Here is a 121,896-nt window from a genome sequence, read left to right on the forward strand (position 1 = left end):
TGTAGTTTTTCCATGTGGCACAAAAAAGTGTAATCTTTATTGTTTCTGAATGTCCACCCAAAAATCAATAGACCTAACAGATCAGAGAAGAAGCATTAATGTCACTCTAATGGTACCATCCGAGGGGACAAAGTGTAACTATTTTATTGTACTACATGCTCACTCTTACTCTCACACACACCATCTGCACTAAGCTTCCGCTCGCCAGTAAAGCCCCACGCAGTTCTGCACGCCTGCAGTTTTCTCAGTCCAGTATGACTGCTGGGTGCAGAGAGAGTGGTGCGGTGGTCTAGCTGTGGCCTCTATAACTAGCCCATTTGCAGTCAGACACTGCTCTCAAAACGACACCCACATAAAAAAAAAAGTTGCAGCTTCGCTGGTTAAGCCATGGATACTCTGCCCTATACAGCACATCTATAACACCTCAATATGAAAGAGATGTCAGTGAAACACGGGGAGAAAAAACACATACGCGATAAACTTAACCCCCACAGACAATCTTTTAGCAAACAAACTCTCTGACTCTCTGACCGTGACCGTTGGCGGGAAGAGTCAGGGCAGCCTGCTTGGTCTGTACGGGAACAAAATGTAAGAGGAGAGATGAAAAGAGAAGGAGAGAGGAGAGTGAGCGGAGAACATAAATACAGAGTTGAAACAAAACACAGCGTGTGAGTGCGAACGGACAGCACTAACGCCAAAGTGGTGCAACTTCTGAGGAAAGAGCAGACACAAAAATGGTGAGAGAGGAAAAGAAGAGGAGGAAGGTCTGGCTGAGTCAGAGGGTGACACTCTGATGTGTCACTGAGGAAGAGGAGAGAAAAAGAAACTGAAGTAAAGAACAAGAAGTTTAACGCCAGGACAAAATGGAGCATATAGAGAGATTACACAAAATGGATAAGAGAGGAGATGAAAGAAAAGTTAACAATACCTTAAAAAAAAAAGAACTAAAGCCCTGGCCACAACACCTACACAAGTCTCAAACACCACTTTGTTCAACCTAAAGAAAAGTGAAAGCCGATGGAAAGAAGAAAGAAAAGAAGAAGAGAGTATGATAACCAATGGGATTTGATTTGGAGTTTGAACGCTTGTAGCATGAGACAGCAGAACAGAGGAAAAACACTGAGGGCCAATACAACCCGAATGTCTACAGACAGAGGGAAACAGAGCAGTAACAGAAAGATAAAGGGACATATGATGGGATGGATGGGTACAAAAAAAAGAAGAGTGAATCAGGAACAGAAGGTAAAAGAATATTTCAAACAGACTTTGATCACAGGAAACCAATGAGGTAAAGGTGTTTGGATGAGCTGCGAGTAGAGCCAGAGCTCAGCCTCCAGGAATTTTTCAGTTTTCACTGAGCTCTTCCTGGAGTCAAACAAAGCTCTGAAGTTCCCTGAGTTACTGTCATAACAAATCATATCAAACCTTTTGCTTGTCCGCTTGTGTTCAGTGTCCAACGTGTGTTGGTTAGCAGCGAGAGCGCGTGTCTATACGAGGGTACGCTTGCAGATTACACTTACGGATGCGTGCGTGTGCTGTTTGCATTTGCGGTGTGTTTTGTTATCATCCTTGCGTTTGTGGAAGTGCACAACGATATGTCTGCATGTGACTGTGTTGCTGTGTTTGTGTCTGCTTGGGAGGACTACCCACGTACAGAGACGTCTCCCCAGAACTTGGCCACATCGTAGTCGTTGGCGCGGAGGAACTCGTTGAACCAACTGATGGACCTCTTACTGCCTTTGTCCACCGTCTCGTCTCGCTCAAAGTTCTCATTGTGTTTGTTGACCGAGTAGTTGGTCAGATGCATGTAGAGCTGGCTCTGTGGAGACAAACGGGAGTTAGGAGCGCTTTCATACGTCAGACATCATGTTCACGCCTGTCTCCAGTTAACGGGGTCTGGCTTTATTTAATTTGATAGCGGTGCGACAACTACATGGGATAGCTCTTACATAGGAACACTGATCTGATGCACGGTTGTAGCGACGCATCACCATCAGTTAAATGATAAAACAAAGCAGGTCTGGGCTTTTTCTTCATTTTGAAAAATGACAGTTTGACCAGATGTGGTATATTGCTGAGTCAACGGTCTTGGTGTACTTGTATAACAAGCGAAGGTCTCCTTGTAAGCTCCGACAACATTCAAAATTGAATGTCATAGCAACAGCAGTTCGTATTTGCACCAGATGGCATGTTATGTTTGTTGTTGCATAAAAATCACTCTCTTCTTCTTTCCCCTGAATTCCTTTATTTACTGAGGTGATGAAGAAATTAAGATTTTTTTTTTCTCCTGCTTCCTACTCCCAGTTAGTTGTAGTCATAGCTAAGAGTTATCCAGTAATGCTAATACTAATGGCTACAAATAACTCCACCGAAGCAAGTGCTATTATAGATACCATGAAATGTTATTTAAAATACATGGAGTATATATTGTACTTAAATAGTTGTTGTACCTGTTCCAGTGCTCTTTAGTGTTATTATACTTTTGTCAGTGATAATAATCATTACAGCAAACAACATACTCAAGGGCGTTCATGCTTATTCCCACAGTGCACATACGCACGTTGTAATGTAAAACATTTTCTCCGAAGTAATATGGGTAGACAAGAAAAAGCAAAAACCTCACAAACGTGTCCCTTGGCAACAACTAAAGATGGTAAAAAATGGGGTAGTAAGAAAAGTAAAGAGCAGCTCGCTGTGCTATATGGGAATTATCAAAGCTCTATTCTAAAAGTGGTTCCTAAACTCTTATGGGATCGACAGATAATGAGCGCAATAGCAGAACAAGAATTACAATCATAGATCACCAAACTCTCAAGCACTCAGTGATAAGAGAGGAGTCACAGTGGCCCATAGTTCCAACGGCTAAAATGCATCGTTGAATGGTTGGTTATAACTACCCATTGTGTAACCCTCTTTAAACACGATCCCTCACACTTGAAGACAATACATCCTTGTCTTTAGCCTACAAGGTAATAACGCTGTGACCGGAGGCCACACCAGCCAATGATGGCTGTCTGGGAGCCGCTCTCTGTGGGATTGAACATCCATCTCCATGGCATGACTCACTCCATCATGTGTCACAGACCGGGTAAGACAATACACATTTGTTTCACAGGAGGGGGTCCATATGTTTACGTGATCATGTGTTCATATTGTAGATAAGCATCACGCTTGATAGGAAGGTCTCTGTGTGTGTGCGTGTGTGTGTGTGTGTGTGTGTGTGTGTGTGTGTGTGTGTGTGTGTGTGTGTGTGTGTGTGTGTGTGTGTGTGTGTGTGTACATCCCATTATCAGCAACAGACTGTGATTCAGCAGGTGCAGAACCTCAAGGCAAATATGAGCGGCTTGATATTACAGGAGACATCTGGCATGTGGACATTAACGCTCAGCTGTGTGCATACAGTATGCCTGCTTGCCCATTCTGTGTGTGTGTGTGGGTGTGTGTGTGTGTGTGTGTGTGTGTGTGTGTGTGTGTGTGTAAAAACAATATCAGCCTACTGATGTCTGCATTTGTGCACTGTTGACTGTGTATATGAGTACTTGCATGTTTTTGAGATCATACGGAGATTCCTGTGTTTCCCAACCTGTGTCCTCCTGTGTGTGTTTGTGTGTCTAATTTGATTTTGTTGAGTTGCACAAGCCCATGGCTCCGGCTTGCTTGGCAAATACATTGTTCTGCGAATCTACTGGTACTTAGAGCTGTACCGAATGTCTTTTGTTTTTTTTACATTGGAAGCTTGTATTGAGGTATCGAAAATGTTGTTGTTGTTGTTGTCCTGTTAGTGTAATGTATGGTGCTGTTAGATTGTGCTTGACCACCCCGTTAATACAGGTGCGTGCAGGCAGGCGGGAGAGCAAATATGTTTTTTGACGGAGTGAAAATGTTGTTTTTGAAAGGCTACATCTTTTTTCAATAAATAACACAAATAAAACGCTCTGGAGTTATTGGAAATAGTTGGATCCCACGAGATCGGAAGCAACCCTACGTACACAGTCACCACTGGAATCTAATTCTACAAATAATCTAATTCTTATAACATTAGTGCAGCTAAATCTTTATCTGCAACTGTGCAGAAACACCGGGTTGAAAACAGAACGAATAAAGATGGAAAAAAGAAAAAGCCGTGCAACATTCAAATGTTGATTCAAATATCAGCGTTATTAATGAAGCTTCAAAGCCTCGACATATTCGGTACACTAGGTACTGTATGTACTTTCTCATGTAAATCTATGAACAGTTGTGCGCGTGCCTACAACTCATCATCTGCACAGATCGCACACAGAGATGCACGTCATGTATTAGTGACAAGGTGTGTGTCTATGACCATGTGTGTGTGTTTGTGTCCAGGTCTATGTGCTGCTTCTGTGAATCACTTTGTACTTTACTTTGAAAAACCCTCCCGGAATAAATGATCTTTATTAGTAGCATTATTGTCTGTGACTCACCAGGTTGGCCTCACTGGGTGCATGGTACTTCTCTGTGCCCATGCGAACCAGGCCGTCGTTGTAGAGAAAAATGCGAAGTGGGTCGCAGGAAGTGACGAGGATGTAGATGCGCAGGTCAAACTTGTAGCCCTCCATCAGGAAGGGCTTGTCCAGGTATTCCTGAACGATAAAGTGCTCCTGGGCTGGCAGCTTCTCACAGTTACGGATAAGCGAGATCCTGGATAGACAGAAACTTTATTAATCCTCGGGGGGGAAATTGGGATGTCGTCAGCAGCATAATAAAATATGGCATAGTAAAGACAAAAAAGATAATTAAAAAAATGATAGATGGCAGCATAGCAGGGCCCATGAACATGACTGATGACATTGGCACTGGCTTATATATGTGTTGAAGCAAAAATATTGAGCCAAACAGTATACACATTTTATGGGGTTCCGCACAATATTTCATATTAAATCATCTGGAAAGGTTGGGGACATATTACTGCGGTGCCTCATCTGCCTATTATGGTGATCCTTTGAATCTTCACATCACAAGATGAACTTTGCCCTGTTTCTGTTTTGCAAAGCATAAATAATAAGTATGAGCAATAGATGCAATAAGAGGGAGAAGATATGTCCTTACTGTGCATAGAATGACTCTTGCATTTACAATGAAGAGGTGTAGCCCTTATGAGTGAAAGGATCAGAGCCATTATGCTTTGATGGGATTGATGTGACCTTCCACTGCTACAGAAACTTCACTGAAAACATATGTAAATGAGTGCGCTCAGCATGCCTCGGGTCAAACTTGAGCAGGACAAGCTGTTTGGCTCCAAAGGGGCATTGAACGTTCCAAAACTTTTGTTATTCTGTTAATTACCTGGCCATCTAAATATAACAGTTGAAAAATAAATGTACAAAAATCCGACAGGTACTACACAAGTGCTGGTTTGTGTGAGGAAATACTCTGCGAGCATCTGGAGAACATTGTGATTTTCTCAAGCCAAACTCTGCTCTGTCTGAATGGCACAGTGCATCAACTGCTGCAGCAGGGTCTTTTAGCTGTGTGCGGGTTAATGGGAGCAGACGTTGCGCTCCGTTTCAACCTCCACTCTTAATTATTTTGCTTTGGTCTCATGTCACTGGCACTCAGGCCTTATAGTACGCAGGCCATTGCAAGCTGGACTCAAGAATGACTTGTGTTAGTGTGCATCCGTGTGGCTGTGCACGCGAGGGTGAGGGGCAATTTTTAAAAAACTTTCTCAATGTGAAAGTGTGTTTTTCAGTCCGCGTGTGTGTGTGTGTGGGCGTATGCATGTGTGCAGGGAGGGTGAGGGGTCATTTCTAAACAATCTCCTCACTATGTAGAGGCATCGCGACTGACCTATATCCCCATCACTCATAGTTAAGGCAGACTTGGCCTAAATTGGTTACATGCACAGCCTGGAAGGCTCCATTATACACATGCAAGCAGGCACAGCATACACAAAAACACAATATGTGACCAAGATGTAAAGACTTGATTGTTCAAAAAGTACCGTTTAAAAGGTATTAAGATATTGTGGCACCAAGACACCAGAGGGCAAACATTGTTATGCTCTGTAATCACAGCCAGAGCATACAGTATCCTGGGAACAGTGCACACTATGTTGTTGTAATTTAACCAAAGAATTCACCTGCTCTCTTAACTCCAAATGAAGCAAAAACACTGGAGCATTGCTGATGAGCTTCTAAGTGTGAAACTAGATTGGGATCAGGTATTGCCTTTCTGGTTATTGACTTAGTTCAGCAGCTTCCTTCAGAGGTTTGATAAAAAAAAACCTTCCCAGCTTGTAGATCTGCCGTAGTGTAATGTTGCTGTTACTTTCAAGGTTTATCAGTCACTTCTCATTAACACTTGCTCCAGCAAACTTAAATACTGCCGTATTATAAAAGAGCACTTCATTGGCCTGCTTATCGCAGCGCTTGAACAAAAAAATAACAGGGACAAGATGATGGTAGGCTGAGCGACGACGTGAAGGGCCCTTCTAACGGGCAGACAGCAAGTTGAATGATGAGGACAGGGTTAACAGCGTTAGTTAGTCAAGGAGGAGTAGCTGAGGAGAAGACGACATGATTGATGAGCCGCGGTGTCAGATAATCACAGCCCACTCTCCCCTGCCTATTTAATTTAACACCGGAGGGGATCACGCTTTTTTTTTTTAAGCCCTGCAGGCGCTTTTATTTTTGTTTCCCTTATAACAAGCTGCGCTTCAGACACAAACAATAACTTCATTTAGTCGGCCGACGGAAAAATAAATTACAGGGGGTAGATATAACTTAATTTCCTGCCGCGTCACACCATGCAAAAAAAAATAGGGGAAAAATCTAATCTTGTGAGCCGCCCGCCGTTGAGTGGTCGAGCTAAACTCATCATCTTTCATATTCTTAATGTATTGCTATAATTCAGCCTTTGCTGCCTTTTATTCTTTAATAAATAAGGGCTTAGTGCAGCATGGAGTTATAAGTAATGCTCACATTATACCAGAAAGGACAAATTCAAAGAGAATTCAAGGGAGAGGTGAAGCACACTAAGCTATTTGTACTACAATATCCCCACCTATTGGTGCCAGTGATGAATACAATCCAAAGTATTTCTTCACATATGCACTTCAGGGATCACGTTCTCAAAAAATAAGAAATCAAAGCGAATACTTAATACATTTTTCGCAAACAGTTTTTAGTGCTCGAGAGAGATGCAATGTACAAAGCAAAAACAAATGATTTTCATACCACAATGTATTTTAACCAAATAATAATATTCACATTTTATTTTATGAAACAAAATGATTTGTGAAAAAAACCAACCACACTTGAACCTTTGAAGCTTATTTTATGGCTCATACATAGAACATCAGAATCAGTTGCTGTGTTAATTTTAGAAACGAGTTTGGATTACTTGTGTTTTTGACCACTTTTGTTGCATTCATCCATTTTTTGAGTCTATTATCCTGATCACTGGTCGCAAAAGACTTTTTCCCCAGGGAGAGATCTCCTCCAAAAGCCTTTCTAACTTAGATGACCAACCAAACCGGCTCAACAAGCTCTACTCAATGCAAAGAAGCTTTAAAATCAACACCACCCCCCACGCCTACCCAGACTTCAGTTTTGTTGACACTGTGTCAGAGGGCAGTCAATCCAACTCTTTGGTAAACTTTGTTTTGTAATGTTTTGTCCGTCCCTATTTACGCACTTTTGGGGCGACAGAAGCTTCACCAAAGGTGTGTTGATTGCTGGGATTTGATATTTGATCGCTTTAGAGTCTACAGGTGTACCTAATAAATACCTAGGATGGTGAATACATACCATAGAGATGTGACATCACAACCTGAGATAGGCTCTCATCTCATGGGACTGCAAGTATGAAATATGCATTCACTCAGGTACCACAGCCTGCTCATCTTTTGATAAAGAGATACTATTGTGAGACAGAGTCCCCTGCAGCAGCCATCTTGGTCCATTTTATCTAGGAATTCAATAATCACATGCAGAAACCTTCAGGGACGGAACTACAGTAACTGCCAGGAACTGCGTGTGTGTGCGTGTGCGTGAGTGTGTGTGCGTGTGTGTGTCCTTCACTAGCAACGATAACCTATGATTTATGGCCAACAATGAAATTCACCATAGTCTCTCAGCTCATATACTCAATCTGGTCCCAGTCATAATGCTATTTTGATAGACAGCCATGTCAGGGTCACAAACTTCTTATTGCCTTGTTTTGTTGTGCTTGTCCTTTATTTTCTCTAGTGCTAATTTCCTCCACTCACTATCTAGTTTAGTTTCTGCTTCAGTCTCTCTCTCTCTCTCTCTCTCTCTCTCTCTCTCTCTCTCTCTCTCTCTCCTTCTCTTTCATGGCCTGGCTTTCGTGACCTACCCGTGACCCATGGCTCCGTTGGCGGGTTTGACGATAAAAGTCTTCTGCTTGCGTTTCCTGCGTAGCTCCTTGACATAATTTTGGAACTGAGTGTACTCGGCGGGAAAGATCCAGGTTTTGGGTATGAAGCTGTACTCTTGAGACTGGCACTTGATCATTCTGGAGAAACAAAGAAAGGGGGGTGTGTGTGTGTGTGTGTGTGTGGGAGTAAAACAACATTTAATTTAGTAAGTTACAAGTTTGCATTGAATTTTATGCTTTTACACATTTTGGCTTTTAATGTTGGAGCGCTACAAGTACCCAGTTGGGACTTCTTCGAGGGTCTGGCTAAACACTGAGCTTTGACGCGCTCTTGTTTTTGCACATCTGAACCAAAGTACTCTCATTTGAAAACTTACTTGGACATGTTTCTTGCTAGGCAGTCTTTCCGGCAGATTTCGCCCATGCCAGGGAAATGGTTAATTCTCTGCAGGGGGACAGGCAGACATAATAATGTTGTTAAGGCCATTATGCCACTCAATTCCACCCCCACCCCTACATAAAAATGAGCACATTATAGGCAACAACCTAAAGTGAGCTTACAATGTTCTGACATTTATGCCCAATTACGGACTCAAAACAAAAAGGTGACGCTGAGACCTTTCTCAACCCTTATTTAGTTTACCGTGATTTTTTTAGACTTTAAAGGTTGGGGAGGGAAGAGGCGAGAAGAAAAAAAACGATCAATCCCAACTCCGAGGGGCCGAGGTAATTGGTTCTGCATCGCAAGCTCCTGCAGTGACAGTTGAATGAATTGCTTTGAATGCGCCGAAAGGGGGGTGGGGGGGGTAAAGGAAAAACTCTGGGTTTTTCTGTATTCTTTGACCAAATGAGCCTGAACAGGGGCGTTAATTAGGCTGGTATGAACTGAAACTTGACAGCAAACTCTCACAGTACATCACTAAACGGGGGAAAAAAGGAAAGAATTAAAAGAGGGAGTGGGAGAAAGCAGAGGGGGAAAAAAACAAGAACGCAGAGTGTAAAAGGATCGTGTGATTATTATCCAAACGAGACAGACGTAATTAGGGATTCGGAAGAGATTGTACAATTATGCCAATGCCGCGAGACGACGTGGCTTGTGAGGGGAAATCAAAACCAATTGTTGAGGGACTTCTGTTTTTCTTCTGAGAAATGATCGCACGAAACACCACAGCGTTGCGAGAGAGCAAGTGAAAACAATTGACAGCGAATCACCAGCTCTATATGGAAACATTAGCCACATTGCTACACGTTAAGCTGTTACAGTAGTTGTAATATTAAATCGACTTAGCTGAACTCTTGCTGCCCCTGTCCTAACAAGCCATACTCTTTCCTGCCTGTGATTTAATCGATCATTAGTGCCCAGTCTAATCAAATAAGCGATTGGGAAGATGGATGGCTGACGTTCGGAGCTGAGGGGGAGCGGCAGCAGCGGCAAGTTCAGTCAGCGGGACAGGGAGGTCAAACAGAGGTAAGATCAATTTCAGACTAGTACACAGAATTCAGAGCAACCCTTGTTGTTCAGGCCATCTTGTCAACATCACTAGTGACATCTGAAACCTGTCCTCCACACCCCCTGCCGCTCACAACTCGTCAGTCTACCTGTCAATCTTCTTATCTGTCTCTGTGTACGCTCTGTTGTTCCCTCTCCCTCTGTCCACATCTCTTCCCTATTCCCTCTTACCTCCCAGGGTCTGAGGAGAAGCAGATGGGCACATTCAGAGTCTTAAGTCCATCTTCACCTATTTCATTTCTTTCTATTCTATTTCATTTCATTCTGACATTTACTATTACTACTTTAAACCTAATCTTCTTTTGGCAGCTCCATCTGTTACAAATGTCTCTATATACTATTCGCTTTCCATCTGCTCTAATCTCTTTTTTCCTTATATTTTCCATTACCTATTCTTCTATTTCTACTGGACACAAGTGGACAAACATGTTGTAAGGCAGCGTGGTGTGGCAGAAGTAACTTTAAAAACTCTACATTGTGTCGTTTAAATGATTCTTATTTGATTAAAACTTCATACGGTTAGTAGAATTTTTTGCAAGCATGTGGCATGTTATGCTCACTGCCGAGGTTAGCCAGCAGTATGCATAAGACCTTGTTATCCATTCTTTATCAGCATTGCATATGCTAGCAAATCATATTACTGTGATAAATGTAGGTGTAATAATTCTTCTCAGTTTTGACATTACACATTACCGAATAAATCTTTTGTTTCTGTTCAGATTTCATCACATTTAAGTGAAAGATATTGAAAGGTTTGGGAGAAGGCCTTGCATCACACTGGTTTAGTGGGTTGTTCTTTCTACAGGAGTGTAAAAACGTATCTAAGAATGCTTTGTGCTGTGATGAGTTTTAAGAATCTGCAGAAATGTGTGTCATGTCTTTCCAACTCTAACCAAAGGAGATTTTGAAGGAAGGGATTTGGTTTTTCTTTATAGGAAAATCATTTGGATGAAATTCTCTTGCAGTAGCTGTCATGTTTCTTTCATCCTTTTTATCCCTTTCTTCTGGTGCACTGCACTGTTTTCTATTTTTTGTTTTAGAGACATCTCTTTCTCCTTGGGAATAATCCTTCCACACCTTACCGGTGATATACACATTTTTAACATTTGGTTAATCTGAAGACAAATAATTTTTTTTAGAATTTCTGCTCGAGACTTTTCCCTTTTAAAGTTACATACATCCGCTGGGAGCTGATCAGTATCATGATCTTTGGCTGTTACTGGCCACTGAGCAGCTTTATAGGAGCACGCTGTACTGTAAAGGTTAATATTATGGTTTTTTTACTTTTCAGTGCAACAATTGGATCCGACACCCTTATTTTTCCACTTTCTTCTCTAATCTCAAAGCTACCCTGCCCCGAACAAAGTGTGCTGACTTGACATGGTAGCCATGTAGTGTACCTGATAATTCCTGAGCTCAGCAATTTTCTCGTGCTGCACAGCCGAGTCATTCCAGATGAGGTTGGCAGTCTCGTCATCTTCCCGAGTCTTGATGTAGTCCACCTCGTTGATTACTATACGAACTGGGGGAGAACACTCACATTAGATTGTATTCCAGTAATAGAATTTGCTACGCAGTCATTTAAATCAACTTTATATTCATGATTACAAAGTCATTTACTTTTAAATCTTCAAAATGAGAGCAATTCCACAGCATATTAGGGCCATTGCAGGTAACAAAAAATAACCCCCGGGGGTGAGGGTAATAATGTGAAAGAAACTGGAAGAATGTACGAGATTAAAGTCTTAAATTTGCAAGAAAAAACTCTGAGATTAAAGACATATTTACGAGAATTTTCTTTTTGAAAGAAATTGTTTTTTTGTCCCTTTTCAAGGTTGGATCAACCTCATCACACCACAGACGCCGCCGCTTGCTGTGTATTATACCTGCAGTGGATGACTTAATCTAATCATACTTTGCAATTGGATTTAGCAATAAGGAAATATTTGTGAATTACCAGAATAACCATATTATAACAGGCATCCAAACTTTGTAGAGGCATCGTAGTGAGCGGCCTATACAGGTGATAGCTTTTGTAAATCATGAACTACAAGGCAATGTACAGATGCAATGATATCGCCATGTTCTATACTGCACCTCACTAACGTGCTGCAAATGTATAACTTTAATCTCGGAATTTCTTTCTCTGAATATTACCCCCCTCTCCCGGCTCCGCAGAAATGTCTTTTAACCAACCGATACTCAGCAAGATGTGACTTGGACTGACAAATCAAATATTTCTACTTTACAGATCAATATTTCCCTTAAATATTTTTGCTAGGCTTAATTTGGATTTTTGCATACATTAAGAGGGAAATTAGTGCAGGAGATTATAAATCAAAAATGCTTACAGCAATATTTACCATTAATGGAACGGTTGCAGAGCAGCCAATCGTAATGCCTCTCTTCAGAAAGATAAATGAATTGTCTGTAATGCATTCAAATCCCACTGGAAACCCCATAGTATGAGAGATAGGTGGCAAGCCCATTTGGACATTCATCCGACAACTATTCATTATTCAGTGAGTAATGAAAAATTCATATGCCCTAACGAAACGAGGTATTCATTAAATTCTTGAAAGCCTTCACAAACCTGGAGAAGGCTTGCCTAATGTTGCATGATGGCACTTGAATGGGGAAAAAAGGTGTTTCTGATGTAACTTCATCCGTCTGTTAACGTCAGTAGAGGCTAACAGTGTTTTGCTAACTGGAACAGGGAGGGTTTACGTCACAGCAGGTCTATGCTTACAGTTACCAGTAAGGTCTTTGAGTACAAAGCTATAGTCAATCCTTTCTTACACATCTCACGCAACAGACATCCTTAGAGCCGGAGTGTACATTCTCTTCTCAGTGGGTGTAAAGCAAGCCAACTCCATATCCCCTGACCTTTAAACTTTACCTGTAATACTATCAATTCTGAAACAAAAAAAAGACAGCTGCAAAAAAGGTAACAGCAAAAATGAGCCATCCATCTGGCCCTTAGTGTTAATTTTCCTTTTAAATAGCTCCACGCTGCTCTCAGAATGGCCACTGTGAGGGTCTCGTCACAGCAAGCAAACTGACTCACAGCTAGACTCCCATCTACCTACAGGATCCGGGCAGCTCCCAACTTCTACTTGCTGCTGCTGACTCCTTAGTTTAATAGGTTGCAGTTCACCCCTGAGAGCTGTGCTGCCACATTGGCATATACTGACCATGCGAGGAATGCTTACTGTGCTTCTGTTTGCCCTTCTAAAAATAAAAAACAACTCACTGCCAAGTTTAATTACCTCAATAAAGATTTATGTATGTATGTAAGGCCGAGCTGTCTCCGTGTGAACTGTTGCTGGACTGCAACTCTATTAGGTTTAATTTAGGACATTAAATAACAACGGCCTCCTTCAAAAATTCCACCACAGCAAAATTAGATTTTATTGTTGTGAGTCAAATCTACAGTGTATTGTTTTATTGTTGAGACAACACTGTGATTAGATTTGCTGTGTTTTGAGGGACTGACTCAGTCATACTGAGAGCTGTTTGCAAAATGAATATACAATTCACTGTGTCACAGTGCATTGAGCTTACCTGCAGGACCACCCAAATGTTAGTCTTGTCACTCGTGAAATGTTCATGAAGAAAATGTACAGGCTTAGTATACACAATGTAGCTAGATATGAGCTTACCAGACATTCACTGTTTATAAATGTTAATAGCGTCTATGTAAGTAATAACCTGAAGTGAAGTTATACTAATACTACAGCTGAAGCTACAGCATAAACACGACTGCTAAACCAACTCGCTTGTTTTCTGACAAACAAAAACATCAAACCAGGATAATGTACATCAATGAAAGGGTTTCATCACCCATCTCAAAGAAAGCCTCTTTTCATCCTGCACAAGCTCCATTAAGATGAACTCTGTGATCAAAAGATATCTTTGTAGACTGACATTTCAGTGATGTATATGCCTGTTCAAACCCTGTTGTAAATCTAAAAAGTCTTCATTGAACATATGTATGTATTGTTGTGATTATTGTCATTTCAAAAGAGAGTTTATATCATTAGAAATAGGTTACCAATCTCGTATTTGGTGCCAGTAACATTGGCGGTGATGGTGCCTTTCTTCTTTTTGGTGCGCACCTTCCTCTTCCCACTGCTCTGGTAGGAGCCCACAGATGGCCTGTTCACGGGGGACGCTCCTTGATCCTCTGGAGGAAGAGACAGCATACAACAACACTAGATACGGTCACAGCTTGTTCTCCAGACTGAGAGGGGAGCGGGAGCGGCTGGAGTATTGTAATATATTTTACTCTACATCTGTAGGGGATTTTGTGGGGTTTGTTTATGGGGCTGGAGTGTAAATGAATTAGGTGTCTAGTTTGCTATAGCTCCATGAATCATGATCCTTTTTATCATAATCTTTGTGCGCGCGTGTGTGGTTCTATGCACGGGAGAATAGTCCTGATGATGGCCGGCAAGTACATACTGCATATGAGCAGTTGGCCAGGTAGTTGGCCAGGTGTGTGAGTGTAAAAGAAATATGCAAGCCGACTAATCATCTAACAGAATAGCCCTGTCAGTCCTGAGAAAGTTGGACCTCTCTTACTCACCTCCTTCATTGGGAGGAGAGGGCATCTCAGGGGCTGCAGGAGTGAAGGGGCAAGCCAAGCTTTCTGCCAGGCTTGGCGGGAGGGCCGGCCTCACAGGGTACTCGCAGCACCCTCCAAGGGCTGTCTCACACTCGCAGTAGTTAGTCTTCGCTGTCTTGGGCTGTACCGACGATGTGGTTCAGGAGGGCCCAATGGATCATCTGAGCATCTCCCTGGCGCCTTTCAGCCACATAAAGAGCAGCAGCAGAGTGGGCAGGGGAGTTAGATGGGGGTAGCAGTGGTGGGGAAGGGTCGGAGGGAAAGGGGCTCTCGAGGGTCTACACAGCCCCAAGAGGAGAGAGGGAGGTAGGGGATTGAAGAGGGATGGATAGGAATGCCTGTAGAAGAGAAGAAAAAAGATAGTAGTAGTGGGCCAACTGCTCCGAGGGTGACTACAGTGCACACTGTGGATCTGTGGATATGTTCTCACTGGACTTGAGTGCATTGGACATGCTTTTGATGTAACGCAGCAGCAGCACAGGCCTATCACAAGCTACATCAGTCAAACTGACACCGAACGCAACAGTTCAGTGAGAGCTCTGTACAGCTCTGACACCGCAGTACATACTAATGACATTAATCTAAAGCTGTGTGACGTCCGCTGGATTCATTGGTATTCCGCGGAACAATTGTGAAATATTAATGTGGTTGTCAAGAAAAGAGAGTTTGCAGCATCTCATTGCGTCTGATGCTTGTGCCAGCTGGGTTTCATTGTATGGCTGAGAGGTCACTTGATTCGAACAGATGGCATCTTTACAGTGGTTTGTAAAAAAGGATGCTTCAGGCTATGAAGTGGTGTGGGAAATGAACACCAGACATCAGCCAAATTCTGTTGCTGTTTGGCTGTAGTCTGAGAGTGTGTCTTCGAACCACTCTTTGGGGTAATCAACCATTGCCCAGATGCCCTGTCACATTTATTTATTTGCTGGCCGGGGCAGTATAGTGACTCAGTGATTAGCTAAGTTGCCTCAACAGGAAGAGAGGACTATGTTTGAGTCCCTGTCTTCTTTGTTTAGGGTTTGCATTTTCTCTTTTTGTTTTGTTACTGTGGATTCTCATGGACAGGTACTCTACATTCCTCACATTTACAAAGACAAAGCAGCACTCAGTTGGACTGGAGACTCCAAACTGCCCACAGGGTATTAATCTGTGTGACTCCGTCCAGTGATGGACTGGAAAGGCATAAACTCACAGCATGCTTGGAACGATTCCAGCTGCTCATGATTCTCGCAAGTCTAATAGTTCACGTAGCTGCTCAATTTTGAGTCGACAATGATCCATACTAATAGATTGAGCCCTCAATGATCTGGAAGATAAAGGGTTGTGCGATGGTTAACAGAAAGCTAAACAACCTATTTCTGCAACACAAAATTATTATATTTAACTTTGTTACTGTCATCTTTTCTTTTTTCTTTTTTTTTGTGAATTACTAAATAATTTGAGTTCTTCAAGTTTCTAAGAATTATTGAAATAAAAGAATGGGAAAAACAAGAAAGAACAGCAAAGAAACAGTGACACAAACTAAAACGTTTGGCAACCACTGCCTCATGAAGTTCTTTAAAAAGTCTTCTTTACAATTATAAGTGTTTGCAATGTGTTGCGCTTCAGGGGTTAGGGTAACCATGATGTATTCCTTATGATGTCACATGGATACAAGGCAGTTTCCTGCTCAGCCTATTCCAATAGTAGAAAGAAAAGAATCACTCATTCTAATAGGATTACTAATTCAAGAAATTATAATTTTGCATAGGAAAATTAGCTGCAATCAAAAATGTGACTCAAAAAGTCCAAAGTAACACATATAACTACATAAACTAAAAATCATAGATAATATACACCAGCTAAGCTACATATACAGTACACTTGCTTATGGTGCCGCTTCTGCATTTCATACAGAGATCAACAGTGGCCTCTAGTGGTGAGAAAGCTGAAAAGCCCATTTCCTATGTAGCAATGTTTACCGTCCACACACAAACAGATACACCTATAGGTATACACTGTACACGTACACACGCCGACTTGAAAAGCAACCTTATCGATTCGATCAGCATCCTCTGGACAAATAAGAATGGGGAAACAATCCAATCGCATTACTCGATCACTCAGTAGTCTTCACTGGCAGCCTCTTGGTCTGCCTGTGGTAAGCACAAGACATTGATCCTGGAGAGGACAGAGATTGGAATGAGATCAGCACAGAGGGGGAGAGCAACAACAAAGAGTCAGGGTGATAAAGTGAGGCAAGCTGTGCTGTTGACAACCTGCCCCCACCTCCCAGTGGTGTACTGGTTCTCTGTACAGGAGGCAGGGAACACTGTCTCCATAGGAGCACTGGACCTCATCATGTCATGTAATCCCACAGGAACAAGGGGGGGGGGGGGGATCTGACAGGCACATATGATGCAACTAAACACATACGACTAGAACACATTGGCATGCTCTTAATGCAAGTAATCTCTGAAAAATACACACAATCCCCAGACAAGGGCTGTCATGTTAATACTAATCATTTTTTGCTCAATATTGCGGGATTGTGAATCTTCATAATTTAAGGAGCAATTATTTCATTTCATTTTTTGTGTTTTTTCAACATTGAATATCAGCGTTGTTAACAACAGTAATGATTCTAAATTGAACATCATTTTCAATATTTCTATTTGTGCCAATAATAACAATTATTGATGGTGTTAACCGCTTTGTTTCAGATCTTCAGTATCAAAGTGTTTATTAACATTTAAATCCTGCCACCACGATAACTGGAAGAGAAAATCAGTTTTCAAATATCTTCTCTGATAATGTCATTAAATGTATTTCCTTGCGGCTCTTAGTGTAAAATGTCAACACAAATTTCTGTCTAGACTTGTTTGCCTGACTACCATATAAGGTCATAGTTGAGGCACTCTGGTAGCGCTCTAATGGATCGCCCAGCAAAGAGAGGCTCTGTCGTGTTTTGCTCATTTGTCTGGAGATTATCAGATGCAAAACAGCCTAGTTTTACTTGCATTCACGTGATACAAGTGGGATTTCAGTGTAACCGGATACCAGATTAGAGTGACTGTTATCACTGACTGTTAGAAGGACTCCAGCAGGACATCCAGTTGTGACATCACAAGTTTGAATTGAGCTCAGTGACCGTTTTCACATGTCTAATCCTTCCTATCACTGCAGTAAAATACAATATTTAAATAGAGACGAGACAGTACAGATTATTCTTAAGATTAAAATATTTATAACATATTTTAAATTTTAGACATATTTCTAGTCCTTTATAGTAAACAACGTGTTATGCAGAAGCATGTGTGAACTTCTGTTATTTCTTTCCCCATTTATTTCTTTATTTTTATTTTTTATACTTTTGCATAAGATTGTGGGCAATGCAACATGAGAACAACAACCAAATGGGTTCAGACTTTAAAAGAATTACATGCCAATATGTTTTACTGGTAGCATCATCGTAATTAATCCTTCAGTGTAATATTAAATCTTCATTAAATCCCTTCCACTAAGTCGAGTATCTACTTACAGTTAGTCCTCTGATGCAATGACACTTTTTCTCCAACAGAGTGAGCCAGAGGGCCACCACAGAGCAGAGCTGATCTCATGCACTTCTCCTTTGCCACACACAACACAGAAAGGCTTCATTGTAGAGAGTCAGCTTTTCATGCTGCTCATCTGCATCACTCTCTGTCTCTCAGGGCCCTAGATGCATGACAAAAGCATGTCTGTCTTTCAGGGTTTTTGTTATGCAGAATCTTCTCCTAATAGTACAGTACAAGTTGTCATGTTACTGTACGTCATGGTTCTCTCTCTCTCTCTCTCGCTCTCTCTCTCTCTCTTATATATATACATATATTTATTTATTTTGTGTCTGAAGCATTTAGGCTACATTACAAACATGTACTAAAACAATAACAGGAAGTAAAGTAGTTCTAGTTCAAAACTCCACCTAGAAATTCATCTTCACGCTGATATATTATCCCACTATCATCAAGGCAATGGCACTTCAAAAATATCGTACTTCCTTTTATATCAAAAGCAAATCCAAAAGGACAGCACAAATAGCTTTACAAGAAGTGTACTAAAGGAAAATCTGAACCAAAGCGGTAGACTCTTTATTCATGACAAGCGGTGTCACACCTATTACACAACTCCCTTCAGCAACAAGCGGGAAATCCCTGGAGGGTTTGTTTTATGTTCTCCCTGCCTTACATGAAACTACATCTTGAAAGCAGTCGTCAAACACAGAATCAATAGAGAGGCTTTGGGAAACACCACTTAGCCTTATGTCAGCAGAATTTACAGACACAAGTTATTTTCTGTACATGCAGTATGCCCCAGTCTTGCCATTACAGCAGTGCAGTGGCCTCGGGGTATGTATAACTATTTAAAAAGGGCAGAGACACTGGCTAAGAATGGAGACATGTTGTACTATTACACATCCTTGACTGAAAAGCAAATGTAAACAAAATCATTTTAAAGTAGAAAATTGACCTTTTGTCATAAAGTAGTACCGGTATAAGTCTTTTTCACTGGACATTTTCTTACATTCTAAAAAGGCACAATGCCAATGTGAGTATGTACAAAAATACAGTATGCTTGCAAAATCCTTGTTGTAAAAACTATTTCCTATCATTATCTATTTGGCCGCTACCACCACATTGTCCTTCTGTGAAAAATGATAGCTGAATTTGCTGACTACTGTCACAGGGAAGTAGTTGGTGTAGAATTGCCAGTGGATCTAAAATTAGCTCAAACCACTGACCCATCTCTGGCTTCGTGCCTTCTTCCAGATATGAGGAGGAACTAGTGTAGGAGATGTCAGCCCACGGGGTACTGAAATACATCAACAAACAACTGAATGCTTAGCTTAACTTTATTGGAGATAATCTACAGTGATGCAGGCAAAGTGGCAAAATGTCAAATTCAGCCGATGCCTTATAAATGCTATTAAACGTTAATGTGAACAACAATCTTACCTCGCCTTATTTTTTGTCAGACAAAGTGGAGCAAATAACTTATGGTAGCAACAAAAATGTGCACATAAGTGTTTGTTGAAAAGCACTGCACTGTTGTAACAAAGTAAGCTTTACAAGGGTGCAGTGTATCATCGGCACATATAAATATGGGTTCAATTGTAAATGTATACCTTATCCTGTCTGCTTATTGCCAGATAAAACTTGGTTTCAGTAAGTGGACTGCAAATACGAGAACACTTAAAGACATTGCAAAGGGAAGCCCTCTGTAAAGCAAAGCCTACCAGGTAAAACAAACCAGCTGCAGACACAGACAATATGTGAATTGTTGTGCATATGGCATGTCATTTAAAAAAGTAAATCTGTATCAAATAGAAACCAAGCCTATGTGCTTAGATAGTAAGGGAAATGCTGCAACGAATATCCTGTATCAATCCAAAAAAAACTTCAGGATTAGCCTGCATGAAAATGAAAGATTATACATATCATATCCTTCTTAATAGCCTTATCTATTGGGATAAGCCCAGGAGGCAGGATGCCATCCGGAACTCATATGTTATGCTGTTATTATTATGTAATCCATTTGCACTTTAAGGAATGGTGATCTCCAGGGTGCTCTATCAGCATGTGGTCTGTAAGTACCACACCGGACTACAAACAGACCAGACTAAATCAAATGGCTCTTCAAACAACCTCCCTCGTGTAATTAACCAGGCTCTGAGCATCCATAGTCCAAGTCAGATGTATTTATGTTACATGCAAAACTAGCCTGAGCTAAGAAGCTATGCTACTAAGAGCAGCGAGGGGACCTCTGCTTGTCACAGCATAGCAGTCAATATGGTATCTCCCAGATCACTCAAAGGATAGTAGGCCATCCCCCTTTAACAGATCTTGTTCTAAAGATCTAAACCTCGCATGTAATATCTTGGATATTAGGTTATTTCGGGAAATTGTTAGCGCTAACAAATTAAACGCCACAAAGCCTAAGCAGGTGTATTATTGCTGTGAATAAGTTGCTAGCAAGCGGTAGCTCACGCTAGGCTAGCCACTTGTATACTGTACATCAGGTGGAAGGATCACACAAGGAAGCAATCTGGAAATGTTGCTATCCAGTTAACCTGCTACCATCACATGTAGCGTTACAGCAACGTTAATGTGAACGAGGGCCTTTTCATTTAATGTAACGTTAGCTGCCAAATGACATACCAAATTCCTCAATAAGATGCAGTCTAGAATTCAAAGGAAACATGATGACCCGAGGCTACTCTATAGTTAGCTTAGCCACACTACCTAGCAAAGGATGGAGAGGCGAAAGCAAAGTAGCCCGTTAACGTTACCTTATTTATTCCAGGCACTGGCAGTGCAGCTCTTTTGCTGGTCTCATCCAACCGATACAGCCGCCGTTAAGTGAGGCACTGTGGTCTCTTTAAAGAAACAGTCCAGTCATGGGAGTATATTTAAGAATATAGCAGTGTTTATGTTGTGTAACGACGTTACTATTGAAAACTGACGTTGGTTGACAGACAGAAAAAAATCTGTATCTTGTAGTCCTCTTGTGTGCTGGAGCGAGTCTATGGGCTAAACCATTAGCTCTGTGAGAGCAGGGGTGGGGCTGAATGAAGTGCTGAAGTTTGCATTCTGAATCTGGTACTGTAGGGCGTACATGTTAAGTCAGCACATATTATGTTCAACTCTTAACTAGCTGTGAGTGGCAACAATAGTCTCACCAAAGCTGCGATGTATATTTATTACACCTTTTTGGGTCAGGTTTCGGTGCATCTCGTCCTCCACAACTCGCTGATACAAACACAGGGATGCTACCTAGCAACTGTGTCGCTGACCATGGTGCTAAAAAACAACCCTGCAGATTATGGGTGCGTCCCGCTCAGAGGTCATTAACGTGCCATTCACTTCTTGATACCTATTATTGCTGTAATAACGTGGACATATTCCTCAAACTGGGTCGGACTCTTGCTTTCCAACTCATATTTTGTGAATTACGTATAGGCTATTTTCCTTTTTTTATTTGGCAAGTTAAACCACATTTATTTTATATAGCACATGTCATACCCATACGCATCGAAATAAAAGCAAGCAAGCAAATGCAGATATAATGAAAACAATATAAGCAAGCAAGCAACAGCAGATAGAATAAAAACAATAAAAGCAAGCAGGCAAAAGTATTTTTCAAATATTTAAAAGAGAATTAATCAAAAGCCATGGTGAACAGGTAGGTCTTTAGCTTGGATTTGAAAGTAGTCAGCATTGTCTCAAGTCTTAGCTCTTCTGGCAATGTGTTCCCCATGTCAGCAGCATAGAAGCTAAAGGCTGCTTCACCATGTGTAGTTTTGACTCTGGGGACAGCCTGTTATCCTGTACCAGACGACCTGAAGGGTCTGCAAGGTGGAGATTTTATAAGTATCTTGGACCTGTGAAGTAGATTTGGTGAGAAACTGGTAGCCAATATAGTGATCTGACAACTGGAGTTATATGCTGAGCCTTTTATTTATTTATTTTTCATCATATTATTATTTTATTAATAAACAAATGAGCATACAACAGATTCAGTATATGGGACAGTGTACAAATGAACAATAACAAAAGGCCAAAATATTATGAAACACACAGATATAAGATGTCCTTTTTGTTTATTGAATTAGAAAGTTGCTTCACATATTGGTCAACATCCTTTAGGAAAACAACAAAATAAGTTTTTTTTATTATCACATTTACATTTATGAATAAAGAAAATCTAATTTATTATTAAAATATTTCTTGAAGAAAAGCAACACCACATGTTCCCCATTATAATGTAAATATATGATCAATGACAACGCTGCAAATGTCTCGCAAGAATTTCTTGGTGTGAGAACAATGCCAAGATAAGTGTATATTGATATATTTCAACACCTTAAAGACAATTAAGACCTAAAGTTGGTAAACAGGCACTTCGGAACAGCTGGCTTTTGAAGGCAAAATGTTAACCACACTAGAGGTGACCCAGTGTCCCTCAGGTCTTTGTTTAAATTGTGTATTGTGATGTACCACTCCTGATCCTTGGCGGGTAAGTAATTCTGTGGTCACCCCAGGAAAATCAAGGCATACATTTCTATATTGCACTTTCCCTACAAATAAATTCAATATGTTTTACAGAAAAGCAAAGGCATTAGAAGAAAAAGAGTGCAAAAAGGCTACAATTAGTCCTATACTTAAGCCTGCCTGATCTCCATAGATGTGCTGGAATAATTTGCAGACTAATAGATTACTTGAGTTTTCAAAATGTTACTTTGGGGTTTAGGGCCATTAGTCATACTATGAATTTTAAGATATTGGAATTCTAACTTAACTAACTTGTGCAATTGTCATTTTTGACATTTTACACTGCATGTGTGCACAAATAATGTATCAGTCACTCCATGTGAGACATCACCTGTAGCCTTGCAGATGTAGATTACATCACAATTAATGCTCAAAAGGTAAGGCAAGATTAACAATTAGAGCTTTTGTTTTTAATGTGTATTGTAAACCACTGATTTGCAGTTACCTATACAATTGACCTTTGTTCACTCAAATAAGATGAGAATAATGTCATGAACATTTTACCTCAAATTGAGACGTTTATTATTGAAAGGTTCCCAGTGGCTGCAAATGCCTCTCATCACAGGGATTCACGGGTTATTTTCATGTTCTCAAATCCTCTGCTGAATTGAGTGTGGTCGAAAGTCTGTATGTTTTCTTCCAAAAACACTTGACTTTGAAGGATAACATCACTTCCTGTGTGCGCAAAGTTGTTTGTAACCGTTCTGTCAAAAATGCTGCATTCATGACTCATGGGAAATACAGAAACGCTAATCACGTTTGCAAAAGTAAAGGTTTTCATCACTTTATTTTGCGATCTGAATTCCTAAATGTTAGAATTGGTCCGATATTTCAATTTTTGCAGATATTGTGTATTTTATATCCTATATTTGTCATCATGAATGAAGTCCCTAACTTTTTTAGTGGTGGTGTTTCAATGCTGCGTTCATTCATTAACTGTGTGGAAACCTTTACAGCGACTAAACATATTGGATGACCAAACAATGCTAAAACATTGTGAAAATTGGGACATCCTTGCATTTTGTGCCTCTTTAACAGCTACCGTGTAATGTTGTACGGCGTGCACCTCTTAAACCTCCCATAATGTCTCCGATCTAAATCAAATCAATATTTTATTCGATTGTAGACTTCGAGTGATCACTGGTCATCAGCCAATACAGTAAAATGTGATGTATGAGTGATTAAGATTTCCGAACGACACTTGAAAGCTGCGTTTCACCCATCAAGTCTGTTCTATGGGTATTCCCATATGACGTGAACGCAGCACAAGACGACAGCAGGCAGAGGTGAAAAGTCTGGATCATGTTTTCATTCCAGCGGAGGCATACTTGAACGACAAAGGACATTGTAAATAAAGATCAACTGGGCAGTTAGCAGAGCACGTCGAGGTTCTGTCCACAAGGAGAAGACATTGATGTTGTTGTTTGCTAACCCGCTAGCACAAGCTGATATTTGTTAGCTAGCTAACGGAGGACCCTGTTAGCTAACCGTCACCATCATCGCTCCTAGACAGCTGTGCATCGCCCTGTCTTCCTACGATGGGAAACGCAGCAACTGCCAAGAAAGGCAATGAGCAAGAAAGCGGTGAGTACCTGATAACTGTTCAGCTAGCCTGTTAGCTATCTAATGTTACCTATTGTACAGCGTGAGCTTGCTTATGGTAAAGTCAGTGGAGAGCAGCCTTTAGCAGTTGTTGTCCACTGTAGCAGACACTACAGTAATATGGGCTGCAGAAAATAACCATCTTTGGTAGGGCAGTTAACAAGGTGTGTTAGCTCCCTCGTAATGGTTTCTGTTTGCTCATCTCACCTGGAAACAGTGCCACAGATGATGCAACTATCTGTTAATTGAATGTGGTATTTGAGCAGATGACAGTGAGATCCTCCTCGCCATCATGTTTAAGGTTTCTCACAGCATTGGATAGAGATAATTGACTCAACGAAATGAAAGCTGTTCTTATTGTCCACACTGTAACGTGTCATTTAAGTTATCAAGGCACCATGTTTAATTTCCAAAGAGATTATATCCCCTGCCTGGAGCCAGATAACATCAGCAAACATTGGTTTCTACTAAAGCTTCAGTACAAGACCTAGTCACTGCCAACAACAACGACTAACAAACAAGTTCACCAGAAGGCTGCTTGATGTGGTTAAACCAGGCTATTGATGTTAATAATAAATAGGTGTTTTTGGTGTATAGGGCTGCAAAATGGCTAGCAAATTGTTCTATCCAACCTGGTTAACACTGTTGTGTCAAGTCAGCTGCTAACAAGTTTACTGTAAATGAAAATGCTATGCCTCTATCACTGCTTTCTTACAGGGACATTAACCTGTTGTGTTGGAGCTATAATATCAAGGAAAGGTAGCTCCAGTCCTACTCAAATTGCACCTGTTGAATAGCAATTTTGCAATCTGAAGTGCTCCATCAATCACTTGAAAGCAGTAGCCAGAGGGCACTCTGTTGTGTTTAGTGTGCATTTGTCAGTAATGACCAAGCTAATCCACTAAACTGTCTGTCTGGAGGGCACTGATCTTGACCTGCTTTCTGATTGGCAGTAGTTCATAAGGTTCACAGCCTTGTGACTCAAGTCACCTGTAGTTTCTGCAGGGAGGGGCTGAAGGTTGTGTACAATAACACTGTGATGCAAACAGGAAGCTACATAATCACATTGTTCATAGACTGTTGGTGTCATTTAGATTTGTTTGCATTTGAGGTATTATAGTATCTAGAGCAGAGGTGTGAAACATGCGGCCCGCCGGCCAAAACCGGCCCGCCAGAGGGTCCAATCTGGCCCGCGGGATGACTTTGCAAAGTGTAAAAATGTATTGTTTTGATCATAAAGTAAACCTTAAGTTAACCTTTGTAGATATATTGTGATCAGTAAGTTGTAACACACTTGTGTAAATGATAAACTAATAATATTGTTGAAATTCCACCTTTTCTTCTTAAGAAATTTCAGGTTGTTCATAATGTTTTGTAAAGAGATTAAGTTTGAACATTTTCAAAATGTACTTGTACTTTTTTGCACTAAAACAAAGGGAAAAATGTGGAGTTGTCGTTATTAATAGGTTATTATGCTATGATTTTACTGGTCCAGCCCACTTGAGTTCAAAACGTGGCCCCTGAACTAAAATGAGTTTGACACCTCTGATCTAGAGGATCCCAAACCTGCTGTAACTTCAAAACAAACCCCCCTTTCTAGTAAACTAGCATTTTATTTTATTTTTGAAGTAAGCAGCATGAGGGTCAGTTCATTAGGGTGACTTTAGGCTTAGGGGAAAGCCCGTTGAAGAACTGCATTGTTAAACTTTACCACTAGAGAGCAGGATAACCTTGAGATAACTTCTCTCTAAGTCAGTCCATGGGTGTTACATGCCTACAGTTTCCTCATCAGCATTCTGAATGCACCACAGCTGTGTAATGTTTTTGACATAACCTTAAAGGCTGGCCAGTATACTTTGTTTACCTTTGTCAAAACAATGTCTCCGTTTGCATTGGAGACCAATAAGTGTTGTCCACACCACATAGACATAGTAGACATGCAGTTGGCCGCTGAAACTGAAGCAGAGTACTTGAACAGGAAGCTCAACTTTCTGTGGTTAGCCATGCATTGCAGAGCACTTGGCTGCATACAGGAAGTTCGTATCACTCATTGGTCTTCAGTCTGAAAACGGTTCCTTTGCCTGTGAGCCTTTTCAAGAAATTTGTGTCAAAATGGCCCAGGGAAAGGACCAATCCTTCGCCAGCCGCATTTTCCATAGATGTCGTAAGAGTAGCCAAGAGCAGAGAGGACTAGAGAGTGAGGTACCTCATATCTCTGAGTTCGCCATCATGTGGGATAAGTTCAGTAAGTGTGATGTGTTGCTTTTACACTTGAAATGTGTCCGCCGCCATCTGCAGCCTTGAGCAGGACAAGCCTCAGCTTGCTTTGGTAGCTTTCGTTTGTCGGAAAACTGATTTATATGAAGCTTATTATATAAAGTAAGTGGCGTATAGGTTTACATTTTTCAGGTATTTTAATAGGTTTGATTATTTCTGGGTTTTTTTTTCATGTGCATCGTTGTTCATTCGTTTGTCAGGTCTTAGAACTTCAAGCACATATTCTCGAACCACCAGAGGCATCAGTAAAAGCAGCTTTGTAGAGCAGACCATTTAGGCTTCAGTCGCTTGCATCATCTTAATATCTCTGTCCTGTCATTTTTGTGTACTGTTTTGCAAGTATGAAATGTGTTTAATGTGTGCTTCTTACAATGTCTTTTCAATCACTGTTGTTTTATAATCTTTGTGACAGATTTTTGTTCAGTGTAGGATAGTGAAAGCCTCCTCAAATACTGGTAAGAAAGAGAAAGTTAGATCCAAATATTGAAGACTGTGAAGAATCAAACTCATATTATGAAAATAAATATCTAGTTATTGCTTAATTGTAAAGAACTAAAACCCCATGACTATTGGTTTTAGCTACTGTTTTCATAGTCGATTGGGACATAAGTCTTCCAACTCAAATAATCTTATTTTAATTTACAATATTTCAATAAGGTTTAGCTTTGGTCAGGTGGCAGTTGTCTTCTTGATCAGTGTCATTTTGTTGTGTGTTGCATTTAAACCACTTGAATCTCAAATGTTCTTGTTTTAAGCACTTCATAAATGTTTCTTCCTCTCTTTCTCTTCTCCATCATTTTTCATCCATGTGGGTGAATGTTCCTGCAAACCCTTGGTGAACTGTAGAGACTTTTGGTATGCACATATTTCCATGAGCCATCCTTAGTCACAGAGAGAATGTGTATTCTGCAGTTTAGGCCGACCACACTTGTACTATCCTACATCTAAATAATACAAAGATTGAGGGTGAATTAGGATAGCCGGTTAACATACATCTTCCACATAGTCCTTCGATGCCAGGTATGCATTTGAAATCGACAAACGCATACCAAGTGCACCACCAACACCTCCCGTGACTCTGTGACTTTGGATTTCTCATGTCTGCTGTGACTTTCACAATGCACTCTTTCTAATGCCTGCCCTGTGGCCTCAGTTGTGTTTTGCATTTTGTCTTTACTCTCTGTCCAGTATTACTGCCTCCTCCCTGTACTCCCACCTTCTCCTGAAAAGGATGCAGAATAGCTTGTTTTTGAATTGGCCAATTCATTCAAATTCACAAGAGCTCTTTGCATCGTTTTATGAATTCCTTAATTCCTTTATTAAGTCCTGCTTAGATGTGTGGTTTTGAGTTTTTTTTTTTAAAGGAGTGTTTTCTTTTGCTGTTTTGTCAAGTATAGCCTTGCATCCCCAGTACTTGACATTTGCCTGACCTTAAAATGCATTTGTTTCCCTGAAAATTATGAACTGCCTTTGTTTGTTTTCCCGAACAAGTTTAAGTGCCCCAGTTTGTTTTTTACCCCCAACATGTTAAATGGCCTTGTGTGAGTACAAAATGCTAATTGATAAATCACATTTCTGTCTCTTATTATAGTGAAAGAGTTCTTAGCTAAAGCCAAAGAAGAGTTTTTAAGAAAATGGGAGTGTCCACCACAGGTAAGTCGTTCCCCGTGAATACTTTGCTTTATTGAATTCAAACTTTAATTTCCTTTAACTCACTGGACTCAAATGTTTTCCGTGAATCAAAATGATAAATAGACATTTTGTTCGACGGAACCTCACCACTTCCTGGTTCAGATCGTGTTAACTTGAGTGCTCGCTGATTGTGAAATTGTACTTTGCCACTGAAAGGCATTTATTGTAAAACCTCTCTATTCAGCTTATGTGTTTTCACTCTGAGCTTCATGGAGGCAAAATGTCATTCCAGTTGCATCTATAAGAGCTGCAATTACACCAAACTTACAAGCAAAAATCCATATCAATCATCAGTTTGCTGTCTTCACTTCCACTGATAATGTTTCCTCAGAGCACAACTGGCCTTGATGACTTCGATAGGTTCAAGACTCTGGGCACTGGCTCCTTTGGGCGAGTTATGCTTGTCAAACATAAAGAAACAAATCAGTTCTACGCCATGAAGATCTTGGACAAACAAAAAGTAAGTGTTTGGCTTTAAAGAACTTTTTACCCATCTTATATGAACTAGGGTCATAAATCAGGATAGTGTATGAAAAGCTTGACAAATGCTGTAACTACATAAAGGCTGTGCATCTCGTAAAAGGAAATGGTACGCTTCCTCTCATGCGCTGCCTGCATGTTATCGTTGAAAACCTCAGAGGCGTTTCACATGAGAGTTTCGATTTTTAAATACCGATGTGAGAGTCCTAGGAGGAGGTTCACATGTCCTCTGTGCGAGGCTCATGTAGCGGTACACTGTTCCCTTGAATTTCATATGGTTGGTTCAAGAGGTAAACCTGTCTGACTTTCTGTTTCAGCTCCACTGCTGAAACATACCACGTATGTCTGCTCGCGGTTGTTGTTTTTCTTCACACTTTGTGAATGTGTTTCTACTGCCTTACAGGTAGCCATTGTTTTCCATTTAGATGTTTCAGTACAGTACACAAATGAGCTTGAGATACAGTATGAACATTCATCACAGTAACTGTCAGGGCCAGGTGTTGTATCATTGTTTGATAATGCAATCGAGATTGACTTGAGTTCATGTCAAAAAGTGTTTAACAAAGACATTCCTTTCCATATTATCTGCTGTTTTCTCATTGTTAAGTTGTGTTCGGACCAAACGTGAAGTGGATTTTTCGCCCGGCACCGTTACTTAGAAAGTCAATGCAAAGACATAAATAGACAGAAATGTGCGTCCGTGCGAGTTAAAATGTACTTGAGTGACTCTTAACAGCGTTGAAATCCTCTGGGAGTCTAAAACTCAACGCCTGTACTGTAGATGGAACAATATAGGAGAGGGTTTGGAGAAAAGTGAGCAAAATAACAGTAAACGTTAATAATAATCGTTGCTAAGATATGTGGTATCTATGGAGGTATGCCCCTGTTCCTTTCTGGAAGTAGTACCCCTCATTGGCTGTTATATTTAACATTGAGTTGCGAAATACTCCAAAAAACACACCATCGGCCATATTTGTGGCTAAATCTGCTTCACGTTTGGTCTCAACGCACCTTTAGTCTTCTGACTTGTTGAGGATGTTATGCCGTGGAACACCTTACTTTCAAGTCTTGTATGTCCGAGCTTCCCACCAACTCATGAATGCACCAGACAGGCAGACGTTTCAAATGAATTATAATATTACAAACATGCAACAGCGGGGCAAAAACAAACGACAAAAGAACACGACTGAACTCCGATAGATTAAATTTGAAGTCTGTGCCAGTTGCTTTGCACATCTTACTGAAATGAATGGAAGCCGCTGACTGGAGAGGACAGACACAATTCCAAGATGTAAAAAATGATGCTATGCTTCGAGAAGTGATCAGTCATATTTGGTATGAAACACATCTGTGTTTATTAACTTTATAATTAGGAATAGCTCTCTTTTGGGTTCTTGTGGCTTTGCTTTACATTGAACTGGGGATTTGATATAACACACATGAAGAATATGCTATGCTTAACATACCCTTAGTACTAATATTGTGCCTTGTTTTTTCAGGTGGTGAAGTTGAAGCAGATAGAACACACACTAAATGAGAAGAGAATACTACAGGCTGTCTCTTTCCCCTTCCTCGTCAGATTGGAGTACTCTTTCAAGGTACATGCTGGCGCCTTCCTCCTGCCACCGACTACATGGTTATTACTTTACCAGTGTTTTTATATGTTTCACCAAGGAATCCTAACGCTAACCCAACAGCAACCAGCCAACTGCATGTTTTTATTTAAATACAACCTCAACAGAATAGAAACCTCCATAATGTACCATCATTTAATCTGATTGGGATGTTTTATTCCCCTACCTGAAGAGCGCTTAACATTTAACATGTGATCAGTTGTTGTGCCCCTGCGTAAAGTTTTTTCTTTTTCTTTGATTAACAGGACAACTCAAACCTCTACATGGTGATGGAATATGTGCCCGGTGGAGAGATGTTCTCACACCTCAGACGTATTGGAAGATTTAGGTATTACGCACATTTGAATTATTTCTTTCTTACTTCTGAGTGCTTGAGACAGACGGACATCATTTTGAATGATTGCGCCTTCACTCAGAAGAAACTTGTGTGTGTGTGTGTGTGTATATATATATATATATATATATATATATATATATATATATATATATATATATATATATATTGCTGTCTGACTGTCCACCCTCCTTTCTTTCAGTGAAAACCATGCAAGATTTTATGCAGCTCAGATAGTACTCACCTTTGAGTACCTTCACTCCTTAGACCTCATCTACAGAGACCTGAAGCCTGAAAACCTGCTCATAGATCAACATGGGTACATCCAGGTACACAATCTATGTAAAGTTCATAATAGAATGGGAATGTCAACAAGTTCTGTCTTTAAACTATTCGTTGTAACTGCGAGGGTACTACTCAGCTGCTATTAAAAGAACAAACAAGAACAAAACTGGCGTACTGTTTAAAAATATAAAGACCGGTAACACAAAAGATGATAAAACAACCAAACAAAACTGACAAACAGATGGACGCTTCTGTGAGTCTGAAGTGCAGTACATGTTAACTTTGCCCTTACATAGTTACTTTTCTTATCATGCTCCTATTGTTCTTTCTTCAGGTCACAGACTTTGGCTTTGCCAAAAGAGTAAAAGGCAGGACCTGGACATTGTGTGGAACTCCTGAGTACCTGGCTCCAGAGATCATCCTCAGCAAGGTGAACCCTTTATACCCAATGCAGCCCACATACACGTTGTTACAGTACAGTTAGAAAGTTAAAAAAACTCAAGAAATGGATTTCAAATGACACAATGGCAACAAGGTATGACTGACGTTAAGCTTCGAAGGGTCTTCACATTCATTTTTGAAGAAAATATGAAGAATTGTAGTCCTTTTTTATGCATAGTTGGCACATGTTTCACTTCACAAAGAAAGTCAAGCGAGAGTTGTAGCTGCGGTACGGGCCCAGCAGATGGCCACCAGAGAAGATACATTATGTGTCTGCCGATGTCTTTGGGTCGGATACATCAGCCAGTCAATGAGTGCAAAGGTTCTTGCTAAGTTGTCTAATTACTTTGTGTCCTACAAATTGTCTGACTGTTTATATAGGAATAAAATGACTACAGCAGTCATATAATGTTAATGTTAATGTTAATACCCACAAAGTGCATATAAGTGTCACTCCATATGTATATCACTCTCTATATGTCTCACACCTTTCTGACTTTCTCAAACCAACCGACAGCCTTTGGAAAATATTTCAAACAAATTCCATTTCTCTCTCTGACTCTTCCAGGGCTACAACAAAGCTGTGGACTGGTGGGCACTTGGAGTTCTCGTCTATGAAATGGCTGCTGGTTACCCTCCCTTTTTTGCTGATCAGCCTATCCAGATCTACGAAAAGATTGTGTCTGGAAAGGTATAAATATTGTAATGCTCATTTCTCCGCTTGCCTTTCAATCACAAGCATCAACTTGCCTTTGTTTCTCCGGGGTTTTAATTGCTCTTTATATACTGTGACCAAGCATGCTATATTTAATGGGTGAATAACATGTGTGTCCTTTGTGTTGAACGTACTTGGTAATCCAGAATTATTATTATTTTTGGCTCCTGTAGGTACGATTTCCCTCTCACTTTAGCTCTGACCTGAAGGATCTGCTGAGGAACCTGCTCCAGGTCGACCTGACGAAGAGATTTGGCAACCTGAAGAACGGTGTGAATGACATAAAGAATCACAAGTGGTTCTCCGCAACAGACTGGATCGCCATCTACGAGAGAAAGGTTGGTATTTATTGCATCATCACATGTTTCTGAAACATGTCATGACACATCTGTTACTGTTCATCATTTAGTTCTTCAGTAAATTTACCAAATGAAGCGAAACGTGAGTTGACGGTGAGGTGTGCTCCTTTTTTCGTACATTTATTTTGAGGATACAAAGACATTCTCTGTCTGCAGCCATGATGGATCACGCAGTAAAAATAATATTTGCCTCGAGTATTTTCTGATTTTGAGGCCATCAAATTAAGACATTTGTAAAGAAAATCAATCTGCGAATAATTGACCACAATGATTAATAAAAATTAACACCGGTCACATTTCAGTATGTCAGTATGGACGTGCTATACATCACAAGATCAGTTTCATTTCATTTTCAATCTATCAGTTCATTTTGCGGAAACAATGAGCATCAAAGTATAATTCATTCAGCTTTACCGGCATGGTAAAAGAATGGGCTATAAGTCGCAGATCTTTGCGGTACATAAACACCAGCCCTCGTTTGGCAAATCAATTAAGAGAAAACAATTCCTTATTTTCCTCTGCACTCTTAGGTTGAAGCCCCCTTCTTGCCAAAGTGCAGAGGACCAGGAGACACAAGCAACTTCGACGACTACGAAGAGGAGGAAATTCGTGTCTCACAAACAGAAAAGTGTGCAAAAGAGTTTGCTGAGTTCTAGTGAGTGGGCAAGAGTCCCATCAGGGCTCACAAGTTTTGGGATATTTGCACTCTCCTGAGGGTTAAGGTGGAACTGAGGCCGTCACGTGTTCAAAACAAATGCCTCGTTCCTTCATTCCACACAGCTGAATGAGGTCCTTCTTGCCATGATCCTGCGTGCAGTAAGCACTAACCTATACACAGGCACATTATGCAGACACCCCTTGTGCTGCAACACAAAAATACTAGACCACGTTCTCATATTCTTATTTTTTTATGTTTGCCACTTTTGAATTGCCTCCCTCGTCCTTATTTCAATTCAAATAATTATTTGAAAAGCAACATAAAAATCAAAACTAATATTATGCTCTTTTTCAAATGGCACAAAGAGTGGTTGATTGTATTAGCTGGTATTGCACATATTGTGATTTAAGCTTTGGGAAAATAGAAGGGATTTTGTTTTGGTTTGAAAATTCAGTTTTTGCCAGTTACCTGTCGTCTGTTACATGCCAGGGTGTGTTTTTAGGGTTCAATTTATTATTCATCAATCACACTTTTCACACAATTAACCATTATTCATCATACTGGTGTCCTTAAGACATAGAACCGTGTATTTATGCATATAGAAATATACATATATGATACATAAGATTTTCAAACACTTTGTATTGTTAAAGCATGACCAAAATTCAAACAAAGAAACTGGTGTTTAGTGATGGAAAAAGCATCACTGATGACTTCTTGAAGATTCTGAGTGTTAGCACTCAGGCATTCAGTTCTTGAAGAGATGGATTAACGGTGACAAGTGTTACCGAGGAGCAGAAACTTGTCAGTGCTGTATTAACTCAATCGTAGAATTATTTTATCCAGATCTGGTCCCACCTCAGACAAAGAGAGGTATTTAATGAAAGGGAGGAGATTATATATTTTTCAGGTACAACTATGTTTCTCAAGAAAGGAAAACTGAAGGAGTTAGAGTTTGTTACTCCACACAACAGATCATCCGTCTTTGGTATGTCCAGAAATGTATGAAGTGCATTGACATGGCATTTTTCAATAGCTGAAAGGTCAGTTTGTTAGATTTTCCGGAGAGTATGTTGTTGTGGATGCAAAGCAGTGTTGGTCCCATGGACATATTTTGTCCATTCTGGGTTGTGTTTTGTTTTTAAATTGTGATTTAAAAGAGCCCTTGGAAGACATTGTGTTACTGCCATATTTGTTTTATTATTTGACTTTGCATGTGTGTTAAGTTTGTACAGCTGTGTCACAACAAGCTAATAGTGCCCTGAAAGATTCCCCATCATTTTTTGTTGTTTGTTGTTTTGCTGTGTTTTGTTACCTTTTTTTTTTTTTTTTTTTTAATTGTTTCATAGCCTGGGACATTAATGTATTAGGTTGTTATGTGAGTGACATATTCCCCTGCATAATCACACAAAAGCAAAACTAAATCATTAACCATGAAATAATAACAGAAAACAGAAATATCATAACCTATATAAGTATTCATTCATCTCTGTCACCATTTGGTTGGAACATATACTTACCTCAACTATAGCTTGTAGTCTCTTTGCATCATTTTTTAACCAATTTATACACTGTGATGGAGCAATATTTGCTCATTCTTCCTCGCAACATTGCTCAGGCTGAGTCAGGTCAGTTAGAGAACGTTAACAGACAAAAATGTTTCTGTCTTGTTGCAGATTTTCAAAGGGAATAAGGTCAAGAGTCTGACTTTTGAAGAACATTTAAATTTTTCATTGTAAATCACTCCTGTTAAGTTATTGTCTACACATATTTAATACATATTTTCTCCCCTCAAGAGAAATATAGGTTTATGAGGGAATGTTCTATACTGAGCACCATACATCATTTCCCATGAGTTCTGACACATTGCCCGTCCTTGCTGCTGAAATCTAGTCCCTGCCTTTGCAAACTCCTCGCCGGCGTGACAGGTTGACATTGTGTGTTTAACAGGTGATCATATAATCTGTATGTCAAAGGTTCAATACCTACAAAGCCAAGGTGTCCACTTGTTGAACTTCCAGATGTCAGAAAAGACCTGATTGCTCTTGCTTCTGTGATCCTTTGATTCTCTAGAGGGAAGTTTGTCTCTGCCGTCCACAGGGAGGTCAGAGTTTGAGGTCATTTCTGCAGGTCGGACACTCAGGGTTGTGGGGAAATCAAAGTTTTACATTTCACATCTTGTTGGAAACAATAATGCATTGTTGACAGTCTTTCAATTTAACATCTCTTAAGTCTTCTGAAGTTTTCATAATTATTTGACATGGTGCTCAAGTGTTTGTAGATGAGAACAATGCAATTTAATCAAGTTCAACAATCTTAGACAAACAAATGTGAAAAAGGTTTGGTGACTGAATGCTTTTTTTAAGGTACTGATGTACTGTATATTGATATTGGCTATGCCTGAATTTAAACTTCTTTTTCATATATTGAGCACATGACGTGATATTTTATTTAGCCCTGATTTCATTTTAAAAGGCACAACTGTTTCTAATGCTATTATTATTTAAATTAGAGATGTCTTAAAAAGTTCTTGCAAAGTTCTCGGTATATATATAAGGAGACTTTTATTCACAAAAGCGTTATAAACAGTGAATATATTGGATTATTTATTTGTACCACGTTTATTTTCATTTGCCCTTTATTAAAAAGAAAACATTTATAGAAATTAAAATATTCACCACAGTTAATACCCATTTATGCCACTCAAGCCTGTTTAAATTTGAAGCCTTTTAATTGAACTTATTTTCTTTTTTTTCTTAACCTTTTTTGTTTTATTTCTTTACTTAGGAAAATAACTTTATTAAAGGGGATCCAACATTATTTTACCAGTTTGAAGGGTGAACAGAATGTAATTGCAGAATTGATGCCATTATTTTTATTTGGACAAACTTTGAAAACCACTGGGAATTCAGCATGTTTCAATCCAAACTATCTGTGTGTAATTCTTCCCATAAAAATATGTAGGAAATCCACAGCTCTTCTTATGTGTCATTTATCCCTCATGTGAGTAATAATGTTTGTCATATTTGATGTAAATGATGGATTCCCTGAGACACTTCACACTCCTGACTGAAAGAAATCAGTGTATGAGTTCTTCCTAGCTAGTCACACATGCCAGTATGGGATCAATAATCTGAAATGTCTGTATTTAGTTTGTGGGATATTTTGCACATCATTTAGAAGGCTGACACGTTTTTCCCACCCATATTTACTTGTGTTTGCAAGGGGAATATACTTTGCTGTAGCAGATTTTATGTAACAAAAGATATGTCACTATAATAAATTCTTTTTATTAAAAAAAACTATAATTGTTGGTAATCAATGTGATGAGAAATGGTGCTGTATGTGTAGTAATTCAGCAGGTGGTTGATCTACGAACGCTGGCGTCAAAACAAACAAAAAACTTCACTTCCCATGATTCTCTGCTGTCGTGGGCGAAGGAAACTAAACCAATGAAACGGGGCTAGTTGCCTTTAGTTGATTAAATCTTGATTTTATCAAACGAATATCGCTGTTTCTTGATTTGTAAAATATCTTAGTGATTAGAAAACTTTTTTGTTATCCAAAGAACGTGTAAAGCGTGGACGCACTGTTTTTGTCGAGCAGGAATCAGCTCAAATAAGGTAACTGTTCAATGTTGTATTAGCAGACCCAGCTAACTATCCCTGTTAGCTTAATACGAAATACGTAGAGGCAGCGATTAAATATTAACTATCGTCGTTTATCATGACGTTATTTCTATATTGTGCCGTACTGAATTGCTATTTCAGCTTTATTATGTATGTGTCAATTAAGCCAATTACATGTTGTGTATATATATATATATATAACGCTATTTGTAATCCAGCTAACAACGTTGAGTTTTGGGTCGTCATTTCCACACACTGCATCTCTTATTGCTCTGTCATCGATGCAATACTAGCGTTGGCTTTGTTTTGGTTAAATGTTATGTTTTTTTGATTGTTTTAAACAACTGTAATATTTTACTGTTATTGCAGTGGAGACACACGTTGAATGCCAGGCTGCGAAAGAAAAACAATGATGGTGTTTGAGCTGCCAATCCACTAAGTTCTCCGAGAGAAGACATCTGATGAAAAATTACTGCAACGTTACAGATTGTAAGAGACTCATTTAGCCTACTATGATTAAATTAGAGATTACACTTGAAACTACAAGGGCTCAATGAAAGCACACGTTTCCTGAGTCCCCAGCAGTCTAACCACAGCATGGTTTCTGTGTGAAAGTAACACTGCTTGTGTTGTCAATAAAGTTAATTGCTGCTGTAACTCTTCATCGTGAACTCATGTTTTGTGACAAAGCACTGCTTAAACTCTCATAACATTTCAAAAATACAAATTAATGTATACACGTTTTTTTCCTTTTTTTTTTTAAGATGCCAAAATGCCAATTTCAGGCAAATTTGTGTTCACCTAATTTAATGCATTGAAGTTGAATTTGAAGTTGTTACTCAAACTGCTGGAGCAAGCAACTCAAGTGAATTTCATGCTGTGGAAAATCGTTATACCTCTTGATGAAGTTATTTTAGCGACATATTTAGCTACGTTATATTGCCTCTTGTAGGGCTGCAATTAAGTTATTTTCATCATTGGTTAATTAAATAGTTATTTTTAAGTCTTTTAAACGTTTGAAATTATTGAAAAATTGACATGTTTTGCCTGACCTACAGTCCAAAACCCAAAGATATTCAATGTACAATAAAACAAAGCAGTTTTAATTTGATGATTATTATTATATGTATTTATTCTCCTTTTTATTGTTTTACAGCCGGCATGGAAGACAAGGCAAATGGCTCTGTTGACACGAAAAGGTATCATTTCTAATTAGTGTAAGACATTGTTTTGTTGATTTGGATGAATGTGCTAAACAGCTGTTACAGTTAAGTTTGCATGCACTTTAACATGAATGCATTGACTGTGACCTCACAGCCCAGTGGAGAACGGACAGCTGCCGGACCCTGCCAACTGGGGGGTTGCGGACGTCGTCGATTACTTCAAAGCAACAGGGTTCGAGGAGCAAGCCACGGCTTTCCAAGATCAGGTTGGAGTGCTCTTCCTTCTTAAAATTCCCATCACGTGATGAAAACAAACTAGGACGTCAGTCAAATATTTCTCTCTCCACCTGACAGGAAATCGATGGCAAGTCTCTGCTCCTGATGACGCGTAACGACGTCCTGACGGGGCTGTCGATAAAGCTTGGCCCTGCACTGAAAATCTATGAGTATCACGTGAAGCCGCTGCAAACTCAACACCTCAAGAGCAATGCCTCGTAGCACCGCAGGATGTCCCAACACCCACCTCAGTGACAATCATCGTGTCAGGAGACCCCAGGTTAGCTGCCACTTCATAAAGACTCCTCTGGTCACAGTGGCAGTGGATTTGAATGCTGTATGTTTTTATAAGTGTGAACCCCAAAAATGGGTTAATTTAGCTGTTTACCCTTTCAGCCATTCTTATTTCTGCTGCTTGAGACATGTATTTTTTATTCTTTTGTCTGTTTTATTTAAAAGAAGGACATTTGAGGAATGATTTTTGTATGTGTGTGTTTGTGCGTGTGTGAAAAGTGAATTAACCCATGTTGGTTTAGAAAAAGCAAACCAGTATTTGTATATAAGATGATATATAGTTGTGTATGTTGTCGTACCTGAAAAATTTGATACATGCAGAAGATGATTCTGGTGCATATCGTTTTACCCTAAAATCAGTTTTTATGCTCTAATCTGTGCAGCTGAGTCAATGAAACGTCCTTTAGCATGTAACAATGAAGCATTCTGTTTTCCCAAAAACAAGAAGCCAACTGAAAGCCTCTTTGTTCCTGCACACCTACTTTATCGAGGCCCAAGGCTATTGATATAAAAATATTTATGTGTATATATTCTTTTTATGTTCCTACCTGTGGTGCTTTCAGAATTGTCGCATAGACAACTGTATTGAAGTGTGTATGACCAATGTATATGTGCAAAATAACTCTGGAGTTTGAACATCTGAATCAAAGATTTGCAATAAATGGTGCTCTTTTCTCACAAAAGAACAATATTAGTTTAGGAATTTCATTTTATTTACACACATCAAAAGCTTCAAACATATTTTGAAAATCTTGATTTGTCGTTGTAATTCTGACAAATATTTAAAAGGTAATTTTTGTTCTCAGAACTTTATTAGATTGACTTTTCTATTAAATAGCTTTTTTTAGATTGAGATGTAGATCAGAACAGCAGCATTTCCTAGTTGTGTACGTGTCTTCACAGCTTGGCTTGCGGTTTCCTGCGCACTGTGCCTGTGATGTTGCCTGAAGGGTTGTCCAAGGCAAGAAGAACCTGTGAGGGGAAAAATGCAAGTCAGTAACCAAATAATTGCATAACTTGTAAGATTAGTCATGATAACATAACTTACTTCATCTTTGTTGCTGAGGCCCATTTTCGTCATGTCTATGGTGAAGTAATGTTGGTTGGGCATGACCATCTCTATTTCCTCAACCTAAAAGACAGAATACTTACTTTTTGCTTTATTTTCTTGCTATGACTACAACAGACTTGGAGGTTTGATTTAAATCTTGTGATCTAAAATGTGGACTTACCTCAGGAATTCGATCCAGGACCAGAACCTGTGTTTCATAAAGGGTCTTCTGCACAGATGGTGAGAACTCTCCACGATCGTAGGGGCCAGCAAACTTCTCAATTATCGTCTCCTTCACACACTTCCTATCAGGATGGTGATGTGATGATCATTAGATGAAGAAAGTGCATAAAGAAATGTTCCCCTTCTTTGGCAAATTAAGTTACAGACTCCATCTTGGTTACCTACAACTGAGATGTTTAGTCAATGCAGTGTTCTCCTGCACAAGTCTTTTAACAGATTATTACCATGCAGCATCAAAGTTGACATCCTGGGTCTTGTTGTAGCGCCACCTAGCATAGACGGAGGTGCAGAAACATCTGTCCTTGGTCTCTTGCAGAGTAGTGAAGCGGTCTCGGTGGAAACCCTCAAAACCAGACTGGGTGGTTTTCAGCACCGTCATGTTCTTCACCCCGCTGTGAACCACTGGGATGCCTGGAGCACACAGTGAGTGAGTATGCAGTAACATCAGGAAACATTTTTGATTTGATCACAAGCCTATCACTAGCAGCATCAGTGATGTGCAGCAATGCCACGGCCATGTCTCAGTTTATAGTATTTACACCACATCCAAACCTCAGAGCTATTACAAGTTTGAACGCCTCTCAAAAGCAAAAAAACAACAACAGACATTTTTAACTACTGTGTGTGTGTGTGTGTGTGTACCATTGAGATTCTGTTCAGCATCACAGAAGCGACAAGCTTCTGGGTTGTAGATAAATGCATGAGCATGCTCTACCCCATTCTGAGAAAACAAAGGACAACGGCAGACAGGGTGAAAATCATGTTTGAATTATTTAAGGCGTACTTCATTCATGGTGTTGCTTAGATAGTTTGAATGAAGGACACACATGGCAGATGGGCTGCATGTAATATGATGTATTCTTTAGTATCATTGGTACCACTTGTGCTTTTCACTTTACGACAGGTAAGGGGACCGCCAGCAAAAACTCAAACTCTTGTGTCCAGGACTGATTACAGAACAGTGTATTTTACCTTCTCCAACCTTTTCCATGGAGCCTCCTCCATCTGAACTTTGACCCTCAGCACATGGTTGAAAGAGGTCAGGAAATGATGACAGATATCCAGGGAAAACTGCTCAATGGTCTTTACCTGAACAGATGAGTAAAGCATAAAAAAAATCAGGTGACAGGATGTAAGTCAAACCATCTCAAACATCTCATAAATAAATAGGAACATAATGGAAGTGCAGACTACAACACAAGTCAGTGTGTGTTTGAGAGGTTGACAGGGGTCACATGTGTCAGTATAGTTAAGAGTGACCATATTAGGAGTCTCCCAGTTAAACAAAGGATGATCGCTTTTGGTATATCAGCCTTTAAAAGGAGCAATAAGGGAATGTACCCATATTGTATGTTTCCATGAATCCTGTTGAATCTCTCTTCAAGAGCTTCAGCTGTTGTGTAGCTGCATCTAAATGCTTATAGCCGGGTGAAAAATAACTTTCTTTTCCTGAATGTAAATAAAGCCAATATGTCCATCTTGAAATAAAATTTGCTCCTCGATTATTTCTGACTTAATTTCTATAACTAATTACACAAATAATAAAAAAAAGCATGATTCTACTTGATTTCTTTAAGACCGTTCTCTCTGGTTTAAGAGTGTTCAAAACACTGCAGCACTGATTCTGAACGACCCTGAACGTTTGAACATATAATCCAGTCGTGACAAGGAGTTGGAATCACCAGACGCCCCATAATACGATATTATCACAATACTTAAGTCGCGATTTTAAACCTTTTTGCGATAAGCTGAGTTTTGCGATAACATTTATTGCAATATATTGCGATTTATTTCCTTTTTTTCAACTGTAAATAATGCAGTTTGTCAACATCTGTTTTATCTACTAAGGTAAAGATAAAGATTTTGGGTGCACTTCCGATTTCTTTTTCCGATGTCTCCATCTTTGTTTTGATCAACTTCCTGCCAATCCTGTTGACCTCATCAGAAGAGAACTCAGAACCATCTAGTGAACTAAAAACAATTGTCACCAGAAAGTTTCATTTGTATTTGCACTATATATCATTTATATAATAAAAGTTTGATACCTGGCATCCGTGTATTGATACAATTTACGCAAAATATTGCAATTCTATACTGCATCGATTACACTACACTGGCATCCAATCTACTGCAATGGTCCTTTTTACATATCAAGTGTAACATAACCTTAATAAACGTACTCTGCTAAGGTTATTTTCGCTCCCTGTTGGCCTGTAAAGCCTATTGATATACTTTACATAATATCCAAAATTGACAATCAGTGGTTTAAAAGTTATGACAACAATTCAACCGTGTGCCCATTTCATTAGCATTACGTCAACACAGTCTTCGTATACAAGTCTTTAAAAATCAATCACTTGCAGAGCCAACAGTTGGTTCCTAATTCCCCTCCATTACTTTCTATGGATGGACATTGTTATCAATGGAGTGATAGAGGTGTTGTGATGTGAAGAAAGTGGAGCGGGTGTAGTGGATGGGCTAGAGAAGCTGGTGACCCACCCCCTTGAGCTTGGCCAGGGCATGGACGGTGTTCTTGATGGTGTCAGTGGGGATGATGTCTGAGTTGTCTCCAGTTAGATAATCCTTGCGTGATTTGAGCGAGAGCTCCACGTCAGCTTTCAGCTGGATGATGTAGTGGTGGCTGCCCTCTCTCCTGATGACCAGCACCTTCACTGTGTTCTTGCCGTAGCTTGTTCGCACAAACTCCACCTTCTGCACACACACACAAAGGAACACTTTACTGACAGTTCAGCAGTCACAAGTATACATTTTGCTGGTATTTTAAACCGTGCATTGACTTAATTTGATTTATGTTTTCTTTTCTTTAAAGTTTGAACTTCGGTGTACATGAATGAATTTTACATATGAGATACAAGATATTACTATTACTATTATATTAGATATTACTTTTAACAGATTAATCTGTATATTTTGTATATAATTTAGGATTTGCAGGGTTTTTTTTAACAAGTGTGTTACATGTACTAACATCCATGTGCAATTTAATTTAATGTAGGACTGGTACGTGATTGCTTTATTAATCACTCTAGGGAAGGTGGCAATATGACATCACAAAACAAAATATATGAAACTTTAATTTCTAAATAGAATTAATAAAATAGAATAAAATATTCTAATTTATATTGTTAGATGTGCACAAGGGGATTAGTAACAGCAGTCTCAATGTGGTATTCTGTAATTAATAAAGCAATCTGCACTGACAAATATTTTTCTCAGGGTTCCAGCTGATCCTTAAAAAGTCTTAAAAGGCTAAGACATGGAAAGTAGGATTTTATAATTACTTTTTCTGACATTGCAATTTAAAATCTCAAAATAATTTACCGAATTACTCTCGTTACCCTCGTCTGCTAGCTAGCAACGACATTGGTAAATATTTGTGTTTACAATAAACATTTAGGCAAAATTGTCCCTAACCATAAGTAATTAATAACATTATTTTGATTATGGTAAAGTTAGTCTTAAATTTAATTCAGAGTGGCATTAAAAAAAGTCTTAAATGTCACTTGCCTCAAGCTGTAGGAACCCATACTATACATTTATCGCATCAGGGTTTGACAATAGTTTGTGATCTAGACGTCGTTATTGTTATTTTATAGACATGAACACTGATTTGTACCACAGTCGGCCCCATGGTCGTTCACCCCAATGAATGAGATACGCTCCAGTGCTGTATCGTTTAAGACATCTTCTCATAGTCAACAGAGCTGTGTTTTAAATGTTTGTAAAACATAATGGTTACCTGATCTGAAGCAGCTGCCATGGTATCTTCCTTTTCTTTACCTGCTGTCCGTTTGTTCTCAGTTTCCCCAGCAAAAGGTGTCTACCGATTGTGGAGGATTTTGTAGAGAGGGTGGCGTTACCTTTGCACTTTCCTTTTTGAAGTCATGTTGTTTATCTGGTGAAGTTCCAGTTTTACCTGACAGTGATGTAATCAGGCATGCAGATGAACACACCCTTGCTTTAGATACACATGTAGGATCACAGAGAGAACCCAAAGGACATGTCTAAATTATCAATGAATATTGATATTTCTGTTGGGTTGTATTCTGACCTGCCTGCTTTTTTTTTAACACTCTGGTGTGGAAAACTCTCATAGTTCCAGTGAGTCAGTGAATAGCTGAGACAACCTGCACACGCACAGACGTGAATATTTGGCACTCATTTGAGGTTGCCAGGTTGTATAGAAACAATGAAAGTGAGCTTATTGTGTTGTACACCTGTTTGACAGTCCATGTTGATGCATATTATTATTGCAGAAATAGTTTGAGTTTGTATTTGCACATGAGGGTTGCATTATCCTCCTTGATAGCTAGGTTGTCTACCATGTTACGTTTAAAAAGAAAATGTCAATATGATTTACACATACTTATATATAATGTACTTTCTTGTTACACATATTCACTCTGTCACAACAAGTCGATGGTGGACCTAAGTGCAGCACACAGGAAACCAAGGATAATTGGTAATGACTTTTATTAGTAGTTATAGTTAGCAGGTTATAGCCGAGTACAATGATCCACAGCGGGATGATAATAATCCACAAGGACCAACCAATAGGTAGCAGGCAAGGGGTAAGTCGGGGCCGGGCGGAGGGTCAGGAAACAGGCAAGGCAGGTTGAAGGAATCCTGTCTGGGTCGGGAAACAGGCAAGGCAGACAGGTCCAAAACAGGCTTGGTCGGGAAACAGGCAAAGCAGGCAGGTCAGGGGCAGGCAGTGTCGGCAACGAGAGATCTGTTTGGGGAAGAGCGCTGGAAAGACTTGCATGATACAGAGTACAATCTGGCACTGAGTGTGTGACTACGAGATGCTTAAATTAGGGCTTGATTAATTGGCAGCAGCCTGAGCCCAAGGTGAGGTTGATGAGGTGGGAGTGGCTGGCTGGTGAGGTGAGAAGGAGGCGGGGTGTGGAAAAGTGCCGGGCTGAGGTAAGAAGTACTGGAGCAGACTGTGACACTCTAATTTATCTGCTCTGTGCTCTTTTAAAATAAATTAAAGGAGAAAGGTCGCTCCTTTTATGACTCATGCATAAAGTTTGGCCGGCTGTTGATATACGTTAACGTTTACAGTAAAAACGTAAAAATAAGTTTTGAAGATCTCATTCTGTTATTTAAATTAGGACTGAATATTGCTTAATTTTGTGTGTATAAATGTACTATATTAAATCATTAATCAAGGTGAGTCTGACACATAATAAGCCATCAAGTCTGGAGTTATAAGTGTTGTTAAGTATAAAATAAATACCCATGTGTTCGTCACCTTTCAAGGGAGCCTGAGACCATATGATAATAAATAACTTGAAACTTTATACTGTAAAGGGGCATTTTTTAGAAAGTGGTGATTTCACTGAGTTAACGACTAATAATAGTCCAGAAACCATTTACTGACATCAGTTTCTACAGATGTTCAGAACAATAATTCCTTGTGACCAAATACTATATTTAGTAAGAAAGAGAATTGAATTAATTAATCTCAAAAGCGGTCTCGCATGTTTTATGTGGTCTGGACATGCAGCCACAAAATCAATGGGCTTCTTTGTTAAGAGGAAGCGACCGTGTCCTAATTTTTATATTTTTGTTGTAGATTTTATTCCGTTAGGTTATATTTATTTACCCATAAAACCTTGATTGTATTAGTCTCTCCATGTCTGTAATTTACTGTTTGACTTATGACTGACATGTTTTATGATTCTCTGGTGGTTTTCTTTAATTTCTACAGATTATAGAAGGGTAACTGCACAAATAAAGTTTTGAAGCAACCTCAATCACTGACAAAAAAAATAGAATGCAAAGTTAAATGAAAGTGTTTAATTTCACTTCTTTCTTACAAGGTGTAAGAGTATTTTGACCAGATGGTTTCCATTTGAGTGATCAGCAGCCCCATTGCTAATAAAAGATGCCTGTGGTTGCACTTAGAAGCTTCCAGGTGTAAACAGGTGCAATATTTTGTGTTTGAAGAACAGTAATGAAGAACATCAAGACTTATCGCTGGATAAGTAAACTCTTACTTTCCCTTTAATATCCCCCGTCATGTGATTCGATTTTATGACTTCCTGTTTTGCATCTACAGGTTTTCATTTTCAAAGTTACTCAATCATGAAGCACAAAACCCAATGAAAGATTAGTTATTTCCTTTTCTTTTGGTCACTTTGCCTGCAGGAGTCATTCAGGATGGCCACACACTTCAGTTCATGCTTACAGATTATTATCATGTTTTTGTGTTGCACAGTGTGTAGTACTGACATTTCCTGTAAAAATGAAGCTGGTGAGCCTGTTGATTGGTGAGTTGATATGATATATTGCAGCAGATTTAAGTTTTTAGTTATGGTATGAAATATCCTGTGTCTTTTGGAGGGTAATCAGATATTGTTGGTACTATGCTTTAATACAATTGGGGCATGGAATCAAAATAAAATGTATTCAATTATTATTTAAAATATATATATTTTGTTAATACTGAAGAAAAAAGTATATTTCTCTCTCCTTCCACTGCAGGTTTATCATCTACAAACTGCCTAGGTGTAAGATCGGCGAGGTCAGCAGTGGGGTGGACTACATGTACCTGGACTCCTCAGTAGGGAGCTGGCAGATGAGTAAATTCATGGTTAACACAAGTCAAGGAGCCATAGGGAACACACTGAACCAGCTTTACATGGGAAAGGCCTACAAGGTGAGATTATGTCCCTGTTCTTCAAGTGGGTTTTATACCCTGATTCCTGTGTATAGGACGATAGACACTCTTGTGGCTTTAATCACACTTAACAGAGCTGATGAGCCTCCTGAGTAGATATTCTTTTGTTTCCCATGGGGAACTGAACTAAAGCTGCTAAATGAAACAAGCTTCCCCAGCCAGTCCTTCCTCATGCCGTTTACTTTGTGTTGCATGTAATTGCACATTAAAGTGTTTGGAGATACATTTCTGTGCAGCGTAAGGAATGTAATTAATACAAAATACTTCAAACCTTCCTTTGATGAAGTAATAGTTGTTAGACAATTTTGGAAATATGTTAATTTGCTTTTCTGCCGAGAGTTAGATGAGGAGAACGATTCCTCTGTCATGTCTGTACGATAAATATAAAGCTAAAGCCCAGGCAGCAGCTAAATAGCTTAGCTTAGCATAAAGACAGGGCATAGCTAACTTGGCTCCATTCAAAAGAACCAAAATCCACCTACCAAGACCTTTAAAACTCACTAATTAATGTTTTGTATCTTTTGTTTAACTTGTACGTAAACAAGAGTTGTGGTTTTGCATGGGGCCAAACTATTTCTTGGCCAGGACCAATAACTTCCTGAAGTCTTGTCTTCTATTTGTTACCTTTGGTCAGAGATAGACAAGCTGTTTCCAGTCTTTATGCGGTGACGATTATCGTGTTTTTTTGTATTGAGTGGAAGATGTAATTAAATGTCTTACATAATAGTTTGAACAGTGAATGAATAGTCTCTCCCACACATGCACTGTACTTGCGTCATACGCCACTGCAGTGGACTCCCATTGTCGCGCCCTTTTTTGGTGAATACGTGTGGAATTTTAAACAGTTCTTCCTTGGCCCATATTAAAATCTGCCTATAGTTTTTTGAGATATCACACTAACAATATCCGATAACAGACAGACAAGAGAACAAACAAACAGATGGGTGCGAAAACATATACACATATACAGACAAATACCTCCTTAGGTTAAGGCAACAAAATGACTTGGTTAGAATTAGGAAAGGTTTTCTGATCAGGGCTCCCGCTGGCTGTTGCATTATTTTCACACTATTCCTTTAAGAAATCAACAGATGTTATATATACAAAATAACGAAACAATCACATCCTCAAAACAAGTATTTCCCTCAGTCTAACAGTTCAGTCTATGCACTATACAATGATGGGCCACCGATCCTGGATTACATCAAAGGATACGGACACACTAAAGGTACAGTACATTACAAAAATGAAGCTGTGTTCTCACTAGTTTTGACTTGTGACTTCATTAGGATGAATCATGACTGTATGACAAGATTACACTCTATACCTGCAGAACCTGTGTACATTTTTGTGTCTATGATATTTAATGAGGGATGTATTTCGACGCTTCTATTCAAGCTTTGCAATGCTGTGATTTTGCAAAAAAAGAACAGATCAATAAGGTTTTTGGTGTCAGGGGGAGGAAACGGGCAAAGAGCATCTGTCTGATAACTGCTGTGAACTCTAGATTATCGACTGCCCTGACATGACTTCGATGGACGTGTTTGAAAGCATGTTTGTTTACATGCATGTGTATGTTGAGCGTTGTTTGTGTGCATCCTGCAGGGGTATTGCTCTTTGACCGCTCTCAAGGTTTCTGGCTGTCGCACAGCATTCCCCATTTCCCCTCATTCCCTGAGAGAGGCTACCTCTACCCCTCCTCTGGCAAAGTCAATGGCCAGACTGCTCTCTGCGTGACCTACCGCTATGAACAGTTCTTTGGAATAGGTGAGTGAACGCTCATGGGGCTTTACTCCAGCTCTGTACACATCCCAGACTTCAACTTACACAATTCTCTATTTCTCATATAATAAGACCTCGTTGTGGTCCAATATGCAACTTACTCAGTTACAGAAACTTGAATCCAGCACATACACTGAAAATAAGAAGGAGACATCTCTTTTTAAAGTAAAAATATATGCAAATTCATAGATTCCTGCTTTTTCAATGAGGGAGAAGGAGTAAATGTAGCTTTTTTTTTCATGGAATAACCATATCAGACACATATTCATATATTCTTTTTAACTTGTCTGGTGGGGCCTTTAAATGAGTTTTCCAGAGCTTTAATACGGTAAAGTGATAAGAAACCATTAGAAAATACATGAGTTAACAATGAAGTTAATGAAAGAAAGATTACTGAGAAACATCCATATATCAGAGAGGCAGACACAGTTAGATGTAACCAGTATTAATTAAAGCTGGTTTTGGTTTGATATTGTATATCAGCAAAACTATGATTGAGTTCAACCCTATCAGATAAAATATGAGCTTTGTTTTTAAATCAGATCTATTTTCGTTCTGTTTTCATTTTTAGGAATACTGTCCATCTTTGAAGCATCTTACAGTATATCCTTTAGTTTTCTAACATAAATCATCTCTTATTTCTCTCCTTTTTGTGATGCACTCTCCTCCCTCTCCAGCAAAGCAGATGGTGTACCTCTACCCACGTTTCTATAACTGCTCTGTACCGGCTGCATTCCTCTCTGACCTGCCGCAGTTGGCCCAGTTATGTAAGGGCTCCAAACCCCCACTGGCCTCAGATAAGAGAGTGGAGCAGCTTTTCTCCATCCAAGGGGAAAAGTTTGTCAGTTTTGTCAAATCTGAACACTTTGTGGATGGTACGGTATTCCTCATGTGCTTATTGGTCATTTATATTTTACTCTCTAGACATTTAGTTGCTCCTTTGCTGCTGTAAAAAGAAAATATATGCATAAATGTATTGTAACAAAAGCACTTTTTGACAGAAAATCTCAAAGCAAAATTGTAGTTGTAAACTTTTCACACAACTTAAAATTGTACTTCTATCTACTACTGTCTTGTTTGCACATTTCGCTTGTCTGCCACAGTCACTCACTATCAGGTGCAGACACACTATCGTCTCAGACCCGTGAAGAGTATGAGCACACCACACCCAAGGACGCAAAAGTAAAAAACTCTTTGCGCACAACACTTTTGGCTTGTGACCCTCGTCACATTTTATGGCCTTAGTGTGACCTACAGTTGTGAGCAGTCTGTTTCTCCTCTCAGATTGTTTCATTTGTAGGATTTTTAGAGGCATCTGTTTTTTCGAAAATTATAATTCAAGATTATGAGCCCTGAGCATGAAACTTATATTTCTGCTGTGAAACATCACAGAGCCCATTTTAAATATTTTTTTTATTTCTTTATTTACTGTGCAACTGAACTAACCCCCCTCATTGGCATTCAGATATCTACACGGGCTGGGTGGCTCAGGCTCTGGATGCCGACCTGCTGGTGGAGTCGTGGCAGACACAAGGTCACGAGCTGCCCTCCAACTGCTCCCTACCTAAACACGTCATGAACATCAAGAGGATTCGGCTTCCCGGACCGGTCCTGTTCCAGTCCTACCACGACCACTCAAAGTGGTGCCTGTCGCGGACCTATGAGGACCAGGTGACCTGCCTGGGGGATCTGAACAGGGAGAGGGCCCAGATGTGGCGTAGTGGGGGGCTGGTCTGCACCTTCAACCCCTTGATTTACAAGGCCTTCAGACAGGCGGTGGACTGGTACTTTGGCTGTTGAACGAGAAAGAAAGATGAAGGGAAGATGACTGGGACTGGGTTAGTGGCATAGTTTGAATCCTGTTAGAATTAAAGCAGCTTGCATGCAACCATCAGGAATCCAATTAGCCATCAATTTAATAAAAAACAAGGACTTGTGTTTCGGTGTTCCAGTACATATAAAAAGGCTGACATAGTCTTTACCTGTAAGTTAGAGATTTTGAGGATGACAGCAACAGGTCAAGCCTTTATAATTTCCAGACAAAGTTACATAGGCCTTATGACTATATTATGTTAAATTAATACATTTGCAAAGTGTCATCACATGACTCACTTTTATGTAAATACATCATTAATATGCGTCACATAACTTGCCTGTGTTTATGTAAAAAACCTTTATTTCTTTACTTTTTATGTTTTTTGAGGAACTCAAAGCAAACTTGAATTCAATTCTGCTTATTATTAATATTCTAACTTTAAAACATCAGGGACAGTAGTGTCCTGAAGGTCAGAAAATGGGTTATATCTGGGTAGATAAAGTGAAAATGCCTCCCCCTCATTCCCACCTCACGCTTGGCCTTAAGCTAGTCCCTTAACCCCCAAACTTCTCCAGTGGCCCTTGTGCAGTAGCCAGCTGCAAATCAGACTTTAGTTATACAGGTGTGTGTCAGTATTAAGTGTGAAAGAATGAAAGCAGTTTGCTGAACATTCCTGAATAAATGAAGGTAATCTGTAATAACACAATCTGAATCTATTGAATGTTTAATTATATTTTACCCAGGTTGAGAATGTAACTGCATTTGACATCACTGTGCCTGGGTGGTTGTTACCATGTCAGGAAGATGCACTCTGTAAATAAATGAAGTATTCAGGGTTTTGTGTAAACAGTGTCACCTTGTGGTCTGACTGGCCGACTGTACGTGTAGTATTTTCTCTGTGGGTCTTTAGCCTTTTTTTTTGCACCCTAAATTCTTATTTCCCTAAAACAAACCAAGAATTCTGTTATAGGGTTAAAATAATGTCTGGTTTTTAATACACAGTCAACTTATTTCAAGAATTTTCTAGAATCATGTGTCACATTCTTAATACTAATCAAGACATGCACTGTTGTGCAATTATCACTGCCATGTGCATTATTCACTTTTACAACTTTTTTACAACTTAATATATGACTGTGTACTTATACTACTGTTACTCTATTTTATTCTATTTAATGATTGTGTACTCACCACTTTACTTTCTTGTTCTTTTGCTGTAACAATGTAAATGTCCCCGTTGTGGGACTAATAAAGGATTTCTGATTCTGATTTGCTGTCTCGTTTAAAGACACTCATTTCTACAAATTTCCTGAAAAACTGCACTGGTAGCAACATGGAGCCATATTTTTAATCCATTCCACCCCTCAGCTTTTTGATTTTTATATTGTACATCTACTGCTTCCTGGTTCAGCACCGCTGAAGGAGACGTTCCCACTGGCTCTGTGCTGTTCCCACCATGTCTCACTGTGCGGCAGCACTGGTGGCTCTCCTTCACAGTCTCCAACTGTTTCACACTCCTTATGATTCTTATGAAATTGGGTTTACCTGACCAATGGAGGATTTAAAGTCAGACAGTCTTATGCAAAACTAAATCAGCTGAGTAGCTCAGTGCCTCAGAATTCCTGCAGTGGTGAAAGGCAGACAGTACCATCCATCAACAAGCAATGCAATCAAGTTGTCTTTTAGTTTTCAGTCATTTCAGTGAGAATGTGTGAGCTAGTCTGCTTTTAACTGGAAGTGCCAGATGGGTGCAGCTTCAAACCTTTTGTCACGTTTTATTTTCATTATTAATGGACACTTTAAATACAATAAAAAGCTTCCATACTGTAGATGAGTATTTGTGGATGTAGAACCTTGATCAAAGGTGTTATGCTTGGACTATGATACAAGTGTTCAGTTTGAACATCATCTTTATAAAAGAAAAAGCCAGTTAAACTGGGTCCTACTGTACTCAAAAGGCAGATAAACCCTGAGGCTGTACGCAGATTATAACAGGCAGATCAACATTCATGTGTGGCACACAATCAACGAATCCTCTACAATGTTTGGTTTGAAGCAGGAACAAGAAAGCAGATGACATATGAGAGGTGTGGGTGTAAGTTTCAATATCACCATAGGAGCTTTGCAGATGCACAAGTGACTGTGAAGAAAGATGACGTTGCCTAGATATGTAAGTAAATTGTTTACATGTTTAATGATTGTAGTTGAAAACATGTGATGAGCTTTACATGTTTTAGATGTATTCTTAGTGATGTAACAATAACGTGGAATAAAAAGTTTAAATATAAAGTTACCTCTGAGTATGCTGACCTCCAGGAGAAGTGCAAAGTATCAGAACATGGAAATAATCAAAGAGCTGGTGTTTACACTTTGTTACAGTGTAAGGATTGTAAACATATTTGCTTAGAGGAGTCCATTAATATTCAAATGGTAACTGTTGTTTTGACTTGTCTTGAAAATATAACTGGATGTGTTGCTCTATTGCAGGGGTCTGCAACCTGCGGCTCAGGAGCCACATGCGGCTCTTTAACCCCTCTGTAGTGGCTCCCTGTAGCTTTGACAAAGAAAAACATGGAACTAAATATTTATTTTATTGTATTTTTGGTTGCACAGTGGACAATATTTCAAAGGGAACACCTCTTATCTTGCAGTTCGAGGTGATATTGTGACACTGAAATAAAAAAAAGTTTTTATTTTTCGTCAAAATGCGTCATCTTCTCCTGCGTCTACGCCACATATGTCAGAGTCAAGGCCCGCGGGCCACATCCGGCCCGCGAGAAGGTTTTTTACGGCCCCTGGGATGATCTTGATTTATTATTAGAACCGGCCCGCAGCCCGCAGATCTTTTACACGCACCAATACTACATTTCCCACAATGCAACGGTGACGCACCGAGCAGTAGGCTGCTTCATTTCAATATTTATTGGCACAGCAGTCGTCAGCATCACAGTAAAATTAACTTTCAGATACCCATCAAAAATGGCAAAACGGAAGGTGGACACTGAGAACCGGGGGTTTCAAACAAGGTGGGAGTCGGAGTATATGTTCACGGAGGTAGCTGGAAAACCTGTGTGTCTTCTGTGTGGAGAAAGTGTGGCGGTACTGAAAGAGTATAATCTGAGACGACATTATGAAACGAAACACGCGGACAAAAACAAGAATATGAGCGCACAGTTGGCTGATAAAATAGGTATGCTTGCCGCTGACTTTCGACGCCGATTTGCTGACTTTGAAGCACAAAAAAGCAGGTTGGAACTGCTCGGTAACCCATTTGCTGTTGACGTGGAAAGCTCACCACCAAACCTCCAAATGGAGTTGATTGACCTCCAATGCAATGATGCACTGAGGGCAAAATATGCGGCAGTGGGTGCTGCGGAGTTCGCCCGTTTCCTCCCCGACACAATGCCCCAGCTGCGCATCCAGGCTGCTCAAACGTTGTCTATGTTTGGCAGCACATACCTGTGTGAACAACTGTTTTCTTTGATGAACCTGAACAAAACATCACACAGAAGTCGACTTACTGCTGAACACCTCCACTCAATTCTGAGGATTTCCTCAGCTCAGAGCCTTACCCCGAACATTGATGAACTTGTGGAAAAGATGGGACACCACCAAGTATCACCCTCAACCTCAAACAAGTGAACATTACTGTGCAATCACATATTTAGAGTTTTTACTCAGTTCAAGTTTAAAAGTTAAAGTTTAATATTTGTTTTCACTGCATGTTACTTCTCCTTAAACAAAGTGTTGTTTTTGATTAATAGATTTTTGCACTTTATTTTATTGTATTTCAATCCAATTATATTTTAAAAATATTTCAGTTGAGTGGATGATAGAAAATTGCTATTATTGTTTTTTTCTTTGAAGTAAATTTAGCCCACTTTTGCTAAAATAGAAAATATAGGCTACTGATGGTGCCTTGAATACCGGTTTCTTTCATTTAATGTTCATGTTATGGGGATTTTTATATAAAGGAAATTTGTCTTTTGTGTCTGTTGAAAATTAAAGATTACTGACAGAGCCATAAGAAAATATTGCTTTATTTATCTGATCATATTGGAATATATTTGTTAGGTTTTCAGTAGGTTCAATTAGGTTCACTAGACTATATGCGTCATTTAAAAATTTTTCAATGAACATTCGAACAGTCCGGCCCTCGGCTTGTAGCTAAATTTTTTATTTGGCCCTCCGTCCATTTGACTTTGACACCCCTGGTCTACGCCTTTCCCTAAAGGTTGCTTTTCTTGAGTTACAGACCACCGCCTGACTCAGTATGCTAACCATGGATAACACCAAAAAAATAAAAGTCTCGAAGGAAAATAGAGAGTTTAATTCTGCGTGGACAGATACATTTGCTTTCACTGCCTTACTTGTAAAGTGCCATAATTATAATTCAGCATTTGAAAATAAAGTTACAAAGTTCATTAAAAAAGAAAATCTGTTATTCAGATGTTTAACAAACCTCCACCACCATCATCATCATAACACCAAATGAGGAAATATCTTTTTGAAGAATGTTCATTCCTCCAGGAGAGTTCAGAGACTTATATATGGCATGAAGCTCTGAGTCTGATCTGTGGGCTTCGGGTTGCTTACACCTTACTGACTCGTACTGCAACGCTCAATGATATGATGCCATTTTAATTTAGCAATTTGGCAAAACTGGTAAATACGCTTTACACAACTGTAATACAGACGGAAACTGTGTTACAGTTGTGTCATGTGAAAGCCAAAGTTAATTATTTACCTTTTAAGAACAGTAGTTTGAAAAAAAACCCTCAAGGATCAATTACTAGCTATTTCTGGAGCTTGTAGCAACACCTCACAGCCTTCGTCAGCAAACTCCATTTGCTGACGAAGGCTGTGAAGCTTCATCATGTGAAGTTTTGAATTTTGGTCGACTCATGACGGCTGACATCTAACTCCTAACTCCTGTCGCCGCTCAAGGATACGAGGTTGAAAGCTCTGGATATTTATGTAGATAATCAAATTTAAGTTCAATAAGATTTTTAGAGTGGCACTTTGTATTTATCATACATCAAATTAAACCCTACACAGGATGTTTCTGTCCATCTATTGTCCAAATTAAATACAAGAAGAATTTGACGTATATTAAATCATCTGGGGATTAATCTGTGTAAACGTGACTGCTTCATGAGTATGTTTGAATGTTTCAGAGAATAATGATGGCGTTGATGTTCACTCTTGGAACCCGTTTTCAAGAGTATGATTCAGATGTAAAATGCAGGGATGACGAGGGACACGAGGTGGACTGGTTAGTAGAAGTTTTGATTTGTGGCAATTAAATATATCACTTGTTCTCAGTATCAGCCGAGTATGTAATAGAATATGTTTATCTCTGTATCATTAGGTATATTCTATACAAGTTGTCCAATGTGAGAGGTGGCGGTTTGTCGTATCTGTATATGGATGAGCGCACCAACGGATGGATACTCAGCGAAAAAACAATCAACAGTACTTCTGGCACTCTGGCAAACACCCTGAAACCTCTCTTTGATTACTACGACAGAAAGGTTCCATATATAACACATGTGTTTCTCTTGCTCAGCAGCGTTTAATCTGCATCATGATTCACTTTCCTGTTGTTTTGTTGTAGACGGAACATTTTGGATACATACTCTATAATGATAAACCTACAGCTAAATCTGCTAGTTCATCATATGGCCACAGTAAAGGTCAGTGCAAGCAATGTTCCTCTTTTTTTGTGTTTAACGTCAAAGATATCATAATTTAACAAATCTATGTTTCTGTTCTTCTGCTTTGCTTCCTAAAGGAGTTGTGATGTTGAACAAACGAACAGGAGTTTGGCTCTCACACAGTGCACCACAGATTTCCAACATATCGCAGTAAAGTATTCTGGCCAGGCAACGCAATCACTAATGCACAAACATTTATGTGTGTGACTTACTCCTATGGTCAATTCAAAGAAATAGGTAGGTTAATGCCTGTTACATTCCTGGCTTGTTAATGAAGTTATTTTCCAAAAGAAATAACAGTGCAGTAAAAACTTCAATTTGAATTCTCAGGATTGCAGCTCAAGTACATCCATCCTTATTCATATGACTCTGACGTCTCGACAACCTTTCACAATGAGCTCCGATGTGTTACACAGCGGAGTTGCTATCCAAAGAAGAAACCCTTTTCTCGTGTAAAGAATCTGATCTCATTGAGAGGACGTTCTTTTTCCAGCTTTGCAAAATACACACGTTTTGCTGATGGTGAGAGTTTGCAATCAATCAAGTTTTTTAACAAAGCAAAATTTGGATCCATTTACATGTCTTCTTGCAGTAACACTGTGTGTCCTGTTGTCTACTGAAAACAACTAAATGTGCCGTCTACTGCATCACTGCCTTTTTGTTTTGTTTGCATTTTTATTTTCGTTATGCATGTATAAATTGTATTTCTACATGTTTTTATTTGTACAGGGGTTACTCTTAATTTTCATAGATAACAGTGTTGTGTTTTGTTTTCCATTCTTTTGTAGATCTGTACTCTGGACTTATTGTGAACTCTATGAAGCAGGATCTGTATGTCATGAGCTGGGAAGATTCAGCTCTGCATTCTAACTGCAGCGCCGACATCCCTTATAATGTGTATAATGTAAAGCAAGTTAGGCTCCCGAATAAGGTGCCCTTCAAATATAATCGGGATCATTCCAAGTGGTGTGTGACTCCTGGTGGTGACTGGACCTGCATAGCTGATATGAACAGGAAGAGAGTCAGATGAAAAGAGGTGGAGGAGCAATATGTATTAGAAACCATGTAGTTGCAAGAGCCTTCAGTACCATGATCGAAGAGCATGAACCATGTCCACCTGAACTTCCACATTCTGATGCTCAACACAGAGAGCTTTAAAGGCACAACCCTATATGGAAGTGTAGCTGCACCACCAAAAACTAAGAGACAAAACTGAAGCCGGATGTCACTTATAACATTTAAGAGTAGGCTAAAGACTTTCCTTTTTGATAAAGCTTATAGTTAGGGCTGGCTCAGGTTTGCCCTGGATCAGCCCCTAGTTATGCTGCTATAGGCTTAGACTGCCGGGGGACACCTCCCTGCTCTCTTCCTTCTCTTCCTCTCTCCTCCCCTCCCTCTCTCTTCTTCTCCCTCTCTATCTGTATGCATTTATGTAAATGTATGTTACTAACTCACCATACGGGGCATCATCCCCGGAGTGTCTGTCTCTCATGTGGCAGGTTGCCACTGATAAAGTTTACGTCAGGATCAGGAATCGTGGCTGCGCCTGCTGCCCTGGTCCTGCTGACACCGGGAAGCCTTTTTGACATTTTCCTGGATTCATCCAAACTTTCTCTTTTTCAACACAACATAATTTCTGTCAAATGTTGTATTTGTACTATGTTGTTTATCCTGTACACACGACATCTATTGCACGTCTGTCCGTCCTGGGAGAGGGATCCCTCCTCAGTGCTCTCCCTGAGGTTTCTTCCATTTTTCCCCCTTTAATTATGGGGTTTCTGTTAGGAAGTCTTTCCTTGTGCGATGCGAGGGTCTAAGGACAGAGAGGGTCGTAACCTGTACAGTCTGTAAAGCACACTGAGACAAATGTATAATTTGTGATATTGGGCTATACAAATACATTTGATTTGATTTGATGATAACATTAACTACACAATTACATATCCAGACTTAAAATTGGTGCATGCTTGACATTTAAGAACTATTAAACCCCATGTTTTGGTGTAAATGAATCCCTGACTCTTTGTTCTGTATTATGTATTTTAATCAATGAAAAACTGCAATGTTTTTGTATTTTCTAAACCATACCTTATTAACTTCTATACGATAAGGATACAATTACTCTAGATGAAGTACATTCAAATAAATGATTTTGATCAATATTAAATTACAAATTCTATGTTGCCGCAGGTGTTTTTCTGTTAATGGGTGATTATTCCTCTGTCAGACAAATTAAACTGCTTTTGGGCCCCTGGGCAAAAATTAGCTGCTCCAACATCCTCAAACTCTCTCTTTGCAATGTGTACAGCCTGTCACTGTTGGGATACTATCTGTCTGCACATTAACACATTAATTTAGTAGGAATATGTATCAAATATGCACAAAATTAAATGGATTAAGGTCTTTAAACTAGATTTTGACATGAAGACCCTCTTCAAGACAAGGCCTCAAGTTCAGGTATTAAAGCAGGTCCCACCTTCAGACCCTCATGTCAGCTAATATTGTGCTTTGGTAGTGTTGAAAGTGAATGTATTGTTATATCATGTTCTCTAGGTCAGGATACAATTGTTATACACATTGTGGCTATTGTGTGCTAACCTGTTTTGACCAGCAGAGTCAAAGATAGCAAACATTTTTTTTGTAGGCCAGAAACAAGAACTTTGATTATTCTTTTGTTTCTGGATGTGTCATTTCAGGGATATGCTATGTTTTCATTATTCTAATGTCCTGAGAGTACCAGATCAGAGCAGCAATTCAGACAAATACAATGGTTAACAGCAACACTACAATTAAAGAATATATCTATATTGTTTCCATTCCTTGCAAATGATGGAATTTTTAGGAAAAAGACGAAGCTACAAGAAGAACAGTAAATCATTCCTGTGTCTATCGTCTCCTTGTTAACTGAGTTCTACTTTGCAAAAGAAGGGGAAATTAGGCTATATGTTAGCCACAGCTTTTACCAAGCAAGTCAACATTACAGTGTCACGCACACAATCAATGAATCATTTACAGTAAAGAGAAGTTAGTGAGCGAGTAACAAGGAAGAGGACTAAGTGTGAGAGGTGGGGGTTTTAGTTTTAACATTGAGATGAGACCGAAGCAACTTCTTGTGAAAGGTTATGCAGAGCTCACTGTGAAGATCTCACAGGAAGAGCAGGACAAATGGAGATGGTGAAATATGTAAGTAAAAGGTTTACAGGGTTAAAAAATTATGCAAAAATAATAATAGACAAAAACACAACTGAAAATATTAGATTGATATTTTTGTTTTGATTATTATGAATATGCTTTATTCTATGTTTTATTCTTATTGTTTTATGAATGATGTAAACTTGCACATGGTCAACAACATTCATCCAAATGTAAACAAAAGGAAACGTGCATCTCCAAAATGCAAGTGTGAACATCAGCTCAAGCACTCAGCAGCTTTTCAAAGAGGTGAGAAACAACTAACAGCCCCAGTCCAGACTGTACAATCTGCTTCCTGTTGGCACATTTACTGTTTTCATATATCCTGTTGTGGTCATTTTTAGACCTTGTGTTATATCCATATATATACAGTATATACACATACACATATACTTTATATATTGTATGTGTGTGTGTGTGTGTGTGTGTGTTTTTCCTGAAAGATTAAGATTAGAAAAAGATTAGAATTAATTTCTGTTCTTCAATTATTCACCCTTTCTAAGGTCATCTCCACACACACACACACACACACACACACACACACACACACACACACACACACACACACACACACACAGACACACACACACACACACACACAAACAACACACACACACACACACACACACACAAACAACACACACACACACACACACACACACACACACACACACCCTTTATAGGAATAAACACAAAATTGAACACTAGTATCAAATTATATATATATATATATATATATATATATATATATATATATATATATATATATATATTATCACGTATATTCAAAGTTCTAAAAATAGGTCGTAAAAAATGTAAAAATAATTCATGCCAAGTCAATTTATACTATGACTAATATGTCAATATTGAGTTCACAACATGATTCAGCAGCCCCCAAGAGGCAAACATAAATAAGTTATTACAGGTTCAAGGCTAGAGCAGATAAATGTTCCCCCTTCAGCAGCTGAATGTAAACTTTTACTATCAAACTCTGCATACGGTTCTGTGAAGGTCAAACATCAAAGAGAATTTACAATAAGCAGGGGGCTTCAGCAATCGTACTTGAATGTCAGACAAAAACCTATTATTGGAGGAATCTTTAATACAACTCGAAAAATGTATTCTGTCTAGTTAAATTCAAACCTTTTCCTGATGCTGTGTTGCAGCTCTTTCTCCTCCTCACCACTAGGTGTCCCCACATTTGTATCCACAAGCACCATAATTCGGTCACTTCCGGTTCACAGTCGCGAGCACACGAACAGGAAACCAGCACCACAAACACGTGAGTTTGTTTTTTCAGCCAAATCAGACGTCTGACACAAGATGGACATCATAGAGGTTCCCGTGAGTAATAACAATAAAGGTAAGAACAAGAAAAATAAGAAGCCAAAGAATAAGAGTGCGATTCAAGAGGGAAATGGAGTCGAGATAAAGGAGGAGGAGAAGATGGAGAAGATCGAGCCAGCAGCTTCTGCCTTCCCCCCCACCTTCAGTGTGTCCGATATCAAGAATAAACAGCGAAGACACCAAATGTTCATGAAATTCAAGCAGGAGAAAAGAAAGGTAAAGACGCATAAATATACTAGTTAAGTTAGAGCTGCCATTGAGAAAGTAAACACACTGAGCTGCCAGTTTATTAGGTACGCCTCGCTAAAACTAATGCAGTCTGATACAATGTCCTTATGTCCATAATAAATCCTTATCCTTAATGAAGGGTTCATTAAGGGGTTGTTTAACTTGTTTGTCCTTAGTTGAAGCTCTATATCTACTGCACCTCAATTCACAGGGCAATATGGTACTTATTTGACAATACATATGATCAACATGTAAAATGTAATGCATAATTCTAGGACTACATTATTTTCATTATTGATTGATCTATATTATTACTAGTCTTTATTTGATGCTGTCATCTTTGGTTCTGGAAACTCCTGTAGACCTTTTTCTGCAATTATTTGCAGTTTGTAGAGAACACAGCTAAGCAATTACTAAAGAAAGTAATCTGTACTGCAGATGAATTGATAATGAAATAAGTAATAATTGAAACCCTTGTTGAATCACTCAAACTTTCTTGGTCTGACCAGCAGCCCAATAATCCAAAGCATTCAATTTAAATACAAATAAAGTAAACAACTCCGCATATACTTATTAACCTGTACCCAGAAAGTATTTAGTGCTTTTAATTTATACATCACTGCTTATCCCGATCATTTTCTGACAAAAGAGTGAGTAATAATCAACACTCAGCGCTACAGTAAATATAGGTTTCAAGCACAAAATTTCAGTGTTCATATATTTTCTGTCTTCATATTTCAGGAAAAGTTGCAGGTGAAAAAAAAGAAGAAAAAAGAAAGGGACGCTTTAGGTGACAAGGTGAGTCTTCGTTCTCTGTCTTGTCCCGTTTTCAGTCAAATACTGACATTTATAATGCGGTCTCTTAGAAAGATACATTTGACCATTAAGCAGTGTAACTGCATTAAAAGCGTTGTTTTTTTCTTTTATTCTGTCCCTCATGAAGGCACCGCCGAAAGAAGTCCCAAAGACGATAGAAAACCAGAGGGTGTACGACGAGACAACAGTTGACCCAGAAGATGAAGAGGTGTGGAGCACGTTTGCACGAGTTTGTTCAAACGATCTGAGGTTATATTTGTAATGAAATTGTATTAATTTGTGTTTTTTCCCGTCATGTACAGATTGCATTTGACGAGGGAACTGATGAATTTTCTGCGTACTTCAACGGGTTGACAAACCCCAAAGTGCTCATCACAACATCAGACAGACCAAGAGGGGTGAGTGGCTGCTGCTTGCCATAATACACATTTCTATTACTTTTTTCATAATTTCATCAAAGTTTTCAGGATCTGTCATCCTTTTTAATATCAGCTTTCAGAAAACATGCTCTTTAGGAAATTAGGGCTGCAACTCGATCGATTTAATCTGATGTTTGTTTTCTAGATTAAATTCATTTTGTGTATTCTTACCCACTGACTGACTGACAGGCATTACATAGAAGTAAATGCAATACACAATGAACATTTCTTTGGAGCAGGAGGCTCGGAATTACACATTGAACCTTTAACCTTTCTTGATTGCCAAATAATTGTTTTTGTCTCAGTCTTCTCTGTGTACCAAACTAGGGTTTGCATAACTTTGCATAAAGCAGTAGGTTACTAATTGTTTTCAAACACTGTCTGTTCAACACATTGATCGCTCTCTGATGTTTGTCTTGTAGAGGACGGTGAGGTTTTGTGGGCAGCTGGCCACAGTAATCCCAAACGCCCACGTGTACTACAGAAGAGGTTTGGCCCTGAAGAGGGTCATTCCTCAGTGCGTCGCCAGGAACTTCACCTACCTCATGGTCATCAACGAGGATCGCAAAATGCCCAGTATCCTCAAATGCAGCTGTGTCAGGAGAAGGGAGGATGATGCGTGATGCTATATACGGATCCCTGTTATTAGTATTTATAACATTACTGTCATTTAGATGATGAATGAATGATAGTGTTCAATTAAATCCATGCAATTTTGATGAGTTTGAATGAGCTTTGAATCTCACCAACTTCTGAGACTCCTCTATTAAGTGAAAGCTCAGTGATGAATATGAAAGTTGCAATAAGTATCTAAATATGAGGAATGACTCCACTATGGCAAACATTAACTAGGTGACATCGTCCTTTTTAATGTCATCTCCCTTAACCGCTGACTTTAAGATGGTTTGGTTCTCAGTCATCTTCCCGACGGACCGACTGCGCACTTCAAGATCAGCAGTGTTCGACTTCGCAAGGAGATGAAGGCAAGTTGATCAATTCTAACTCCTTTTCCCTGACAATAATAATAGTTTTATATAGCATCCCTCTAAAACTGAGTTTAGAGAAAGATAATGTTGATTATGAATTAAGCTTAGTTTAGCTCTCGGGATGGGAAGCTGGCTGAACCTGCCATCTCTCGTCAAAAGTGAAATGTATGCTTCACAGAACTACTAAGCTGCTTCTGTGTTCACATGTTGTGTTGCATCATGTAAGAATAGTATTAATAAAGTGTGTGACTTATGTCTTACCTCGTGTAGCATCCGAGAAGTCCAATCCTCATAGTGATGCTTGAATGCACTGATGATTAGTTGTGTGGCATTCTAGCCAGTATTTTCCATATCGTCTTATAATCATATATCATAATTATGCCTCCCCGCCGGCGTCCATCGGCTATCTGAGGAACGCATTGGGGGAATTTATTCAAATTTGGCTCAAACTTCCACTTGGACTCATGGATGATTTTCACACAAATGTCTAATAGATTAAAATGAAGTGATGACATTTTGAACAGACATGGATGTGAACTGCAGCTTAACTGGTTGGAGGCGATATACAACGGCAAGGCTGTCATTCTAGTTTTACATATGAAGTCAGTGTTCAGTGTTCCTAACATTTGCTGTGCAAGCTCATCATAACTAATGTTTTCTCTGCAGAGACGAGGCAAAGATCCAACTGAACACTCGCCAGAGGTGATACTCAACAACTTCACCACACGTCTTGGCCACAGCATAGGCCGGCTGTTCGCTGCCCTCTTCCCACAGGACCCTCAGTTTGTGGGTCGACAGGTCGCCACCTTCCACAACCAGAGAGACTTTGTCTTTTTCAGATTTCACAGGTGAGTAATTTAACAGAGTTCTAATTTGATTTGGCACCTTGTAATATAACGCTCCCTTTTCAGAAGCTGTTCAAGACTGTCTCTTACATGTATATGGTCTAATAAACGATTCTTTGGATCCCTGAAGGTACATCTTTAAGAATGAGAAGAAAGTTGGTATTCAAGAGCTCGGACCTCGCTTCACCCTCAAACTGCGCTCTCTACAGAAAGGCACCTTCGACTCGAAGTTTGGGGAGTACGAGTGGGTCCTGAAGGTGAGTCTCTCAGTGCTTAAACTTTTGTTTGAGATGCCAGAAGAGCTTGATGGTGGAATTAATAGTCGACACCTTTTTATAAATAATTTTCTGTGCCATGCCACTTGATGTTTGCCCACATTTATTGTCATTTATAAAGGATTGCTATGCACATTTTTTTAATGTGACTTAAAATAGGACTAATGTCCCAGGCCTTTCCTGTAAAGCTAACAAATATATACTTTGTTTCCAGCGCCATGAGATGGATGCCTGCAGACGGAAGTTCCAGCTTTGAATGCAAAATTACCGGCGTTTGTTATCCAAGATATTACCGCTGTTTGTGGCTTTGTACAAATGAATTTTATTGTGGATATCCAGATTCTTTTGTGGACGAGCTGTTAACATTTAATTTGAGGTTCAACAATGACTGGATTTTATGAGAGCACATCGCTGTAGATTCACACGACCTATATAAAGCTGCATCCGCAGACCAAGTGTGGGAAAGGAGACTTTTACACTCGTTAGTTTGGAGACATGCTGGCACGCCACATTAATCCCAATATCCCGAAGATTTTTGACCTGCGAGTGTATGTGGAAATTGTATTGTCAAATGTATCTCCAAGCTTTATGAATGTGGCCCGAAATTAATCAGAAAGTCATTGCGAGCCTTTCCTGGTCACAGCCTGTCATCACTGCAGCCGTACTGTGCACCCGCAAGGAGCCGTGAATAAAATGCAACAGTGTCTGGAAATTGTTCAAGTCGTGTCTACAGTGCAGCTCTAAACTAGTAATTGACAGGGCTTTCAAAAACAACATGTCACATTGAACACATTTCTAAATGTATATACTCATTTTAATAAAACATGTTGCTGCAACTTGAAAATGTGGAAATACCATTTATTTATTCTCAAAATCAGGCATGAAAAATGTACAATTCAAAAAAGGCACATGTGTGTGTTATGGGTTAGTTACTTCCAAGCAAGTAGGTTAAGCTTTTTTTATAAGCATCTGGAAATGTTTCTGGATGACATTTTACAAAAGGCAAAAGTAAAAAACTGTTAAGTTAGTTGCTTGTCCTCGAAATGCTCCTGAGACGATTCCAGTCCACAGCGCAGGTCCTGCAGCCCAATTCCAACAACTCACCACAACGTCCAAAACCTGCAGAAATGTTACATGCAGTCGGACCTAATTAATATTATACTAACAAGTTACTGCAGTACTGTACACGTCATCTCCGAGTTCCAACATGTTTAGAGTTTATGGCCTCTAACATGAGCAGAAAAAACAGCAGTGGAATGTGTTTTAGTTGCCTAAGATTTTTTTTTTCTCCAGGTAATGCAAATTATGTAAACATGAGAAAGGAGGCACAGGTTTTACTTTAATCCAAGACCAATGTCCAGTACTGATAAACAAGCAGCAGCAAAACACTTTAAGCTTCCCAGACAGGACTTTTTCCAACTGCTTATTCAAGTGGGGTGTTTTGTTTTTTCTGTCTTCCATAATCTGAGAGTTAGGTGAGTGTTTTGTCTAGAAAAACAATGAGTTTCAAATCCCAAAATGGCCAAATATTGATGAGAAAAAAATATTGAACTGCAGCAAAGCATTGTTGAAATCTTATTTTAAACGCTAGTCAAGATCTAAAAGGTTTCCAGATAAGACCGGTGCAGACATAGAAAACATGACCATCCTTAAATCCTGGCAAAATAATCAGTTAAGTGATTCTATACCCAATGTGGACACAGACAAGTTAAGTCATTTAGGTATTATAACTTAAATTGTTCAAAAAGGATTGTACATGGATGCATTTGTCTTTGGGATTCTTTAAAGTTAAATATTGTAGAAGCGCTTTCACGCTAAAGTGAGTGAGATCTGTCAGAATCAGTGGATGTGATTGCAAACGAGTGTGAAACTGATATCTGGGTTGTGATCTCTTGAAAACCAGAGTGGTAGGAGTACTGGTGGTGGTAGTAGTAAATTAGTCAGGTCCTTCTTGACAGTTTTCCAAAAAGAATACACGTAAAAATAATTAACATTCAATTTAAGGGAAAATTAAAAAATATTGACTGAAAAAGGTGTACGCTTGACGCTTACTATACCTACCCTAAGAGGCAACCTTTTCAGGTTTACAAGATAGAAACCTAAATCTGGGTTCCAACAGTTTCATTATAAATATTTTAGAGTTTACCACCCTATTTTTAAACTTACTTTTATTTTGCTAAATGGACTACACATTCTTAATTCCTTGTCATAACCATTCCACAAGTAACCTTTTCGACAGATGCACATCTACTATGTGTCCTTAGTAAGGAACAATAAAGCAAAGGGATGGAAGAACTCCTTGAAGCAAATCATTTGTAATATGTGTTGTGCTTTGTACATTATCTGTGCAGTTATAAGATCAACTTGCTCACATTAAAAGCATGCAAGTTAATAAAAGTTGGTTGGTTCGTAATAATCCGATTTACATTTTATTAGCTCTCTATAATGTAATGCTAATGTTAAAAATAAAAAACTGCAATCCCTTTTAGACATTTTAGATTTGACATTATTACTGTGCGGTGAAAGTAACGGAGTTTAAGAAGCAGAAGTAAGTGCTGTGGTACTCACAGAGGCAGAGGGTCGGTCTGTGTGTCGGTGCTATAGGAAGGAGCAGACTTTCTGCGGTCTGAACGGGTTGTTGCTGGACGACATGCCGCAGAGCAGAGGGTCCTGCTGGGCGTTCTGAAGGCAGAACTGCTGCAGGTCCGCTGCGGCCTGGGACACCTGTGGAAAACAACAGAGTCCTGGAAAGTTAGCTGCTGTGACCAAACCGTCCTGAAACTTGAAATAGAAAGCAGTTCCGTTGAATGACACCATCTGTGTTAAAACGAGAGAAACTAGCAACTAATTAAACAACACACGCCCTAAAGAGTAACGTTAACGTAGTGATCTTACCTTAACTCTGTTTATGCCTGCTTCCAGCCGTAACTGTTGGACAATTTTTTTCATCGATACGATGCTGGATGATGTCGACATTGCTAAGATTTTGAGGGTTTGTAGTCTTAAAAGCGACGAATATATAAATATATATATTTTTTACAAACAAATCGCTGTTGGTAGCTAGCTAGCTAACTACGTCTTCCTCGTCACAGAGTTTCCGGTTTTTGTTTAAAGGAGTGTCCGCCGCTGCTGCCTTCAGGGGATGTTCTTAAACTCAAAATATATAATTCCGACTGTTCCCCCCTAAAGTTATTTTAGATGGAAACTGCACCAAATGACATTACGTACATGTACATAAAATATTCCTCTTTTTAGTTGAAAATTAACTAAATTATTTAAGCTCTAAATTCCGAGCAATGAAAGGGAAAAAAGCAATATCTCGTTAAACTTAATAATTACGACGACTTCCAGTCTGCGCGAAAGCGGCATCAGATCAATAGAAAGTGCGACATCTGGTGGCGATAAAGCATTATCACACCCGGACACCAAAATACATGTAAATCTTCGGAAATCTCTACATAAAACCCTAAATGTTATCAATACATTGTAACTTTTATGAAATTATTTTATTTATTTATTTTTAATATAAAGTTATGTAATTAGTAATGAATCAATCAATATGAAAACAAAATATGACGTGTGAGTAATAAGAAAATTAATTAAATATCACGTCACGTTCCCTGTCAACATTCACTCTTTGAAATTAAATAACATTAAAAAATGCATGAAGAAGTGGGTACAAAAACGGACTATACCTGCATGACCGATGCAACTTGTGGATAGTGTCTGCTCTGTTGATCACAGATGGGATACGCTGCTTCTTTCTGCAGCAGTTGTCATCATCAGCACCAGAGCAACCAGCGCTGGCACTCTCATAAAAGAAACTTCACTTGTTCAATTGTTACTGAGCAGTCCACGCCTTCACAGCCCAGAAAAACAAGGCTTCCTGCGAATAGACCTAACGGGAATCTACCGTCTTTTGGAGAGTTTCTCTGCTTCTCCTTATGCTGAGCTGGACTGATAATGCAGCTGTCTTGTGAGTCAGTGAGATATCCTGAGGACAGAAGACCGGCCAGTTGCAAGGTACGGTGAGGGAATTAATGCATCATTGCAAAAAGTCTTTGTGTGCTAGAATTTGAAATTTTTAGAGTGAACTAAAATGGAGTTACTTATAAAAAAGCAAATATAGCAATGAACTGTCACTGTTTATTATGCCAAAATATGAACTCAAACGTGTTGTGTGTGTGTGCTTTTTATGTGTTTAGTTTGTGGAGCTCCATGTGCTGTATGTGCCAGATGACCAGTGGAATGTGAAGCTCAATAAAGTCCCAGCTGATGCTATAGAGAGCTTCATATCTGCAGGCTTCATCAGGTGAAACTGCTGGAATTGTTTAATTTGATTCAAGACACTAAACTCACAAGACATTATTTATTATTCATTTGTGTTAAATTGTAGTGATTCAGTGGTATACACGTGAAATATTCCAATTCCTCTCGCATACTGCATAACAACATGAAAAAAGAAATTAACTTTAGGGAAAGGAGTAATACAAATTTTTTTTGGGAGTGTTAAATTATTGTTGCAACATAGGGCAGTATAATGTTGTAGCTAAACAATATGGTGTACTGTTGGATTGTTACACCTATAGAAATGCATCATGTGAACTATGTCTATCTTTAACATGTACAGTAAAAAAAAGTAAAAAGTGCAATATGAACTCTTAAAATATCCAAAAACTCAGTATCTCAAAGTTTACAAAGTACTGTAGTAAATGCAGTTTGTTACTTTCCACCTACAGTATGTCATATGTGCTTTTAAAGCTTGATATCATAATGGTATTTTAACTGAAGCTCTTCAAAGTTGTTTTCTTTTTTTTATTCCAGAAAATTTAAAATGTTCTCCCCAGATTTGTATTCACAGCGTTTAGACTATAACAGGCCATTTTAATTCACTAAAACCACTGAAAATGACAAACTGTCTTATCTGGGTTTAGTGTAAAACATATGTTATGATCATATGTTTTCATACAAAAATCTCCGTTTCCTCCCCTGTGATGTCAGGGTTTATCCTGATACCACCCTGAAAACTCTGAGGAGCGAGCTGGGAACTTTTCTTGGCGCTGAGAGGAGCATCGACAAATTCTCCTTCCTGAAATGTGTGGGCCGCAGTTTGGCACTGGTGAGAGCAGCTGGCTGTTTACTGTCGTTTTTGACAAGTTTACTATTCAAGCTGCCGACACTAAAGGGTGTATAGCCTGTGTGTGTGTGTGTGTGTGTGTGTGTGTGTGTGTGTGTGTGTGTGTGTGTGTGTGTGTGTGTGTGTGTGTGTGTGTGTGTGTGTGTGTGTGTGTGTGTGAGCTCACAGTTCTTATTGTCATGCCTCTTATAACCAAATTCTTTGACATTGCAGGTCAAGAGCAAACAGGAGAGGGATCTTAAAGTGAAAACATTCGCTCCACCGTATGTATGTTGAATCCATGTTCCAAAGTTGCATTGAACAGTTTTTTCTTTGGATTTCACTGACAAAACACTGGTTGATATAAGTTGAAGAATAAGATGTAACATTTTCTTACATTCTTAGTGATTGTTGGTCTTTTCCGGTATTATAAAGCATAGTATTATGTGTTTAAAAAAAACGAAACTTCTGAAATCCCCACAACACTCTTGTGCTCCCAGTCAAAGCAGGTTGATTACAAATGTATGTTGTTGCCATGTTCATCCTTTAAAAAAAATGAGAAGTCATCTTTACGTAGCATTTGTATATCAATAACTTACTGTGTTACCTTGAATTCCTGCAGTTTTCCTCACATGCGCCCACGCTAAACAAAGAACCAAAAAACGTGGGACAACTTGATGAATTGATGTTAATGGGGGGGTGGTGTTTAAGAACCGCAAAACTATATCAAAACATCAGTTAACAAACTTGCACACAACTCGTGCAGTATAGCACAGTATAGGCAGTAGTGCTCCTGCCAAAGCGTGAGACTGTTCATGCGGAAGTGTTTGAAATTGTGTGTTTTGGAAGTCGTGACAATGCGACTGGATAAATGAGACTTATACTGCACAAATTGTTGTACAGTTTGTAAACGGATGTTTTGATATAGTTGTGCTGCTGTTCTAGCGGCCCCCATTTATTCATCAAGACTTTTGATGAATAAAACTTCAGTTTTTTGATTCCTCATTGACCGTGGTTTTCTTCAAGGTAACACAGGGTGAGTTATTGATATACAAATAGTTATGTTGTGGGAGAAGTATTCCTTTAAATGTTCTGGTATGCCATCTACACCGCTGTTTTTTCCCCTTATTTTTTGTTATGAACAGTGCTTTCCTGTATGTACTCGTGTAATTTGTGTGTTAGCCTTATAGCCCTGCGTTATCTGGTGATATTCAGGTGTCAAGAATACTTACTCTTGCTTTATTATATACCAATTAAGCTAATGTCTTGTCGTCACCTGTTGGCAGGCTCCACAGCCGGAGCTTTACCTGCTGCCCACTGTGGAGAACGACAGCAGTGTTTGCTCCCAGTCTCTCACCCCAGACACCAGCAGCAGCTCCCCAGACCAACAGACCTATTACCCCCCTCCCAAGACATGCAGCCTGCCAGCAGGAACAAAGGAGCCTGTTAAATTCCCCCTCATCCCCCAGTGTTCCCATCAGACACCTCCCACTCCCAGCCTGGAAGAGGAGGAGGAGGAGGAGGAAGATGAGGAGCAGAGCTATAGTTCTTCAGAGTCAGAGAGAGAAAATGAAGAGGAGGGTCTCTCTTCCAACAATGTAGAGTGGGCAGAGCAGCAATGTTGCACAAGGAAGCATCAGAATCAAAGAGCACCACAGCCTGATTCACAGAATAATGGTACAATTAAAGGTACAATATACTAATCTTTTCTCTGCGACAAAGAATGTATTATCAGCTCTAGTTGTACAAATATGGATAGGCTTTCTCCCTCAAAATTATTATCCCATGTGATGAAAGTGCAGGTTTCTGTAACTTAAAACTGCCGAAATGCACCATGTTTTAGAACAGATCTTGGGACTCAGATCATTGTGGTACAAGTGGAAAGAAAATGGCAATTCAAACGTGTATATCACGCTACAAAATATCCCCATCTTCACTGAAAAGGCAAACGGAAAAGAACACAATATCGATAATAGTTCTTTTTTTATTTGAATGTGAAAATGACATTGGCATTTTATAATATGGTTTACCAGACACTTTATGCATTGGTGGAAAACCTTTGTGCATTTGTCACCTGCTACATCTGCTACATCAGTACTCTTGATCTCACATTACTTTAATAAGCTTTTCCGTTTCTATACATCTACAGCTTTACAGCGATGTGAAGCAGATTCAGCTCAGGTGAAGGAGTCGCCAGAGATCGAAGAAACGAGCAGAAAGAAGAAACAGTACCACAGACAGAACAGAGCAGCCAGAGATTCGGGAGTCGCTCAGTCTCTGGAGGATAGAGATTCAGGCTTCTCCCTCACAGACGGGTACAGTGCAGCATTTCTTAACGCCAGACTTGTACTCTGCATTGAATACTAGGGCTGCTGCTGCTGCTGGTTGTTTCTAACAGTGTGTTTGTTTGCAGGCTCGGGAAATCAAAAGATGTACACGCACTGAAGTCCATCAGGAATAAACCAACAAATGGAGTAATGTATAGCATTACATATGTGACAGCATTTCTCTTTTGGAAACCTTTAAAACATGTCTCAGCATGTCTTCTTCAGTCTTGAGTATAAACCTATGAGAAAAGTTGCTCTTGAAGGATTTTTACAGGGTTTTTAAAACAAACAGGAAATGTCCAGTTTCTTGCATGTTCTTTGAAGTGAACAAAGAACAGGAATGCAGACTAGTCCATTAAAATCCATTCGGATGAAGACTCATGTCGTTGTATTTCTTGCTTGTTTTAAGGTGCCAGAGAGTCCAGCCGTGTTGTCTCGACCTGGGTTCACTTCTCCACCTTCAGGACTAGACTTGGACACCGTCTCTCAAAAAACGACTGGCCATCCTGTCTTTCAGACAAACAGTAAGCTGGCACTTTTGCCACATATCAAGGATTAATGATCATTCTTTCTTTTTCTTTCCCTAACCCAACTGACACGTGCGTTTCTGTTAGGAGAGGAACTGATTGAGGAAATCAAGTTGGTGAGGGAGGAGAGAAAGCAGCTGGAGTGGACAAGGCAAGAGTTGCTCAGAAAGGGGAAAGATTTATTGGCTCAAAACAGACACCGCAGGAACCAAGGTGGGCAACACAATACTTAACAAACCAACAAACCTGTCACATATAACTGTTAGAAATTAACTTCAATTTAAGGATAAATATTCTAGCAGAAAAGCTTTCCTTGATAGATCAAACCGAGTTGTAGAAGACCTAATCCCCGTGGTTTTTATTACAGTTTTCAATAAGTTAGACAAAAGTAAATATGTTTTTTCTATATAAATTTTTTTTTTTAATCGGTCAAATTTGTCAAAAGTAGCTCAATTCTGCTGCTGTTCTTTCTTCAACATAAAGCCCGTGACAGTTGGAAGAAGAAATATTTTGAAACTAAGAAGGCAACTGCACCATTAGAGGAAAATCTGAGAAATTTACGACAGGAGTTGGAGACATTTTACAACAAACTCTTGCACCAGCTCCAGGCCAGAGATAACCGAGGGAAGCCAAGACGACAGGGCAGATCTTCCATAAAGGTACAACTGAATTCATCTTGATTTTATGTACTGTTTTGACTAATATTAAAAAGACATGCAAAGTATGTATTTGGATGAATAATCTCTCAGAGAAAAGATTTCTTAACTTTTCTTTAGATTCTAAATATTGCATAGTTTCGAAATAAATTGGATACACTGAGGGATATTTTGAAGTGCCAATATAACTTTATTACAGCATACATTTCAACTTGTAGCACGGTGAAGAAAGGCATAGTAGCCAAGCCCTGTAAGTGGAACACTTGTGCTTTTCCAGCTATGACGTGTCAAAATGTCTGCTATAAAGAAAACACACATTTTAAAGCTCGACAGCATCTGCATCTTTTTAGTTATTAAAGTCATGTAAATGACTTCAGTATTCTGAATTTCAGAACGAGCTCATCATTCAGATCATGACGGAGAGCCATGAGATTGACAACCTTAAGAGAAAGGTAGAGGATGCCAAGATGAAGCTGATAACAGAGATAAAGGTAACTGCTTTTATATGTTTCTGTAACCCCTGATGAAAAGTAGCTCTTGCACAACAAAGAAATCTTAACTTGTTGCTAAAATAAAGCTCAGTTAGCTGTTAGCTCAGTTAGCTGTTAGCTCAGTTAGCTGTTAGCTCAGTTAGCTGTTAGCTCAGTTAGCCGTGCTGCCTGGACTTTGAGCTCGGAGCTACGGGGGTGTGTAGGAGTTTACATGAAAAAATATACTATGTATTGTTGCTTTAAGTACAGTACTTGAGTAATTAACTTAGTTACATTCCAACACTGCCCTGTAGCTGGTGTGCCATCTGGTGTATTATATTAACAAACCATGTTATTTTTTCATGAATGGCTGCATAGTTGAGGAAACAGGCTGCCACAGAGCTGAGGGCCCTGAAGGCTGAGCTGGCACAGAAGAAGAACCAGTCCTCTCATCCTGGTCCCACGTCTTCTCTGGGCTTTGGAAATACCACATGGGACAGACCGCAATTTCAAAGAACCTCCATCTAATTCAGTACATGCCAGGGTTTCTACAGCTTAAGGCAAGTTAGATTTAAGACTGTTTAGGACTTGTTTTAATGCCACTCAGAATGCTATTTAAGACCAATTTTACCTTATCCAAAATTGAAGACATTTCTGATTGATTTAAGACATTTTAATACCAATCAAAGCTTTATTTTAGAGAAATTAATTCAATGCCTATTAAGACTTTTTAAGGATCAACCCTGAAATGCAGAACTGTTGTCTGGCCTCAACTTTGCTGGAACAGCAGTTCATTTGTTTGATTTTATGCAGCTGTACTGTCTACATGTCCCACTATTTTATTTCTGAGTATTCTTGTGTTGTTGCTTTTTCGGCATTACTTCATGTGTGATGTGATCTGATTTGTTCACAATGTTGTTACTGTTTTCTGAATTTCTCAGGTGCTGTAAGCTAGTTAAGAAGAAAGCTCAAACTAACATGCTGGATGTATAGCTTCAGAAAATGTTTTATTTACAATAAGCATAAAATTGCAAATATCTTAGTAAGCGTAATATTGGTCTATGAAAAGTACCGTTTGTGTCACATTAAAAAGATTGGTTGTCTTTTTTTCCATGGATCAGTTATTTCAGTTTGCACAGAGGAATGTCTGAGACGTAACTACATTCAATGACAACAGCAATAAAAGCCACAATAAACTCTGAAGTGCAAGTATGCGTCCCTGAATAGAGGGAAGCCACACCCCATTACTGCTACAAAGGGACATATTGACTTAGCAACAAACAGGAGGGCTGATGTAAATTTCTGCAGCAGTGTCGAGTGTATCCCAGCTAGCATCCTAACAGTGCATTCCACATCATTGCGGTCTGCTGCTTGGCAACTGGTTCATCGCTGTAGTCCAAGATGTTGCCATTCCACATGCCAATGCCCCTCAAACCTTTAGATTTCACCGACTCTGCCTTGGGACAAATACTCTGTGGGTCATCGTACCAAACCTGATGAATCTGTCCTTTCTGGTCCTAGGGAAAACAAGGAGCCTGAAGTTAAATTAATACATTTTAAGACCCTTTCCATACATTTTAGGACCTCATCGCCACTTTGAGTTATAACCGGTTACATAAGCGACACACTTTAACTTACATTTACTATACATCTATATTAAGATAGCACGACTAAACAGTCTTAGTTTGGGATAACTTCCTGGACAACTGTAACAATGCAACATCATTTCAATAGATGGAGTGGGAACAAAGCACAAGGGAAGGAATTGAGTGACTAACCCAATGCAAGGTTTATTAAAATGAGTAATATTAATGCACGAGAGCTAGAAACACAATCTTGTTACCTCTAACACACACATAAAAAAAACTTTGTTAGGCTTCTCTATAGAGATACTTGCAGCGCAGTAATTTCACAACATGTACTTGTGTAACCAGTATTTGACCAATACGCTTAACACGACCTTAAACAGTAATGACACAGGTCACAGCTCATAATAATGTCACAGTACAATATGCCATGTCGGAGTGGAAACGAGGCTCATAAAACATGAACAGGCCTACATGCGTCTTTATAAATCTGCACAAAAGAATGCATATGCAGTTTTGCAACTTTAGCACAAAACCTCTTTGGACAAATATACATATTAAAAACAAGCTATAAAAACAAAAATGCCGTTTTTAAGGGCCTTTATTGTTGCCAAGTTAATTGGTCAACTTTTAATACTCTTTAAGGCCGCACGGACACCCTGCTAAAAGTACAGAGGATAGACAATAAGATGAGAACTGATGATGGCACCATTTTATAATGGTTTGTTTAAAAGCCAACCAGAAGGCATTCAGCAGGAATGTTTTATGGCTGTGTCGAAGGGGTGTTTTGTTTGGGAAGTGACACTGTGGAAGCTCGGGAGGACGCCGGCCCTCTAGATAAACTTTGCTTAAAATGCCGGCCTGATTTGTTAAGCTGTAATTTATCAGGAATAGAAGAGGTGCAGTCAGTAGCGGTTTATTTGAAAGAAAATTAAAAGCAGAATTGAATTTTTAAATATATAATAAAGACGACGTACCTTGTAATTGAAGTAAGGAGCTTGCTGCTTGTCATCCCAGAGCCTGCCGGACATCGAGCTGTTGACCTGCTTCATGATCCACTTGTATGTTTTCTGTGTTCCAGCTGCATCACTGCAGGGGGCTCCACGGAAAGGAACTTCGATTACAAAACATACTCCCTCCTGGTATTGGAAAAGACATTAAGGGATGACTGTGTTTACATTTTAGACAGAACAATGAAATCACTAAATAAATGATTCAAAACTATTCAAAAACATTGTCCAGAATGGTAAAAAGAAATAACCTTAAGAAAGATCATGAATCACAGGGAAAACACTAAAAGAGTTTAATACTCAGCTATATATAGCTTTTATATATATCATACTGTATTTCATACACAAAGTCAATTGAAAGTGATTTACATAATTAACTTATCGTCAATAAATCCCATAAAAGTACCAACACAATGCCTTAGTCTGTCTCTCAATACTTTCTGACTTCCCTACCCTGTCTGTAGCGTTCAGCTATTTGTTACTACTGAAGGAATTAACTGGGCACTGTACATTACTTTAACAGTAGTAAATAGTGCATTTATTGGGGGCAATTTGGAGCCGCCGATTAATACACATTTAGGGATTCAGTGAGCAGTTACAGCAGCAGTATGGTGTATGTGGGATTGAGTCAAAATTAACTATTCATGATAATACAGGTACAGCTCAATAAATTAGAATATCGTGGAAAAGTTAGTTTATTTCACTAATTCAATTCAAAAAGTGAAACTCATATTATATGGATTCATTACACACAAAGTGAAATATTTAAAGCCTTTATTTGTTTTAATCTTGATGATTACGGCTTACGGCTAATGAATACCTAAAAATCAGTATCTCAGAAAATTAAGAATATTACATAAGACCAATAAAAAAAGGATTTTTAATACAGAAATGTCGGCCTTCTGAAAAGTATGTTCATGTGTCTGCACTCAGTGTTTGGTTAGGCCTCCTTTTGCATGAATTACTGCATTAACGCGGCGTGGCATGGAGGCGATCAGCCTGTGGCACTGCTGAGGTGTTATGGAAGCCCAGGATGCTTCGATAGCAGCCTTCAGCTCGTCTGCATCGTTGGGTCTCGTATTTCTCGTCTTCCTCTTGACATTACCCCAGAGATTCTCTATAGGGTTCAGGTCAGGCGAGTTTGCAGGCCAATCAAGCAAATTGATTCCATGGTCATTAAACCAGGCATTGGCAGTGGGCAGGTGCCAAGTCCCGCTGGAAAATGAAATCAGGATCTCCATAAAGCTTCTCAGAAGAAGGAAGCATGACGTTCTCTAAAGCTTCCTGGTAGACGGCTGCGTTGACTTTGGACTTGAGAAAACACAGTGGACCAACACCAGCCGATGACACGGCTCCCAAATGATTACTGACTGTGGAAACTTCACACTGGACTTCAAGCAACTTGGATTCTGTGCCTCTCCACTCTTCCTCCAGACTCTGGGACCTTGATTTCCAAATGAAATGCAAAATCTACTTTCATCTGAAAAGAGGACTTTAGACCACTGAGCAATAGACCGGTTCTTTTTCTCCTTAGCCCAGGTAAGACGTTTCTGACGTTGTCTCTGGTTCAGGAGTGGCTTTGACACGAGGAACGCGACAGTTGAAGACCATGTCCTGGATACGTCTGTGCGTGGTGGCTCTTGAATGGCCTCTTCTTGACGATCCTCTAAATGGTTTGTTGCGGTTATCCCTGTTGCTTGTGGACCTTTTCCGACCACACTTTTTCCTTCCATTCAACTTTCTATGGATATGTTTGGATACAGCACTCTGGGAACAGCCAGCTTCTTTAGCAATGTGCTTTTGAGGCTTCACCTCCTTGTGGAGAGTGTCAATGACTGTCTTCTGGACAACTGTCAAGTCAGCAGTCTTCCCCGTGATTGTGAAGCCTACTGAACCAGATTGAGACCATTTAACGGCTCAGGAAACCTTTGCAGGTGTTTTGAGTTCATTAGCTGATTAGAGTGAGACACCGTGAGTCAACAATATTTAACTTTTTCACAATATTCTAATTTTCTGAGATACTGATCTTTGGGTTTTCATTAGCTGTAAGCCGTAATCATCAAGATTAAAACAAATAAAGGCTTGAAATATTTCACTTTGTGTGTAATGAATCCATATACGAGTTTCACTTTTTGAATTGAATTAGTGAAGTAAACTAACTTTTCCACGATATTCTAATTTATTGAGATGTACCTGTATATATGTACCAAGTTTGGAGAAGCAGCCAGTACCGACTAGATAAGTACCTCATACAACCCCCTTCAAACAATCCAAAATATCCCTTTAATAGCTTTTGGACAACAATGAAGGTCAGTGAAACAGATAAAAATATATATATGGTTTTGGCTATGCAGGCAGTACTTGTTAGTAGAATCAATTCAGTATTAGTTTCAGTCTTTTTATGGGATTTGCTGACAATAACAACAAGATTAAGACTCTACAGTCATGCTAGGGGCACCGTGAAGCTGCACAGCCGTGCTTTGAGCTAAATGCTAACTTGCTAACGTGCTCACAATGACAATGATAAAATGACGCTGATGGGAATGTCATTAGCAGTATCGGACAAATTAACTTTTCGACCAGAAGATGGTGCCGTATGAAACGTTTAAGGATCACCATACGCAATACTTTTTCACTTAAAACCACAAATGTCAACCTCAAGTTGGCGGTGGAAGAAAGGTCAGATCGACACCAAAGTCAAGAGGATTTATCCACTCGACACCATTGATATCTGCACCATATTTCATGGCAATCAATCAAAAATGTGTCAAGACATTTCACTGAAATCCAAAAATGTCACCCTTATTCATCCTCTGCAGACCATGGCTAAAAAAAATATATAGATTACCACTTAGAACACAACCAACATTTTAACTGCATCTTTTAAATGAACATATCTTACCTGGGAAAAGTTGAGGCATGGGTAATCATAGCCGTACCATGGCACTCCCATCACTAGCTTCTTTGGATCAATCTTAAGACTCAAAAACTGGTCATAACCTTAAAAGAAAGACAAGAGGCTGGTGGTGATGAGTAATTCTGCATTGACAAGCAGAATGATTCTCATTCATTACTGAAACAACTGGACAACAAACCATTCAGTGTTTGAGAGAGTGGGGCGTTTGCCATTGCAATACAGTCCCCCATGATCTGGCTCTGTTCATCATAGGACATCACAAACAGTAGGTCGCAGGATTCAGCGATGGCAACGTAATCATAGCAGCGCTTGTCGATACATTTTGGTGACCAGGCAACATCAAATGAGACCTTGAGATCAGGATAAGATGAATATAACATTGAGACCATGCAGGTTTGGGAGGCCTTACACCACCTCATTCATTTATTTTCTTGCCTGGTTAATTCCTATTTAGGTTGATGGAGGGATTTGAGGCTTTCCAAGAATTCATTAGGAAAAAAGAAGAAGGCATAGAGGTAACAAAAACTATTGGAGAACCTTGTTTAGACATTGTGTTCACCTGGGAACCTGGGATCTCCCTATGGAAGGCCTCAGTGGTCTCTTTGACCAGGTCTGTCAACGCATGGTACTCCGGCGAGCCCTCGGTCACAGCCTGTTCGAGGTCGATGTTGATCCCGTCCATAAATTGACTCTTGGCCAAGTTAACCTTCTCTGTTATCCACTCCGTCCTGTTGTGTTCATCAACAATGTAGGCGAGGTGAACGTCACCTTTTCCCACCAACGAGGAAAGAGAGAGATGGACATAATTATGAGGACAATGGGTTGATTAACTGTTGACAGCAGGAGCAAGGAGTAGCGTCAAAATTGAAAATATGTCAGGAATTGATTAGAAAATGAAGCTCTCCATGCTAATAACATTCACTGGGTGGTTTTAACAAATCTCAATGAAAAGGATGTCCTATGAATATAACCGCAGTCTTTGCTGCACGTCATCCCTTTCCAGTCTATCTGTCCTATCTCTCTAATAAAGGCAAAAGGCCAAAAAAGTATCTCTGTAAACTCAACAGTCTCTGCAAATCATTTCATTCCATAGTGAAGAAAGTTATTCTACCTTTAAGTACAACCCGTGCTCCTTTGGAGTGGGCGTAACACACGAGTTCAGCATCATATTTTCCAAACGTTGCCACTGTCGTCACCATGCTCCAGTTGTAGGACTTCCATGCCTTTCCACCCACGTCGAACACAAACACCTGAAAACACAGAGACCACACCGTAAGGTTAACTGCTCATATCTATATACTCCATTAACATCCCACTAATGTTTTTCAACTATTTGTTGTATTCACTATTTAGTCAAATGTACTTAATTTTTCACAAACAAACAACACCACACATACTTGCTGAAAAGGGATTTAAAAGTGCCAGTAAGTCTTGAATGTGGCTGTTAATTAATTAATGTTATTAGTTACACCTGTGTTTGTCAAGTCAAATTATTTGACTTGACAAAGAAGGGTCTTTTAGTAGTATTTGTTAACTTTAGAATATTAAACATTAATAATTGTAACACAAAAAAAAAAGGTGTCTTTAAATATGCACTTTGACAACCAACATGAGTCACCTAACTAAAGTCCAAGAGGCCAAATTTGTAAAAAAAACAAACAAAAACAAACACAGACAGGGTACATAAAGAGGAACAGAAATCCTGATTTGAAACTTAGATAATACAGTTGAAAAGCTTAGCAAATATTGCTTATCACGATGCATTTATAACAGTGTACAGTGCCATCTCTTTTTCCGGTTAATTCCCTTGTTATTAAATGGGTATAGATGTTTAATCCTGTCAGTTTCTTACAGCAAACACTAGAATTAACGCTTAGATTTTTCAATTACTTTATGTATGTCTACTGTAGGCTGTGATACATTCAAAGTTCAACACCATGTCGTGTCAGTTTTGTGTTTTTAACACGCTGACGTTCACTACCTCAAAATCTCTCTCCTCGCGGATGTGTTGACAGAGGTCCGGTCTCTCACACGGACACACGGTAGCCCTACAGACTAGAATTATCGACGACAAAAACAGAACAAAGTAGGACATTTTCACAGTAAGAGGAAGTTTTAACTGAATGAGGTCGGACCGGACTAGTCAGGATCTGAACTGTAAACATTATCACGAGCCTAATAACTCCTGTACGGAAGCTGACATGGTACAAACGTCATCCCGTTAAGTACAATGCGAGGATGTCGGTTGGCCTAACCCAGGGGTCTGCAACCTGCGGCTCAGGAGCCACATGCGGCTTTAACACCTCTGTAGTGGCTCCCTGTAGCTTTCACAAAAACAAACATGGATATAAATATATATTTGTATGTAACCTTTGTTGCACAGTGGACAATCTTTCAAATGTGATATTGTGACACTGATATGAGGGGGGGGGGGGGGGGGGACATTTGTGAGGCTGCTATTGTTTAAAAGCCAAAGAAATGAACACCACCACCATGTGGATGAAAACACACTGAAACGGAAATCATTAAATACAAACTGTTTACTCTTCTTAAGATATTAGGCTGCAGCTATACGGTTTTTTTTGTTTCAAAGTGGGATATATATATATATTCTTTTCATTTCATTTTTATATTGTATTAATTTCAAAACCTATTTTATTTTATGTTTTTTCTCCATAAACATTATATTACATAATAAAATAAAACGGAATAAAATAAAGTGCAAGATAGATAGAACTGAAACAAGACAACAGAACTAGGCAAATAAAAATAGCAAAGAACATGTGTGTGGGGGTTGGTCCGGTGGGGTTGGCTGGCAGTCAAGACGCAAATGGTGCATTTCAAAGTAAAGCAAAATTAGAAAATTAATAAATGAATAAATAAAGAGAACAATGGCTAATAAGGATGATATAGATGTATGAGGTGTGTGGAATGTAAATGGAATGAATGGAACAAAGTTAAACGTAGATCAATTATTGTAATTTTGGTTGTGCAATAAAATGCATATTAAATTCAAACTATTTTTGTGGTGGAGTGTGGAAGATTAGACTATCACAGCCTGAAGAAAGAAGCTGCCCTGTACTCTGGTGGTACGACAGCAGATACTTCTGTATGTCTTGCCAGACGGCAGCAGGGTGAACGGGCTGTGGCTGGGGTGGATATTTTTCTTTAAAATCCTTTGGGCTCTTCACACACACCTTTTCTCCCCAATATCACTGATGTACAGCAGATTGGTAACAATGGGCAGTTTAAATTCTGCAGAGCCCTCCTGTCCTGGGCCGAGCACATCCCATGCCAGTTTGCAATGTTTTCAGTTGATTTCTATTGCTTCTCTGTTAATAGATTAAATAGGACATATGTGTTATGTATAAAGGCAAACTGTTAAGGCTTTGTTGCAGAGATGTAACAGATTTACAAAGCAGCAACAATCAGTGTCTCCATCTAACTGTTGCACAATGCCAGCAATTGCATGTAACTATTCCTTATTTTATCTTCTCATCCCAGTTTTACTCTTTTGCTTGACAGTTGGTAGTATCCTTTGAATATGTGCACTACATTCGTGATCCGTTTTTTAATTTTTTATTAATTTGTGGTGTCTTACTGGCAGGACATACATCTTTAAATGACAGTAATGAATGAGTCAACAGATCCAGGACTAAGCCAACAGGATTGTGATAAAATTGCAGGACACAATGACATTTTATAGAAAGATAGAAAGACTGGAACATTCACATTTATGAAAATTAACCATTCTATAAATAAAAATAGTTTAAGGATCATTTATGTGCGTCTAAGTTATTGGTTGCATCAAATATACTATAAACAATTTAATTGTTGCTATTTATTGAATAATAAAACATGTAAATAACGTGTTTAGATATTGCTGTGTAGTGAAATATTACTGTATTACTGTAAAACAGTATTACACATTTTAATACATTTAATACAATGGCATCACATTTCAGCTGTTTGAAATGGGTTTGGACATGAAGCAGTTTGTGTCAGGCAGTCCGGTCAAGACAACTTATGTGACATTTTTCATTTGTGTTTCACTCTGTTTGTCTGGTCAGGGCATTGTAACATCAATGAAAATGAAAGCTGATAATTAGTTAATGATACATTTTGATTGGCACACAGTCAGCAACACTGGTTTTAAAAGGAAAGCCTCTCAGTGCAGTAAATCACATTCACCAGCCATGAGGGTCCTTGTGCTTGCCTTGACTGTGGCCTTTGCGGGTAAGTAAATCTAAAACTAAAATAACTTAGATGTATCTTAAAGTTAAATTAAATTAAATTAAAATAAAGTTCTGAATATATTGCCTTTTGTTGGATTAAATAATAGCACTTTCATGTAGATGAGTACATGGTAGCAATTATCCACTAATATTGTGTTTTATTAGAACAAAAAATTAAATTAATAAAATGATTATTTTATATTATTATTATTATTATTATTATTATTATTATTATTATTATTATTATTATTATAAGAGAAATACTACTGCACTTGTTGACAGTGTAATGTTGTTGATATATAACCAATGCTAAAGCAAAAAAATAGACACTGAATTCTTCAGTTTTACTAACTGCCTTGTCTGTTAAATACAGTTAGAAAAAAAAAACATGGCATATAAAGAATTACATTTGCATTTTTTCCTTGTTTGTCCTTTATCAACACCAAAATAACATGTTTTCTCATTTTGTAGCGGGTTACCAGGCCAACTATAGTAAGTTGCCATTCTATTACATAAAACATTTAATTCTAGTGTATAATAATTAAAAAGTATCTGTCTCTCAGTTTTAAAATGTTATTGAAGTGTAAATGCTTTCACTAATTTGTTTTCTTGTCTGTCATTGCAGCTCCAGAGTTTTGCCTTGGAAAGAACTACGTCTTCAGATATGAAGCTTTGGTTATGGGTGGTCTACCTGAGAAGGGTCTCGCACGGGCCGGAGTGAAAGTCAAAAGCAAAGTTGTGATCAGAGCAGAGAGTGCTGACACCTTCACTTTGAAGGTAAAGACCATGACAATGTTTTCATACAATGAATTTATGATTAATAACAAGTGCACTAGAATAATGATTTTACATGTAGCTCATTCAAATTGTCTCTCTTCCTTGCAGCTTGTAGAACCTGAAATCTTCGAGTACAGCGGCATCTGGCCCACAGATCCTTTTGCCCCAGCTTCCAAGCTCACCTCAATCCTGATTGCTGAGCTCACTACAACCATCAAGTTTGAGTATGCCAACGGTGTTGTCGGCAAAGTGTTTTCACCGGAAAACCTCTCTGCAACTGTGCTGAATGTCCACAGAGGAATCCTCAACATCTTCCAGCTGAACATCAAAAAGACCAAGAATGTCTATGAGCTGCAAGAGGTAAGAAATAACTAATTTTCATCCTAAGTTCCACCCACAAAACACAACAATACTTAAACTGACAAACTGTGTTTGGATTTTTGTGAACTAGCTTGGCGCACAGGGTGTGTGCAAGACCCAGTACGTCATCAGCGAGGACACAAAGGATGAGCGCATCATGTTGACCAAGACTAAGGACCTGAACAATTGCCAGGAGAGAGTCATTAAGGACATCGGCTTGGCATACACAAAGAGAGCCTCTGAGTGTGAGGCTGTAAGTGAAATTTCCCTCTCGCTTCATACTGTCTAATACATTCCTGGGTGCTGCTTGTTTGATAGTATTGTGGGTCTTGTCAATACAGAGTGGAAAGAGCATAAAGGGAACCTCTGCTTTTAACTACGTCATGAAAAAAGAAGCCACAGGTGTTCTGATCTTGGAGGCAACTGTTACAGAGCTCATCCAGTTCTCACCTTTCAACATCTTGAATGGTGCTGCCCAGATGGAGTCTAAGTATGTGTTTGAATTAAAAAGAAGAGCGCAAAAACAGTGTTGTCAGCACTATTCTCAGCACAATGCGTCACAATGCAGATTGATGTAGTGCTTATATATATATATTCACAGGCAAAACCTGACCTTCCTGGAGATTACGAAGACCCCACTGGAGTCCAACAACGCTAAATATATTCACCGTGGATCCCTGCGGTACGAGTTTGGCAGCGAGCTTCTCCAGACACCCATCCAGCTTTTGAAGATCAGAAATGCTGAGGAACAGGTACTGTAGGAAATATTACATATTCTTTCTGATTTTTTTATTTATCATGGAGCAACAAATTTAAGATGTTAAAAAAGAGTTTTTTTTCTGACAGATTGTTGAGATTCTGAAGCACCTGGTGACTTTCAATGTAGACAGGGTCCACGAAGATGCCCCTCTGAAGTACATTGAGCTCATCCAGCTTCTGCGTATGATCAAATTAGACGAGATTGAGGCCCTCTGGAATAAACATAAAAATAATGTCCAATACAGGTAACTTTCATCCAGAGAAGAGGCATTAAAAAAACATGCCATGGATATTATGATAATATAACGTTTATTTTTCCCAGGCACTGGCTCCTGAATGCTATCCCTTCCATTGGTTCTAATGCTTCTGTGAGGTTCATCAAGAAGAAGTTAATGGCTGACGAGCTGAATAATATGGAAGCTGCTCAAACGCTGTTGATATCTATAAGCACGGTTACAGCAGACCTTGAGTCCATCAAACTTGTCGAGGCAAGCCAACCATAAAAGTTTTCTTGAATATTTTTAAGGATGTGAATATTTGGACGCAAAATTAGTTATTTATTTTCTCCACTCCTCAGGGTTTAATTGATAACGAGCAGGTTAAAAATGGATCAATTCTGCGTGAGATTGTCATGCTGGGCTACGGCACCCTGTTGTCTAAATACTGTTTAGAGAACCCAACCTGCCCAGCTGAGCTCATGAAGGTATGTATTGTTTTTGAATATATTTTAAATAGCTCAAATTCAGTTATAACATCAGTGACATGAATGTTTTTCTGTTCCTCCCAAAGTCCATGCATGAACGAGTTGTTGACGCTGCTGCCAAAGGTAATATCGAAGAGCTCATTATCTGTCTCAAAGTCATGGGTAATGCTGCACATCCTGCCAGTCTGAAGCCAATCATGAAGCTCCTGCCTAGCTTTGGCAGTGCTACTGCTGATCTGCCACTCAGAGTTTACATTGAAGCCGTTCTGGCCACGAGGAACATTGCTAAGAGGGAGCCCAAGATGGTGAGACTACATGTTCAGCTTCCTTCCATTACTAAGAAGGAATACAGTTAATACCTGTTTTATTCATACCATTCATCTTTGTCAATTAGATCCAGGAAATGGCTATTCAGCTGTTCATGGACAGGGATCTCCACGCAGAGCTCCGTATGGTTGCCGCTATCGTAATGTTTGAGACCAAGCTGCCCATGGGTCTGGTGACTACTCTTGCCGATGCCATGTTGAAAGAAAAAAATTTGCAGATCGGTAGCTTTGTCTACTCTTACATGAAGTCCATGACCAGGAGCACCGCTCCTGACTTTGCCTCTGTGTAAGAACTCAAATATGTATTTGTTCAGCATGTTTTGCTTTGTTAGCACCAATAATTAATGTTTTAATGTCCTTCTTTTAGTGCTGCTGCCTGCAGCGTTGCTTTGAAGATCCTCAGCCCCAAATACGAAAGATTGAGCTACCGTTACAGCAGAGCTCTCTATTTAGATGCATACCACAGTAAGGGCATAACAGGATAATAATTTGTCATTAGAGATTTCAGAATAAAACGTGGTTTGACAGTTCTCTTACTTTGCCCTGCAGACTCCTGGATGATGGGAGCTGCTGCCAGCGTCTTCTATGTTAACGATGCTGCAACTCTTCTCCCAAGAGCCATTGTGGCCAAAGCTCGTGCCTACCTGGCAGGAGCTTATGCTGATGTTCTTGAGGTATGGCAATCTTGTCTTACATAGCTAGTTAACACAACAAAAGGTTCTTATATATCTGGCATGTGCTTCCCATTCTTATAAACATTTGAACAATTCACTGTGTCAAATCATAACAGCAAAAAGAAGGAAATGTAGACATTAGATATAACTTAAAATACAACACCTTCAATTAATAATATACAGACAGTGTTATTTGTATGTCAATAGTCATAACCTTGTGTCTATATTTGGTTCAATTTTTTCTGTTTCCTGAACATTTAAAAAATGTGACATAGGCCATTAGTTTAAGAAGGTGACGACATTATATTTTAGTAATAATAATAAAAATACTTACTCATCAAATGTTGTTTTTCCTTTTTTCAGGTTGGAGTAAGAGCTGAGGGAGTGCAGGAGGCCCTTCTGAAAATCGGTAACGTCGCTGAAGATGATGACAGGATGACCAAGATGAAACGAGTTATGAAGGCTGTAAGTTTAAGAGATCACTCCAATTCTAAAAAAATTTAAATTATTAAGAATTATACAATCAAAGCACATTTTATCTATATCATTTTTTTCAGTGTTTCATTTACTTTTCTTCTTCTCCGCACAGCTGTCTGAATGGAGATCTCACCTTTCCAAACAGCCCCTGGGCTCTGTGTATGTGAAATTCTTCGGACAGGAAGTTGCATTTGCCAACATTGACAAAGCTATTTTTGATCAGGTTATTGAGGTACTGCATATTCTACTGTACAAGTGACTGCACAGTTTTACATGTATTATGAACTGAATATGTGATTTCTTACAAGCAATTTCCTTTACAGCTTGCCAGTGCAGCATCAATTCGTAATTACGGCAAGAAGGCTTTGAATGCTCTTCTGAAAGGTTTAAATAAGCATTTCGCTAAACCAATACTGGTTGCTGAGGTTCGTCGCATCTTTCCCACCGCCATTGGTCTGCCCATGGAGCTCAGTTTCTATACTGCTGCCGTGGCTACTGCATCTGTTGGCTGTAAGTTGCACTTGTGTAGCTCAACTGTTGCTGATTTGAGAAAATGATTTATACCGATACTGAAAATGTGTTGTTGTGGTGTTTCTTCACAGTCAATACCACTGTTACACCATCTCTGCCCTCGAACTTCCTTGCTTCCGACCTCCTGAAGCATAACATCACCATGCAGGCTGCCATTACTCCAAGGTAATCCAGGTGTAGCTTACTTGACAATTAATTAAGCTTCTACTCATTAGTTTAACTATCAAAAACAAATTTACTTTGGAAGATCACCCTTAAAATAGATTTTTTTTCTGTCCCTTGCAGTGTTTCCATCCATACCTACGCAGTTATGGGAGTGAATACTGCTTTTATCCAGGCTGCCCTGGTGTCAAGAGCTAGAATTCAGACAATTCTTCCTGCAAAGATTGAGGCAAGAATGGACATGATTGATGGCAACTTCAACCTTCAGCTCCTGCCCGTTAAGAACATCAATAAGATTGCTTCTGTAATGTAAGTACTTTTCCTTGTCACCAAGTAACTTGTATGACCCAGTTTTAAAATGTTCTTTTGCTCGAACTCTTTTTTCCTTTCCCCAACAGTGTTGACACTTATGCTGTTGCAAGAAACGTGGAAGACCTCGCAGCTGCCAAAATCACACAAATGATTCCATCTGAACTGATACCACAGAATTCAAAGAGTTCCATCTCTTCAAAGTTTTCAAAGATTACATCCTTTTGGGCTAGTAGTATGGTGAGGTTAATTCACTGACCACCTTTTCCAACACAAGTGTTTACCCTGTTCCAAATTAATGTGGTGCCCTCTCTTGTGGTTTTTCAGTCAGCATCATCTGAAATCATTTCCATCGACCTGACAAGGAAAATGTCCAGCAACCTGCAATTCAAATCCTTTGAGAGTAAAATGTGCACTGAATTCAGAACCTTTGGAATCAAGGCATGCACTGAGATTCAATCTCGCAATGCTCTCAACTTCAAAAGGTGCCTGCTCTACGCCCTGGTTGGAAACCATGGTTTCTTGGTTCATGTTAGCCCAGGTAAGAGATATAGACAACTTTAAGTAACTGATACAAGTCATTTTGTGAGAAGTTGCTATAAAAGTAACATATATATTAATGTATTTGTTTGCAGCTCCCGGACCAGTCATTGAGAAGATTGAAATTGATGTACAGGTTGGAAAAAGAGCTTTACAAAAGATCATCAAAGTGATTAACATGAGCGAGGAAGAGGAACTTGTCGAGGACAAGAACGTCCTGATGAAACTCAAGAAAATCCTGGTTCCTGGTCTGAAGAACAGGACATCAAGTTCATCCAGCTCCAGCAGCTCTTCTTCTGGTACCACTAGCTCCAGCAGCTCCCACTCAAGCTCCTCCTCCAATACATCATCCCAGTCCTCCTCCGAATCATCCAGCAGCAAGACGGTCAACGGCAGCAAGGCATCAAAGAGAGTGAGCAGCTCTTCCAGCAGTGCTTCAAGCAGCCATTCATCTCTCCGGTCTAGCAGCCGCTCTTCCAGCTCCAGCTCCAGCTCCTCCAGGTCCAGTGCATTGTTCAATGTAAGACAGCTTTACTTCGGAACATCAAAAATAGTAGAATCAAAAAAGGTATGTGCAGGAATTCATTTACAATTTTTTTCTATTGCAGCAACAACTGTATAAGATGAAGTTTATCAAGAACCACATCCACCAGGTAATTGTCAGATTGATGAGCCACATTGTGTACATCATGTTCGAGCAGGTTTAATGTATGGTTTCTTTGTTTGCAGCATGCCATCTCTGCAGCTCATACTGACAGCAAGAGCAGTGCCCACAGCTTCAAGGCCATCTACAAAAAGGTAAGTCATCAGACCAAGCTATTTACAGTCTCTTGTATTCATTGGGATGAATCTAAACTTTCAATAATATAAATCTCTTGTTTGCACTTTAAGGCAAAGTACCTCTCTAAGGAGGTCACTCCTGCTGTGACCATTCTCATCCGTGCTATGAGAGCCGACCACAAGGTTCAGGGATACCAGATTGCAGCTTACTATAACAACGATACCGCCAGACTACAGATAATTTTTGCCAACCTGACTGAGACTAACCACTGGAGAATCTGTGCTGATAGTGTGAAGCTGAGCGACCACAAGCGGATGGTAACAACTTTGATTTAGTGATTTGGCAACAATTGTGTTTCTTGTGTTTGAGATTTTAACTCTGATTTAAAAATGTCTCTTAGGTCAAGGTTTCCTGGGGCCTTAACTGCAACCAATACGATACTACGGTCACAGCTGAGACTGGTCGTGTTGGTGAAGATCCTGCAATCAGCCTAAAGTTGGTCTGGAACAGACTTCCAAAGGACATGAAATACTACGCAAAGAAGTAATGTCACAAACTAATGCAGATTTCAAACATTTTAATCTGTTTTATAAAAACCTGCAAAAAAGTAATGAATTCCTACATACACTGTAACAAATATATAACCTTAACCTTTATGCCTATAGGATCTCTGAGTACATGTGCCCCATCACTAAGAATTACGGATTAAGTCTGGCAAAGGCCAAAAATGTTCGCAAACAGATCAATCTTTCTGTGGCTGCTGCTTCTGAGACAACCCTGAATGTTATGCTGAAGACTCCTAAGGTGTGTGTATTTCCATTATTGACACACACAGCAAATGTCTGCATCATATTATGTAACCCAGTTTGTATTATACACTCTTCATAACATTTAGATTTTTTGATATTACAGATGACCATTTTCAAACTTGGTGTGACTCTCCCCGTTTCTCTGCCAATGAGAGAAACCGCTGTTGAGCTGGAACAATACCAGAACAAGTTGTCCGATAGGATCATCTACATGTTCAACAAGGCAGCCGCAGGTGAAAACATTTAACAGAACAGATTTTACTGGATAGTCAGGCTGATCAGTAAAACAAAACATGCTTTACCGATTATTCTTTTCTTCCCACACCAGCTGAGTGCGCCATGGTCAATGGCACAGTGACCACATTCAACAACATTAAATTAAACAGCAACAACATGCCCCACTCTTGCTACCATGTTTTGGCTCAGGATTGCACCAAAGAACTTAAATTCATTGTTCTGCTGAAGAAGGAACAAACACCGGAGGAGCACCAGATCAATGTGAAGATCTCAAACATGTAAGAACAACAAGTATTTATATCTAAATTGCAGGAATTGTACCCCAAAAAAAAGGACAAAATTAACTGTGATACATGTTTTTCAATTGTTTTGCAACAGTGATGTGGACATGCACCGGAAGAACAAAACTATCAAGCTGAAGGTTAACGGAGTAGAACTCTCCATGGGAAGCCTGCCATATAGCGATTCTAAAGGTTTTTAACTCTATTGATTCAAATGCAACTGTCACGCTAAAATTATTCAATTTGCTGAAAATGAAAAATCACATATTTATATATATTTGCATTCATTTTAGGCACAATTAAGATCTCACAGGAAGGTGAGGCCATCGTTCTCCGTGCTCCCTGCTATGGTCTCCAGGAGGTCTACTTTGCTGAGAATAAACTGACGGTGATATGAGAAATCTCACTACTATCTTTTAGGTTTAGATTTAATCCATTCTGGTAATGGAGCAAAGGCTGAACTGTTTGTTTTTTCCCAGGTTAAAATTGCAGACTGGATGAGAGGACAGACCTGTGGACTCTGTGGAAAGGCTGACGGCGAAGTCAGACAGGAGTACTCCACACCCAACCAACGCCTGACTAAGGACGCAGTCAGCTACGCTCATTCCTGGGTTATGGGTGCAAAGAGCTGCCGTGATGTCTCTGGTAATACTTACAATACCTGCTTCACCCTTCTCTTGGCTTATCGTAGAATTTAAGGATGTCTGTCTTGTTCCAAACGTAAAACTATTGTGCAGTCGACCTTCATGTCTGTCCTTGACTATGGAGATATTCAGTATTGTCATGCTACCCCATCAACACTTCGGCTGTTAAGCTGTTAAAGACTGCTGTAGGTCAACATATGTATATATACAGTGCTTACCTTTCTTTTTCACCCTGTTCCAGAGTGTTACGTCAAGCTTGAATCTGTGAAGCTGGAGAAACAGGTAAACATCCATGGCCAGGATTCCAAATGCTACTCTGTTGAGCCCGTGCTGCGCTGCCTGCCCGGCTGCATTCCAGTGAGGACCACCCCCGTCACTGTTGGATACCACTGCCTGCCTGTTGGTGAGTCTGCAAGAAAGAAACCAGCACAGCTGGTTCACTAAACTAAAGTATACTACATCGTTCTTGTTATATTATACAGCGCCTAACTTCTTTACACTCTCCATTTTGCAGATGCTAACCTGAACCGCTCTGTGGGTCTGAGCAGCATCTTTGAGAAGAGTATCGACCTGAGGGAAACCACAGATGCCCACCTTGCATGTCGCTGCACAGCTCAGTGCGCCTAATACCATTGCCTTTATTCATATTATATGTTCCTTTTATTTGTTGATGTTTCATACAAATACTTTCAATTACTTTGTTTGAACTAAATAAATTACTGAAGCATATGGTGTCTGAATTTCTTCACAAATGCAGCTGCTTAATATACATAAATTGAAAGATCATGTATACTAAAAGGTTGTTCATCCCTTATACGCATTACAACACATGTTAAAATTAAACAAAGATAAAATATATAAATAAGGAATATTTTAAACCAAAAGGCCACCCTCCCCTCAAAAATTAGAAAAAGAAAGCTCATCAATGCTTCTGGAATAAGATGAACAAACATTGGTACTTACAATCTAAAAGGTAAAGGTAAAAAGTCACAAAACACTAAACTGTGAAGTCATAAAGACGCAGTCTGAATGTGACTCCATAAGATTCTAAAAGTAAAACAAAAGGACTAAAGTCTTGATTCTCCAGAATCTGGTAATGCTACAGTAAATTATCACTCGATGTCTGAAACATCTAAACTCATCATCTCAGCTGAAATCAGAGATCTAAGATCTAAGAGGGGGGATCAGAAAACCAGTCAGTATCTGGTGTGACCAACATTTGCCTCACGCAGTGCAACACATCTCCTTCGCATAGAGTTGATCAGGTTGTTGATTGTGGCCTGTGGAATGTTGGTCCATTCCTCTTCAATGGCTGTGCGAAGTTGCTGGATATTGGCAGGAACTAGAACACGCGGTCGTATACGCCGATCCAGAGCATCCCAAACATGCTCAATGGGTGATATGTCCGATTAGTATGCAGGCCATGCAAGTACTGGGATGTTTTCAGCTTCCAGGAATTGTGTACAGATCCTTGCAACATGGGGCCGTGCATCATCATGCTGCAACATGAGGTGATGGTGGTGGATGAATGGCACAACAATGGGCCTCAGGATCTCGTCACGGTATCTCTGTGCATTCAAAATGGCATTAATAAAATGCACCTGTGTTCGTTGTCTATAACATATGCCTGCCCAAACCACAACCCCACCGTCACCATGGGCCACTCGATTCACAACGTTGACATCAGCAAACCGCTCACCCACATGACGCCATACACGCCGTCTGCCATCTGCCCTGTACAGTGAAAACCGGGATTCATCCGTGAAGAGAACACCTCTCCAACGTGACAGACGCCTTCGTAGGTGAGCATTTGCCCACTCAAGTTGGTTACGACTACGAACTGCAGTCAGGTCAAGGCCCCGGTGAGGACGACGAGCATGCAGATGATCTTCCCTGAGACGGTTTCTGACAGTTTGTGCAGAAATTCTTTGGTTATGCAAACCGATCGTTGCATCAGCTGTCCGGGTGGCTGGTCTCAGACGATCTTGCAGGTGAAGATGCCGGATGTGGAGGTCCTGGGCTGGTACGGTTACATGTGGTCTGCGGTTGTGAGGCCGGTTGGATGTACTGCCAAATTCTCAGAAACGCCTTTTGAAGACTGCTTATGGTAGAGAAATGAACATTGAATTCACGGGCAACAGCTCTGGTGAACATTCCTGCAGTCAGCATGCTAATTGCACGCTCCCTCAAAACTTATATGACATATGTGGTATGTCACAAGACATATGTGGTATTGTGCTGTGTGATAAAACTGCAATTTTTTTGAGTGGCCTTTTATTGTGAGCAGTCTAAAGCACACCTGTGCAATAATCATGCTGTCTAATCAGCATCTTGATATGCCACACCTGTGAGGTGGATAGATTATCTCGGCAAAGTGCTCACCAACACAGATTTAAACAAATTTGTGAACAATACTCGAGATAAATAGGCCTTTTATGTACATAGAAAAAGTCTTTCAGCTCATGAAAAATGGGAGCAAAAACAAAAGTGTTGCGTTTATATTTTTAGAGACAATTATAGGAAATGGTAGTGATAGTCAGACTGTTAGCTAAGTAGTAACAGCTACCCTCATGTCTGTACGTTACAGTTTTTTACAATTGCTAAGACACATTTCTTGAAACCATCACCCATTTTCTCAAAACATTAAACACAAAACACAAAACTCAAGCTACATTCACAAAACCACAGACTCTTCTGGCAAAAATTAAACAATGCTTTCAGATCATGCTCTTTTCCAGTCAAAATAGAACAACCTACAGAGACACTACATAAAAAAAATGTAAACACTGCATCCAGTGCATGTAGTTTGATTTAGTTTGATTGTAAATTAACACATTTTTGCAAAATTAAACAAAAGTACAATTATCCCAACTTATACAAATAACAAAGAAAACTTCATACGTAAATGAAAAGCACATTACAAAACCAATTGCAAAAAACGTCAACGTACGATTCAACAGCATCATGCCTTTGTGCTGGGTCCGGCCAGAGAACTTCATCTACTAGCACACGCAATGTTAGCAACGGAGGGGGGGGGGAATCCTCGGGCATGGCGGATCCAGGCTTCACAAGCATCCACGCCTATGTCACCACAGGCCAATGCCATTGCCTGTAGGAGGTTTACCCTGGTGTAGGAGTTTCGGTCACAGACCCTCCAGCGCCACGCAGAAAAAAACTCCTCTGTATGAGCTGTATGGTGGAAGGCAAACATTTATGAAGCGCTGGTTGTTGACCATTCACGTATACAGTGTTCAACTTTTGCTGCCTGTGTTTAGCATTTTGAAACACATGTACATCACAGTGGGAATTGTGTTTTATAGTAAAAGAGAATGTGTTTAGACTTTTGCAAATAGTGTCTAACTACTTGAACTTGTTTAGGGTTTTGCTAAAAGAGAGGTTGATTCGACAAATGGGTTTAGGCAACTGATAATTTGATTAGGGTTAGGGTTAGGTTTGGGGAAGGGTTAGTGTTAAGGGTTCAGGGTTGTGATTTTTTGTGCGTGTGTGTGTGTGTGTGTGTGTGTGTGTGTGTGTGTGTGTGTGTGTGTGTGTGTGTGTGTGTGTGTGTGTTTATTTGTTAGAAACACTAGTTAGCAGGTTGTAGCCACCTCTGTATGTGTTTTACACCACTTATTAGATCAGTTAGTAAAGGCTTTTGTTTGTGTTTTGTTGCTTTTGTTTGGTCCCTTTCTCACCCCTACTTTTGAGAGTTCATTGGAACCAGTTTATTTGTGACATAAACCATTATACTCGTTCAATCCTTGGTTGTTGTGTTATTGTCCCCCTCTTCCCCTAGCTACACCTTGGGGACATAAGACTCCGCAAGAAAGAAAATAAGTGTTTCCCAAAATGTTGAATTATTCTTGTAAGTATGGAGCTAGAGCTGGGGGTTAATTATCTATAGCTTCCATTTCCCAGTTGCAATGCTGTCCAGCACACAGTACATGCACCTGCTGAAAAGTCATGTTGTGGTCACCGTGACCACCACAAATAAAGGGAGCAAACAGCTATAGTCATGGTGCCCCCTTATTTGAACTTTGAAACTTAATTTCAACAATACGATAAAGAGATGCCACACATATTCACACCATTCACAAAATTAAGTAATAGCACTGTTGTGAATATGACAAAGATAATAGTTAAGACAAAAAAAACAGGATTGCTCTTCTATTGTTTTGTCAAATGAATTGTGAGATTTTGTAACATACGTAACTTTGATTTGGCATATATGAGAACAAGGTCAGGTGACCCCTGTCGTCCTCCCCAGCCCAAACCAGCGTTTGTTTGAATCTAAAAAGAGAAACGACCTATTTATGTAATAGGGTGTATTGCTACATTTCCTATTTGGACGTCTTAAAATAATGCATTTTAAATGGATTTCTTCTAACAAAGAACTTAAAATCACAGCACACTAATATCTTAAATATCACATTGCATTTTTTATTTGATCAAATGTATTATACTAAATTGTATATTTGAAGTTTGTAGGATACAATGCAGTCTAACTGGTTGATGTTTCCAGTGCTCCTGCTTTTAAAAGTCAGATTATAGAGATTGCTAAGTATAATGTAATGTAATATTGTAACTGCATTGGAGGAACTCAAAAAATGTCACGTGACAAAAACAGAGAAGACAATCTATTATTGCTATGTGGATTAAGAAATTTAAAAAATATCAATATCGGGGTAACCACATCTCTATACTATTCACTGGATACTTTACATTTATGAGAAACCTTTAAAGTATCTGGGTGTTTAAATATCTAGTTAATTTACAGTAAAAACAAAAGCTAACATTTCATTTTGTTATCTCATTTTAGGATATTTACAATAAAATGCAATTGCATTGTATTTTGTTTAAAACTAAATTTAATAGTTTTATCATTTACATGTTGGATTATTACTTTCTTTTTAATTTAATTTCCGCCAGACAACCTCATAACTTTGGTAAGTTCAGTACTTCATTATAATCAGAAAAGGACAGCATTTTTCAAAACAATGTAGAAACCTATAAGTAATTTGACACTCAATGCATTGCAACATTTACCACAACTAAAGTTACATGAAAGTGAATTATTCTGGTAAAATACAACCTATTTCATAGGTTTTTGGATCTCATTCAGCTCCTCCGTATAGCACGCTATGAAGACCTGGAAATACTTTGGAGCCAATACAGAACCAAACCTACATACAGGGTGTTTAAACATTTTAATAAGATGCAAGAAAATATATGTATACAAGTTCACTCACTTTATTTTCATCTTCCAGACACTGAATCTTGAATGGCATCTCCTGCTGATTTGTATTGTCTTGTATTATATATATATGTATTCATCATGGAGAAATACCTAGATCAAGGGCGTCAAACATACGGCCCACGGGCCAAAACCGGCCCGCCAGAGAGTCCAATCCGCGGGATGACTTTGCAAAGTGTAAAAATGTGTTGTTTTGATCATAAAGTAAAATACTATATATTTCAGTTCCAGATCCTTTGTAGATACACTGTGATCTGTAAGTTGTAATACACATGTGTATATGATAAACTGAGGCATAATATTGTTGTAATTGCACCTTTTTTTCTTAAGAAATTTCAGGTTGTTCATAATGTTTTGTAAAAAGCTAGTTCATTAAATGTGAACATTTTCACAATGTACTTTGGACAATTTGGAGTTTTTATAGTTTATTATGCTCTGATTTTAATGGTCCGGCCCACTTGAGATCAAATTGGTCTGCATGTGGCCCATGAACTAAAATGAGTTTGACACCTCTGACCTAGATAATGACTTGACTGTTGCTGAAACTGTTCAGACTTTGATTGCATCTGTTTACACGGTGACAGCAAACACTGAGACCATCAACATGATTGCGGTGGGTACAGCTCAAAGTAATAAGGTTGTAATAAGGATGGAGGCATGAAACCCTTCTGATTTTGCTCTCTTATAGTCCATGGAGAACCCAGTTCTGCGTGAGATCGTCTTCCTTGGTCTATGGTACCATGATTTCAAAACACTGTGTTGAGATGACTGTCTGCCCTGCTGAACTTATAACGGTGATTTAACCTTGTTCTGTCATACTACTCCTCTGCACATTCCAAGAAAGACAAGAAACTTGTGTTTGAACATTGTATAATGTTTCAAGAATATAAGATTGTCTAGAATAAATCATGTCACATTCATATTGTAAGAATTGTTTTCATCTGTCAATATAAAGCTACTAAAATAAACACAAATTGAAAAGAAAATGGTGAGAAGGATTTACATTCATATAGTCATCAGAGTGGTCTGATGACTATGTCATTTATCTAATTTTTTAAAGCCTTAAGTAACCCTGTCAGTAAATACCTGCCACTACTATATCTGTAACATTTACTAGAAAACAATGTTGTCAACCACATTTCTATATCAAAATATAGAAAAATACTTCATATTTTAACCAGTTTCTTATTGCATTCAGTGAAACAGCAGCACAAATCTACATTCTAAAACATCGTGCCAGTCGACAAGTTTAACATGATGACAGAAGTTGAAAAGTTGTGATATGAACAGAAACATTTAGACAAGAACAACAGCGACCATTAACGAGGGCCAAGCATCACTTTATCTTTTGTGAAAGAATACTATCCTTGGACTAAGATCCTACATATAAGATATGACAGCCAATTAATAAATAAATACAGTTATGACATTTTAAAAACAAAACAGTAAGATAGTAAAAAAAGAAACAATTACATTTTCCCTCAGAAAACCAGCAGCTAACCAGAACTCTTGTTTGGCTTCGAGTGTTCACAGCTATTTAAACATTTCCCAGTCGAGTGTTTGACATTCACAATTCAGGTGTGTTTCTGAAATACCACAAATCAACCATAATCAATAGACACAAACAAGAATTCTGAAAGTTTTTGGCTTTATATAGAGCTGGTCTTTTCCTTTGTGAGTGTGTGGCTGCTGTGGTCTTCACTGTCGTTCCACTGTTTACGCTGAACTGGAACATTTCCATTAAAAAAGACGCTTGATTCTTTAACATGTTCAACCTTTCTCTTTGGTTTGGTTGATCTGGAAATTAAAAAAAAAGTGTCAGTCAGCAATACAGAATAGCTCGATTAATTTAAACTATGCCATCATTAGTGCAAATAAAGACACTGTACCTGTTTTCCGGGATAAGGCAAAGTGTGCGATACATGTCGTCTGTTGGTGGGGACGTGAGTGGGACACATCTGGGTACAGGGGAGGTTGTGCCAGACCCGCATTTGATCAGCTTTTCTGGAGCCGACACTGCAGTCCCCTCTGTTTTAGCTGCAAAGATAAGATGAAACTTAATTGATCCTCATCAGGATGGTGACATAATGATAGTTATAAATAAAAACAACAAGCAGGGAATACGAATGATAACATATACTGTAGCTAAAAAAAAAGAGTGAAGTGATTTAGTTAAATTAAACGGCATCACAGTTGTGGTATAAAGGAATGAGATGGGAACATTGTTCAGACAGTTGATAACCTTTACAGTAAGTATCATTATTAATATCATGTAATATTCAGTTTATTGATTACAATTATTGTTATTCAACAATCAACTTTGGAAAATTCTGAGCCAGTACAATGTAACAGAGTCGACACTCACATATTAAAAAGGCACTTTTAGATTTTGACAACTGGGGTTTCTTTGACTCAGCGAATGGACTCAAGTTTAAAAACTGGTGTTTGAGCCACATTGCTCGATCGTCCTCGAAGGCCTTCCTCTGCAACGTAAATGAGATACAAGTCACCTCAAAAACATTCACATTTTTTTAAACCTAAAAACTTGGCACACTGCTGTTTTACAGGAAGAGCAAAATGTGCCGTATTCCTTAAATTCTATTTCAGACTAATTATTTGAAATCTATATATTTTATTAATTCACCTCATGGCTAAGTCTAATAGCTGCTTCAGTGCAGTTTCTCCTCTCCCTCTCAAAGACTTTCCTCTGTTCCTCGAGGGTCTTCCACTCCTCTCTGAACCGCTCTTTCTCCTGCAGCATGTAGCAGTCACTCAGCAGGGACGCAGTCTCCTCATCACACGGAGAGCTCAGCTGCTGCTACAAGAAAAAGAAGATGCATGGTTTGTTAGCCAGCATTTAACAAAAGAAGTGTTGCAACAAATAAAATACAGTTTATTTCCTCCAACATGCAAACAAGGTTTCAATTTAAGTGGTCAATTAAAACTATGACAGAGAGAAAGAGTAAACACTGAGTTAAAGGTTCAATGTGGAAGATACGCCATAATTTAAACTCAAACCATTAAAACAATTAACTAACATTATCCATGAATTAGAGTACAATAACTACTATAACTAAAATATGAACATTAGAGATTGTATGGACCCAGTTTAGAGGTGAAAAACTGCCTCTTATTTCTTTGGAGCAGGTGGCTCAGAATTACACATTGAACCTTTAAAGCTACAGTGTTAAAGGTCAACTAGTAATATTTTAAACTAGCAGTGTTCCTTCACCTCCTAATCATAATTGATTATATGGTATTCTTGTCTCAGCAATGTGACTTACTCTTGACATTGGCCAGCTGAACTAATGAGTCTTACCTGCAGAAGCTGCTGTTGTGTTTGAATGAAGTCTTTGCACTGCTGGATCTCCAGCTTCAGTCTGTCCATCTCCTCCTCATGAGTCTCCCGGGAAACAGCATCAGTGTTTTTGCTCTCGCCCATCTGAGTTAAAGACGCTGAACAAACAAACCCAGAAAATCTAATTTTACAATTATATTTACTTCCAATCATCTATGTATTGATTGTAACAGACAGGAAGTAAGAAGCCTATGTGCTTTGATTGCTTCCATACAAATTCAGATCTTTGGCTTCAGTATACTGTAGCAGTTTCTCAGGTTGAACAAGGTTCCTTGTTCTATGACTTGACTCTCTTTTGCCACATAAATGGTACAAACGCTTTTGAGAGGAATCCAAATGATCTGGAATCCTTACATGATACAAAGTTACATTCCTTCATGTATCAGGGTCAAACAGGGACAGTATGCTGCATGAAAACTACCTTGGCTGTCCAATCTTTCAACATGGCTCTTAAGTCTTCTCCACTGGAGACGAATACTGTTAGTCAGCTCCTCCCGGGCGTGAACGCAATACAGCTCAAAACTTTCTTTACTGGAATCAAGCACTTCCTCTTCCTCCTCTGAGACAGCCTGACAGTGGAAATTAAAAAAAAATTCAATTCATTGGTAGAACGTAATAATAATAATAATAATAATAATAATAATAATAATAATAATAATAATAATAATAATAATAATAATAATAATAATAACTTCATTTGTAGAGCACTTATCTAAAGAATATCTCAAAGTTTTTCACAAAATACATGAAAAGATAATCATACAAAATACAATAAAATTATAAAAACAATAAGAACTTAAATAATAGTGCACAGAAAACAAAACTAATCAAAAGAAAATAATGCCACACAAAAGTTACAAATCAAAGATTTGCCAAAGATTTTTACTTCTGTCTTATCGGAGTTTAAGTCCTCATTTTATCAATAGCAGTTAAGCACTTAATTAGACTGCCTAGACAGCCAACATTATCTGGCTTAAAGTAGATTTGCGTATCGTCTGTGTAGCAATGATAGGTGACTCCATTAAAATGACTGATATTGTTTCCTAAAGCCAGCATATAATAGGAAAATAATGGGACCAAGAATAGATCCCTGTGGTACACCGCACATCAGTGGAGCTGAAGATGAACCATAAAAGTCTTTATTTGAGAGGTATGACTTCAACCATTTAAGAGTCAGAGTCAGAGAATAATGTTATGGTCAACAGTGTCTAATGCAGCACTGAGGTGGAGGAGTAATAAAATTGAACATTTACCAGCATGGGCACACATCTTGTAAGAGCAGTTTGCAAACAATTGTATTGTTTGCAAAACCCAGACTAAATAACAGGCATGAGGATGTTCATCAGCTGTCAATCAAATTGTAATACATTTTAGTCCACTCTCTCCAACTAATTCCTTTGCTAAAATACTGAGAGCAAAACGAGGAAAAGTGGTTTAATAACCCCTGGTAAGTGATCTACTGTATAATGTCTACATGCAGTATATTAAAAATCACATAATCAAATTGAGAAAAGATGGGTAATGAAGTGAGAGCAGTGACTTGGGAACACCTGTGCCACAGTTGAAAACTAGCATAAAAAGAAAAACTTCCTACCTGTATGCCATCATCTTGATGTTTGTTGTCTTTCAGCGCTGTTTTCCTTGAACTCAGAATGGACTCCATGTCTTTTTTCATCTGCTGCAACACTTTCTTCAACTCTGCATTTTCCAGCAGCAACTCCCTTTGTCGGGTGTCATAGTCGCTCAGCAGAGTCTTGTACATCTCCCCCTCATGCCTTGGGACGACAAAGATAATCATCTATGTTTATTTATCTGTTAAAAATGTCATATACAAGGAAATTCAGCAGTGCCACCATGTTTGAAGCCTACGTACAAAAGAAGGATGATGTAAAATGACAACAAAAAGCCATTAACTTACTTTGCTTCTGTCTTTTCAGTTTTCCAAAGGCTTCTCTTCCCATCAGCTCTTCCAATGCTGTTTAATACATCAATGGCTGGAAGCAAGAAGGCAAATGTGGAAAATTAAAGAGTCACAAAGGGCATGTACATTTGAATGTTGTGTGTAAAGAAGGTGGTTTGATTTTAAAATCTTAAAGGTTTGGGCAAATGGTGGTGCTGAACAGGTTTTCTCTTTAACCTTGTTTCTTCTCCTTTTTGTCAACCAGAAGTTGATTCAAGCGCTCTTTCAGTTTGTTGAATTCTCTTTCCTTCCTTTTCATCTCATGGTTGTACTGGCTGGCTCGGCTTGCAATTATGTTCTGAAGTTTCTGCATCTGGCAGGAGGAAATAAAACAAGTGTTTATTAATTGTCATGTTTTGTTCACCTGACACCAGAAACCTGCCTATGGATTCACTCAACAGTATCTGGGGCAGTAAGCGGGGGAAAGTACCTCTTCTTTTTCATTTTTCAGGTAGTTTTGCAAACTCTTCACTTTCAGCTGCAGCTGTCGTTCTCTCTCAAGGAGTCCCGTGTTTTCTCTTTTGGACAGTTCAAGCTGCTCCTATGATAACAGAACAACATGGACATTTAAAATGAGAGCTACTGTTTCTGTATTGACGAGCAACCTTTGAGGTGCTTAGTTTTTGGTTAAATATTTGTCTTATTATCTATATTTTCATTTGAATATTAACAAAGCGGTTTCACTGGGTTTAAATGTAACTGTACTTTTAATTGGGTGCCGGTGAGCTGCAGGAAGTCCACATTGCTGCTGGACTTAAGATGCTCCACTTCCATGTTTTCTAGGGTCCGGAGGCCCCTGTGGTGCAGCTGAATCAGGTCATACATGCAATTTAGCACAGCCACAACATTCATCTCTGAGCTACCGCTCAACTCGGTCCAAACTGGTGGGAGGCCAAGAGATGACACCTCCTGTAAAAGGGAGAATAAAGGAAGAAAAGGATGCGGACGTTGAGCCAAATAAAACCAAGAACACTGCAGTCATATTGTACAAGCATTAAACCATAAGCATGTACGTATCAATAACTGCACCAATAATACATCAGAGACAAATGTAAGTTTACCAACCTGATTGATGTGTGAGAGACATTTCTGCACGTTGTGCTCTGTGCAGAAGGCACTGAGCATGTAGTTTCTGTGCAGCGATGATTGGCTAACAAGTCTCAAGGGAGATGGACTACATTCAACTGAGCTGTTGCCGATGTCCTTGACTTCTGGCAGAAAATAATTATGTCACAATATATACAGTATGGCCTAATGCTAATTTGTTAACACTTGACAACAAAATGAAACCCCTTCATACAAAGTATAACAACTGAGGTCTCTTTTGGCCTAAAAACTAAGAATAGCAATCTGCTGTAGTTTGTGTGAGTTTTAGTTTAACCTGTTCCTCACTCACAAGGTGTTCTACAGAGCACAAGATAGAAATATTATACAGTAACTTACACACAACTGTTAAAGGCAGAACACTGCAGTACTGTACTTATAGTTAATCTAATTTAGGATGATGCTGACATAAGGTTAAAATCACATTACAAAATATAACAGTGTCATTCTGAGACATGTAAAGGTGTTATTGAACAAATGCGGAGTACAATAGACAAATGTTCAACATGTTTCATTCACAGTGCCTCACTCACTGGTCTACAAAGATGTCAAAATCTAAACTCACCCAGGGAGGACTCTGGCATTGTTGCAGTGCAGTGCAGCCTTCAGGCTGCGCGTCTGGATAGTCTACTACATGTGCAGGACACACAAAGCTCGGCACAAGATCCACCTACGCAGTCAGTGGTCCTGAAATAGAGGGTCAGATTAGCAGGAACCTTTCAACACAGTCTGGATTACAACGCAATGGAAGTAAACATGCAGCTATGAAGGGTGGAAACACGCAGCAACCTAAATAACAGAGTGTGAGGACAGCAGATTCACAAGAGCTAATTCATCTATCACAGGCAACGAGTTAACAGTGATAACATAGTGTACTCAATATTATATTATTATATATAATTATTATACATTTTAATATAAAATATTAAAATGTGTGTTTCAAATGTTTACTTAGAGAGTCTTTCTCAAAGCTTATTATGATTGTTGTGTTGATGATGTTGTTCCTGTAGTTGTGGTTTTTGTATTACACCGTTGTCACTGCAGGAGTATTTAACAGGTTACAGGCTGGGACCAGGCATCTTATCTCAATGCTCTTACAGTCAGCTGATCAAACTAATCCCAGACAGACAGTATGGGGATTTATCTGCACACCACACAATCAGAACATGTTTTCCTCCTGTATGAATAATGCCTATGCTTTCTAAAAGTATACATACTATATACATTTAGGTATCAATAAAACATAGCTAATTATCATAATACAACACTTAATCCTTGGATATAAAAATGCAAAGCATGAGCGTTTAAATATGTATTATTTATTTTATAAAGAACATTTTGTGAATTAAAATGTTCATACATTAAATTACATTTTCGTCACAAGAAGGCTTCGACTCATCGTTAACACAGGGGACCTACCCTTTGGTTTCATGTGATACTTAATCAGCCTGGCGAGACAGATGGCAAGCATACAGCCACAAAGTTTAACAATCCTCTGCTGCTTAGACTGACTACTCAACAAGTGTTAACCTTTAACTCGTTAGTCAAACTTAGTAAAACATCTCCTAATGGGTCATTTTTAAATAAGCATTTACAGAATACATTTTAAGGTTTGTGCTCCCTCTGGGACTTGTAGGATAATAATATTTTTTTTAATTTGATTTTAATTTTAGATAACATTCTCAACCGTGAGGGGATCTTGATGGAATACAAGAGACAGCACAGACTGATCTGGGAAGTCTCAGTTTCTAAGTAGAACTAGTAACAAAACGAATGCATTTATAGCAGTACTGCAATAAATCCTATTATAATAAAGTAATTATTAAATTATTATTTTTTCACATTCATTGATGTGAAAAATAAGACACACTTCTCAGTACAAGTTAATGCAATACAGTTCAACATCACCACAAACGTCAGCCTTCAGAATGACCATAAAGGTTAATCAACACCTCACCAGTTTCAACAATAACTTATAACAAGATTCAAGGTTAGTATATTGCCATTTTACAGGATTACACAAGAAAATGCAAGTTGCAGTTCCTTTATGGCACACAAGAAAACAATTAACTATTGTATATGGTAGTGTGCGGAGGATGAGTTGAGGAGTAGACCTGCAGAGTGCAGAAGCTGCTCTGTAGTATGGTGGTGTGACTTTTACACAGGCTGTTTCTGGGCTATTGTCTTTTAATGCTTTATGACATAACCGGTGTATTAGATTGCATTGTTTTTTTGCTTGTGGTACATTATAAACTGGCATATATTTAAGTATCCTAGGTCAAATGTCACACATGCAGTCCAGAAAAGGCTGTAAAAACATTAACGAGAGAATGTTAACTAGGGTACCTTACGGCTACACGCCTTTTAACAGTTAAGTATGCAAAACAAATGCTTGTGGTGTGACATTAGTTAAGATATAAATGTATTGTAAACTACAAACAGATAACCGAGGAAAAGCCTGGAACAAATGTAAGTAAGGCTATGTTGTTGATGTTGGTAATAATGTTTAACCTTAGAGCAATGTAATGTTCAGGACCCCGTTCACTCATCATCAAATCATGTTTCGGTAATAACGTCAATAAAATAAAACATAACAAACGTGATGCAGCTCAGTACACGTAAACTGCCCACGAAATGTCCCAACAGTGAAACCGAGCTGGCTGGCTATCGCTGCCAAACAAGTTGCCTAGTTACGAAAGCAAGTGTTTACTCGATAAGAAGTGAATACAAAACATATTTCGAGTACTTACTTACCGGTTCGGTTTAAAATGTATTTCCTAACTGCTCCTTGCTTTAAGATACAGCAGCTCCTGAAGCCATGTCGGTCTGAATGACACCCCACTGCACGCAAACCAAAAAGCACGCTAATTGGCCGATTCGTTGTCTAGCAACCGAGCACTGCTCAATATGATAGGCTCTTGGCTGTAATGTCCTTCAAGTGTTTTTAAGTGCAATTCATTTTAGTAGGCGTTTTAAATATGCTAACGTTATTGTTTAACACACTGACGAACAACAAGAATACATACATTTTTTTGTTTTCGTTACAATGACAATGGTTATAATCAAATAGGCCTAAACTAAGGATTACATTTATCGTGCTATTTTTGAAACACCAGTCAAATGTTTCAATGAATTAACTCACATAAAGCAGTGAAAGTTAGTTAGATAGATACACAATATGAATGAACAAAATTATGACTTTAAGTAACTTTAATGCAATTTAAACATCACTGAATATAAAAACAATACAATACAATAGCCCAAGCAACACCTTACAAAAACTACTTCAGACAGTACATTCTTATTTTACCAAAGTAATATGTTCAGTTGTGTTTGACTCAAATCTATTCTGCATCATCAAGGACAACTACATAATTTGTAAATCACTAGTAGCTTGAATGGATTAGTTTAATTACAAAGTAGAATTTATTTTAAACTTTTCATAACACAAAAAACAAATGTAAACTAATATCGTTAATTATGGCTCATTTTTTTTTATCTCCAAAGACACAACATGATTGACCAATCATGTGCCATACTCGTACTCTAATTGTCATTATGAAAAAAACAACATTATCATGTTTAATAATTACACCAGTGCTTGTCCTGTGCAAAAGGATACCAGTTCTTAGTCAAAATGTTTGAACTGTAAAGATTCAGATATCAAAGTTATAAGCTATACATTTTTATTTATTTATTGTAAGAGAGAAAGGAGCGTTGCGTTTGCGTTGAAAGGAGCCAGTTGAGGTGGTTCAGGCATCTAGTAAGGATGCAACCTGGCCGCCTCCCTAGGGAGGTGTTCCAGGCACGTCCAGCTGGGAAGAGACCACGGGGAAGACCCAGGACTCGGTGGAGAGATTATATCTCCTCACTGGCCTGGGAACGCCTCGGGATCCCCCAGTTGGAGCTGGCGGATGTGGCCCGGAGAAGAGAAGTTTGGGGTTCCTCACTGGAGCTGTTGCCTCCGTGACCCGACCCCGGATAAGCGGTAGACGATGGATGGATGGATGGATATTGTAAGAGAGGGTTTTCTTAATTTCCAGGCAGTGAATATCTCCTTTACTTTTAATTTCTCAGAAAAAAGAAAAGTGCCTCAGATTGCAAAAATACAAATAAAGCTATATATGAGAGAAAAATAATGATAATGTGTAATCTAAAACAACAAAACCTTTCCTCAACTCTGGCATGATTCTCTGCATATTGTTTTACATTCCTACCAACAAGTGAAAAATAAATAAAACATTACCATGTTCTGCACAATCGTTTTTTGTGCTTTTTGTAGATATTGGACATTTCTAGAATTCTACTAGTTATTATCAGAGTGTTTGTAGTCATCATCACTTTTGGACAAAACAATGGAGCCGTGATAATGACAAACACTGTTGAACACTTGACTGGTAACATCTATTGGTTTTACATTACAGTATGACATTAAAATCATGATAAACTATTAGTTCATCCTATCATTGTATCTGGACAACCACAACATACTTCACTGGACATCATTTTAATTGCACAACACACAGCCTGACAAGTTTTGCAACAGTTATTGTCACATTTTAGGCTCTACCGAGATCTAGTCACTAACTGACACTGGGACTCCTGTAGATTCAGATATTCTGAGCAGTGAGTCAGTGTAATCGTCTCTCTTTGCTTCAAGCCACCATGTTGTCATCTCCCCTTTTCCCTGTTGGGTCAAGAAGAATGAGAGAGAGAAGAGAGTCATATTGCAAAGCATGTGTCCCTTTGAATTTTAAATAAAGCCATTAGGGTTTGATGGGGGAGCAGAGAGCAGCAGCTGGGGCGAGCTCTTAGCAAGACATCACAAATGTCCGCTGGGACTGAGAAGTAAACCCCTCCCCCATAATCATACTGGCACCACCCAAAAAGAGGTCTTAGGTTACAATGTGAATAGAAGGGAGTACAACTGAATGATACAATACTTCCCTGATAAACAGAGACACCAGACACACCCAGAATATTTTCCTTGGAAGGAAGTTTTGAATTTCCTGTGATCTTTTTTCAAATCTCAGCCTCATAAATCCCTTGTCTTTTTCAAAGGTAGTGCACCAGCTTGATTATGTTTATCACTGCATCTATTAGGATTTTTAAAAGAAACAGTAACCTCTTCAACAGCATATACCAAAGAAGGTAGACATAATAGTATATGCAATAGATCCTACCATCATGAATCAAATCAAATCAAATCAAATGTATTTATATAGCCCAATATCACAAATTATACATTTGTCTCAGTGTGCTTTACAGACTGTACAGGTTACGACACTCTCTGTCCTTAGACCCTCGCATCGCACAAGGAAAAACTTCCTAAAAGAAACCCCATAATTAAAGGGGGAACAATGGAAGAAACCTCAGGGAGAGCAACTGAGAAGGGATCCCTCTCCCAGGACGGACAGATGTGCAATAGATGTTGTATGTACAGGATAAACAACATAGTACAAATACAAAATTTGACAGAAATTATATTGTGTTGAAAAAAAGAGAAAGTATGAATTAATCCAGGAAAATGTCAAAAAGGCTTCCCGGTGTCCAGCAGGACCAGGACAGCAGGCACAGCCACGATTCCTGATCCTGACGTAAACTTTATCAGTGGCAACCTGCCACATGAGAGACACAGAAACTCCGGGGATGATGCCCCGGATGCTGTGTTAGTAACATACATTTACATAAATGCATACAGATAGAGAGGGAGAAGAAGAAAGAGAGGGAGGGGAGGAGAGAGGAAGAGAGCAGGGAGGTGTCCCCCGGCAGTCTAAGCCTATAGCAGCGTAACTAGGGGCTGATCCAAGGCAAACCTGAGCCAGCCCTAACTATAAGCTTTATCAAAAAGGAAAGTCTTTAGCCTGCTCTTAAATGTGGAGAGGGTGTCTGCCTCCCGAACACAAACTGGAAGCTGGTTCCACTGGAGAGGAGCTTGATAGCTGAAGGCTCTGAAGATTATAATGTTCAGTCTTTATTGAAACCTTTTTTAGAAAAGTGTTAATTCAACTTTATGGTCATTTTGGGGGCTGCAGCTTGAAGGTGCTGTTGAACTGTATTGCATACCACAGAGAAGTGTTTCTGTTATTTAGCCTACCCTGATTGATATAAATGGGTTGGACAAAATAATAGGTATAACACAATACACTTTTAATAATTCAATTTAGTGAGATGTGCACAATAAAATACAAAAAAAGGTCCAAAAACGATAGTCATGACTATGACCAAGGAGCCTATAAAACCTATTTTATAGGCTTCTTGACTTTGACCTGAAATAGATTGAATAGAATAATCTTTATTGTCATTATACTCAGGTACAATGACATTTTGCAAGGCTTCTCTTTATGTAGATTAAATAGAAATACATTTGAGGTAAATGTTTTAAATATTAATAAAATAGATGTAAAACATTTATAATATTTATAAAGCTCTCTCCAGTCACATAACATACATAACATATAAATATAATGTTACCTTCACATTAAGTGTTCCTCTGCATGTCAGAATGTAACTTCTGAGCGTGTGAAGCAGGTCAGCTGTGGCACCGCTCACCTGGATCTTCAGCGCTATGGACATAATAATAAACACACAATTAGTGGATATTGTATAATACGAACAATGCGTGCCTTAAATTTATTGTAGCAGTTGTATCTATTAAAAATATATTTTAATTTAATTATCTTGTTATATCAATATGTAGCCTTCTGCATGTTCTGATCAATTTATTCATCCGTTTTTAAATCTTTTACAAATCAACATTATTTGTATTAAACAAGGTAATCATCAGCCTAGTCAAATTTCTAAGCTTGACCCATACATAATGTCATGTATTTATCGTGTATAATTTACAGGATAGTATATTATATTTTGTGTGACATCATTATTGTAACTTTCCATACAGATTTCATAAAATACTTACAGTATTATGGCATATACCTAATACATACAAGAACAATGTAGTACTAGCTCTGTAAATTGTGTATGTAATTATGTAAGACATATGACACAGACCAAGTATGTAATTTGCTAATATTACAACATAAATCACCCGTTTTTTACATGGTGACTTAAAAGCATGTTTGTAAAAAGTGCTATGAAAAGTAGGCCAACTGTAATCTGTGCACAAATCTCAGCTCACTAAAATTTTCCTTACAAAGCTCTTCAGGTCAAGTTTATCCTATATTATATCTTCAAAGTATTTTATTTTTTATTTTGAGCATACAGTCACTCAGTGCCAGAGGATTAGGTGCTTGATTAGCACATTGTCCAACTGCTATGTTGTCCACTTTGCTGTGCTGGTGAGCAAACACAGAGACACTCCTGTTTGGCATGATAGCAACAGCAGCATCACAGGTTAAAGGCTAAATCTGAACTGCCAGCCAGTGAACGCCAGTTACAACAACACTGCGGACACACTTGAATCAATGCTAAACACAAAAAAAGTCATCCACAGTCGTTCAGGTCATGCAGTAAAAAAATAAAGTGAAATCCACCTGATATTCCCTGAGACAAACAGTTCCACTTTGAGACATTAATTGGATCAAAGGCAGTGCATCTAATCCTTCATTACCTTCACTTGTTGATTCCATGCGTGATGCTGTGTTGACAGTGTCCCCAAACAGGCAGTAGCGAGGCATTTTGGTGCCAACCACACCGGCCACAACAGGTCCTGGCAGAATAAAACAGCAGTGATTGAAAGTGGTGGAAATATTGTATATATGACTGAGTCATGATAATGCATGGGAGGTTTTTTAAAGGGGGTATTTTAGTTATTTTCGCCCACATATACAGTATGTATATATGAAGCAGTCAAATCAATGATTGTGAACATACTTTTTAACTGTGATTTTCATTGTTAAACTGATTTTCTGTTTTCATCCACCATGCATTTTGTTATAAAAATCTTAAACCAAAAATATTATGACAGAAATTATGAATAATTATGAAAAATGACAAATGTGCAAACGTACGGGAGAGTTTTCTGGGGACAAAGGAACATCAGAAGGGTTTTTATTTTTTTAACTAAAATATATAAAAAGGCAGCCCATGTGTCCTCAAATCTGACCTGCATAGCAAGTCCCACGATGATGGTTAAGTCTTGCAAAAAGCAGTTTTTTATACAAGCATGTGTTGCTACAGTTGATAATGAATGTATTATATTGGTTTGTGCAGACTTGATGTCAGGCTGCATATCTGATAAGCATGTGATAATGCTTTAAACATTCCTCTCTTTGAATCAGGCCTTTTCTTACTTTATCTATCTTACCTACTATACCAATACCTATAATTGATGTTTTCATGTTTTAGAGATGCAGTGGATTATAGTGCAGAGTGGGTGCGTCAGCATTGAGGAGACAAAGTTATTACAAAACTTATGTTTTATGACCAGATGCGGAGAATTTCATTGATAGAAATCTAATATCTTTGGTCTTGCCCGTAAAATAATACATCTTATTAAGTTAAAATGATTATTACAATTGAACTTTTTATTTAATTGTATTAACGTTTAGCTTCTCATGTATATGCAAACAGGTGGTGTAAGGCTCCTCTCACATTCTGCATTCTTTAAATATGTAAATCTGTGAATGTGTCGTCTAAACGCCATAAGTTTTCAGCACAGCTCTAAACTGAGAAACTGATGCTGGATGCAGGTGAGATGTCCACAGTACCTGAGTGGATGCCGGCGCGTATCTTCAGCTGTGTGTTGGGTTTGTGAGGGATCTTGAAAGTGTGACAGACACTGACCAGATCAAGAGCCATGCTGGCTATCTCTCCAGCATGATTGATGCCATTTTGCTGAGGGACCCCAGAGACCACCATGTCTGGAAGATAAGCCAGTATTCCATGTCAAGACACAATACAGGAAGAGAAGTGAGATGCACAAAAACTGTAATGTCAAAACACACATTCAGACACTCTTTAGACGTTTCTGCTTCTCAACACAATTTTAGTTTTATTATAGAGGCTAGATTTAATATATATGTTTTTTAATGGTAGTGCTTTATCAACATGATTTATCACTTTTTGTTAGTAGTTCAAAATCAGTTTATCATCCTTACTTACAAGCATCGCCTATTGTCTCCACTTTGTAGACATCGTAATTGTCAATAATGTCATCAAAGGTGGTGTAGAGCTGGTTGAGGAAGTCCACGACCTGGTGGGGAGTGCTGGCACCAGACAGCTGAGTGAAGCCGACAATATCGCTGTCACAGGGGAGTAATGCGGTGTTAATCATTTCTAGTTCTACATGTACATAACAAAACAGTCTCCCTCTTCATGAAAATTATACTCCAAACAATTCACAACCAAACAAATGTCCATTACAAGTCTATGTTATGAACTTGCTTTCCACATCACATACCTGAAGTAGAGGGTGGCGTTGGAGTAACTCTGAGCCTCTGATGTTCGACCTTGACGAAGGTCATCAGCCACTGGTTTTGGTAACATACCTGCACATGAATTTCCTAACTTAAAAAAAATATGTAAACCAATATAGTCTGTGGGGAAATGGGTAGGAATGACTAAGGTGCTGCTTATGCACCACTAGATGGCAGTGAGCACATGTGATTGTAAAACTTCAAGATGTACACGTCAAGTGTAAGTAACTCATGTGGATGATTAACTGACATTAACTTAACAATAACAACCAGGCCTTAGGCAACTTTCCATACACTGCACACATATGCATACATATTGTAATGAATGCATATGTGCACATTTTATAGTTTACTGTTCATCATAATGTAAATTGAGTCAGTGTCATCTCTGTAATGTCACCAAGACCAATTCCTAAAAGCTGTACTGGTCAATAGCATGATTCTGCCTGGGATCAATCATGAGAGCCATGCAACTCTTTCACATCACTCCACACTGTTATCCTCGCTCACTGTATAACAGCCTGTCTGTCTTCTGTTTCTCTTGAAGAAGGTCCTGTGTTCTCTCAGCAACTATGGCCTCCAGATGTTTGCTGTACTTCTCCATCTGCAGTTAAACAAACTCTGTTTGTGTCTGAAACTCAAAACAATCTAGATGGCACGAATAGCATTTTCTATTTGTCTTTAAAGTACTACGGTTTTGGGAAATTAATCCAAATAATATATTCTATCTGTATTATTCATAGTATTTTTAATACATACTATGTAGCTTTTTCACCAATGTTATTCTACATTATTGTACCATATTTCAGTGGGTTATTACCAGGTTCATCATCATGTCCACAGGGCTGACTTTGTGTGGGTTCATTTTGTCGAGATTCTTCTTCACCTGCTCAAACGTGGGCCTCATGGTGACGTTATGACCCCAGCACTTCTTAATGAGCTAATAAGAGAACAACACCTCATCATATGGCTATATCATATAATACTAATACTAATATAACATGACAGAGCGTTAGTACCAATACCGCATTGTTTCATGTACAGTTAAACATTTCAACATTTGCACATGTGACAGACCTCACAGTAGTCTTCTTGACTGGGACAGTCAGTATCTGCCTTCCCTGCTTTCACTTCAGGCAGAAGGGGCCGCCACATGATATCCACCCTCACTCCCTCAGCCTGGTCCTGTCAGAGAGGACTGCTGGTTACAAAACTAAGATCAAAAGGAAGCCGAAGGTTGTAATCTATGGAGAGGGCTGTCACACTCACTGAAATGAGGTCAGAGCGAGTTGCAATCTCAACCAGAATCATGGAGTAGCTGAGGACAGGAGGGAAAAGTAGAGATTGTTTTCATGCATTTTCCAGCGCACCATGCACTTTTCATGTGTATGAAGATACTTGCCTGTCCACGGTAACTCAGTTTCCACATCTTTGAGTTAACTGTATCAAATTTTCAAGTGCGATCCAAACTGAATTGCAATTAACTGCTCATACAGTGACACTCAAACACACCTGTAGACGTCTGCTGCTACCGTCATATTGGAGCTGCTTTCCAGCAGGACCTCTGGGGCACAGTATACACGATTTACATTCCCACAATTGAAGCCATTACTGATAGCCTCAAAGTCCGGTCTTCTGTAGGCTGTGAGCCCGTAATCTGAAGCCAAACACAGAAAAATATGTGAGTATGATGAGGCAGGATGTTGTTTTTCACTTTGCCTTGATAATAACATTGCTGCTGGTGTCGGATGTGCCTGAGTAGTGCAATGATTCTCATAAGGAGATGTTTTTGTTTCATAGTGTAATTTAAACTGTGTATCACAGATGTGCGATTGCTGAAAACCAAAATGCTTTGATGCTGCAGGATTTTATTACCTGAGATTTTGCACACCCAGCGGTCGTCAATAACACAGTTCCTGGAGTGAAGTCTCCCATGAAACATCTTGTGCTGGTGGAGGTAAGACATCCCGCGGGCGATGTCAGTGGCAAAGGACAGTCTACATGGGGGAAGAAACTTACTGTTCATGTGTTCTTTGCATTTGTTTTCAATCAAAGGTAAAAGCCAAGGCAAATGATAAATAATATTGGTTCATGCCACACTCACAACACAAGAATATAGTACTGCACATGTATGTCTCGAAGCTTGCATTGCATCATGGGCTATTGGGAAATTTAATATTTAAGTCTTTTCTATGATAATTGTTTCCTTTGTCAAATTGTGGTGTAAAATGGCTCCAAAATGGTGGAACGAGCTCCACATTGACGTCAGGTCAGCAGAAAGTCTTCTCACCTTCCGTCACAGACTGTTTCGACAGCACCTTGAACAATAATAAATAAAAATGTGTGTGCACTAAATTGGTTTGGCTTATTTGTTCTGCCCTTAAAATGATTACACCTATTTGAAGTTCATGTACTTGCCAGATTCTTCCTGTATGGAGTTGTATCCTCATGATTGTTTGCACTTATTCTAAGTAGCTTTGGAAAAAAGCGTCAGCTAAATGAAATGTAATGTAATATACTTAAGTACAGTTCTTAAGTCAATCTACTTAGTTACATTCCACCATTGCTACTAATACTTAAAAAGAATATTATCAAATGATAAACATGTTTTTTTTAAATGAAGCTGTGTGTGATGTTTTGTCACCTGAAGCCCCAGTTGATGGGGATGTCTTCGCTCAGCAGCACATCAGACAGACTTCCTTTGGGGCAGTGCTCTGTGATTATGCAGACAGTATGGGACTTCGATCGAACCACCAATGAACTTGCATAGATTGGGGTGGTCCAGTAGCCTAGCCGATATGAAAAATGACATAAAATGCAGGGGTTGGGGAGGTTTTATTATGTCTTTTAGAAAGTTATTTGTGTCCTCTACCTCTGCAGTATTTCTCTTACCTAACTTCTTTCACCTCCTTCCGGATGGTTTTACAGAGTGTGAAATGTTTATTCATGATGTGCTTCACTGCCACCGTCCTCCCATCACTGCAAGACAGTTAAAATCATCAAAGTCGACTTTGTTATATGGAAGTCATTTTTAGCTAAATTCATAATTTTATATTTGTGACGTGCAGAGGAACCGGTCATTAAAGTTAGTTTCTGTCAAGAACTGATTAAAAGTATCTACCTACCTTAGAAGAACATCTATTTTATGTTTTTCAGTGGTTTCATGAAAGTGAACTGACATTGCATATATATATATATATATAAATATATAGCATTATATACTTTTATTTATGGGTTTATATACTTATATATATATATACATTTATATAAACTAATAATATAATGTTTCTCACTAGAGGCCTGGCTGGATAAAGTCTTGTTTGAAGGAGGGGTTTACTCCAGTAAACACGGTAACATCAGTAGTTCGACTGAAGGTGGAGTTACTCTTGACGCGCTGCAGGCTCATGGTGCTGCCGAGGCCCATGCAGCATGCTCGACCTGCAGACAGCACACAGTTAGATACTCACATAATAGCAATGCTATATATACGGTATATATCAAATATCAAAATCAAATATATTCCTCTCCTTTTAAAGTGAAATGAAAGTGATCCATTCCTGAAGCTCACTGAAGTGAAAATCTACAGCTTTCATGTAAGCAAAGTTTTCTGTATGTGTATACAGTATCTTTTATCAACGTCAGAGTGAGACATTTTACCAAATACTATACTCTTGTAGTTGATGATCCAGCTTTCATCCCAAAGCATCCTCTGTTTCTGGTACTGGATCCACTGCAGGGAGGAAATTAAGATGAACATCAGTGTGTGCGTGTGTGTGTGTGTGTGTGTGTGTGTGTGTGTGTGTGTGTGTGTATGTGTGTGTGTGTGTGTGTGTGTGTGTGTGTGTGTGTATGTGTGTGTGTGTGTGTGTGTGTGTGTGTGTATGTGTGTGTGTGCGCACGTGCGTGTGTTGTACAGACTGACCACAATGGTAAGGATGAAGCCGCTGCTGAAGAGAGCGACTGGAAGCCCGATGGCCACCTTGATAGCGATGGACATCGGGCAAATGCCACAGTCTGCAGGACAATTCAGACAGTTCTCCTCCAGCTCGCAGACATCATCCCCGCACACTGAGACACAATTACATATACTAAGTAAGTAATAGATCGTTAACTAGAAGCAAAACCAGGTTCAGGATGTAAACAAGAGTGTGCTCTGGAGTCCCTTCGTCTGGTTAATAAAACAACTTTATATAGTTCTGCATTGCTCAAAAGTCAACACCACAAAGATTTAGTAATTTTGTACAAATATAGAGTTATACCGGATCAGGACGGAGCAGCAGAGGCATTATTCCGCACATACTGCAGGATTCAACATATCAACAAATGGAAACTTAGTAGACTGACCTTGAGCACTGATAACAAGCACTTTGGACTCCAGTGCTGCGTGCATCTCTCCAATTTTGACATGAGCAATGACTGAGGTGACTCCCACATGGACTAGCACCACCTATAGAAGAATACAGCATGATGTACTGTGGAAGAGTTATGTTATACTGTAAGTATATGAATAATTCTCAGTCAACAATATCATTTACATGTTTTGTTTTATAAGTAAATTAAACAACAAAATCATGGTTGGCCGTTCATGACATGCATGAAAAACAGTTCTGCGCATAGTTGAAAACAATATACATAGAAAACAATCCCTCAGTTAACTGTCACACTTTATTTGACTAAACTATGTCTTCATCCAAACAATCAGAAAGATGTATGAAGATGTATGCGTCAATCAAATAAAGAATTGTTTGTCCTAGTACATCTGTGTAGGAATTTAATTTTAATTACAAACTGCTGCCTAACAGACTACAGGCTTCACAAAGGATGTGTCAGTTTGATGTTTTTATGTTTTTATGTTTTGCTTAAGTGCAAGTTGAATTCTCCTTCAGACAACAAAGTTGAACATCTGCCATTTCACAGATTCTTTTGTACTTTATTTAAAAGATTTGTGTCTTTGTGTGGAAATAAACTACCGGTATACATAAAATGAAATATGTGCAGGTATTAAAATGATACAGGGCTGTAAGAAATACTACAAATGTTCTCCAAACCTCAACACATGTTATAACTTTACCCATTCTTTTGAAGGGTTTTGTTTGTGTTGGCTCACCTTTGAAGTCCAGTATTTCTGGGACATCTTGCCTGCTTTGGAGACAGTGTGAGTCACTATTTTACCATCGTCAGGAATCCACGGGCCACAAATTCCACCTTGTTTCTGCAAAGAGACGACACAACAGTTTGGAGAGGTTTTATTTCAAAACGTGCCATTTAGACACCTCATTCAGTTAGTAAGTGCTGATATTTCAGATAACTGTTATTAGGTTTCAACAAGTCTGTGCTCACTCACAGAGTAGATGTGTCTCTGCTGCTCTAGAAACTTTTAATACCATTAAATAAATAAATAAAACATTTAAATCATATTTTTTATTAGTAGAATAATAATAATAAATAATATGTTTAGTTTAAATTCATAAATTGAACTTTATGTAGTTTTTATAACTATATTTTATCATTCAAAGTATAATTCTATTACTTTTGGGCAATGTTTTTTAAGATGGATGAGTTATTTCTTCACAAAAGTTGCTGCTTCACCGAGGTTTAAAAGTCGCGCTGCCTTGAGAGCAAATCTAGAAGAAGCATCAAACATTACATAATGTCTGCGTTTGTGGTGAAAGTCGGAACAGAGGCGAAAGCCCTGTAACACGAGTCATCTGGGCCAGATTTTACTGTGATGACTGATACACGAACATCTTAGAGAAATGTATAATTTAGCTGTAATTCTTTTAGTCAATGAGATTTTACAAACACTGCAAGATGTCTCACGCCATCAATTCACAAAGGGTCAATTATTAGAAATCAAGCGGAAACCACAGATATTTCACAACATCAAAGTTTCCAAAGATAACAAATCTTAAAATAAACTTTGTAAAAGGTATTATATTTAAAAAAAAAGGCACAAAACCTGTATTGGTACAGCTAACTGGTGTCTTGTATTTTAATATTTCCTCCAAAGAATCATACATTATGTAATGAAGAGCTGTAATGATGTAGCCTAATGTACATGATCTTGTAAAATACTACTATTTCTTAAAGTTGCTTAAAAAAAGGAAAATGAGGGTACAAAGGTTTAACAGAATGTGAAATACTTAATGAAAAGAATAAACCATAGTCAGATTATCCTGAATAATAGACATTGTGCAATATTATAGACTATTGAGAAATAAGAGTCCATTTGATAAATAAAGATAACACAACAGCCTACAGAAGCCCTGAGGGGCAAGCGAGAAAAACAAATCGGATCTAAAGAAAATTCTCACCTGTGTTTATGACTTGACGACAACTGAATACAAATGTTTTGCCAGCATAGTTTTTCTAAATTCCTTAATTTTTTTCTTTTATATGTGAAAAATGTTTTGCCAGATGTAATACTCATTACAGCCACAAGAGGCGGTAGTGCATCAATCCACCATGTTATACAAATATAATAAATTAATTCATGTTTTCTTGAGTTTTAATTTAATAATTGATTATAACTTGCTAACACAAAATATATGCACATTGTGTTTAGAGTGCAGGCAGTGATGGGGTAGGGATTGACAAAATAACAAACATTTAGAAAAATAAATAATAATAAAATAAATAATAATAAAATCTCTTTTTCTTCACCTGTTCTCAAGTCAATAACACACAGGAGAGAAAACAATTAAATCAGACCACAAGAATCTTATTTTCTTACTCCTGTACAGCTCTAGTGTAACCTTAAGATCAGGTTTGCTTGCTGTAGTTTTCTTTATATGAGGAGAAGAAGATGATGAGAGTGTGGGCTCTGTTTGGTGAAGATGAAACCAGTGTTGAACGACACTGTTGGGTACCCACCATAAGACCGAGAGGACACGAGTGGACGTTGGCATGATACACGCAGCAGTTCATGTCATTAGCGTTGTTCCAGTTTGCTGGGCACTCATGTTCATGACAGAACCTCTTTGCCTCTGACGCATTACTAGAAGGAAACATTGGTGGGTAGACAAAGAAATAAATTAACACAAAACTCCGGGATGCTACAAAAACCTGCAGATCCGCTTGCCTTTCTTAGAGCTTAAACTTGAAAATGAAAGCCGCCTTAAATAAGATAAAATGCATTTAACTACACATATTTAACAGTCAGTAATAGGTAGTTCATTATTTGTATTATCTGATTAATTGTCCTCTTTCCTTTTTTCATAAGTGTATTAAGACACTGTGTGATGTGAGTTTACATAAATGTGTGTGCGTGCGTGTGCGTGTGTGTGTGTGTGTGTGTGTGTGTGTGTGTGTGTGCATTCTGGGTATGGCAGACGTTTAGCATGGCAAGTTTTTATGTAACACACTTACCTGAACTGGAAAATCTTGTTCCTGACTGCGTACTCGTAGAAGGAATCTGAGGCCGTCACCGTGTATGAGACATTGAACTCTTCCCCGTTGGTTACTTTCTCTGGAGGACGCTGCACCCAGGCCATTTCAAGACCTGTGACAACACACATGCTCATCACCTGAACATACACATTCAAACAGTGTACATATGGTAACAGGTACTTTGTGCTGTATTTGCACATACTTATGTTGAGCCCCATCTACTAAGTCACTGTAATTAATCCTGGACAAATGCTGTAAATGTTGTCTCCTTCCTTTTCAGCCACAAGAGGAAAAGCATCCGCGTAACACTTTCTGACACCCATAATGCATAACTTATAATGTATTATAAACATACGTATAATGAGTTATAATTGTCTTATAGCATAGTGTAATTATAGTTATAAGCACTCATAAATCTTCATAATGATTTAAAACAATATTCATAACCCATTATAAAGCATTTTATAATTACTTATAAGGTCTAGTATGATAATACTTCATATTTGTCAGACACTGACATGTTTTTTTTTATTATAATGTGATAATAAATCACTCTCAGTGGTCATTACAAAATATCATTAACATGTCAGTGAGTGACCAGCTGAAGTATTATGATACTTGACCTTATAAGTCATTATAAAAATGCTTTAAAACGTGTTATGATTATTGTTATAAAGCATTATGAAGACGTTTGAATGCTTACAACTATTATTATACAGAGATATAAGCAGATTATAACGCACTATAAGTATGTTTATAGAGTACTACAGACATGGGCTTCATAGAACGTATCGATCAGCTGTTTCAACTGCAATGAAACACACAAACAAACCGAAAAATAAATCCAAAAACTTACCACCACAGCTGATCATGTTGTAATCATTTGGACCGTTGAGCGGCCAACAGTCGTACTCTGTGTTGTCCAGATCATGCCAGCAATTTACTCCCTGCAGGCAAAGACAGGATTGTTCTATGTAAAGGCATTGATGGTGTGTGTAAATACATTTCAAAAGCTTAATGTAGTAAAGTATTTTATCTGAGAGTCAGAGCTCGTTGTTCGAGTATGTTATTTAATTAAAGAGTAAAAATCAAAGAGCAGCTGACCTCAACTTCACTAGCAAAAGTACTGTGTTCAATAAATGTAATTAAGAATAACAGTATTATCTTTTATTCAAGATAGATTACAGAATGTTTTATAATCAAGGAAATCAGCCCCACAAGAAGCTGGACAGTCACCCAGCAATACACAGTAACGCCACAAGCCCATGACCACATGTCCGTAGCAACAAGTGTTTCTGACAAGACTACAAAAGCAAGGGGGGAACCTCAGCAATAAATTAAAATGTGAACATTACACAAGCAGTTTACACTGCAGTTTATATTCCTGCCTCTGTGCAAATACCCTGATAAGAAAATGCATCACCCATGCTCTCATTTCATATTATAGTGCAGTCCATTAACAGGTTACTGTTAAATATCTGTGGCTATTAGTCCACATTTCATCTTTGGAATTAAATATGTTGTAGTGTCATGTTTATTAATCCTCTACTATGTGAGAACTTACCAGCAGGAAACACAGGTAAAGGGATGCTGCTGTCCAGAGAGCCATGAGGAGGTTTGCTGTTGTGGCTGGACCCGCTTTGAACAGACTGACTGAGTGAATGACCAACTCTCTCTGTGTGTGTGTGTGTGTGTGTGTGTGTGTGTGTGTGTGTGTGTGTGTGTGTGTGTGTGTGTGTGTGTGTGTCTGCAGAGGCTGACCCTCTTCCTTGTCCCTAATTGTCCAATCAGCAGAAGAGGCTTTTCAATCACAGGTTGATCATGTACTATTTCACAAGGTGCTTCAGCTCACCTTCACTGTCCTACAGGTCTCTGCTGCACCTGAACTCACCATCAAGGTATTGTTTACTGTTTAAGTCTTCTGCATGAACGCCATCAATACTGTCTTGAATTACTGCTGTTTTTTTTAAACACTTGAGAGTAAATTTGAACATGATTGTAGATTTAAAGGGACAGTTCACCCCAAAAACAAAAATACTTTTTTTTTTCTTACCTGAATAACATAGTTGCACGGTTCACCTTTAATGATAATATTATCATTAATAATAAATATTCATATATGTGAAGAGACTGTCTGATCACATATTATTGTTAATTGTTTCTCACAACAATTATTAATAATGATTTACCATGGTAGGAAACACAGATATATTTAAACATGCAACATTATTTATTTATATTCTCAATCTATTCAACATTTGAAAATCAGAGTTATCACATCTCTGATATTTTTGTAAACATCTTTATTGACAGTTTTGTATGAATGAGCACATTTGTAGCATTTTGTTCAAAATCACACCATTTATATTTTAGTACAAAGTATCAACAACAACAAAATGTGGAAATAA

The 121,896-nt window shown here is 38.8% G+C and overlaps 13 protein-coding genes and 1 long non-coding RNA gene across 25 annotated transcripts in view; 8 read left to right on the forward strand and 6 right to left on the reverse strand.

Moving 5' to 3' along the window:
• The window catches only part of ttll7 (tubulin tyrosine ligase-like family, member 7), a 69,006-nt gene extending 47,974 nt beyond the window's left edge, over window positions 1-21,032 (reverse strand). For 3 of the 4 annotated variants that reach the window (XM_029430148.1, XM_029430151.1, XM_029430150.1), the window contains exons 1-8: window positions 20,806-21,032; window positions 14,460-14,836; window positions 13,926-14,057; window positions 11,272-11,393; window positions 8,739-8,806; window positions 8,341-8,499; window positions 4,446-4,662; window positions 1,655-1,819 (exon numbers count right to left, since the gene is read on the reverse strand). In XM_029430148.1, the coding sequence (XP_029286008.1) occupies window positions 1,655-1,819; window positions 4,446-4,662; window positions 8,341-8,499; window positions 8,739-8,806; window positions 11,272-11,393; window positions 13,926-14,057; window positions 14,460-14,484 (888 nt within the window). In that variant the 5' untranslated portion in view covers window positions 14,485-14,836; window positions 20,806-21,032. Of the gene's footprint in view, window positions 1-1,654; window positions 1,820-4,445; window positions 4,663-8,340; window positions 8,500-8,738; window positions 8,807-11,271; window positions 11,394-13,925; window positions 14,058-14,459; window positions 14,837-16,507; window positions 16,556-20,805 lie in introns of those variants that run through there. The other variant, XM_029430149.1, reaches the window with a different exon arrangement.
• A 2,788-nt stretch (window positions 21,033-23,820) lies between these two features.
• On the forward strand, window positions 23,821-35,864 carry prkacba (protein kinase, cAMP-dependent, catalytic, beta a). Of its 3 annotated transcripts, XM_029428918.1 has the most exons (11): window positions 23,821-24,151; window positions 27,293-27,301; window positions 28,038-28,099; window positions 28,470-28,598; window positions 30,118-30,216; window positions 30,498-30,580; window positions 30,789-30,915; window positions 31,206-31,301; window positions 31,881-32,003; window positions 32,201-32,365; window positions 32,917-35,864. In XM_029428918.1, exons 1-11 carry the CDS (start codon window positions 24,106-24,108, stop codon window positions 33,040-33,042), a joined length of 1,065 nt encoding a protein of 354 aa, XP_029284778.1. In that variant the 5' UTR covers window positions 23,821-24,105; the 3' UTR covers window positions 33,043-35,864. The 3 variants fall into 3 exon arrangements, with proteins under 3 accessions (XP_029284778.1, XP_029284779.1, XP_029284777.1); XM_029428919.1 differs by lacking the exon at window positions 27,293-27,301; XM_029428917.1 differs by lacking the exons at window positions 23,821-24,151; window positions 27,293-27,301 and adding an exon at window positions 26,246-26,414.
• Window positions 35,865-36,166: 302 nt separating this feature from the next.
• samd13 (sterile alpha motif domain containing 13) lies at window positions 36,167-39,089 on the forward strand. The gene is made up of 5 exons (XM_029428927.1): window positions 36,167-36,667; window positions 37,043-37,162; window positions 37,830-37,872; window positions 37,991-38,102; window positions 38,191-39,089. The coding sequence occupies exons 2-5, from the start codon at window positions 37,135-37,137 to the stop codon at window positions 38,332-38,334; spliced, it is 327 nt and encodes a 108-aa protein (XP_029284787.1). The 5' UTR covers window positions 36,167-36,667; window positions 37,043-37,134; the 3' UTR covers window positions 38,335-39,089.
• A 72-nt stretch (window positions 39,090-39,161) lies between these two features.
• Window positions 39,162-43,583, reverse strand: uox (urate oxidase). The gene is made up of 8 exons (XM_029428926.1): window positions 43,461-43,583; window positions 42,200-42,412; window positions 40,673-40,789; window positions 40,343-40,421; window positions 39,925-40,111; window positions 39,639-39,762; window positions 39,455-39,538; window positions 39,162-39,378 (listed from the first exon to the last, which is right to left on the reverse strand). Exons 1-8 carry the CDS (start codon window positions 43,479-43,481, stop codon window positions 39,304-39,306), a joined length of 900 nt encoding a protein of 299 aa, XP_029284786.1. The 5' UTR covers window positions 43,482-43,583; the 3' UTR covers window positions 39,162-39,303.
• dnase2b (deoxyribonuclease II beta) lies at window positions 39,332-50,085 on the forward strand. 5 transcript variants are annotated; one of them, XM_029428923.1, is made up of 7 exons: window positions 39,332-39,697; window positions 40,017-40,127; window positions 46,214-46,388; window positions 47,559-47,637; window positions 48,015-48,176; window positions 48,869-49,066; window positions 49,657-50,085. In XM_029428923.1, the coding sequence occupies exons 2-7, from the start codon at window positions 40,108-40,110 to the stop codon at window positions 49,989-49,991; spliced, it is 969 nt and encodes a 322-aa protein (XP_029284783.1). In that variant the 5' UTR covers window positions 39,332-39,697; window positions 40,017-40,107; the 3' UTR covers window positions 49,992-50,085. The 5 variants fall into 5 exon arrangements, with proteins under 5 accessions (XP_029284783.1, XP_029284781.1, XP_029284784.1 ...); XM_029428924.1 differs by having other exon boundaries at window positions 39,381-39,398; XM_029428921.1 differs by having other exon boundaries at window positions 39,332-40,127.
• Window positions 50,086-52,122: 2,037 nt separating this feature from the next.
• LOC115006644 (deoxyribonuclease-2-alpha-like) lies at window positions 52,123-57,077 on the forward strand. Its single transcript, XM_029428972.1, is given in 9 exon segments — window positions 52,123-52,177; window positions 55,185-55,282; window positions 55,379-55,541; window positions 55,625-55,703; window positions 55,802-55,854; window positions 55,856-55,961; window positions 56,055-56,246; window positions 56,513-56,734; window positions 56,737-57,077. Coding segments are annotated over 9 exon segments (1,077 nt in total). The 5' UTR covers window positions 52,123-52,159; the 3' UTR covers window positions 56,883-57,077.
• A 1,676-nt stretch (window positions 57,078-58,753) lies between these two features.
• LOC115007074 (uncharacterized) lies at window positions 58,754-60,108 on the forward strand. Its single transcript, XR_003832140.1, has 3 exons — window positions 58,754-58,907; window positions 59,101-59,165; window positions 60,083-60,108. It is a non-coding gene; the product is annotated as an uncharacterized LOC115007074 (long non-coding RNA).
• Window positions 60,109-60,135: 27 nt separating this feature from the next.
• Window positions 60,136-64,296, forward strand: rpf1 (ribosome production factor 1 homolog). Its single transcript, XM_029429761.1, has 9 exons — window positions 60,136-60,479; window positions 61,233-61,289; window positions 61,435-61,515; window positions 61,610-61,705; window positions 62,149-62,302; window positions 62,627-62,709; window positions 63,379-63,560; window positions 63,688-63,814; window positions 64,047-64,296. The coding sequence occupies exons 1-9, from the start codon at window positions 60,240-60,242 to the stop codon at window positions 64,086-64,088; spliced, it is 1,062 nt and encodes a 353-aa protein (XP_029285621.1). The 5' UTR covers window positions 60,136-60,239; the 3' UTR covers window positions 64,089-64,296.
• A 373-nt stretch (window positions 64,297-64,669) lies between these two features.
• Window positions 64,670-66,864, reverse strand: LOC115006910 (guanine nucleotide-binding protein G(I)/G(S)/G(O) subunit gamma-5-like). Its single transcript, XM_029429536.1, has 3 exons — window positions 66,728-66,864; window positions 66,401-66,556; window positions 64,670-64,951 (listed from the first exon to the last, which is right to left on the reverse strand). The coding sequence occupies exons 1-2, from the start codon at window positions 66,806-66,808 to the stop codon at window positions 66,431-66,433; spliced, it is 207 nt and encodes a 68-aa protein (XP_029285396.1). The 5' UTR covers window positions 66,809-66,864; the 3' UTR covers window positions 64,670-64,951; window positions 66,401-66,430.
• A 78-nt stretch (window positions 66,865-66,942) lies between these two features.
• spata1 (spermatogenesis associated 1) lies at window positions 66,943-73,753 on the forward strand. The gene is made up of 12 exons (XM_029429533.1): window positions 66,943-67,855; window positions 68,038-68,144; window positions 68,834-68,951; window positions 69,183-69,236; window positions 70,235-70,637; window positions 71,098-71,263; window positions 71,362-71,422; window positions 71,685-71,799; window positions 71,890-72,015; window positions 72,286-72,461; window positions 72,851-72,949; window positions 73,307-73,753. Exons 1-12 carry the CDS (start codon window positions 67,796-67,798, stop codon window positions 73,454-73,456), a joined length of 1,635 nt encoding a protein of 544 aa, XP_029285393.1. The 5' UTR covers window positions 66,943-67,795; the 3' UTR covers window positions 73,457-73,753.
• A 163-nt stretch (window positions 73,754-73,916) lies between these two features.
• On the reverse strand, window positions 73,917-80,631 carry ctbs (chitobiase, di-N-acetyl-). 2 transcript variants are annotated; one of them, XM_029429535.1, is made up of 7 exons: window positions 80,423-80,631; window positions 79,553-79,691; window positions 79,001-79,209; window positions 78,620-78,791; window positions 78,427-78,524; window positions 75,492-75,653; window positions 73,917-74,439 (listed from the first exon to the last, which is right to left on the reverse strand). In XM_029429535.1, the coding sequence occupies exons 1-7, from the start codon at window positions 80,534-80,536 to the stop codon at window positions 74,257-74,259; spliced, it is 1,077 nt and encodes a 358-aa protein (XP_029285395.1). In that variant the 5' UTR covers window positions 80,537-80,631; the 3' UTR covers window positions 73,917-74,256. The 2 variants fall into 2 exon arrangements, with proteins under 2 accessions (XP_029285395.1, XP_029285394.1); XM_029429534.1 differs by having other exon boundaries at window positions 73,917-74,445.
• Window positions 80,632-82,637: 2,006 nt separating this feature from the next.
• LOC115007480 (vitellogenin-2-like) lies at window positions 82,638-91,683 on the forward strand. Its single transcript, XM_029430376.1, has 34 exons — window positions 82,638-82,677; window positions 83,148-83,168; window positions 83,302-83,453; window positions 83,562-83,813; window positions 83,905-84,066; window positions 84,155-84,303; window positions 84,415-84,565; window positions 84,660-84,817; window positions 84,895-85,060; window positions 85,150-85,275; window positions 85,362-85,580; window positions 85,670-85,887; window positions 85,969-86,066; window positions 86,151-86,275; window positions 86,639-86,740; window positions 86,865-86,984; window positions 87,076-87,262; window positions 87,355-87,448; window positions 87,569-87,754; window positions 87,844-87,994; window positions 88,082-88,295; window positions 88,390-88,814; window positions 88,903-88,947; window positions 89,024-89,092; window positions 89,186-89,392; window positions 89,476-89,618; window positions 89,741-89,879; window positions 89,988-90,117; window positions 90,213-90,399; window positions 90,500-90,594; window positions 90,696-90,790; window positions 90,882-91,047; window positions 91,288-91,449; window positions 91,561-91,683. Exons 1-34 carry the CDS (start codon window positions 82,638-82,640, stop codon window positions 91,671-91,673), a joined length of 5,067 nt encoding a protein of 1,688 aa, XP_029286236.1. The 3' UTR covers window positions 91,674-91,683.
• Window positions 91,684-96,996: 5,313 nt separating this feature from the next.
• LOC115007181 (afadin- and alpha-actinin-binding protein-like) lies at window positions 96,997-105,563 on the reverse strand. Of its 2 annotated transcripts, none has more exons than XM_029429919.1 (14): window positions 105,473-105,563; window positions 103,288-103,409; window positions 102,684-102,826; window positions 102,324-102,527; window positions 102,049-102,159; window positions 101,796-101,931; window positions 101,577-101,652; window positions 101,253-101,433; window positions 100,080-100,227; window positions 99,620-99,756; window positions 98,945-99,118; window positions 98,666-98,783; window positions 98,190-98,337; window positions 96,997-98,097 (listed from the first exon to the last, which is right to left on the reverse strand). In XM_029429919.1, exons 2-14 carry the CDS (start codon window positions 103,304-103,306, stop codon window positions 97,950-97,952), a joined length of 1,743 nt encoding a protein of 580 aa, XP_029285779.1. In that variant the 5' UTR covers window positions 103,307-103,409; window positions 105,473-105,563; the 3' UTR covers window positions 96,997-97,949. The 2 variants fall into 2 exon arrangements, with proteins under 2 accessions (XP_029285779.1, XP_029285778.1); XM_029429918.1 differs by having other exon boundaries at window positions 105,477-105,554.
• A 1,735-nt stretch (window positions 105,564-107,298) lies between these two features.
• On the reverse strand, window positions 107,299-121,382 carry LOC115006970 (atrial natriuretic peptide receptor 2). Its single transcript, XM_029429602.1, is given in 24 exon segments — window positions 107,299-107,409; window positions 109,197-109,288; window positions 110,293-110,391; window positions 111,392-111,544; window positions 111,786-111,925; window positions 112,084-112,171; window positions 112,610-112,703; window positions 112,920-113,039; window positions 113,177-113,284; window positions 113,369-113,417; window positions 113,612-113,756; window positions 113,975-114,096; window positions 114,744-114,832; window positions 114,834-114,888; window positions 114,992-115,078; window positions 115,393-115,537; window positions 115,757-115,829; window positions 116,022-116,167; window positions 116,444-116,546; window positions 117,207-117,311; window positions 118,973-119,096; window positions 119,468-119,600; window positions 120,345-120,435; window positions 121,341-121,382. Coding segments are annotated over 24 exon segments (2,514 nt in total).
• Between the last annotated feature and the right edge of the window lie 514 nt (window positions 121,383-121,896).

The sequence above is a fragment of the Cottoperca gobio genome, chromosome 4, assembly GCF_900634415.1.
Source record: "Cottoperca gobio chromosome 4, fCotGob3.1, whole genome shotgun sequence".
NCBI lineage: Eukaryota > Metazoa > Chordata > Actinopteri > Perciformes > Bovichtidae > Cottoperca > Cottoperca gobio.

Coding starts and splice junctions, on each gene's coding strand:
- LOC115006910 (XM_029429536.1), bottom strand. CDS start 66,808: ATGTCGACATCATCCAGCATCGTATCGATGAAAAAAATTGTCCAACAG. Junction 66,557..66,727: donor CAGGCATAAACAGAGTTAAG/GTAAGATCACTA, acceptor TGTTTTCCACAG/GTGTCCCAGGCCGCAGCGGA.
- prkacba (XM_029428917.1), top strand. CDS start 26,282: ATGGCCCAGGGAAAGGACCAATCCTTCGCCAGCCGCATTTTCCATAGA. Junction 31,302..31,880: donor CAGAGATCATCCTCAGCAAG/GTGAACCCTTTA, acceptor TGACTCTTCCAG/GGCTACAACAAAGCTGTGGA. Junction 32,366..32,916: donor TCGCCATCTACGAGAGAAAG/GTTGGTATTTAT, acceptor CTGCACTCTTAG/GTTGAAGCCCCCTTCTTGCC.
- samd13 (XM_029428927.1), top strand. CDS start 37,135: ATGAAAAATTACTGCAACGTTACAGATT. Junction 37,873..37,990: donor GGCTCTGTTGACACGAAAAG/GTATCATTTCTA, acceptor GTGACCTCACAG/CCCAGTGGAGAACGGACAGC. Junction 38,103..38,190: donor CCACGGCTTTCCAAGATCAG/GTTGGAGTGCTC, acceptor TCCACCTGACAG/GAAATCGATGGCAAGTCTCT.
- spata1 (XM_029429533.1), top strand. CDS start 67,796: ATGCAGCTGTCTTGTGAGTCAGTGAGATATCCTGAGGACAGAAGACCG. Junction 68,145..68,833: donor ATATCTGCAGGCTTCATCAG/GTGAAACTGCTG, acceptor CTGTGATGTCAG/GGTTTATCCTGATACCACCC. Junction 68,952..69,182: donor TGGGCCGCAGTTTGGCACTG/GTGAGAGCAGCT, acceptor TTGACATTGCAG/GTCAAGAGCAAACAGGAGAG.
- dnase2b (XM_029428920.1), top strand. CDS start 45,890: ATGGCCACACACTTCAGTTCATGCTTACAGATTATTATCATGTTTTTG. Junction 46,389..47,558: donor ACATGGGAAAGGCCTACAAG/GTGAGATTATGT, acceptor TATTTCCCTCAG/TCTAACAGTTCAGTCTATGC. Junction 49,067..49,656: donor ATCTGAACACTTTGTGGATG/GTACGGTATTCC, acceptor ATTGGCATTCAG/ATATCTACACGGGCTGGGTG.
- ctbs (XM_029429534.1), bottom strand. CDS start 80,536: ATGTCCTACTTTGTTCTGTTTTTGTCGTCGATAATTCTAGTCTGTAGG. Junction 79,692..80,422: donor GCGAGGAGAGAGATTTTGAG/GTAGTGAACGTC, acceptor CTGTGTTTTCAG/GTGTTTGTGTTCGACGTGGG. Junction 79,210..79,552: donor AGCACGGGTTGTACTTAAAG/GTAGAATAACTT, acceptor TGGTGGGAAAAG/GTGACGTTCACCTCGCCTAC.
- rpf1 (XM_029429761.1), top strand. CDS start 60,240: ATGGACATCATAGAGGTTCCCGTGAGTAATAACAATAAAGGTAAGAAC. Junction 61,516..61,609: donor TTGACCCAGAAGATGAAGAG/GTGTGGAGCACG, acceptor CGTCATGTACAG/ATTGCATTTGACGAGGGAAC. Junction 61,706..62,148: donor CATCAGACAGACCAAGAGGG/GTGAGTGGCTGC, acceptor TTTGTCTTGTAG/AGGACGGTGAGGTTTTGTGG.
- LOC115007181 (XM_029429919.1), bottom strand. Junction 101,653..101,795: donor CAAAAAGGAGAAGAAACAAG/GTTAAAGAGAAA, acceptor TCTTGCTTCCAG/CCATTGATGTATTAAACAGC. Junction 98,098..98,189: donor TGCCTTATCCCGGAAAACAG/GTACAGTGTCTT, acceptor TTTAATTTCCAG/ATCAACCAAACCAAAGAGAA.
- uox (XM_029428926.1), bottom strand. CDS start 43,481: ATGGCAGCTGCTTCAGATCAG. Junction 40,112..40,342: donor TGCTGAACAGAATCTCAATG/GTACACACACAC, acceptor TGTGTGCTCCAG/GCATCCCAGTGGTTCACAGC. Junction 39,539..39,638: donor TCCTGGATCGAATTCCTGAG/GTAAGTCCACAT, acceptor TCTGTCTTTTAG/GTTGAGGAAATAGAGATGGT.
- LOC115007480 (XM_029430376.1), top strand. CDS start 82,638: ATGAGGGTCCTTGTGCTTGCCTTGACTGTGGCCTTTGCGG. Junction 83,454..83,561: donor CTGACACCTTCACTTTGAAG/GTAAAGACCATG, acceptor TCTTCCTTGCAG/CTTGTAGAACCTGAAATCTT. Junction 89,880..89,987: donor TTATGCTGAAGACTCCTAAG/GTGTGTGTATTT, acceptor TTGATATTACAG/ATGACCATTTTCAAACTTGG.